The sequence below is a fragment of the Siniperca chuatsi genome, linkage group LG6 (genome assembly GCF_020085105.1).
Source record: "Siniperca chuatsi isolate FFG_IHB_CAS linkage group LG6, ASM2008510v1, whole genome shotgun sequence".
NCBI lineage: Eukaryota > Metazoa > Chordata > Actinopteri > Centrarchiformes > Sinipercidae > Siniperca > Siniperca chuatsi.
The window spans coordinates 9866064-10009601 of NC_058047.1; the positions used below are offsets into that span (position 1 = coordinate 9866064).

The 143538-nt window shown below is 39.1% G+C and overlaps 8 protein-coding genes across 24 annotated transcripts in view; 5 read left to right on the plus strand and 3 right to left on the minus strand.

The window, feature by feature from the left end:
* Positions 1-476: 476 nt before the first annotated feature.
* csnk1g2b (casein kinase 1, gamma 2b) lies at positions 477-37745 on the plus strand. Of its 7 annotated transcripts, none has more exons than XM_044199174.1 (12): positions 477-632; positions 3589-4399; positions 20050-20119; positions 28734-28882; positions 29297-29531; positions 30225-30310; positions 32227-32311; positions 32408-32556; positions 32840-32923; positions 34270-34371; positions 35525-35631; positions 36583-37745. In XM_044199174.1, exons 2-12 carry the CDS (start codon positions 4172-4174, stop codon positions 36635-36637), a joined length of 1350 nt encoding a protein of 449 aa, XP_044055109.1. In that variant the 5' UTR covers positions 477-632; positions 3589-4171; the 3' UTR covers positions 36638-37745. The 7 variants fall into 7 exon arrangements, with proteins under 7 accessions (XP_044055109.1, XP_044055112.1, XP_044055113.1 ...); XM_044199177.1 differs by having other exon boundaries at positions 32411-32556; XM_044199175.1 differs by lacking the exon at positions 477-632 and adding an exon at positions 729-882.
* Positions 37746-38050: 305 nt separating this feature from the next.
* Positions 38051-47608, plus strand: mfsd12b (major facilitator superfamily domain containing 12b). Of its 2 annotated transcripts, XM_044199172.1 has the most exons (9): positions 38051-40333; positions 41077-41287; positions 42098-42230; positions 42329-42514; positions 43308-43400; positions 43514-43606; positions 43769-43942; positions 45054-45148; positions 46467-47608. In XM_044199172.1, exons 1-9 carry the CDS (start codon positions 40063-40065, stop codon positions 46600-46602), a joined length of 1392 nt encoding a protein of 463 aa, XP_044055107.1. In that variant the 5' UTR covers positions 38051-40062; the 3' UTR covers positions 46603-47608. The 2 variants fall into 2 exon arrangements, with proteins under 2 accessions (XP_044055107.1, XP_044055108.1); XM_044199173.1 differs by lacking the exon at positions 45054-45148.
* A 1722-nt stretch (positions 47609-49330) lies between these two features.
* On the plus strand, positions 49331-68125 carry si:ch73-61d6.3 (occludin). Of its 5 annotated transcripts, none has more exons than XM_044199086.1 (9): positions 49331-49615; positions 53820-54424; positions 55921-56112; positions 57056-57223; positions 61628-61791; positions 63997-64215; positions 65044-65215; positions 66315-66356; positions 66646-68125. In XM_044199086.1, the coding sequence occupies exons 2-9, from the start codon at positions 53840-53842 to the stop codon at positions 66745-66747; spliced, it is 1644 nt and encodes a 547-aa protein (XP_044055021.1). In that variant the 5' UTR covers positions 49331-49615; positions 53820-53839; the 3' UTR covers positions 66748-68125. The 5 variants fall into 5 exon arrangements, with proteins under 5 accessions (XP_044055021.1, XP_044055020.1, XP_044055024.1 ...); XM_044199085.1 differs by having other exon boundaries at positions 49331-49589; XM_044199089.1 differs by lacking the exon at positions 49331-49615 and adding an exon at positions 52369-52486.
* A 1246-nt stretch (positions 68126-69371) lies between these two features.
* Positions 69372-80979, minus strand: LOC122877485 (nuclear receptor subfamily 2 group F member 6-like). 2 transcript variants are annotated; one of them, XM_044199091.1, is made up of 5 exons: positions 79044-80979; positions 77781-77875; positions 73949-74280; positions 72627-72873; positions 69372-71795 (listed from the first exon to the last, which is right to left on the minus strand). In XM_044199091.1, the coding sequence occupies exons 1-5, from the start codon at positions 79310-79312 to the stop codon at positions 71521-71523; spliced, it is 1218 nt and encodes a 405-aa protein (XP_044055026.1). In that variant the 5' UTR covers positions 79313-80979; the 3' UTR covers positions 69372-71520. The 2 variants fall into 2 exon arrangements, with proteins under 2 accessions (XP_044055026.1, XP_044055025.1); XM_044199090.1 differs by having other exon boundaries at positions 73949-74283; positions 79044-80977.
* Positions 80980-89128: 8149 nt separating this feature from the next.
* ushbp1 (Usher syndrome 1C binding protein 1) lies at positions 89129-104727 on the minus strand. Its single transcript, XM_044200166.1, has 14 exons — positions 104515-104727; positions 103379-103602; positions 102990-103126; positions 102490-102653; positions 102025-102213; positions 101478-101725; positions 100681-100821; positions 100400-100488; positions 100134-100269; positions 99652-99886; positions 98104-98262; positions 96826-96923; positions 96093-96215; positions 89129-95930 (listed from the first exon to the last, which is right to left on the minus strand). Exons 1-14 carry the CDS (start codon positions 104518-104520, stop codon positions 95765-95767), a joined length of 2115 nt encoding a protein of 704 aa, XP_044056101.1. The 5' UTR covers positions 104521-104727; the 3' UTR covers positions 89129-95764.
* A 1586-nt stretch (positions 104728-106313) lies between these two features.
* babam1 (BRISC and BRCA1 A complex member 1) lies at positions 106314-111519 on the plus strand. Of its 3 annotated transcripts, none has more exons than XM_044198510.1 (9): positions 106314-106376; positions 107128-107573; positions 107662-107720; positions 107807-107927; positions 108065-108143; positions 108264-108288; positions 108381-108510; positions 108676-108762; positions 110019-111519. In XM_044198510.1, the coding sequence occupies exons 2-9, from the start codon at positions 107142-107144 to the stop codon at positions 110217-110219; spliced, it is 1134 nt and encodes a 377-aa protein (XP_044054445.1). In that variant the 5' UTR covers positions 106314-106376; positions 107128-107141; the 3' UTR covers positions 110220-111519. The 3 variants fall into 3 exon arrangements, with proteins under 3 accessions (XP_044054445.1, XP_044054444.1, XP_044054442.1); XM_044198509.1 differs by having other exon boundaries at positions 106339-106477; XM_044198507.1 differs by lacking the exon at positions 106314-106376 and adding an exon at positions 106893-107047.
* Positions 111520-114079: 2560 nt separating this feature from the next.
* Positions 114080-121301, plus strand: plvapb (plasmalemma vesicle associated protein b). Its single transcript, XM_044198506.1, has 8 exons — positions 114080-114542; positions 114955-115131; positions 115907-116000; positions 116628-116829; positions 116930-117149; positions 119324-119473; positions 119726-119854; positions 120881-121301. Exons 1-8 carry the CDS (start codon positions 114339-114341, stop codon positions 120887-120889), a joined length of 1185 nt encoding a protein of 394 aa, XP_044054441.1. The 5' UTR covers positions 114080-114338; the 3' UTR covers positions 120890-121301.
* Positions 121302-125264: 3963 nt separating this feature from the next.
* The window catches only part of gtpbp3 (GTP binding protein 3, mitochondrial), a 20813-nt gene continuing 2539 nt past the window's right edge, over positions 125265-143538 (minus strand). For all 3 annotated transcript variants that reach the window (XM_044198511.1, XM_044198512.1, XM_044198513.1), the window contains exons 3-11: positions 142485-142571; positions 141614-141696; positions 140712-140831; positions 136788-136860; positions 135684-135827; positions 132471-132636; positions 130244-130374; positions 129615-129801; positions 125265-127937 (exon numbers count right to left, since the gene is read on the minus strand). In XM_044198511.1, the coding sequence (XP_044054446.1) occupies positions 127706-127937; positions 129615-129801; positions 130244-130374; positions 132471-132636; positions 135684-135827; positions 136788-136860; positions 140712-140831; positions 141614-141696; positions 142485-142571 (1223 nt within the window). In that variant the 3' untranslated portion in view covers positions 125265-127705. The remainder of the gene's footprint in view (positions 127938-129614; positions 129802-130243; positions 130375-132470; positions 132637-135683; positions 135828-136787; positions 136861-140711; positions 140832-141613; positions 141697-142484; positions 142572-143538) is intronic.

Consider the following 143538-nt stretch of genomic DNA (forward strand, 5'->3'; position numbering starts at 1 on the left):
AACAAACTTCAATATATCTGGTCCTCTGGTAACATACAGTATTTGCACCTGTACAAAACAATTAAATATATCAAAATATGACAAAGTGGGAACTGGCAGCTTTTGGTTTAAAATGAAAATATTAGTGCAGGTAACAGAAATTAAGTATTGCCTTAAAATATTGACTGTGGTCATACTTTGGACACACCTGTGGCATAAAAATTCATGTTTGAGGGGATCATATTTAGGACAATAATCCCCTAATTTGTGTTCAGTTAGCAAACTAAAGAATAGAATTGTGTTGCACAAGTTTACCAGGTTGTAGATGTTTGAATGTCATCACACCATCTTAGCTTCAGTTCTATCAGCAGCGTAAATTTGTCAATCAAATCGAGCAGTTTGGAGCAGCTACCCAGTGGGCTACGCACGCCTGATGTTTTGCCTTATTCCCCAAACCAGTTGCGTTAGTTTTTCAGCGTAGCACAGTGCTGTGAGCCAGCGTGACGCTGTGCCTGGGTATCTGCAGCTGAGGGAGGCTTAAAGAGACAACAGCAAAATCATAGCAACTTGAGGGCAAGAGAAACGAAGTGAGAAACATACCCACGAACGAAGAACCATGACTTCGACAACGTTTCGATAGCTACAATTTAAAGGTAACGTGCGCTCCTTTGGCGACAGAAATTTATCTGTAAATGTTGTTTTTTAAAGACACCGTCTCGCCGTACATTAACGCTCTTGCTAATGTTTCGTGTGCTAGCCTGCTAAATGGCTAGCTAGTGAGCTAAGCGGTAAGAGATCCCAGCTGCCGTTGGTGTGCAGTCGGTTGTTTAGGATTAAGGAGTTGCCCGGCAGTGGTCAGGGTAATGGCTATAGCTGGAATCTGAACTCAAAAACGATATTCAGGTGAAACAACGATTCCTTTTATCTTAACGTTACTCCTGTCGATGACATTAACTAGTTATAACGTCGCTTGGGACGTTGTTATTTATCAGTTATTAAGCATTTACTAACTAACCAGGTTAATGTAGCATAGGGAATGTCTATCAATGAATATTTTATGCTCTGTCCTGCTTTGACTTGTTAAATTTGCATTAGTTCGCTAACGGTTTGGCTAGCTTGTGTGTTGTTAACCGATTAGCTAACGTTACATCGTTAGCTGTTTTTTTATCAGGCGTTGGGCCAAGAGGAACGGTGTTTTTGGTAGGTGCTAGCTAGGTTAGCTTAAAACTGCTATAAAACATTTCGATTTAGCTGCAACGTGAAGATAAACGTCTACATTAATTTGCAGTTAATGTTGCATCAATGCAACACAAGAAAACGGTTTAACAGAAACAAATTGGCTACGATTGAACGATAACAAGCTACCTTGAGCTTGCTAACTATCTGGCCTTGTCCGTCGCCAGCTAGTCTAATGTTAACCCTAGGTTTTCTGAAGACACTTCAGAACGGGGTGTACTTGTAAGATTAGCTATATTTTCTTTTTCTCATCTCGCATCGGAAAACAAACTTAGCGCTATCTAAGAGAGAAGGAAGGTACTTTGAATCTACTACTACTACTTGAATCACCCGAAACTAACATTAAATGACAGCTGCCAAGCACTATTCGGTAACCAGTTAGCTGTTAGCTAGCATTAACACAAGCTCTAAAAAGCGGATGTTTTGCACCACGGCAAGGAAAACTTGTCCATCTGGTCCGGGTACTACTGTTTATTGTCAATTTGAGGCTTTCTGTTGGTAGTTGTATTCATATTTATAACGTTTGCGTCGTGTTATTACTAGCTAACTGTACTGACTACAACGTTGATAGTAACGTTAGCAAGCTGACGTTAGAGCCACAGTCTACCCCAAGATTTCGTTTTGGCTAGATATTATTCAAGTAATTTTTTTCCTCTGTATTTTTAAGTGCCACATCAAAACTTGGAATATATGACTACTCACTCACTATGTTTTAAACAACTTGGTAGCTATACCAAACAGCTGACACGAAAAACTACACAACTTCCTGACAGTCTAGACATATGGGCCAATAGAGTTATCAGAGGCAGTACGTTATTTATCTTTGTTGTTTTCCAGGAACATCTCTATCCTTTATCATATTCAAACATACTTTTGCTTTAAATATATGTTGTTTTTTTGGGTCACCTTGACAAATGAAGTGCTTGGCATAGTGCACTTTGCCATTTCAGTGGTTGTGATCATTTGACTATAGCTTTTACCCACCTCCTTTATTGTACGTCCAATCTTATGACCAGGTAGGCTAGTCTCATTTCCTACAGTAAGTATCGCCATGCGTCATGCTACAAGGAAGACATTGTGTGCACAGTGTAATGATTGACTGCATACTCGGCCCATAAATGTGTTCTTTTTCTCAGGCGTGCTGACTGCAGTAGTGAAAGAATAGACATACCCAAAATTTTCAGTGGATTTTTATGGGTTGTGTCATTGTATGTTTACTCATACATGCACCTCAAAACGTTTCAGGCTTCAGTAGCTAGTGTAGTTTTAATATAGCTTTACCTCCTCAAGAAAATGTCATCTCTCCAATTGTTTGTGGTATAAACTTTATGTAGAACAGATTAAAATCACAAAGGTATCATATGTGTGAATGATTTTAATAAATATTTTACACAAAACAATGCTCACTCATCATCAGCATACTTATTTCTGATAATACGGTATTTTAGTCCTGTGATGGCTATATTAGTTCTTAGTCTGTCAGATACAACTAAGCTAGCTTTAGACTAGTCTGTATCCAAATCCTAACAATAGTATGCTTCCCAATGATGCAAATGTTAAGATGAGATGAGGCATTACAGCAGTCATTGATCTGTGTAAGTGCCTTTCCAAAGGAAAGAGTAGCTGCCCATTGCTAGTGCCTGCATTACCTGCTCTCTTCAGCACCACCAACATCTTACGTCATGGACATAGGGGAGTAAGGAGAGCTGTACAGAGAGCTGGACAGAGACGTCTGCATGGGATTGTTAGCAAAAATCTGCACAGAGATGGTCAAGTTACACTGCCAATGAAAACTGAAATTATGGTTGTTGTGAATGATGTTGTGTGTGCCTGGCATTGCTTCAATAGGAGCATATGGCTTCGTCTGATATGTTGTCACTTTTTACTTCCACTTTTTTTTTTCTAATCCTGGCCTCTTGGATGTGTGTTTATACACATTAGCAGAAGTGTGCAGATCTATTTTAGCCTGAAACTTGTGTGTCAAGTGTTTCAGAACATTGGATACATTAGCCTTGTTTTTAAGAATACAACTTTGTGATCTACAAAATGTCTGTGATGCACTGTGTTTTGGGCTTTCAAAAAATAGGTTTAATTGTAAAATTTTCGCTCATATTGATTGCTTTATTAAATTTGCCTTGTGCCGGTCTGGAGCAAGATCTCATTTCAGCTGTAGTAAGGAACAGTGACAGTAGACATAATTTGATCTTAAAATAATTTATTAATGTATGTATTGTGATTTACTATTATGTGTTTTAACCAACCTATGAAGCCGAAAGCAAAGTTTATTTGACTGAGTTTATTTGTGACAGATGATCTGTGTTGTTGTTACAGGCTATACAGAAAATAAACTGATTTCTGTGTTTGCTTTTGCAGATCTCCAGCTGACATCAAACTCTTCCGTTGCCTGTCTTTCTCGTCGCTGTTTTCTCTAAATCTGGGTTGCCTCGTCTGCTGTGGCCCTGCAACATGGAGAGTGTCCACTGTGTCACTGAAGGCTGACTAGAAGGAATGAGGCACTCCAGGAGATGTTCCCAAGTGGCCTTGTGGAGGCAGTAGCTGGGTTTCGGAGTGCTTTTTTATGACTAGTATTGTATGTGTGTCTGTGGGCACATCCTAGCACAACCTGCCTATTCCTCAGGCAGGGGCATGCTATTCTGAGACTGGAGCTGGAGAAACACACAAGGAAGGAGCCCCTCTGTTAAACAAGGAACACGAAGAAAAAAGGGAAGCACTCAGCAAAAGAGCTGTCTGATAGACACACGGGGCACTTCAGCTGTATTTTCAGCTCATAGAAGTGTCTTTTGAACCATTGCACATTTTAACAGCGACACCTTTCCTCTGTCCTGTGAGATTTATCCCACCCCCTCCCTAAAGCCTTCTCTGTCGTTGTTATTGGAGTTTCTATGGTTTGCATGGCTGGAGAATAACCGTGGAGAGGCCAGGGTATCACAAGCTTATGGATTTTGACAAGAGAGGGGGCAAGGGAGAGACAGAGGAAGGGAAAAAGATGTCTAAGACAGCAGGCAGCAGGACTGGACATGGGGGCCGGAGTTCAGGGACCAATTCTGGAGTTCTTATGGTTGGCCCAAACTTCCGTGTGGGTAAAAAAATCGGGTGCGGGAACTTTGGAGAGCTGCGGTTGGGAAAAAATCTCTATACTAACGAATATGTGGCCATCAAATTGGTAAGTGCATCATCAGGGTTGGTGGAGTAACATAGCAATATGAACTCACAATTACACTTAAGCACCACACCACTATTCTGCTACATCTCCAATATCAATCTGCATCCTATATGAAGAATCCTGCTTACCTGATGTTTATTATGCTTTTTTTTTTTTTTTTTTAGCAGTTAAAATTATGTTAAGCAGACTCACCTTGCGCAGTTCTCTCTTTGACCTAAGAGAGACAGACACAGGAAGTAAATTGGAACTGTCCCCCACCCCTCCCCCCACAGCTTGGCCCCATGTACTGTTAATGAGTCAACCATGCACTGCTTGTGTTTATCAAAAGAGGTGAAGAAGAGTAAGCTGAGACTAGACTGGATAATGTCTTATTATCCTATCTGTCTTTTTTTCATAGAAGGACTTCCTTCCCTTTAACAGCATTTCAAAGAGGGGGCAAACTGAAAGTAAACTTTGTATTTTTCAGCAATGCATTTTTTTTGTTTTAGTTCACAAAGTGGTTCTAAAGATGTGTGGTAAGGCTTATTTGCTGTCCTTCTGGAGTGAAATTCATGCCTTGAAGGTTTAATGAAATTAGCCACTCGATCTAAAGCAATATTCTCTGTAAAAGCTACATTTTCAAACTCCTACCTACCTATCCCACATTTTCCTCAGTCGATTTTATGTCAGTTCTTGTGGGAGCTCTCCCTTTAATAAGCTCACACCAGGCCTTATGAGCAATCAATAATTTACTGTGTCTTTTTGTTTTGTGTCAGCATTAGCACTTTTTTCCACAGACACTGGTTTAGTAGCATTTAAACAGGCTGTGAAAAACCACATGAAATGTCAAGGCGTCTTTGTTTTCTTAGATTCTAGGCCAGCCAGTGGCTGCTCAACCATTTCCTCTGCACATCATTTCTTTGCTATAAATGTGTTGCCACTTGTAGTGCTTTGATCACTAGCAGATATTTTTTCCTCTGACAATGCCTTAATGTAAGCAAGGCCTTACTAGAACTCTAGTTAAGTTCATGCTGAAGCTGATGGGGGCTTGGCTGCATCTCCACCACATCTACACTGGTCTGTGTATGATTATCTTTACATTTGTATCTCCCAGCGAGGTCATTATCTCTGGGCATCCACTGAAAGCTTTGCTAACCACATAGAAGGCAGAGGTTTGCAAACAGCTGTAATTGCAGTTCTCCTCTCCTCTGAAATCTTTAGTTGTGCTTGCTGCCTCTCCCCCCTTGCCTGTGAACACTCCCATCTGTTTGGTTATTTTTATCACCATGGTCTCCAGCTATATCTGGATCTGGCATTAGGGCCATGACACTGCTCCATGAATATTGTGGCCCACTGGACCCAGCGTTTATCTGAATGTATAGTAGTGAGAGGAGGAAGTGTCCTAATGGTGTCAACAAAGCTCGACAAGGCCCGGGTAATAGTGGGGCCTGATTGTGAGGACCCAGGTTTATTTAGGATTTCATTTTGAAGACTAATTTCAGATGGTGATTCATGTTTTCTTGTTGTTAATTGTATTTTCGGATCCACAATGATGACTGCAATTGCTTCCTTTGATGTATGTACAAGGCTTATATTTTCAACATGAACTTGACAAATTAGACTGGTAGTTTTCGGCCTGTACACTGGGGTTGTTACGCCTGACACGGAGAGGGCTTCTCCCTTGTTGATTCTCGGCCTAACCCAGTCTCTGGCACAGTTGTCTGTCCACATGTTTCTGTCTGTCCCTGATCTCACAGCTCCCTGGGGTAACTCGGTGAATGTCACTGCCTGTCATTCCAGTTAGGCTTCTGTTTTGTCAGTGGCTGTCATTGAGCTCTTCCTTATGGACTAACACAAGTAACAGCCCTGTTATCTATGACCACCTGCTAACACATGCTTGACATGAGTAGGGTCTCCTCCGTTGTCATTCACTTCAGTGGTAACTGCTCACTTGTAGATAGAATTTAAAACAATTGTTGGCAAAGTATGGGAGTAGGAAAATGTTATTTGTTGATGTTTATTAAGTATGTTGTACAGTTTGATCGAATCAAATTGGATAAGAAGGAAGAAAATATTAAATATATATTAAACTGAACAGATTTTATTTTCTGTGAAAGGAAATAGTATATTAGGGCTACAGCTAATCATTATTTTGATAATTGATTAATCTGTCTATAATTTTTTTTCGACTCAGCGTTTATTCTGTCAGAAATTTTTCAGAATCCAAGATGATGTTTTCATATGTTTATTTAACCTGACCGATCAGTCCAAAACCCAAAGATATTAAACTTCTAAAATATAAAAAAGAGAGATGGGAGAAAAGCAGCAAATGCTTACATTTGAGAACTGGGAACCAAAGAAAGTTTGGCTTTTTTTCTTGCCACATGACTTAAATGATTATCATTATAATAATCAATTTACAGTTGACCGACTAATCGACAACTAATCATTTTAGCTCTAATACAGACTTTGATATAGACTACAATCCTTCCAATGTTCCCCTTGCCATTAAAATAAAGTAGGACCAATATGACTTTTTTTTTTTGTTTGTTTTTAATTTTTAATTTTTTTTTTGTTTTTTAGATTATTTTTTCGACATTTCTGCTTTATTAGATACTCACAGTAGAGAGAGACAGGAAAAGCAGGGGGGAGAGAGAGGGGATGACATGCAGCAAAGGGCCCAGGCCGCTGCGGTAAGGACTCGGCTTTGTTACATGGTACGTGCTCTACCAGGTGAGCTACCTGGCCGCCCAGAACCAATATGAGTTCTTAAGTGATCAACCCTTTGTCTCAGTGAAACTCTAAGGAAGTACGTCAATTATTATTTTGTTACTGGTAGGATGAAATGTTGCTGATTTAACAGGAAACCAATAAGGCAGATTTGTAAAGATAGCTGGTTAAAACTAGTTTAATCTATCTCCTTTTTGTTGCAACATAATGAATTGTAGATGCCAGCCTCTGAAGGACAGCATGTTGTGATTACACAGTGTTGAGCTGGTGCATTTATGTGCTGAGTGTCTTGTGTACCAACTTGCAGAGTTGGGCATGTGGGTGGTGCCTGCCTGCACCTGGGACAAAGGTGAATGCCAGTGTCACCCTGCTCCACCACGTGATAGCAGAGATAGAGATGTATGGCAGGCCAGTCCAAGAGATCCTCTGTCAGTGGATCTGGAACTGCTGTGAATGTTGCTGCAAAAAGCAAGCAAGAGAGAAGGGGGAAACTGCTGAGTGCTGAAAGGTCGTCTTTGTTAGCAGGCCATGTCGACACACAGTGGTTCAGTCTTTGGTTCAGCTGGATGCTTTCTCACACTGACAAACGCCTGTGTGATGGAGGCAGGACCATATAGCCACTGCTGTAAGTACACAGCAGGCTTTACTCCCAAGGGGAGATCCCAATGTCTTAAAGAAACAGCAGCATTTAATGTCTGCTTTTTGTCGAGGCTTACTGTAGAAACTAGCACCCATCAGGCTCATTTAAAGGGTAAAGGGACATCGTCTCCATCAATACACTCCCCTGACATGGTGACATAACTGTCCAACCCCCCCCCCCCGAACATCATGTGTTATAGTATTTCTATTTGAACACACTTGCTATCTTGGTGTAGTGCTTTCTCTGTCTCTCTTACTTTCTACCACTATTTTTTCATTGTACTGTCTTATCAAGGTCATCAGCCCCCCTCTTAACCCCATCATTGTGTTAGCCTTGGGTGCAGCACACACCCATCTAATCCCTTCTTTGGGCTAAGAAATCCAATTGAATTGGTTTTCGCTGACATTTCCATCTAGTCTGCTCTGCAAACAGTTGGAATTACAAACTTTACCACTTGTATTTCATTGTAGCCCCTTTTCATTTAGATTGCCATTCATTGACTGATAGGAGGTGCCTGTAAGACATGTAACGTTGGTATTATCAGTAATAAGTAAAAACCATTTGGAGGCCTCTTTCAACACTTTTGACAATGACAAGTGGTTGTAATATCTACCCAACATGGGTGGAGAGTAATAGCTAAGTGTATGTCATAGTGTTGGGACTTATTGTACAGCACAGTGTCTCCCATAGATCACGGAGAGGGGGCTGACATTGGAGTGATCATCTAGGGAGACACATACAGTAAACACAGAGACCTACTGTGTGCCTGCCATGTACATACAGAGCAGTGTTTTACCCTATGTATGTTGGCAGGGCTTGTTCAAGACATGGATGGATTTCAGATTTGGAAATGAAATTGCCCTTTGTCACCAAAAAATACAATGGTAATCCAGGCTTCTTATTTTTAGCCTGTGACCTCCATTGCTTTGGCTGAAATGATAAGTGTCGGTGGTGGACTTTAACAGCTGAAGCTAATTAAGGTTAATTCCATGACTTGGCCAAACCATGAAATTAAGCACTTGGCTTTTATTTGACTGGTAAATGTGCTCTGTTGGTGTCTATACTATTTACACAAAAAGCAAAGATGTTTACCTAAATGAAGAAACACCACTCTGTCATTTTGGTATTCAAAAGAATACGACACAAAAGACAGAGTAGGGTGTTGTTATCAAGGTAAATTATATGGCTGAGTGCATCATGTAAGTTTGAGACAACCGAATTAGATAGCTATGTTTGTATGTCAAGTGTGAATGATAACTGGTGTATAATAAAAGATAACTGGAATCTCAGTTAAGTTTTTGAAGTTCAGAATCAGCTTTATTGGCCAAGTATGTGTACACATACAAGGAAATGACTCCAGTTTGCTCTCAATGTACTTACGCACAGAACAATTAACAGGAAGACAGAATGCAAGTGCAGAGGAATAAATATTGAATGGGTGCTGCACTAATTAATATTCTTTTATGAGAATTAGGTCAAATGACAATGTGTAATATGAGTGGTGTCCCACCTATTGATGAACCTAGACAATTATCAACCGACTCTGCAGTTCCCCTCAGCTCTATGGAGCATTTTAGCCTCTTTCAGCTCATTGTTTTGGTTTTCCAAACTGCAAACGTACTGTTTGGTTCAGTCTCACCGCTTTCATCAGTGTAGTTTCCAGCTGCAGCAGGCAACTCTTTTCAAAGAAAAAGCCACGATAAACCCACTGTATGCTACCTGCTCAGCACCTAAAAGCACACAGATAAAGTTAGCACAAATGCATTTCTCAGGAGTTGGTGAAGACCAAATCAGAGCTAATATTGGGCTTACAGTATGTTCGCCAGGTTGCCAGGTACCAGACTTCAAATTGATGCTTAGATTGCTCCATGTCTGCTGTATGTGTAGATTGGCAAATAACCAGTTTGTCAAAATGTTAGCCATAACTTTTTTGAGGCAATGATAGGCCAAATATGTTTGTGTTTTGCTCCCAAGTGGCCAGAGAAGATTAATGATGCTTTAAGTATTTCATAAAATGTTGTATATTATTTCCAAAGAGTACATATGTACTGCATGGTATGGTATTGTGCTGTATGTATGGATAAAGGATGTAATGTATCTGACAGACCTTTTTGTTTTCTCTAACTGAGTCACTGATGCAGAGGCATAAGAGTAAGGTGGTTTATATGAGTGAAGCAACTCACGGTGCTGGTCAGTCGTGATACTCTGAAGTGAATCTGAGTTGTTGTACTGAACTCTCCTGTCTGCCTCCCACTGAAGCATGATAAGCAGCTCTTTTTGCAGTCTAGCTCAGCAACTTACACCAGCTCTTCATGATGCAGTTGTCGAAGAACTGTGAAGGCACAAAAGCTCTATCAGCATGTTTGGCTGGAATTAAAGTGACATTTTGACGATTTAAGTTCTTCCCTACCCTGCTCGGGCTCTCCAAAGAGCATGCTGGGCAGACTAAATGAATAAATCCTTGGATGTCGACAGCATGTAAAAGCCTACCTTCAGTCAACTAGCTAATCCTCTAATGAATCACTAGCCAGCAGCAACACAGTATGCTCACACAGACACACATTGTTGCTTTGAGGATGATTTAGCAGTAACAGTCATTAAATCTGCACAGGAGAGTCTAAATGTTGGTGACTTCAGAATAATAAAAAGAACAGTGTCAGTGTTTTTGTGTAGAAATACATAAGTCCAAAATGTAACTACACAAAAAATAGGTTTGAATATGGTGTAGGGTGTGCGCCTGTAGAGCAGCGAGTGCTGTGTAATTGTACCTTGTAAGTTTACATCCTGGTTCATGGGAAAGCACAATCATATTTTCCATTTAAGAGTTTTTAAGGAGTTACACTGACATTGTATTCTTGTATTTTCTAAATGATATGTAATGTTCAAGGCTATAGCAATAGTTAAGCAGTTTCTCACATTTTCTTGATTGTGATTATGGTGACTGCCATGAATTTACTGCTTCACTGCACTGTTCTGTCTTAACTTTCTTTATAGCATCATAATTGAAGTGGTAAACTTGAGCCAAAATAACCAAACCAGAATCAGATTATTGTAATTTAAAAAGAGATGAAGCCTAAATGACCTCAGGTCTATTTTTGAGAGTTTGCTTAGCAAGACAAAATGGCAGTGTTCATTTGAGGCTGTCCCATCCACATCAGATGAACAGAAGAACTGTAGCCCTTATTATACGCGGTACCCTGATTTTAGGGGAGCAACATGTTTTGAATTAATTAAAATTTGGTTGAAAATGCAGTTAATGATTCTCTGGAGTCTGTGATCAGGAGATATCAGCAGGCACTCTGTGTTTTCTCTGATGATTATCTCTCAGGCCTGTACTCAAGCTATCTTTAATTCTTACTTGTTTCAGGGGCTTTTGCCTTCAGTCTGGTCTTCATCAAGTGAGACTGATACTCGGTTGGTCTGGTAACCAACTTAACCAGTCAGGATCATTCCACTTTTCGGCCTAAAACTTTAGCTGTTTGTTTGGGATCATCATCCTGCTGCATTGTTTGAGAACTTAGGCAACTACATTTATTAATAAGGCCTACAAGTCATATATTGCTCTGTAAATTTGAATGGAAAGACCCTTAATGCTGAAAATTAGCACTCTAACCTCAGTCATTGTTCAATTTCAAACCCAATAGATATTGTTGCGGTACACATTGTACATTAGAGTAGAGATCCAGACCTCTCTGTCCTACTATTTAGTGACTGTGCTGTGTTATTATATCAAATTATCCTAGCTATGTCAGGACCCAATAGAGAAAGTTCGAGTACAGGCTCAAAGTTAAACAAATGAAGGACTGCACAATACAATACTTTGTGCTTATGCCACGCCTTGCTCCTCTATTAAATGACAAAGGAGACTTGCCTCTTGGGTTCATGTGAGCGGAACTTCCCATGACTGTAGATCACTGGCAACACTGTGCTTGCCTTCCTCTGACTGTAGCAGCTGAGTTCAACAAGTTTTAAAGAGCCAGGACAATTTTAACTGAATTTTTGAAACTTACTAATTTCACTGGTGCATTTAAGTTGGCTGCTATAGATTTTTTTTTTTTTTTTTTTTTTTGGTAATATTGTCATGGAAACAAATGGGGTGGGTGGGAGTTTTTAAAACTGATATGTTGCAGAGGCTTTTCCAACTCCCCCAGTCAATAGCTAATTCCATTCTAAAAGTCAATTAACATCAAAATACAATCAAAAATACAATAATATAAAAAAATCTAAATACAATCTGAAGTAATGCAGTTTTTATTTACAATATATGACAAAATATGGCAACTCTCAGGTGCACCTTAGGCCTGATAATGATACCAGACATTGTATTCGAACTGCAATGGCTATTGTTAGTGTTGACAATGAGGTAACGTGATTTGTCCCAATGCTATCTCTCCATTAATTTAGCTGTACCACACCAGTCCCACAGCCCCTCTGAAGTAGAAATTTTTAAACATCTGGTCTAAATCATGGCGATAATTCTGAATCGAAACCTAGGTCAAAGGCATAGACTGTATAAAAGAAGTGGATGTATAAAAGAAGTGGATGTAGCCACCGTTACGAAGCCTCATGTCTGGTGTTTTGGCCGTTTTTTTGGAGTCAGAAGTGACTAATTTATTAACAGGTCATCGTGGTAGGGACTTGTTAGTCACAAGGTAGCCACGCCCTTAAGCATCCCCTCTTTTATCGTCTGTGTCACTGTCATCATGCTGTATTGAAGAAGACTTGAAACTAGTGAATGAGACCATAAACTCATTAGGAAAATGTTTACTGAGGTAATAAATCAAGTGTGAAGTAGGTTCATTTTCTCATAGACTTCTGTACAATCAGTCTTCCTTTTGCAACCAGTAGAGTCGTGCCCTGCTGGCCATTAGAGAGAATGCAGATTTGAGGCATTTCTGCACCCGGAGGCTATGTCCACTTCTTTTATACAGTCTATGGTCAAAGACGACAGTTAACCCACTCCAGTTATCTACAAAAATTATTGATTTGATGTCTAAATCTGGCTGATTTCAAGCAGTGCCAGACTATCACACTGGGTTTTGGGAGGCAGCTGATGGCTCCATCTGGGTGTGTTAAATATGAGCTGAAACAGGAGAAGTGCTGGAAACCCGGCCAGCTGTTGCTCTCCGACACCACTCACTCCTTAACACCACCTCCCAACCATAGACACCTCTGATCATAAAGACTGCCTGAAAAGGGAAACACACACACTTCCATCTTCTGCATTTGTTTTAGCCTTGCAGTTAGCATCATTAATACCCCTATGAAGGCTGCTGAGTAGAGATGCACTATGTTGACATTTGAGTTGCTCTGTCTAAGATGAGATGAGTCACATTGCCAGTTGCATATTGTGAAATGGTTTACTGGGTGCCAGGCTAAGGTCAGGGTCTATTCTGGGCCTTATGCATAATGCTGGGTCTGTTGCCCTGGACATGCATACATATGCACTCGTTGAATGCAGGGCTGGGCGATATATCGAATATATTCGTGTATCAATTAATGTGCGATATGGCAGACGACCATATCGTCATATTCAAGTTATTTTTTTTCTGCATTAAAAGCAGGTGGCGTTCACATGCAGGAGACTCGCTCTCCCACACAGTCACAGACTCCCCAAACTAATTAACCATTGTTGTCCTGACTGAGTTAACTTTAGTTCCAGATAACAGTGGGACAGTGATATGGAGGTGGTTTGGTTTCTGGAGGGCAGATGTGAAACAAACTACTATCCTCTGCAAAATATACCACAAAACAATTGCTACTGAAGCCAGCAGTACCACAGATCTATCCCTTCACCTAAGACAGCCCCCAGTGCAGAATGAAGAAGGCATAAAACTTTAGACAAATTAATAATGTCCAAGTGCCACAAGATGACAGCAGCTATATTTGAAGTTTATGGGATTAACGTTCTCCATTGCTACGACAACTTTCCATCTATCAGATTCCAGAGAGGCCATGTATGTACGCAGAACCGAAGGGAAAAAACTTATGGGACTTAGGAATCGACAGGTGACAGGTAGCTGATTTGTATAGACATACAATCTACTGTGATGTAGGCTACCACGCAATCAAATAAAGTGCGTCATTATTAATGATCTTACCACGTTGGTTTTGCACTTGCTGCGGATTTATCGCCTTTTTCAGCCACTCGTGTTGAAAGCAGCTGCGAGTGAAGTCGTCTCTGTTGCCTCAGAACTGAAGCGTGTGTGTGTGTGTGTGTGTGTGTGTGTGTGTGTGTGTGTGTGTGTGTGTGCGTGTGCGTGCACGTGTGAGTGCGTGAGTGTGTGTGAGACAGAGATAATGGGTGTGCCTCTGGCAGTAGTAAACTCATGATGTCCTGGACACTAATATTTTAATGCGTCAGAAAAGATGAATTACTGTCATGTCAACAAAGATTTGTGTATGTATGTAAAACTTAGTATTGTATCTTTTATTATTTATTATTTTATTCCTACAAAAGTGTTTTTGGAGTGGCCTCATCAAAGTCCTAGTTGAAATGATGAAGTGCTTCATGCTCAAAAACCTTCTTCTCTCTCTGAATAAATGTCAGACACCAAATAATAGGCGCTATGTTTTCAGTTATCACCTCTAAAGCCAATGCAACAAGCTATTAAATCAATATAAGGGTGCAATTACTTATTTACATAGATGTATATTTTTGATCACTTTTTCTGGAGATTACTAACATAATATATTTAAAATAACTGCATTGTTGGTATTAACAGCATAATGCAGTAACTTTAACACAACTAAACGGGAGCAGAGCAGTAAACAAGGAGGCTTCATACTAAAACATAATCAAATATACTATTAAACAGAGGGAATTAGAAATGAAGACCTGTCTCTATACCTGCCTGGTATCCTCTGGCCTCTGCAGGTGAGAGAAATAAAGGCCTCAGCCACTATTTGAGAATTTACAGTATGTTATTTTGGGAAAATATTGAGATATGTATCGTATATTGCGGCATAGCCTAAAAATATCACAATATTATTTATATGCCATATATCGCCCAGCCCTAGTTGAATGTCACACTGGCTTTCCAGATGATAAACAACAGAGATGTTTGTTTATATATATTACATTACATGATGCCAGCTGTCTGTTTTACTGTACCATGCTGCTTTAAAACGCATGATATTGTTTGCAGGGTCAAAGGGTAGTCTCTTTTTCTCTTCTTTGAGTCACAAGATGCATAATTATGGTCACAGCGATCAACAGAATTTGTGTATTTATTCATGTGAACATTTTCTAGACATGAAATTGTAGGTGGTGTGTTTGCATAGACAAAAGGGGGTGAGAAGTCTTTTTTGTGACTTTTGTGTTTAGGCTGATACTGTGGTTTACTGTTGTTGCATGTCTGTTATTTGCTACCCTTTTTAATTTTATTCTGATTGCATCTATCATTAATAGTTTTCTTTTTTCCTCTGCATTTGGTGGTCATTACTCCATTCAGTCACTGAGGTCAATTTTGATCTTTCTCAACTGTGTCAGAGCAAAGATCAGATTTAGTAGAGTTGGTTAATCCCAGGAAGAGGACTTTGTGTGGCGCTGATGGCTTGCTCCATCCACACAAGTGTACGGAGGCTACCACAGGTTAAAATACAGAAACCACCACCTAATCCATGATGACATAATCATATATTTGTACAAGCTTGAAGTATTTTACTCTAAGAGGGATCCTTGAAATGGCATGTAACATTTCATCTCACACCCACCCCCAGGCTGTTGTAACTACAGGATTTGATCCTGCTAGGGCAGTATTTGCTGGTCGTGCTAATATTGTCAGATCTGTAAGCTTTTTAGCTGTGAGCAGCAGCTAGTATATAAGTCAGTTACCACTATTTATATGCCTGTCTCGTCCATCGTCCATGCAATCGTCGTCGTAATTTGACAGAGAAGCCAGCCAATGGTGGTGGCTGTAGAGATGGTGGTACTTGATTGGCAGTTGTGGTTTTGGGAAAGCTAGTCTTACGTTGTTGCAAATGAGGTCGTCGGTTTACAGGCACAAATGTGAGTATGTAATAGAAATGCCAGAAACTACAGTTTTGGTAGCATGTAGGTTAAGTTTTCTAAACTTATTGCTGATTTGAGTAGTGATTTTAAAATGGTAACTGGCAAAGTTCTGTACAAAGTGTATAGACTTCATGGCAAACAAAAATATGATGGACAAACACATATCACCAATGCATCCAAAACTATTAATATGCAAGCCAGACAGGCAAGATAGGATAACAGGTATTCAACTCTCAGAAAAGCAGTCGGCAATAAAATCGATTAATAGTTTAAATCATTAATCAAGACTTCACCTTGAGCTCTGGGAACTTGTGATGGGGATTTGGCACTATTTCCCGACAGTTTATTAGCTAAACAATTAATGGAAAAAATACTCAATAAAGAAAACAATCATTAGTTGCACTGAAAATGTTGTCTCAGTTTAACATAATTTTATCAACAACTGAGATGCAATGGCATGGAACAGAGAGTCTGAGCCTTTTTAACACACAAATAGTAAAATGTATAACATTAGGTATTTATAGGTTTTGTCATTCAAATGTCACACAGACATAAACTGGCAAAAGCCTGAATGGCCTCAATCAGAGCAATTCCAGCGTTCAAAGTAAGGATACGCCTAGGCTGCATAATTGTAACAGAATATTTCACAATGTTGGTGGCAGTCATAGCGTGGTGGCAGGATATATTACTGTATTAATTGTATTGTACCAGCTCTAGGCAGCTAGTGTCATGGCACTATCTCTTCCTAAACCGAATAAGCAAGAGAAATTGTTTCACTCTACCAGAAAACATCAGCTGTGATTTTTGTTGGAGTGCATTATTGTGGTTTAGAAAACAGGTTCTCATGAAGCTGGAATCCAAATTTTCTGTCTTGTTGCTGGTCTCATGCAGAGACCCACTATATGAGAACAATTTGGTTTCAGATACATTGAACCCAGATAGAGAGAAACACACGCAGCTGCAGTGTGGAACAGCTGAGGTGGAGAGGTTACAGTAGCAGCAGGTCAGACAGGGAAGGGCCCTTCTGGCCTGTGGGTCAGCTGCCCTGGACACAGGCCAGCACACTTGGCAAAAAGCTGCTCTCTGCATGACACCACACAGGGTAACCAAAACGTCCACTCCACTTAAGTATTGCAAACAAAATGAGAAGTTAAAGATGAATTGTTAAATCATCAGAAAACTATTTATGCTTTTATTTTTACCTGCAAATGTTGCATCACTAACTTTATGTAGAATGCAACAGAGGTTTATATGATACAAAAGGGGATGAGGTGAAGGGTGTAGCTGACTTCAGTTTTTCAATATATGCTTAGGAGTCAGCGCAGAGAGCAGATCAAAAATTATTTTATATGGGCAGGAGCTGTTAACAATCCTGGTCATATGCAAAGATGTTACATCAGACATTTGCAGCTTGGCCCTGGTCATTTACACAGCCATTGCTTATCCCATCTGCTGGGAATAGAAATGACTCTTAAGTACATAAAGCTGCCATAAGCCTCTGTTTCCTATTGTAAGCTGTTTTAAAGGGTCCTGTGGTTTGGTGCCATCTGTTTTGACTCTTTATTTATATATTTAATATTTTCTTTCCCTCTCCTCCCTGGCATGGCCTGACTTGTGTGAGACGTGCTTGTTGTCCGTGTTCATGTGGGAGGTGGATGACGCTGCATCAGTTCCCCGCTCCGCCTCCCAGACTAGTCACGTGTCTTCCTCCTACAGGCTTCCACTCCTCTGTATTGCCTATGTCTTCCACTCACAATTTCTAGCCCCTGGCATGCACAGTGGCTTCTTACTTCTGGCACTTAATACTGGCACTCTTCCTTGTTGGCATCATGTTGGAGCAGGATGGTGAAATCATTTTTTCCATAGATAATAGAAAGCCATGTATCTAGTGTCTTTGAGATCCCCCATAGGTTTTTGTATGGATATTATGATTCATATTTTCCATGTTGGCATCATATGAGAACAGGAGAATCTGTTGTCCCTTCGACTGTAGAAAAACATGTATGTAGTCACATCAATCATCTTTTTGCTCAAATTATTATAAGCTTATGCACTGCAAACCAAAGCCAAACCTTTAAACTACATAGTTCCTGCAGTGTTTGCCAGAAGTTTGTTGTTGTTCTTAAGATCTAACCTTATACTCCATTGTTTTATGATCTTCTCTCTCATCATTTATTGTTTCTTTTATGAAAAGAAGAATGTGTAAACTTAATTGAATCAACTTTTGGTTATGTACAGTAACTGAACCTCGCTGATACTGTTAATACTTCCCCAAGTGGCCTCTCAGTAAAGGCCTACCGCTGCAGTCACATTAAAACGTATTGATTGTGAAGTGTTGAGATAGTAAATGAACACATTACAGCTAATAAACTGAGAATAACAGATAATAAGTGTGGTGGGACAACCACAGAGACACTCAAGATGCAAGTCTGGGTCTGCTTTACTGTTGGCCACAAGGATACATTTTGGATGAGGTATGACTGTAAAGGCTCCCTGCAGTGAAAAGCTTTGTTTTAGATGTTTATTTGTTTTCAGAAGGTTTAAGTTTTGGAAGAATTTAACAAACATGATAAATAAAAACAAACAAAACTCTCTTGCAAGCCTGCTAGCATGTTCCCTACCTGCAAATGCAAAGATAGCCAAAACTGGTCATTATCATTAGCCAGCCATGTGTTTGATTAAATTGACACAGACCCACCTACTTAAAACAACAAAGAGAGGAACACTGGACTCTAGTTCTGTCTCTCTACTTTCCCCTCAAAACATCTCTGGACAGAATCCAGACCAGATCATGCTGTCAGAATGTATACGTAGCTACTGGCGATACAAACTGAACACGGCAAGTTGAAAAACAACTGATTTAGAGACTTTTTGAGTGTGTTCTATCTTTTATTCAGCAATTGTAATTAATCAATCAGACACTGTTTTGTAGAAGGCAGGTAGAGACAAAAGTGAGGAATATCTTAAGAGCCCTTCTATTTCTTTTCACAATTAGGACGATTAATAAGCAATCTATGTGTGGGATATTTTGGCACACTGTAAAGCAGGGTTGGTCATTTCTTCTCTTTTTTTAATTTTTATTTTTTTTACCACCGCTGTTAAACCATTTCATCCCATAGGACTGAGAACGGTCATCATAAAAGGATGGAAAGTCCCTTATTGTGTTGAACACGGCTCATACTTTGTGTGCGCACTCCTACGTGCTAGCAAGGCACCAGAAGAGAAATTGCTCCTGATTTAATAAAGGCCTAATGGAGTGAATGTGGGAGCTTAACAGCTTTCAGTTTATATAATTTAAAATAGAAGTGCTTTGGAATTAGATGCACATGAAGAGCAACTTTTAAGATTAAATTTCACTTCAAGCACCTCTTGAGAAGTTGTTAGGCTAAATACATCTTTAGGCAAGCTTCACTCTGTGTATCATTCATAACTAATTGTCAACAACATTTACATTCTGACTTATGATGGAGGTAAATCTTATGTTTGGCTGTTTCTTAATGTCAGAGCTTATTTTATCAATTCGAAACCAAACAAAACAAGATAATGTACATCTGTGGACCCTTGTGAAGCCAGTATTGGTTGGCAGTGTGTAAAAAGGGGACTGCTTACTGCTATTGTGGTCAAGGGCTTTAACAGCTATTGAAGATTAAGGAAAGGCATTAAGTTGGGTGTGTGTTTGTTCTATCCTCCTCACGTTTGTCTATAATGCCCTTGTCATCATGAGAGTGGGGTTAATCAGATTACATTTTAGGTTGTAAAGCTTGAGCTAGCGATATAATGAACAGTATGTCCTAGTGGGTTGATTATCAGCCTTGTCATCACAAAAGCCTGCTGTTCACCAGCTGGAACTGCTCTTTATCCTCTCACATCCCACAAGTCCGACCTAAGACTTAATTTAAGTTCTTTTAGACATAAAATAAGGACAGCATTATACTATAGGTATTTAAGTTAATTGCAGGCCAAGTTAATCATGTTGATGTGAATGCAAGGTTGTCACTCAGAAACTACTTTCTTTCCTTGGGGTAAAGCTCTTAACACATTTGTGGTGTTGTAGTGAGTCTATAATTTCCCTTCATTGTGTGAAAGCCGTGCAGGTATTGATGTTTCAAAATTACTTCAGTTTCAAATGAGCTTTTTTGTTGTAGTTGTTGTTATTATTATTATTTTTTACAAATACACAATATTCCTCGTAGGGTCATTGTTAATAAAGAATATTGCCATTCTGTTTTAACTGATTTGTGAGCTATGTAATATTTTACACTTTCTTTTTTTGCTCTTCTCTTTCAGGAGCCTATAAAGTCCAGGGCACCACAGCTCCATTTGGAATATAGATTTTACAAACAGTTGGGAAATTCAGGTAAGAGAGATGCAGTCTGTAGATTATTAGTCTCTGATAGACAGCGCCATAATGAGTTAAATGTAAATGGGCCTTTTCACACTAGATTGAGCTGCACATGAAGTGAAAACTCATACTTTATATTCAGAAGACACACACAATCATGTGCACGCTAAGGTGGATAAATGTGATAACACTGTTTACATTTGAAAATGACCTCCACTCACATGTTTTCAGGTCGCTTTTGTGTTTGAGATATTAAAGAAGGCAATATAATTATTATCACAATGTGGTTTTTATGTAGTTAAATTGGCTGGTGTTAAATCTAATACAGAGTTTACAGAAGACAGGGCAGGTTGCAGTAGTCTTGTCTGGTCTCATGAGTGACAGGTCGGATGCCTTTTCAGAGAACAAGCTAACAAATGGGTGAGAGACAGAGGAGATGTTGACTAAAAATGTTGACACTGATATGGAGTTGGCTAAATATGTTGAATTTACTGGGCTGAGTGGATTTTTTTTGTAAACCTTTTTTTTTTCATGCCATGCCACTGGTATTAAGCTTGTGTGAGACAGTTTGTTTACATCGAGGGTTATATACTGTATTCCAACAAATGTGATCGTACTCTTCTGTCTCTTATTTTAGAAAAATGGACTTGAATGAATACTTAATTTAACCTATATATGCCAGGTCTGAAATTTTGTTGTTGTGTAACTATTATTCAATCAGGTTTCCATGATGTATTAGTACAAATATGGTTTACCTTCCTCTGTAGTCATCCAATTAGCACAGATTGTGTTCATTATGGAAAAGCTTAGTTTTCCTCTCTGCATTGCAGTGTGAGACCTCTGTTTTCAGATTTATAGTATCTATTCAGGAAAATAACAGTTTTTGGATGTGAAAATGACCAGGGTAGTGTGAATGGATGGCAAAAATGGAGAGTAAAGGATGTATTTTCAAAGGTATCTACATTAGTGTGAACATAGATGGGATTTGTATGAGTCTCTGTAAATAATATTGTAAAGAGTACGGTCTAGATCTAGATCTTGAATTGAATAGAGCATCAGGGAAAAAGACATGAACACAACTTCAACAACTTCCATTCTACTTGAGGCAGAATTTCCCAGTGTGTGTTTGTTCATCTTTCCACATCTGTGGGAGCCAATGGATGCTATGAAAGCCTTTTCTAATCCCACCTCTACTGTACCCAGAGTCTTTCCTCTCCTACAGCACAGCCCAGAACATGTTAATGTGCTATGCTGCATAGCTGTGGCTCCGGGGCAGCAGCTCTTTGATCTCGTCTGGCTGGTCAGCTGGTTACAGAGGGTGAGAGCGAAGGCAGAGTCAGATGGTCGGGAGGTATTTGATTTGTTTCACAGCACTGCCTGGCTGGCTGGCTGTTTTTTGAAAAGGTGCACCTGTCATGTTTGTGTAAGTTTATGTAGATGCATGTGTTGATTTGGCTGGCTCACAACACTCATACTCAGTCTTTAATTCAGAAACCATATGCAAGCATGCCACCACTACTTAGTCAAACTGACAAGAGCAAAGGGTATAGACAAGATGTCTCTGCAGTCTCTCACTCCTGGCATTTTTTGCGCTGCAACTACCCACACCTGCATGTCCCATCTGTTCTCTTTTTGTCTCTTCTCCCTGACCAAGTCCTTTCATAATTGCGTAAATGTAGGTACCAAGTCCCAATTGACATTTGATTACATACTTATAGTCTATTAAAGGGTAACTACACCCTTAAACTACACTACACCCTCTCTCCCAGCATATAAAAAAATACAACCGGGAAGTGAAGGGAGGAGGAGGAGGAGGAGGAGACTGACTGACCCACCTTTCAGTGTAGCATGGACAACGACATAGAACTGATAGTCGGAGCTAACCAGCCACGAGAAGCTGCTGTCAGACTCTTCCCACTGGAAAGACAGGGAGTCTAGTGGAGCCCTGACAGTCACTAGAAGCATGTTTACAGCTCTTTGGGAGAGTTTCTGTGTGGGTACCTGTGTTGTAGCTGGGCTAGCAGCTCTACTACGTGAGGCCCTCTGGTGTGTTTGTGTGTGTGTGTCTGTGGGGGTCGTGTCCGTACATAGCTATGCTGTTTATCGTGGTTAACATTACTGTTAGTAGGCCCTAAATATCTTTTTAAGCTCTGATGTGTTGTGGGCCGATGCGTTGTTTGCTGCCACTGCAGAGGAATAAATCTTGCTCATGTAAAACGTTGCCCAGCGCTTATCAGGTTTGCTAATGCTAGCGCAACCAGCAGTTATGTGTGAGAGGCACAAACTCAGCCAATGTTCTGCTTTTTAGACTTGGCACGGCAACTGCTAACCCAGTCGGAGGGAGGGGCACGTGGTTAGGAAGGGCCAGAGAATTCAGCTGAACCAAACTTTCAAATACAAGCAGACACGTACAAGCTAATTTTGAGTAGAAAAAGCAGTTTTTTTTTTTTTTTTTTACACACAGAAATATAAACATAAATTTTGTTGGAAATATCACCTGTATTAACATCATGTGTTGTATGTATATGTGTGTTTGTCATCCTTCGTCATGCAAGTGGCCCGGTCTTCTTATTGCAGCGGTCCTCCCCCTTCTGACAAGTGTGTATGTCGTGGTCTAATTTAGTGACACGTGCCAGCTTCCTGGCTCCTTGTGCCAGAGCAACAGCCCTCCACTGTTGATAAGGAGGTGGGGCATTAGGGCAGTCCTTGACTATTTATAGATGGCCCTCTACAAGTAGTTGGAACTTTATGGTGTGTCTACTTGGATAGTTTCCCTAGCCACAGGATCCTCTGCCTCCCTGATTAACTGTGTGCTGCCTGCAGATTTCAGGGAAACTCTCTAACATGCTTTGCTAACAGGGTGTGGCCTATTTGGCTTCATGGCTGTTCTCGTTTTAATTTGTCATTCTGATCTGTGGCAGACTAATCTTATACATTGCGTGTCCACACATACATAAACCATACACTAACTGTAATTGTCATCTCCTGTGCCATTTCCCCTGATTATAGCAGAGGATTCCTCTAGTCCAGGCTTGTCTCTCTCTGCCTTTGGTTGTTTCCTCTGGTGCATTAAACACACCATGACCATTCCTCCTTCCACTGACTGGCACACAATAAGTGTGTGGAAGTCAAGGACACAATTAATGATGAATGTTAAATTCCCTCTCACAATGTTTCAGCCTTTCACTACTCACATGATAGTTTGAAATGGAGTCAGAATATTAGGTCCCAAGATAAAGCACTTTAAATGGTCAAACAACAAAAATCAATTGACAATGCATTCAGTTAAATGCTGATTCATAATATATTTATCCTGTGTTAGACATTGTCCATCGGCTGAGCCAGTGACAGAGATACTTTCAGTAGTTTAAGTATCATCTAAAAATGGAGCTGCAATATCACCACACAACTGAGCAAAGAGGTCCTGTCTCCAGCTGATGACTGGCTACTCCCTGATGATATGACAGGAAGGCTCACTTGACTGTCTAACATGGGAGGAGTCAAGGCGATAGATTAAATCTACTTATGTTGTCAATTTGGCTAAATGGGCACATGTGACCCTGTTAGTCCTGCACAACCCAGGAGCCTCAAATATGTCACAGTGTGGACTTCTCAGCGCTTAAAGCCCAGGAGGAGCTTATCTGCACACTGTTAATTCTCTCCTGTCCTGAACAGGACAGCAATTGACAGTACAACAAGTACAACTTTGCAGTTGTTCTTGGTAGTAATTGCAGTACTACTTATTGTCATAGTTATTAAAATGTGCTGGTCCTAGTGAAGCAAGTATTGTACTAGTTAACCTGAGAGTTTGAGGCTTCTTCAGGTTTCCTCTTAAATATTTTTCAGAGTTGTTTATCAGCATTCCTGTGAATATTCATGAGCCCCATCAAGGCTTTTGATGGCATGATATCATGAAAATATATTATTACGACATTTATTAGTTTAGTTAAAGGTGGGGTATGCGGTTCTGGAGAAATTCAATACCATGACAAATACCATGACATAGAGCAAACAACGACACAGCAAGTAATATAACTAATGTTAGCTAGGTTGTGGGTTAGCAAACTGTCCCTACAGTCGCTGCTGCAAAGCTAACAGCCAGAGAGGACGAGACGTTTTCCCAGCCAGCAAACCAGCTCCAGACAGCGACACTCACAACTCTTCTTCAGCATATCTTGGCATACTAGAAAGCAAGTTGACAAGTGGGCAAGTCATTTAGCGTTACCTAACACACAAATCATGGCTGGAATAGTGTTGTGTGGCCCGGTCTGAGCCACTTTGTTTGTTTCCCATTTAGAGAGCCAGGGCTGTGTGCAAACACCAGATTTGTTTTCAGCACACACACAGAACGGACATCTAGCAGACCGTGAGGAGATATTTGCTGAATTTGACAAAAAGACGTGTACTGGATAAGAATCACATACCCCACCTTTTTAATTAAATATTTTTGCCAAGATTTATAAAAGTAGCACGCTGTAAATCGTCACATTTCGCAATGGCAAGGCAATAAATTTTTTTAAATTGATTAATTTTACTGTGACATATTATTGTTTCATAGTAATGCTTTTTTTAAATGATGGCTTGACAAAATTTTAAGTCTGTTAGTAGGGCTGAATGATGAATCATTTCAGCATCTCAATGTATGTATGTCCAGTAGTCATAATTCAAAAGGATCCATTGTAAGAAAGCAAATTAGGCCAACTGTGGGACATTATATAAACCATCACACTGATAAAGAATGACAACTACTTTCTCATGACTAATCTTAAAGATAAACAGTCTAGTCGGTCTGATAAATAACTTAATTTAGCCTTGTTACTGGTACTGGTTTTGCATGCAGTGAATGAATGAATGCTGTGTTGAGTCAGAGAAAATGGAACAACTGCCCTAGTTTTCTAAAATCAGCCAAATCATTGCATGACTTGTGGAACTGCAGAGGTTAAAAGCTGCAAACATCTGGTAGAATTAATTATTAACTTAATAAAAGCAAGTATTGCTGTTTTATTTTCCCCCCACTAGTGTTCAGCCATATGGCGTCTTGTGGCATTGTTGTGTTTCTACTCTCTCAGTGCACTACACTCCATAATCTCAATCTTAGAAACGCATTCCCCTATCTGGCCGTCTCCTCTCTTCTCCAGCCCTCTCCTCTTTGGCCCTTAACTCTGACATTTCGTTCTAGGGCAACATTGTCTTCAGCTGCCATGATGCAGCCTTCCCTCTTACTGTGTCGCCTAAGAAGGCCTGCCTGCAGATACAATAGGTTGGATTGTCTCAAATTGTCAAGACAGCGGGGGTCAGAGCGGGTCAGAGCACCACTGACATTGGCTTGCAGTGAAAGCCGGAGCATATCCCATAATGCTGAATACAGTCAAATGTATTTTTTTTTTAAATGACATTATATCATAGTTAGAATTACAGACGTTTATCATCACAGAAGTGATTCAGTTTGCTTATTGTGTCATTGAAGTGCTGAAATGGTTTGTTTGGGTTTTAGCTTTTGAAAAGAACAAAATAGTTGTCAGATCAGGGTGATGATTGGCAGTCATGTTCACTGTTTCCTGTTACAGAGAAAATGTGTTGTATTGGAGAGTAATTCTGCTGTTTGTTTTGTTGTTATGGTTTAGTTAGTGTCAACCATAACAATGCACATTTTCCATAGTCTCACTCCCAAAAAGTGCTCTGGGATTTTTCCACCAGCCATTTCTAGAGTGGTGCTTACAGCTGCTGTAAGCATCAATCTTTGCTCACATCCACCAACACAAGATTATAATACACTGTGTGCACTTCTCTTGTGATGACTGTGCTTTGAATGCCCTCTAGATTTGGGCCAAGATTTGGCGAGTCAGCCTCCCAGTGATCTCTTGTCACTGCCTCATCTGTCATGGGCATCATTACCTGGAAAATCCTAGAGACTAAAGGGCAGACAGGTGTGTGTGTGTGTGTGTGTGTGTGTGTGTGTGTTTGTCTGTGCGTACGTGCATGCATGCATGAGACTACATGTGTCAGTTTGCATCCGTGCATGCGCAGTGTTTCTTGTTGCCCTGTTGGACTGATTTTGAGGGCTGATCAGTTAAATCCGACAGTAAACTCTCCGCCCTAAGGCTAGCAGCCGACATACACACAAAATCCAAACTGAATACTTGTGCACACAGTGCTGTGCCCATTCTCAACTCTCATTTGTCTTTATGACACATTTATTTTTTATGATAAGCACAGTACAAATATGCTTGCCCATTCTCTCCATCTCTGTCCCGTTTTTAATCTGTATCTTAATCTCATAGACTCTCTTTATCTGTCTGTGTCACTGTCTTTTTCTCTCAGTGCTGCTACAACAGCTGTGGTATCTCATGGTTAGTGAGCTTTCAGGGAGATGTAGAGTATGTAGATACTACTGTAGGCCTGTGGCACCACAGAATGGTTCAGAGGTCCCGGGATGGCTGCCTGGTGATAGAACCAACTCGACAAGGACTAACCTGGTAGTAGGGCTGGGCGATATATCGAATATATATTCGAATTTTAATTAATGTGCGAGATGACCATATCGTCATTGAGTTTTCAGTGTATCCGCTGGTCGCCGCTGAGGGTAGTTATGTTACTTTAGTCATAAAGTGTGTAGATAATATTAGGTTGCAGTATAATAGTTAGTGAAAGGCTGTGTGTTGTGTTTGCTAGCACAGAAAATAAAACAAAAGTCCCCATTTATGTAACATTACTCTCCTTATTTAGGTTAATTCCTCATTTAAATTTTATGAATCAACCATTCCTGGTCAGTGTTGCAGCGCTTTCAACGTAAGCGACAGAAAGAAATAAAGAAATACTTTATTGATCCCTGAGGAGTAACAAAAGAGTTTCCCCTCGGGGATCAATAAAGTGATTCTGACAGGAATAAATAGAAACAGGGCATCCAACAAAAGTTCAGCTCAAAACGGCGTGCTGCGCAGTGCTGTGTCGCTTGTGGCCAGTTAGGACATTCCAACAGAAAACAATGCAATTTAACTGATGTTGTTGCTCACGCTCGTTTGTGTCGCATTCAGTTAGGAAACTGTGTCACCTATCTTTTTTCCTATTAGCTGTTGTTGCATGTCATTCAAGAGTGTTTGTGAAATATGATGCTGGTTCCTCACAGGCATCAGCAGTTCAATTTGTGGTGTGACAAAGCTGTGAAGTCTGCAGCCAGCAGACATTAGGAAACAGCAGCTTTAGATCACAGTGAAACTGCTTGTTTTTTGTGTTTTTTAGTACCAAATGTGGTACCAGATTAATAAGAAATTGGAAATTGCTCTGATGATTTTCAGATATAAGTATGATTTTTTTTTTTGTGTGTGTGTGTGTGCAAAATTAGAAATTCTTTACCGTTACACTTAGTATGTGCCTTATGCTGCATTCATATGGATTCAGGCAGACGGACAACACCTTCTGGAGGGCATGGGCAAAACGAAACACACATGACTATATGTTGCTATTGTGATGTTGTATTGTTTACAAAGAATGGATTAATTATTTCGTGTCTATTTTATGTAATTATTCTAGTTATGCATGTAGCTATAAAATGCAGCTTTCTCTTAATATTCTGTTGCAAACTTAGCGTCTCGTTCTCTGTCCAGTTCGCCCATGTTTTCTCCTTGTGTGAGGGAGCTACGTAATATCGGGTTGTAAATTCCGTCGCAGAGAGAAGCAAAAAGTTAAAATATTTTAACTTTGGACGGCAATGCCGTTTACCATTACCGTTGTCGGTATTCACTGCCGGCCTCACCTAATTTTACCATCCTGCTCTTGTCCACTAAAATGAAATCTGGTTTGGTGTCTACTGTCTGCCTGTATCCACATGAATGCAGCATTATTTTTCCATCAGAATGACATACTGTTGTGTTTTGCCACTCCCCAGTTTCGCCACTGATATACATAAAGGTAGCACATGCTGCCTAGCTAATCCATCCACATTCTTCAGAAGTCATACACATTACCACAAAATGGGTGTGGTGGTTTCTAGTAGCAATGGCTATTTATAGTTGTCGACTGTGTTTTGCTCACCGTGACTGGTGTTTCTTTTAGACCTTTCCCTTAAATCCTCCTTCAGAGGGAAAGAAGCTGTAAGCCACACCTGTTTCTGACAGACCTGTTGAGAGAAGCAAACTGAAGTGTAGTCAGGGAAGAGTCTCCTCCCACACTTTATCAACAAACCAGGGTGATGATTCAGTTCAATTCAGTTATTATTTAATACCAGTAAAATAATGTTTTGTGTCAGTTTTGGTTTATATGACCCAAAGATGACACAGAATAAAAGGGAGATTGAGTACACAGACCACGTTTTTATGTAACAAAGTATTAATGACCTCAACAGCTTATTCATGTTTCCATGTCAAGATTATTATAAAACACTGCAGTTTTTTAAATATAGGATGTATCACAAATTTTCAATTATCAATTTTTCAGTTTTATAAACCTCTGCACCCTTGTCTGCATATCAGGTAGCCCCAGCTCATTGTAAGGCAAGTAGAATAAAAGTACCCATTGAAGAGAAATGTTGTTCTATAAAGGCATAACAACAATTGTACTGTGATCATTTAATTGATAGGGCAGTATTTTACAAATGTCCACTAACTTTATTTGTGTGTTTGTCTGTTCACAGAGGGAATCCCTCAGGTGTACTACTTTGGTCCTTGCGGGAAATACAACGCCATGGTGCTGGAGCTGCTCGGGCCCAGTCTAGAGGACCTGTTTGACCTCTGTGACCGCACCTTCTCCCTCAAGACCGTCCTCATGATAGCCATACAGCTGGTAAGACCTGGAAGAGGACAGCAGCAGGAATATGTTTAGATAAGCTTGCTTTTGTGATTTCAAGCTTTACAGAAAATATAATGCAGCTTTGAATAATTGTTTTATAGTGGAGGGAATTCTAAGGTGTTGTATGCAAAGTAAGATGAAAATGTCAGGTCTGTCTAGGTTCGGGTGAAGGGGGTTAACACAGAAAAAGACCTATCTTGGTTTTCAATGAACACTTGAACTTGGAAGTCATCAAAACATTTTGAATTCTAGCTAAAAGTAGTAATGTAGTCAACATTTTATAAACTGTGTAGTTTAAGTTTTCATTCTTGTCATCAGAATACTTGGTGTCTTGATGTCTTGACTGCCTGGATGGTTGAGTGATTAAAGTTTCAAATACTAATCTAGATCAATTTACTGCGCTTCTAGATAACACGGATGGAGTATGTCCACACCAAGAGTCTGATATACAGAGATGTGAAGCCAGAAAACTTCCTGGTTGGGCGGCCAGGAAGCAAGAGGCAGCACACCATCCACATCATTGACTTTGGTCTGGCCAAAGAGTACATAGACCCCGAGACCAAAAAACACATCCCCTACCGGGAGCACAAGAGTCTGACTGGGACAGCACGCTACATGAGCATTAACACACACTTGGGAAAGGGTAAGAAAGTCTGAGGAACAGGGCGGTGGTTTGATTAGCCTTTTAAATTTGCATAGGCAAGCTTTGCTCGCATTTACATTCAGTTAAACATCACCAGTATGTACAACGCATTGTAAACATACCCTTTTGATTGATTAGTTGATTTTACACAGTTTTTGTTCAACCGCTGGAAGTTATCAGCAGAGAAAGTAGCAGTGTCAGTTTAGGCTTGTTGTTAATTTTCATTTTCATCTTTCATGAATTATTAAGATTTCTCTGATATATAGCTTAATTTCTTGTATTTAGAAGCATCTCTTTATGCATTCTGCTGTTTTTCCTCTGGCAGGGGTGGCCAACCGTGTGCCATGGAGAGTCAACAGTGTGCACTTTTTAAGTCCAAGCAATCACCTCAGGAGGTGATTTCACTGATTAGTTCTTTCCCTCTACTTGTCAGAGTGCTAATCGCTGGGTGTAGTGTTTGGTTGGAATGAAAACCTGCAGACTGTTGGCTCTCCATGGCACAGGATTGCCCCCCTGCTCCATTGCTTAATAATGGCAATTTATACTGTACATGGGTAATTAAAACGCCCGGATGATTGTGCAGTCGTGCTGTATTTCCTGCCACCCAGTTGCCTGTTAACCTTGCCAGCTGGTTATAAAATTAACTTGTTTCTCACAGGTAACCTAATTTTTGTCTTGTTCTGTCTATTCCAGAGCAAAGCAGAAGGGATGATTTGGAGGCGCTGGGTCACATGTTCATGTACTTCCTCCGAGGTAGCCTCCCCTGGCAGGGCCTAAAGGTACAGTAGCTTATTGTTTGACATCATCCAAATGTTGGCACATACTGATTTATTTCAGACTTCTGCAATCGTCTTAATGCTCAGCATAGAGATGTACATTTTCCTGATGCACTCCTCAGTACAGTATTGCTTTCATATCTATCATCCACATGACCTTAGGGACAGAGAGCCTGGTGTGTACAACACCATCCTCTTAGACTGGTGACATTTCAAGGTCTCCCCACTGATGTATCTATATTGTTTGTTGAAGCTGAAAGACTAAGAAGCACCCTCTGTGTCACTAAGACACAGAAACTATTGAAACGTCCATGATTGTTTAATTTGCTGTTCCTTAATACATAGTGGTGATAATGCACAATGATGAGGAGAAATATAGTTCCTACCTTCAGAGTTCCTGCTGCTTATTTTAGAACAGCTGATGGCAGCAAAGGGTACAGCTGCGCACCCCCACCCCAAACAAAACAAAACATAGACCTGACTTTTAAACTCCTTTTAAACTATTTAAAACTGTTTCACTACAAATCTACAGTAAAGACAAATTTAACTTTTTATTATTATTATTTAAGATTATCTGCTCTGACATCGTAAACACACTCAGAATACAAGAATAGAGAATATATGTTAATATTATTATTCCAGCAGAGTTATGCCTCAGCTAACTCTGTCACCTGTCAGCCAATCAGAATCAAGAATTCTCAGTGGCCAAAGTATAATGATAGGTAATATTGTCTTCCTTTTTTATAAAGTAATTTGTCATCGATTTCTGTGTGCACTGCGACCGCAATCCCTTGTGTTTATGTTTGTAGGCGCTCACAAACAAATCTATACAACCAGTGACTAGAAAAATAAAGAATCTGTCCTTGTAGATGTGGACCTTGTATTTACATATGTGATGCTACGTAAACAGTCGCATGCAACAACACACTTGCATTGCATTTGAACAATTAACTGAGAAAGAGCTTAAAGAAACAGGAATGACGACAGGTGCCTGGAGGGCAGGTTATAGCTGCACAGAGCTCCTGGGCTTTTTAAAGGCATCAATATCAAAAGTGTACATAGAATAGACTAGAAAACAAGTCACCTCATCTGAACATTTGCTATGTGGGAGGAAGCTCGTGGTAGATGAATGTGAGGGATGCATGAATGTGGGCGATGTTGGGTGGATCAGGCCAAAACAAGTTCTCACGAACACACAACATGACAGTTAGCATCAAATTTGCAATGAGAGACTATAATGATCAGATATGGAACTCACAAGGAGTTGTACTCAAACCTGTATGGACTATAACAGTATACAAACCTGCAGGGTTATTTAATTATCATCACTAGACTGCTGATGAGTGGAAGAAGTTTTTCTGGTCTGATGAATCCCATTTGGTAGCCGAAAATGGTAGGTTGAGTGTGTTGCCTGAACAGCACTAGAACATATGAGAACCTATACTGCAATGTACAGGCCAGTGGGTGAAGTGCTCCCTGTCAAATACAAGAATTGTCCTGGGATTGTTGGAGAAACTTTCAGGTGACATGATGGACATGAACTGACCACACAATCCCCTGACATGAACACCATTGTGATTGTTGTGACAAGTACCGTTCTTTACATAGTTGGCTTTAAACATCGTAATGCTACAAGTCATTTGAGTCTTGTGGCAAAAGTGGTCTAGAATTGTACTGAACACGGTCTTCATGTCTAAAGTGCCATCGCAGACAAAGCCAATTTTCACCAACACAAGCCCTCAATGCTGTACATATCTGTGTAATGATTCAAGACTTCAGAATGACTAACCAGAGGTCTGCAACTCAAGTGTCCAATATATAACACATATAAACATTACATCTATTCATTTACAAAGCCTGCAGTTGTGTATTTGCTCAAATTTTGATTGTAATATGTTTTTTTCCTTTCTCCCTCCTAGGCGGACACTTTGAAGGAGAGGTATCAGAAAATTGGGGACACCAAACGGGCGACACCCATTGAAGTGCTTTGTGAAAGCTTCCCTGGTCAGTAGAAACAACCAGTTTCTTTTGTTTTGTTTTGTTTCAAGTTCTTTCTCATTCAACCAGATTTCTAATTTAATATGTTCTCTTTTGCTACAGAAGAGATGGCCACCTACCTACGCTATGTGAGGAGGCTGGACTTCTTTGAGAAGCCTGATTATGACTACTTGAGGAAGCTCTTCACTGATCTGTTCGACAGGAATGGTTATGTCTTTGACTATGAATATGACTGGGTCGGCAAATCACTTGTGAGTGTGTCTTACTGAATCCACTCATCCTCCCCCTCCTTTCTTTCCCTCTGAAATCCTTTGATTGGATCGAATCTCACAGCCGCAGTTGCTTTTTTGCTCTCACTGTAATCATTTGTCACTAGATCATAACCAAATCTTTTTGCAAACCCTGTTATGTAAAATTGCTTACATTGTGGGTGTTGAATAATTTAACCTTTCGCTAAATGCAACAATGTAGTTTTTCTCATTTCATTTCCTTTAAATTGTCTTCATTTTGACACTGTCCTTGTGATTTCCGCAGCCCACACCGATAGGCCCTATCCCCAGTGACACGCCCCTGCAGCCCAGCAGCAGAGACAAAGCACAACAGCAGACCAAAAACCAGGTGAGGTCATCAGCATTAAAACACAACAAACAACACACCCACCCAGCCACCAATCTACCAACCAACTGACCGACCAGCCAGCCAGCCAACCAACCCTGTCATTAAAGTTCCTCTGCCAGGCTACTCTTGTTGTGTCCAACTGTAATCAGCTTCCTGGTGAAAATGGCTGTCGTTAAGTTCCACTTCTCCATCATTGCTGTTCCCGTCTACCGTCTACATCATCTTTCCTCAAAGTCGTTGTCCGACCTGCACAATCGTGAGAAGAAGAAGAATTACTTTATCAGTGAGGCAGGATCTCCTGCTCCAGCTGTGAAACAAAGCAGTTTTGTGGCTTCAATTTGTTCTTCACACCTTGCCACTCTAAGCTCCAGTCATTGCATGCATGAGTTGAAAATGCAGATTGCATTGTTCATACCAGTAATGACAAGCTATATGCTTAGTGTGTGACAAAGTGTGGACTTGATTTTTATTTTTTTATTCCTTTTGTTGGCATGCTATCCGAGCCTTGTTGTGTTTGTTTGATTTAGTAGAGGGGTAATAATTCAAGAGGTTAAGTAGAGGTTAAATAGACAGAAATCATGGTTATTGTATTTGATGAATCTGACTTGTTGTCTCCCGTAAAGCCATACAGGGAGGGCATTAGATTTTATGATAGACTTATTACAGTGGACTCTAGCCCTTTTTTACTGATTTAACATGATTGGCTTGATAACAACTTGCCATCCTTTGAGGCTCGCAAAGCACCACCTCTAGTACCAATGCAGAGTGCCCATGACTGTAAAAACCTGTAACATCCTGGTTAAAAGTACAGACAGCTGTATCTGTCTTTGTAGTTACAGGTTATATGTATTTGTTGGTGGGAAGATAAAAAGTACATTTTAGGTCCACAAATGAAAGCACAATGTTAAAAAATAAATAAATAAAAGAGTTCAAACAATGCTGTTACCTAAATGCCCAATAACATAGATAATAGTCTGTGTTGTATTGAATATGCAGTCCTAGCTGAGGTGATCAAGGCTGTTTTCTTTTACTCCTGCATGACTTTATTAGTGTGTTGATCTGTGCTTCGCATAAATTTTTGCTTCCCTCTACTCCTCTATTAACATAGTTTGTCTTAACAAGCCTGCTTCTGCTTGGAAGATGTCTTCTGTAATTTTTTTGTTTTTGTTTCTCCCCCCATTCACTCCCCCTCCTCCTTGTCCCTCCACACCTCTGCCCTCACCGTCCCCCACCACATTGCCTCACCCTCAACCCCGACCCCTCACCCCACAACCTTCTTTTCCGCCCTCCTCCTTCTCACCACTTCTCGACCACCTGCCTCAACCCTTTTTGCTCTTTGCGTCAAGTCGCCTGAGCCCAAAGGAAGTGAGTCTCAGCCCACTCCAGTGACCAATAAGGAGACTCTGGGGTCACACCTCACAGCTGAGCGGCTGGGGGGCTCTGTTCAGGTACTGCTGCTGCTGCTACTGCTGCTGCTCTGACGGCTAATGCATGAAGCCACATAGTTTTGTATGTTTGACCCCACACTGCCTGCCTGTCAAGTGCTCTGTTTTGACTCTCTCTGTGTGTCTGCATCAGACTTTTTGAATCCTTGTGTGTCAGTGCTTTGCCTGTTCTGTTGGCTCTCACTGCTTCATTCGCATCATATGCTGAAGGCTGCCCACAGGAAGGGCCATGCAAAGATGATGTCCAACAGCAACTGTCATGCAAACCTCATGAAATAAAGATACTTAAATCATTAGAAAAACACAAACTAATAGGCCAAAAGCATTGAAGTAGATTTTTGTTTTTCAGTTTCCTCATTAGTAAAAATACGGTAGAGCAATGGAAACTATAAATAAAAAATGTTTTTGCTTTCCCCCCCATATATTCATTATGTCAAAAGGCTAGTTCTTTATCATTAGAAATCATAGGCCTCCATAGTAAATGTAGCGCAAATATGCCACCTAGTGTTGGCTGATAGAATTGCAGTCTTTAAAGGATAGATTCACATTTTTCATGTCTGTCTTAAAACAGTATTCACATTCCTGTATGCACATGTTCTAATGCGCTTCTAAAGGAAGGGGGACAGAATTTACAGTCTGCGGTCTGCGAAAAAATGTTTTCTAAAGTTTATCTGAAGCTAATGTGAAGCTTCAGCAGTAGGAATTAGTTCAATCAAATCTTTTTTAGTATAAGATTCCCTCTTTATGTTTCCACAGACACTTTCTGCTGAGCTGCAGTGGAGGGATAATAACACAAAGAGGAAATTTCGTACTAAAAATACTGCAACTTTGAAAGAGATTCACTTGATGTGTCTAACTCAAACTGCTGATACCTCATTTTAGCTTTAGTTGAACTTTGGAACGTGTATTTGCACAGATCAAGGACTCCGGATTTCATCTCTAACATTGGAAGCGCATTAGAAAAGCGCCTCTTAATGGGCTGCAAGCAAAACAAGACATGAAAAAATGCCGAACTGCTCTCCTTATCTGAGAGGGCAGATAAATAGAGATAATCAGGGTTACATATTTTTATATGAATGTTCATCTCCACCCTGCAATCAGTGGCTCAAAGTGTATGTGTGTGTGAGCAGTCTGGTGTCCTTTTGTACTTGTGCAGGTGATGAGCTCAACGAATGGCGAGCTGAACACTGATGATCCCACAGCTGGACACTCCAACGCTCCCATCACTGCTCCCACCGAGGTTGAAGTGGCTGACGAAACAAAGTACGAAACAACTATCCAGATGGATAGAAGACAGTGATACTAGCAGTAGGATTGGGGTTTAATAGCATTTCGGAAGTTGATCTGAATCCTTTTGCATTCTTTACTGAATCTCTTTAGGTAAAGCTTTTTGTTATTTGCAAGTATAACTCGGATTTTAACCAGTCAAAATGACATTCAAGAAACCATGTTACTCAGAGAAACCAGGTTACGCAGGTAATCGGAGAACACCTTTCACTGTAGTAACTGGTTACTGTAAATATGCGTATACATTCAGATGAGTAAGGAGATTTCTCCCCTACTTATGTTGAAAGCATTACTTACTTATTTTAACTGTAGTAGTGATAGAAGACGTTGCTTCCTGCCCTAAATTTTACAAACAGTGGTTCAGCGTTGGAACCAGACCTATTTAGACTGCGAGAGACCACTTTGTGTTAGTTTCCGTTTTAGTCTGACTTTGGACAGAATTCATTTAAATACGAGAACGCATCTCTATGATCTCTCCTTTGGAGTCTTTGTCATGCACATAGGTACTTAAAGCCGATTAGAAACCTGGTTACCCGTATACATGGCAAAGAAATGCACTTTCTCCAGGAGAAATCTCACTGCGGAAATCAGGTTTCTCTAATCTCTAACCTCAATTATGGAAACCAGATTTCTTGTTTACATGACGTTTAAGTAATCAGCTTACTAGAGAAAGTCGACTGTGTGTGTGTTACTGCACTGAATGTTTTATACATCGATTTTTGCTAATAAAGAAGCAAAGTTTGAGTTTAGCAAATCTGCATCATACCAACTGGAAACCAGATCCAAAATTGAACCGGCTATTGACACCTAATCCTAACAAGCAGTGTTTTAAGTGCTGTATTGATATTCATGTATCTCATTTGAATAGATGTGTCTCACAAAATGACTTTTTTCCTAAATGTTAAGTGTTTCTTTGTTTTCCGGCAGGTGCTGTTGTTTCTTCAAAAGGAGAAAGAGGAAAGCCCTCCAGAGGCACAAGTGAAAGAAGAGAACGGAGAGAACTTGAAACCTTGAAACATTGTGGTCACTGTCAAGTTTTAAATGGAAGCAACTACACAGACCCCCTGTCCCTTATCTCTTTCCAGCTTCCCCCTCACCTCTTTATCCCTCTCACCTTATTTCCCCTGTCACTCTGTACCTCCCCCCTTCGCGCTCTCTCTTTCTCATTCTCAGTGCTCCCTGGCTACTGGCGAGTAAAAGGAATGTTGCAGTCCTACTGACTCCACAACAGACTCTTGATTCCTTTACCGACGAAAAATAAACGTACCTGCATTACAACGGGGGCTTGAGAAAAAGTAAAAAAGCTGTAACAATGAAACTCGAATACCGTGGCGTGAATATGAAAAAAGATACTGTTTGAAACAGTTGTTGTATTCTAGATTCCATAAAGAACGCTTATTGTCAGCTGTTGATCAGGGGGAACCATTCGAGTGGTTCGAGTGAAAAGAAATCTGCTCATTAGGAAATTGTTTTTTTTTTTCTTTTCTTTCTTTTCTTTCTTTGGTGTGTGTTTTGGGATCAAGGTAAAGTGGAAAAGGTGAACTAAGCTGATGTTAAATCTGAAAGACACAGGAAGCATTTCATCTATAAAACAGAATTTGGAGGATTTTTATGTTGGTTTTTTTTTCCCTTCTTTTTTTGTAATTGAATCCTCTTTCGAAGTCGAATCCCTGCATTGAAAACTTATTTTTATGTTGTAGTGTTCTGGAGTTCAATTCTTTTCCTCACTCTGGCTTTCTTTTTGTCTGTCAACGTGGACTTTGTAGCACAGTCACTGGCATCAGGTACTGTGGAAGATTGAGAGAAACAGATATTAAGCTCTCTTATTATTATTATTGCACTTTTGGAAAAAAGAAAACAATTACAGTGGAAAACTTTAGGTTTGAAATTAACAATTAAGAAAACAACTTAATAAAGACTGTTCTAGGAAGAGTCCTTCACAACGCTTATATCTGAGTTATGGCTGAAAAATGTTGTCGATTTACATGGGGGGGGGAAAGAAATGTCTTTGGATTTTTATTTCTTACATCAAAATAATTTACCAGGAAATCATAGTTTGTGCCTTTCTAAGTAAAATGTTTAAAGCTCAAGTGAGTGTCCCGCAATGACATTTTATCTAATCTGTCCCAAATGCTCACTGGATTACTGTCTGTCTGTCTGTCTGTCTGTCTGTGTTATGTGTGTGTGTGTGTGTGTGTGTGTGCACTCGCAAATTTGGAGTTTTTTGTAAGTGAATGTGTTTAATGACTGTGCACATCCCTTGCTCTCACTTATAAGCAGTACATGTCCCCTCCTTTCATCCTCTGCTGTGACAATCACCACATCTGAACAGTGGTGTTGTTTGGCTTGGAGAGAGATCAGGACTGTGCGTGCGTGCGTGCGTGCGTGCGTGCGTGCGTGCGCGTCAGAGATCTAACAAACAACCCAAATCTGTTTGAACCACGGTTTCATTTTGTCAGGAGGTCACAGACAGACATGCTGTACCTCAGTGAGCTGCATCTCTCTGAAATTATGGGCTGCTGTTTCTGAGCCTGAAAAGAAAGGAACCTTCCCAAATTCAAGGTGTACTGAATTGGGGAAAAAAACAATTTTTGAGTTCCTTGCTGCTGCAAACAATACTTTAATGTCAGGCTGCAACTAGTGATTATTTTTATTATCAATTAATCTGCTGACTATTTTCTCGATTAAGCATTTGGACAATAAAACATCAGGAAACAGTGAAAAATGCCTAGGCCACACAGTGATGCCATCAAATCAAGTCTTGTTTTGTCCGACTAAAAGTTCAAAATAAGAAAAGTAGTCAATTCTCACATTTGAAAACCTGGAATCATCAAATGTTTGCCATTTTTGTTTTAAAATTGACTTTGAATGATTAATCGATTATCAGAATATTTGCAGATTAATTTTCTTTAGATCGATTAAGCGACTAATCGTTGCAGCTCTACTTTCATGTATCTCTTCGATCATTTATTTTATCTGTGTTCTTTTTGTTTCCTGGCCAAAATAAGGTGCTCTGTCTGTGTTCAGGATTGTTTTAATTCTCCCCCAACGTCTCTAGGTCATTAAGACCGTAAAGTTGGGGGATTCACAAGAGACAGATTAAAACAAAAATGGTCAAAATCGAAGCAGCGGGAGCCAAGATATCCTGACTAGTATGGGTCAAATTCCAAAAACACTGGATCCTACATTTCCCATAGTGCAATTGGATGTCTTTCATTAGACCTTTCCTGCCACTAAATGCCCCCTCCTTTAAACCTCATATACCCAGTTTGTAACGCAGGCTTTCTGTTAAAAAATCTAAGTCTCGAGCCCAGGTGGAGAGAGAACCCTGATGACATCATCTGGGTTATTTTATTCAAACTGGAAAGCACTACTAAAGTACTCCTGATCATGGGTGAACTGAACTTCATGTGTCAAATCAGTGGAGTGTCCCCTTTTAAAGACCCACTTGAGCCTCGTTATTATGATTCATTAAAGTTTAAGTTTAGATTTTATGTTACACAAGACTGACTGACGGCATGCCACCACTGTGTGATATGAATGATGACCATGACAACACAACATACAGTATGCGTCATGAAATGGTAAAGGGAAGTTTAGGTTGTTTTCCACTTGAGTTTACAAAAGGCAATGTTGTATAAATCCATACTAATGGATTGAAAACACATACTTGACAACAGAGACCAGTTGAGGTGCTAAATTTCAGAATTAAAGTCAGTTCAGAACCCAAACACAACTGTAGAAGGAAAAACACAAGAAATCTTAACACATCTGACATCTTGCTTTCATATAATCTGGTCATCTTTTTACAAAACTGATATTTTAGCTTATCTGTGTCTGCAAACCTAATTGATTTCAAGTTATGAAGGAGAGATTAATATTTGTTCGACTGATTTAGAGGACTAAAGTGGGTTCCGTGCTTGAATCACTCGCTGTGTGAAGAACAAAAAGAGGAACTAACTGTATTTGGTAACAGTAATGTAACTCACGGGGTTTACATGCTTGGCTATTAATCTAATTTAGACTACACCGGAGGCGTGTAAATTGCAGAGCTGTAGTATAATTTTAAAGACAAAACAAATCTGCAGCTGCTCAAAGGATGACACACGGTGCACCAGCGCGCTTTTAGGCGTGAAGTCTTCGGTGGATCTCGTGCCGCTGACAGCTCAAAAAAGCTCTTTGTTCGCGCATTAGCTGAAAACTAAACCGGTTCAGCTGACCAGCTGGAGACCCGGCTTGGAATAAAATCGGGTAGATTTTTGGGGAGAGATGCTCAGACCAAGGTTGAACTGTGTTTTTGCTCAACGTCTGTTAGTGTAACTATTTGCATTATGTATTTGTAAATATGACAACGACAGATCTCTAATTGTGAATAAAGGAAGTTTTATCACAGGAGTCAAATCAATCATGGAGCAGTCTGTGCCTGCTCAGAGGTCTCTATCAGTCTGCAGGCGGGTATGTTTCGCAGCGGGACATTTTCTAAATGACCTGTGCGCCTCTATGTGGTTCACCTATCTGCTGGTCTACCTGCACTCCGTGCTCGGCTTCCAGAGCACCTATGCAGGTGTGATGCTGCTGATTGGTCAAATAGCGGATGGCGTCTGTACGCCTCTGGTTGGATATGAATCCGACAGAACACCGGGCATTTACGGCAAGAGAAAAACCTGGCATCTGCTGGGTAAGTACCTGACTGCATCTGCTCCTCACAAGCAAAGATAGAACTTGTTTTAAATTATTAAAAATATCTTAAGTCCGTGCTTGTCTGTATCAGAGTTCTGGATATAACAATGGTGGAAGAAGTATTCAGATTCGTTACTATATTTTATTACATTACAAGTAAAAGTCCTGCATTTAACATGTGACCAAAGTAAAAGTACAGAAGTGTTTCCAGCAAAATAAACTGAAAGTATCCTAAGTAGAAGTACTTATAATGCAGAATGGTCCCTTTCAGAGTGAAATAGGCTATGTATTATTGGATTATTTGATTACTTTTTACTACTTTATATACTGTTTAATCTAGAACAATGAATCATATTGTATTTATTGGTGATATAGCCTAAGTGGCTAATAAATGTAGTGGAGTTAAAAGTAATTTTCCTTCCTCGGAGCTGGAGTATAAAGTTGCATAAAATTCAAGTGAAGCATACCACAAAATTGTACTTAAGTACAGTACTTGAGTAAAAGTGGTTTGTTACTTTTTTTTAAAATATTAAATAGATATAGAAATATGACCTACAGGAATGTTTTAGTGACTTTAAAGACCACCATAAATTGTAGTGACTGGGAATATTACAACAATACTTACTGTGTTTATATAGTGACTTTCTAAACCGAGTACAAAATGCTCAAAACACTATACATGGTGTCACGTTTAATACTATTCTAGAGGTGATTAAAATAACTCTTTCTCTACTTTTCCAGGAACTGTTTGTGTTCTTGTATCTTTCCCCTTCATTTTCAACCCCTGCCTGGCCTGTAACGACAACACTACTCAGTGGGCTCAGATTGTTTACTTTTCCCCCTTCATCATCATCTTCCAGTTCGGCTGGGCAGCCACTCAGATCTCGCACCTCTCCCTCATCCCGGAGCTGGTGTCCAGTGAGAGCGACAAGGTGGAGCTGACCGCATACAGGTGAGGTGACGTCATCACGGACGTCCCGGACGGGGAGCGTCGCCTCGTCTTACTCACGTTTTTAAAATGAACAAAACCGTTGACTCAGTTTTATTTTAAAGGAATGATAAACTCATACTGACATTGAGTCTTTGAGGGGGGAAAAAACAACGTCATTGTTTTAATTTAAATAAAATACAATTACACTAAAGCTAGTTTCTCCAGCGTTGCCTACCCTAGCTTTAATAGGTGAGAATCAGGCTTGGAGGATTAAATAGTCAGTAATAAACTGGTATTGTTAATTGTCAGCAAAATTAGCCTTCAAAGTCATCACAACTGATTCTAGTTTTCAGACTGGAATATTTTACTGTCTGAATCTAAAAACATGAATGATGGGCTCAGTTCTTCCATTGTTTATCTTCTCTCCGTTCTCCCAGTCTCTCCTTTTTTCCTCTACTCAACCCTAGCCTGATTCCCATCTTTAAAAAGTTGTCATGACTTCCTCTAATTCCTTCTTCCTCTTCCATTGTCCGAACTATGAGAGCAGAACGGGCAAAACTATGTGTGCTCATCTACTTGCAACCTCAGATTCAGGCGATTATTATGCCAGTGGAAGTAAAACAATAAGGCAGAAATAGCAGCCAAATTTCCAGTTAAAAGAAAAGAGAAGTAACTCTTTCCTCATGTTATGCAGAGCAGCTCAAATCTGGAGCCATACATCTTTGAATGTTGAAGCAAGAACAAGATACCTCTGTGTCTTCTGTTATCGTTCCTTTAAAGCTGTAACAAAGTTACTGTTTGATTGTTTCAATTATATTCCTCCTTGTGTAGGTATGCCTTCACTGTGGTGGCAAATATCACAGTGTACACTGTGGCCTGGCTGCTCTTTCACTTCCAGGCTCAGCACAATGTGGACCCCTCCATCACAGACGACCTGGGCCAGGTGGACATCCCTCTGTTCAGGGTAAGAAGAGAGATGCCAGAGAGATTTATACACTCCTGAATCCCTATTTTCACCTGAGCGCTCTCTCTCTCTCTCTCTCTCTCTCTCTCTCTCTCTCTACGCTGGCCCTCATTATGCTGGGCACTGGAGCTTTATTCTCTCTGTTATTCCACGTCGGCACAAAAGAGAATGCGTCATCCTCGGGGACAGAGAATCAGCTGATCACACCTTCCCCCTCACAGGAAGCTTTGCCTCTTCCTGTATTTCAGTGGAAGCACTGGCTGAAGGAGCCCTCCTTCTACCAGGTGACTCCTAAATCTGTGCTGGGTAACTTGCTGCTGATTCAGAAGGTTTCTCCTCCTTTTTCTCACAGGGAACGGCATTGTAACTCTGGATATAGTTTGTTGTCGAAGTTAAATCACATGTACTCTACATAGTAGCTTACCTTACAAACCAACCTGTTGTGTTTTATAAAATTTAATATATTTTTTCTGTCGTAACCGGCAACCGTTTGCTTCCAGTCATTTCCGTATGGTGTGAAAATCCATTAGTGCAGGGTAGAAACCTGTTTAGTACAAAAAGCTGTAATATTTGGTCATATTCTTAGTCTTAACTGATTTTTGATCAAATATTTCATCATTTAAATCATGAATTTTTCGACAGCTTTGTTATAAGAAAAAACGGATGCAGATGAGAAGTCTGGCTTATTTATTAGTACAAGTTTATATTCCTTAATATCAGACAACAACAAAAAAGTGTCATTTTGGTATTTAGTACTGAAACTCTGGTTTTGGCACTGGCATCAAAAAATTTGAAACGATACCCAACCCCAACTGTGACGCTTTACGCAACTCAAGCAAGTTTCAAGAGTAAACTAATAGATTTTCATATTGCATAAAAATAAGTGAAAACCAATGGCTGCCTGGAGCGCTAGGAAATAAATACATTCAAAAATCTAAAACTGCTTAACAAACATTCAAAATGGTCAACAAAAATGTCAAGTACACACTGTATTATTTGTAGATTTATTTGCTCAAACCAGCAAAAACACTGAATTGGTCCTTTAAATCTTGTTTCCTTTGTTTGATTTTGTACCAGATGGCTTTCCTGTACATGTGCACGAGACTAATAGTCAACTTATCTCAGACCTACATCTCAGTTTACCTCACCAACTCACTGATGTTACCAAAGGTAAGGCCAACACAGTGTGTATTCATTCAGTAACTTCTGTAACTCATTATGTGGCCTCTGTTTGTGAATCGTCTGTTGCAGTTTAAACACATATTTCCCTTCTCTCACCTCAGAACTTCATTGCCATCATACCTCTTGTGATGTATATCAGTGGCTTTGTTTGCTCTCTGGTCATGAAACCAGTCAGCAAGCTCATAGGAATCAGTGTGAGTCTCTACCTAATAAGATACATACATTTCTATCCACTTTGTTACCATATTGGCAACAACACTTCCTTGTGTTATGAATTCACGTCTGTTGCATGATTCATAAATTAGTGATTTGAAGGAAAAGTTGAATTAAACTGAAATGTATGTGTCCGCTGTCAGATTACCTATTTGATCGGCCTGTTGTTGGTGCTTGGCTTCGCAACCTGGGTGTTTGTGGACAAGAACATGGGAGCTGAGAGCATCTATGGAGCAGCCGTGCTGCTGGGAGCTGGTTCTGCTACAATCCTGGTCATGTCTTTGTCCATGACAGCCACACTCATCGGGGAGCAGACGGTGGGTGGAGGGGAACTAACCTACAACATTTCACAGCTTTGTAGGAGAGTTGTTACATGGAGGAATTAAAAGGACGAGGCTGGCTATTAACAACAAATCCCATGAACAAACCAATACCAACAATTAACTGACACGTATAAATGTGTATTAATCCACGGCTGAAAACAGTCCCCAACAAATGCACAATTTACGCCAGTTTGAGTAACGTTTGGTAAAGACTACAGTGCCCAGCTGTTTTAGGAAATTACTGGGCCTTTTTAAAAAGTGAAACCATATGTTTATGACCTGTTTTTAAAGATTTACACCTTCAGTAGGAATGAACGGGCTTGTGACTGAGAGCCACAAACTTGAAAAGTACTGAGAGAGAGAGACTAAGCTTTATGTTGTATATGTTAATTTTGGTCTTTTCATGGGATTTGGTGACAAGAAAAATATAGAATACTGCAAACCTTATCCTTTAATAAATTGTGGGAATTGATAATCAGCTTACTCAACAGTGCCATGGCTGGTTTGACAGTTACAACAAAGTGGTTTCCTAGTCTGCCAAAAATCCTTAAGCCTATCAAGGAACAAATACCAAAAATCACATGCCACTTCAAAATCACATTTGCAAGTGCAGGAGAATATGCAGATGCTGATTTTATCCTTATTTTCTAAATGTCACCTCATCACAAGGCAGAAGCAAACAGCGACCTTTTTGTTTTAAATGTCACATCAGAATCAGCCGTCCAGTCACAGGAGAGTTAACTGAAGATCTACAGAATGATAAAGTGTATTATTTATTTGTTGTAATAATAAGATTATCAAACCAGTCAGTTTGTCCTCGTACTGCTGGATCACAGTCATGTTAGAAGATTCTTTGGGAAATTAAAGGGGTAGGGTTTGTAGTGGTTTGTATCACAGCACATTTTACTGCTGTCACATCTCCTCTCATGTCTGTCTTTCTTCACTCACACTGTCTGGATAAGTGCTCACAGAGAGTCTATTGTGTGTCTTATTCACAGAAAAAAAATGCTGTGAAGAATTGTGTAGGCGTTTCAGATAGATTTCATGCCTCTGTGCTTTACCGCAGTGACCGTAATAATCTTTGATCGCTGTCTTATTTTGGCAGCAAAGCGGGGCCTTTGTTTATGGATCGATGAGCTTCACAGACAAGGTAGCAAATGGCATGGGGGTCATCCTCATCCAGAGCTCGCGACCATGCAGGTGAGTCTCTCTGTGACTGACACTCCGCTGCCTTTAGCAGGCCTTTTCACCGACACGCAGTTAAAATAAAAGTTTGGAGGAAGCTGTCAGAAAAGATGTAGGCATTTCCCACAGACAGATGAACCACAAAACACTGCCTGTTTTCACTTCTTTTTTCTGCATGGCCAGAATACCAGGAAATCCTCAACAACTTAAATGGTGACAGCTTTTTTTTAAATATGTATAAGCAGTAGTACCCAAACTTTTTTGCTTGTGAAACCTTAATATGAAGCAATATCTCTTTGAGACCCCTTGTCACAAGTTGCATGTCTATAAGTTGTGAGCAGTTCAGTCAAAGAGCAATTTTCTCTTGTCAGACTGTTTCATTTGAATCATTTTTAGAGACCTGAAGAGGTAAAACTGTGCAGTAATACACAAAAAAAAGGAAAAAATGGAGAAAAGTCTGAAAAATAAACGTGTTTTGTGTAGCCGAATTTAGTTTTTTTTCTTGTTTCCTACCTGGATGATCAGCTCGTGACAACTTGTGGGGGTCGGGACCCCCCAGGTTGGGAGCCACTGCTTTGAAGGAAAAAGATGCAGATCATATCTATATATTTGTTATTGTCATCAAATCCCATGAAAAGACTGAAAACCAACAATGAATTGATCCTAAAAAGTATTGCCTGTGTTGCCAAAGCCTGATAAAGCTCATTCCTCTCCACCATAGACCGCCACTGTTGTCCAAAAACTATTAAAAACACATAAATGAGCCATGTTGTTGTACTGGGTGACATGTTCCTTCATTACAATCAACATGGGCACTGTAGTTTATTTTCAGTTCCACATGCCTGAAACACTCACTAGGGCACCAAATTTGTATTAATCCACAGCTGAAAATAGTCCCCAACAAATGCACTATTTATTCCTGCTTGAGTAATGTTTGCAAAAAACTACAGTGCCCTGCTGTTTCAAGAGATTACTTAGACTTTTAAAAAAATGAAACAATATATATATGGGTCTTGTTTTAAAAGATTCAGTAGGAACCAATGGATTTGGGGCTGAGTGCCACAGACAGGATAGGGAAGTCAGAAAGTACTGACAGATATGATGGTTTTGGCCTTACATGCATAAAGAATAGCACCAGCCTTATCCTTTAACTTGTGGCTGCGCGTATGTTTTTCCTCCACAAAATTAATTCACCAAATAGAGGATTTTTCTTTGAAGATGTGAAAAGATTAATTTGGCTTTATTGCCACAGTTGACCTTTCACTTCTCAAAGACAACACCTTTTTTTGTCACAGTTTAACAAAAGCCTTTGTCTCTCTTTCCTCTTCAACAGCACAGACGCCTGCTGCCAGGACTGTGTTTGGTTTTATCGTGACGTCATGGCGACAGTAACCGGGGGCGTGGCCGTTCCTGCAGCACTTTGCCTATTCACAATTCTAATCTGGCCAATCAGGATACGGAAAAGTTAGGGTTCAAAATCTACACCACACTCATTGGTGGTCATTGTCTCATACCTGTGCACACACACACACACACACACACACACACACAGAGAAAACATGTCATGTCAGAGATTTAATAACCTACAGTTTTAGGTTAGAGGCAGTTGTGTTTTGGATTTCTCTTTAGATTTTGCTTTTTTCTGTTTAAACCAACTGTTAGTATCTCAGCTGGATACAGAGCATACCTGTATATAAGCTCCTCAAGGATCATGCCATGCTCATTAATCTTTAAAAAATATTTGGACATAATTTACTTTTGTTTTTTTTCTAAATATTTTGTAATTTTTAATTTCGGAAAGCAAAGCCTTGCTTGTTGGACATGGTGCAGAGGACAAAGCCATGCTACCACCTAGTGTGTGAATTTGTAACTACACTGCTTTCCTGGAATTATATGAAAGCATTTGCTCCACATCACAGGTGAAGTTTGTGACCAGAAAAAGATCTTTAAATGGATTCAGATGTCTAGAAGAAATGTAGGAATTGAAATCACAATATCACAGACTCATAAATACAAAATATAATATTTCATATAGATATCTAAAAGTTCTAAGTCAAGGGCAACTGGACTGGCTTTAGAAGTTGCCCTTCTAGATATGACCTGGATAACTCAGAATCTCTCTAATATAATGTGATCCGACCTCTGCCTTGACTTTCTACTGTGAATGAAGCCAAATGTCTTCGCTGACCTGGCAGCGATTGTGGTGCTGTTGCCAAGGAACTGAACTGGGTGAACTTGACTCCTCGTTTGTGTGTGTGTGTGTGTGTGTGTGTGTGTGTGTGTGTGTGTGTGAGTGAGTGTAAGCATTAGAGGTAATACCTTCCTGACCATTATTATTTGTACCACTTGCTTTGATCATATGTAGGAGAAAAAATAACCAAACACTGTTTTTTTGGGAAAGTAAATCTGAAAATGAAAATAGACGCTTGCTGTATCTTCTGACTGAATCATTATTAAATGATTTTATACACTGCACATTTTTGTTTTTCTTCTTTATTTAGTCTATTCCTGTGGTATGTTTGTAGTCTTTGTTCAGCTCATGAAAGCTGCATGTTTAAGTTTGTAAATGTTATAGTAGCTCAGTAAATATACTGTGTATCAAAATTTAAGAGCAAACTGATCATGTGTGTTCCTCAGAGAAAAGCTTTCAAGGACCTCAAAACCCATGAATCAGTAGACTGTGATTTATATTCTTCCTGTAATGGAAATTGCTTTAAAAATCTATTTTTAAAAATAAATTCAAGCAGGTTCAACCATCATGTGTTAGTCCTGTTTTCTCTTTAAGGGGCTTTGGTTCGCTGCAGTTAAGGCGAGAGTTTATATTTCACTTTTAAGCTTTGATTTGTTAAGAACCTCAGGTAATATGATCTTGGTTTTATCAATTTCAGGGTCTCATTTTGTGTTTATGGGTCACTCTTTTCTGTGCAGTCTATTTTTTTAATTTTAAATTTAGACTGAGAAACATGTTTATTTTTACAAAATTCCTCACCTAGTACACATAGTGAGGAAATCAGCCCAGTTACTCTGTCTCATAAAGAAGGGCCTTATGGAGGAATGCAACTGAATTTATACACTGAAACAAACAAACAAACAGAAAACATTGCAAGTTCGTTGTGAAACAGAGATAAAATAAATACAAATTAACAGAGGAGTGTGAGAAACAGTAACAAGTAGGACAAAAGAAAACCCCAGGGATTTATGGTAAATGAGAGATCAGCACTGAAACGCAAACATATTAAAACATTTTGGTCACCTTTTATGTAACACGAAGGCAAAACATTTTTTGAAATAATAATATCTGCACCAGTGTGATTGATTATGTGGGTACTGAAGGATTGGCAGTGGTGGAAGAAGTACTCAAATAAAAGTAGCAATACCACATTTAGAAATACTCTGTTACAAGTAAAACTACAAAAGTATCAGCATCAAAATATACTTAAAGTACCAAAAGTAAAAGTACTCATTGTGCAGAATAGCCCATATCAGAATAATGTACATTATAATATTGAATTATAATTATTGATGCATTAATGTGTTCATCACTTTTATGTTGCAGCTGGTAAAGGTGGGGCTTATTTTTTATTTATTTTTTACTATAGGCTACTGTACTGTCAGGTAGCTTGTGAATTTCACTAATAAAGTCTTATCTTTATCCATAATAATACATCATAATGTATTTGTTGATTTTATACTTTGTATTATCAGATCAGAATCAGAATCAGAAATACTTATTGATCCCCGCGGGGAAACTCTTTTGTTACAGCAGCTCGCTGTCACATCAGTGCACACAGGAATAGAAGTACTAAGCAAAAAATATAATACACTATAATACAGGTCAGATTAATTAAGTACCAAGTGGGTATAAGTATAAAATTAAAATAAGGGTAAAGTACAATTAATATGAATCTGCAAAAGTAACAGTAACTAAAGGTATCAAATAAATGTAGTCGAGTAAAAAATACAAAATTTTTCTCTGAATTGTAGTGGAGTAGAAATATGAAGTAGCAGAAAATGGAAATACTCAAGTAAAGTACAAGTAGCTCAAAACTGTACTTAAGCACAGCACTTGAGTGAATGTACTGGAGCCTGGTTGTAGTCTGTCGTGTGGCTGCTGTAAACCGCAGGAAGCCCGACCTCTGGCGGTTGAAGCCGGCGGTGCAGCGGTGCGGTGCGGGGGGCCTCCTCACCGCGGACAGGCGGGACAAAGCACTTGTTCAGAGGCTGCAGTCTGCGAAGGAGCCGTGGTCTCTGTCTCCGCCTGGGACAGCAGTTTTGAAGTGAGCCTCGAACAAAAAGAGGTCCACTTTAACATTAACTCTCAGAAACAGGTTCATCTGTCGGACACATTATTATTATTATTATTTTTTTTTTGCTCCAAACTTTCAGAAGAAGAGTTTTGACAGGAAACAGGGACTGGAAGTGTGTTAAGTTTTTATTCCCCTTAAGCGATCCTCAGGTAAGACAACATGACGGCGGTTAAAGGTGATTTTAATAACTCTATGTAAAGCTATTCTGTCAGATTAAAGTAAATTAAGTTGTGAGTGAGCAGCATTAGTAACGGTAGATTTGTAACTAACGACAGGTGGGATTCAAGTCACTTAACGTTTGTTAGCTAACAACAATATTGAGTTAAGCTACGTTTTGTTATCGATCATAAAGGAATCCGTTTAAAACGATTTAATCTACCGGGACAAAACAGAAAGAAAATCGCACTATATTTATCTCCATAACGGTAACGTTAGCCGGTGTTAGCTAGTATAAAATCTGTCGATAATGGCCGTTTGATTTAAGATAACTGTGGCTTGAATTATACACGTTATCCAAACCGTGATCAATAACAAACAGCAAAGTAACATCACCACCAAAAACCACAGCAGTTTCACAACCTGCTGTCTGTTCAGTTTGATGTTTTTATTTTTCTGATGATAATGATGTTAAATGTGTGTTTACATGTTAACTGATGGCACAGTAAGCTCAGGAGCAGAGACACGTGAATCATCCAGGTATAACTCAAAGATTTACTTTAATATAACTGTAATTTATATGGTTAGAAAAATCACTAATTAGGAGGGATTTATTTAGCTTTGTGTTGTGGAGTACTAGCTAATGACTTATTAATTATAGACAGGGGTCAGTTTATTAGGTACACCCAGTTAAAACAGCAGCCCTGCAGAAAACCCTACCTTCATGAAGGTTATAGAATAGAAAACTACTTTATTGGCTCCCAGAGTGGAAACTTGTCTTTAGCTTACCACAACATAAAACATAGAGCCCTATAACAAACATGTAAACTGAACACCACTGAAGTAAAAAGAATATGCATAAAATAAAATAATAAAACATATAATAAAACACAGTGGAGCATGTTTTTGTTCAGGTTTTGTGTGGATTGAACAGCATTTAGTCTACCCTCATTGATATAACTGGGGTGGACAAAATATTAGAAACCCCCCTCAGTATAATGTAGTACACTGCAACCACACCGCAGTCTCCAGAATGACAATTCAAGTTGAATCAACATCTCTCTCAAACGGTTTTTGTATTAGTGTGCATTCGTTTTAGATAGGTGGACCTAAAACATTTGCAACTGAATGCATATCCACAGGTTTTACTGAGTTTTTTTTTTTATGGCCCATTTTTCAGTGGGGTGCTTTTGGTCAGGAAGTCTTAGCAGACTCCTGTGTGTGTGCCAGTGGGTCCCAGCCTACATTGGGCAGGGGCCTAATCGTTTCTGACAGATGTGAAACATGTGACTGTATGACTGGAATTCCATTATCAGCAGCAGATGATAGAGTCTCTGTGTTGTAGTGGAGCTCATGCTGCGGCTGGTGGGTGTCTGACCTGACCTGTGACTGCGGCACAAATGCTGTGTTTTCTGTCCAGCTTGAAAATGAGATTTGTGAGCCAGTTTTGGACAAACACCATTGTACAACTACTACTACGACTGATGCTACTGTGCAGCTGCCATGCCGCTGTTGCTACAGCACATTCTTTGAGTGAAAGTCACTACGCTGTATTCAGGGAATTTGCTTTTAAATAAAGTACAGTAACTTTGTCCGGCTGTTTCCCCCTTAATGAGCAAATGTCCCAGATAAGTCATTGTGATTTTGTGGGCCTCACAATCACATCTTTCTTGTACAGGTGCCGAGTCTACAGCAAACAACTAAAAAGACAATAAAATGTCAAAGAATAGTGGAAAATGCCCATCGTAATTTTCCAATAGCCCAAGTTAATGTCACCAAATGAATTGTTTTGTCTGACTAACCAAAAATATTCTGTTTACTATAATGTTAAGAAGAACAAGCAGCAAATTCTTACATTTGAGAAGCTGGAACCATCAAATGTTCAGCATTTTGCTTGTCAAATGATTTAACCATTAATCACTGCAGCTCCAGCTGCCTCCCAAAGATTTGCACTACTGTTATACACTCCCTTTAGAAAATCCCTACTTTATTACTTTAGGAAAACTACCATGTTTTGAGCCCAAATTGGCTCTTTGGCAGGTTTAGAGAAGTTTAAGATTTAGATTTTGACGATTTTAAAGCCTTTGCACCTGACAAAGAGCTAGTTTGGGCTCAAAATGTTGTACTTTTCCTAAAGTAATAAAGTAGAAAATTGACTTTATAACAGTGTTGTGAGGCCTTTGGTAGGTAGAACTCACAGTTGTTTGGTTCTTCTCAGTGTAATTTCATTGCACGGAAAAAGGGCTTGAGCCTCAGATTATTTCCTGCCAGTTATCAATATAATCAGACACTGCAGTAGAGAATAAACTAAGACCCACTGGTTTACGAGACAGCCTGTTGATCAACAATAAAGGACACCTGACACCGCTGCGCAAATCATACCCATCCACCTGTACTCCCCTCCTTTCTCCTGCCTCACTCCACTCAGCAGCAGCACAGAGGAGCCCTTGTTTGATCCTCCTTTGACAGTGCCCCAATTTTCTTGTTCTTTTATTTTTTTACCCCGACTCCATGGCAACACTGTTCCTGTGACGAGCAGCCTTGACTTTTGCCCCTCCTGCTCCCAAAACAAAGGCAAGAAGTTATGGAGGGAGGGAGAGAGAGAAGGGGGGAGGAGAGTTGGGGGACAGGCGAATTGTGAGGGGGATGAAGGATATGGAGGAATGAGGGAGGGAATAATGGGAAGGTGTCTGGGATGGAGGCTCTGAGGCGAGACCTCTTCTGCCGTGTGTGCCAGAGTCCCATAAAGAGAGGAGAGTTATTACTGAGGACTGTAGACTTTGGGCAGTGCCAGGGACTGTGTCTCTGTCCGTCTCTGTGTGTGTCTAATTTTCTGAATGGCCGTTGCCTCCCTCACAATCCCACCAAGATGCCTGAACAGGAGAAAAGTGTACGTGAAAGAGATTTTCTTGTTGTTTTTGCAAATATCCCTTGATAATGACTTCATCAAGGGCTGATTATTTTCATTATCAGTGAAGTTGTTGATTATTTTCTCAATAAATTGATTTATTTTGCATATAAAATGTAAGTAAATAGTAAACAAATGCCCATCACAATTTCCCAGAGCTATTCAAATTACGTGATTTGTTCAACTAACAGTCCAAAACTAAAAGATATTCAGTTTACTATCACACACGACAAAAGAAAGCATTCAATCTCCACATTTGTCCCAAAATATTCTCCAGCTTGAAGCTTCTCTAAAGTGAGAATTTGCTGCTTTTCTGTTTTATATCTTGAAAAACTTCACATCTTTGCATTTTGGACTGTTGATCTGACAAAGCATGTAATTATAAGACTTGTCTTGGGCTCTGGGAACATGTGCTGGGCATTTTTCACTATTTTATGACATTTTATAGACTAAACAATCAGTTCATCAAAAAAAGAATAGATGAATCGATAACAAAAGGAACCCATGGCTTGCACTCAGCATTGAGTTCATATCAGGCTGAGATTAGAGTTGGCAAATAAGAAAAAAGTAAAAGAGGCATTAATGTTCTCATTTTCTGTCCTCTACAGTAGCTTTGTCCGGCTGTTTACATGCCTTTTCACTCAAACATGTAGGCAGCCCACTCCCTGTAGGGCTCTGTGTAGAAGAATAGGTATTGTTATACACTGTGGCCTTGGATGTTTCTCTCTAAGATTTGTAGCAGAAAGAAAACAAAAAATTTTAGCTGGAGGGTGGGATGTGAAATGTTCAAAGTCTGGTTGGACATTGTGGGAGCTGGAGAGAGACTCCCACAGCCTGTGAAGACGCAAAAAGGGAAGTATTGTTGTTTGGCTGCGCTCCCCGTCCTGGTACCGACATCTCCACACGGATTCTGACTTTGCTGGTTCGTAAGACCTCAAAGCTAAGGTCATTCCACTAATACTTTTTATTTCTGTCAATGTGGGAAAGCAGGTCCGATCTAGTTTATGATAAGTGATAAACTTTCTGCTCTCTGTAAAACCTAATTTACTCAACCTGACAGAAAGAGAAAATTGCACAAACAAGGCTAACCTCATAAATCACAACCCCTTGGAAATGGTAAAACATTTACACTGTTCAGTTACTAAGCCTCATTACCAAAGACAGTCACGCCTAACTTTCCCATATCTCCACGTAGCATTACTCATATCAGTGCTGCTGAAAAACAGAGCCGGACAACTCTTCCTAGCTTTGTGCGGTGCACTTTGCTCTCTCGACTATCCACAAACTCTTTTTGTTTTGTTGTTTTTCTTTACAGTTCGGAGACATCTTTGAGCAATGTTTGACAAGCAGCGCTACGAGAGCCCACCTGTCTACAGTCCTCCTTTCACCTCGCCATCCAACAACGGCTTTGGCTCCCCAGGCAGCTTCCATGCCCCTCAGAGCGATTACAACGCATACCCACCTCCACCGGGATCTTACTACATCGAGGAGAAACCACAGCACTTCTACAAATGGCTGTCGCCTCCGGGGATCATCAAGGCCATGATGGCTACGGTGATCCTGTTGTGTGTGGCGATATTTGCCTGCGTGGCCTCCACTCTCATGTGGGACATGCAGTATGGAATGGGAATGGGAATGGGACTGGGCTACGGCAGCGGATATGGCGGCGGCAGCTACGGTTCAGGATACGGTGGTTATGGAGGCTATGGAGGTTACGGAGGCTATGGAGGCTACGGCAACAGCTACGGCTCCTACATCTCACCTTACTCAGCCAAAACCGCCATGATCGCCATGGCAGCCATTAACTTCATAGGGGCGTTGGCCTTCTTCATCACCAGCTTCTCTAAATCCAACACTGTCCGCAGTAGGAAGTTCTTTCTGGCCCTCCTGATAGCCAGCATCATCATGGCTGTCCTGCAGGTAAGACTCATTCACGTTTTGTGGTTTCCTTTTGTTTATGCTGTTCCACTTCTCTGTCTCCAGTCACCCTGTGTGGAGGAAACTATAAAATATGACACTGGTGATGGGTGATTGATTCATTAGAAGCACAAGATTTCTCTGTAGAGCAACAAGAGAGCAAAGTATTGTAGAAATCACAATGGTCTATAAAGTAGAAGACAGATAAACTATCTTTAAAGCGAAACTATACTACACAAACTATACTACACAAACGTCACGTTCTGGACAAAATATTCTCCTCTAATGGCTCTAAGCCCCCCCCCCAGCTAAAACAGGTCAAGTCTTTTATCATCATCCAGCTAAAAGAAACTAAGATGGAGGACAATATACTAAAATCAGTCTTAATCAAACACAAATAGATTGTTGACCTCTGTTTAGTTCTGCTGCCTTATATATGGTTAACATTGTAGGTGTAAAAACATGAAATGTGAATGACATATCTGGAATATTTGGAGGTTCCCATCCCACATCCCAACTAACAGTGGAAACTTGGACATGTTTTGTAAACACTGTTATGTGCGGTATTTAAATGTTGGGTTTTCGAAAACCCTAAATACCAGAAGTATAATCTGGAACAGGACTGTGTGTACACAGTTGAGCTCTTTTCACATCCCACTGTTCTACATGCTGAGTCGTTTAAAAAACATGTTCATACAGATGTTCATCCAAGATCACACCAAGATGTTTACGCTGCTCTGTATACAGTGTAATAATACTGTAGATCCAAAAATGAAGAGACACTAGTCTCTCTGGGATCCAATCTGTTAATTTTACTCCATCCTGCTGGAGCTGTAATAAAGTGTCTAGATGTTCAATATGGAAAGAGCGCCTTCAGTTAAAGTAAGTGTATATAAGTTGGCTAGACTTTCTCTTTAAATTAAATCCTAAACTCTCTGGTTATTGTTTTTACATCTGAGGGCTTTCTTTTCTGCTGCTCTTAAATAATTCCAGATAATGGGCAAGTTCTGATTCAAGCAGAGTTTATATGATTTTCTTACATCTGTAGGGGTGTTAAAGTTCATTTGTGCTCAGCACATTATCGAATTCAGTGTAGAAACAGGCAGAAAATGTATCATACCAAGCATCCATAAAAATTTCAAATAAAAATGTGGATGTTTCCAGCTGATTAAGCTCCAACAAAGTATTGTTACAGACAAACCAGAGAACACAAGAGAATCATCAAAGGTTTTTTTTAGCCCAACATAAAAGTTGTCCCCTTCTTGTAATGTACTCTTTGTACTTACAGGATGTTCAGCAAATTACTGGGATGATATGATTGGTGCTGAATGTGGGTCTTGATGATGTGACATGATCTGACACTGTTGTCTTAGTCATATTTGAATTGAGTAGTGAGGAGTGCTACTAGAAGTCTTTTTCAATGAGAGACTAACGGATGTTATAATTGTAAATATCAAGGCGACTGTCAGTGTACTAACTTCAGGTTGTTTTTTTTTCAGGGCATCATAAACATTGTCTACATTGTTGGCGTGAACCCCATGGCCCAGGGCTCCTCCAGTATGATGTATAATCCAATGCTTATGATGTGCCAGAACCTCTACCAGACCAGCTACTCACAGATGGGAGGAGTGGGAGGCTTCCCCATGTACAACCAGTATCTTTACCATTACTGCTATGTGGACCCACAGGAGGTTTGTAGCTTTTCTTGTAGATATTTTGTAGATATTTCAAGGGTTAAGTCAGTGTTTGATGTGACACTGCAGGTTTTGCCCCTTCAGGATAATTTCAAGTAGATGCAGTAGTCTAATTTAAATATTTATAACATGCTTTTAAATTGATTGGGCTACAGTTGTAACTATAATAGTTTCTGTGGAAGTTATTTTGAGTTGGATGAGCAGTGAAGGCCCTAAAATATATTTTCATTTCAGACTGCAACATGTAAAATGTGACTACAAATAAATACATTAGGGCTGCAAGTAACAATCTCATCAACATATCTGCTTTTTAAAAATAAGTCCATGAACTGTTTAGTCTATAAATTGGCAGAAAATAACTAAGTGATGTCTTTACATTGCCTTTGTTTATTTTGTCTGAACAGAATCCCAAAACTCAAAATATATTCACTCTACAATATTATAAAACAAAGAAAATCAGCAAATCCTCACATTTTAGAAGCTGGGACCAGTAAATGTTTGGCACATTTTGTCATTAAATGACCTATTAATTCATTGTCAGACTTGTTTATGATTAGTTTTGTGTTTAAAGACTAATCAGTTAATTTACAAATTGTATCAGCACTAGAATTAATATAATTGAAATGCTTTGGGTTTACTTGTGTATCATACACCATCTGTTTTTGTGAAACAGTTGTGTATAAAGATGTAAGAAATGTGTTAAAAGTGAGATAAATCTGGACTGAATCAGCCCTGTACTGTTTTGTAATGATATCTGTTATCATGAAGCATTGTTGCACTTTTTGGGTACATGGAACCACAAACTGTGAAATGTATTTCTCCTATTGACATCACACATGTGTATTTATGTTCTTCATGTAGCAGCATAGACCAGCTTTATCTTACAGCTTATCTCCTTGACAACCTTCCAGATTTTATTCTCCTGTTCTTGCTTTTCTAGGGAGTTGCCATGGTGTGTGGATTCCTGGTTGTCATCGCCTTGGGTGTTGCAGCTTTCTTTGCACACAAAACAAGAGGGAAGATCTGGCGCTACGGGAAACCAAACATCTACTGGGATGAGCCTCTTGTTGGCGGGAAGGCCTCAGAGGGCAGAGATGTAGAGGACTGGGTGAGAGACAACAGGATGGTAGTCACAGTTTAATAAGAACAGGTTTACAAGGGATTTACAAAGAAAAATCATATTTCGACCTGAACTGACCCTGAGTTTGTGCATGCACAGCTTGCAGTCAAATGAACAGGGTCACAGAGAGTTTAAATCCGGCCTAAGGAAAGTTGATAGAACACAATGTTCACCGACGGATTTGATTCGATGATGAAATGATCAACTACGGTGTTTTTTCGGCATAGTAGGTTCAGCCACCAAAACTGATGTGTGGCAAATAAGTTTCCATCCGTTTCTACAATGTAAAGTAGGTAAGCAGGTAGGTCACCAGTGAGGTAGTCATCCTGCTAAGGTAGTCATCTGCTATAAAGACAGGTTAGGTGATTGTGGTGATTGTGGCAGTAAATAGCCAAGCTGAGACTTGTATATTCCCAAGGTTTTTAACATAGTTGCACAATATGACACTTTGCAATGTTGCTCACCATTTTAAATCTCATGTGTTTTCATCGATTGTCTTTTATGAGTCGAAAGTCCAAAAGGAGCTTCATATATAGGTCTTTATCAGTATATAGGATTCTACAGGGAAACGGTCACACTACCGTAACAGTGCGTCCTGACTGAGTCACTTTGTTCAGGGACAGGGCTGATAGCAGTTAGCGATTGTTTGCTCATGGTCTACTACCTGGTTTCACTCTGAGTAATCATTAACCACCTGAGAAGATAGTAAGCAGGCAGGTGGTTTCTATAGAGCCTGCCTTTTTAAACGTCAACATTACGCTAGTCATATGGGACTGTTACCTGAGATGTGGGTTGATTATTGACTTGACCTGCCACTTTTCAAATGAAGCTTGTTTTGTACAGCGAATGACAATGAGTTTACATCAAAGGCTCAGGTTTGAACATTGAATAGATGGTCATAAATGGCACTAATAGGTTAACTTGACATTTGGTAAGCTAGGTTTGAAACACCAGGGTATTTGTACACTTTTTTAAAGCAATTTTCTATGTTTTGTGTCTTAAAACTAAATGAAATGTGGGTCTGAAGAACATTTCCTTTCTGTCTGCTACAGTACATACTGTAGTCAGCACTCTTCTCCATACATAATGTCCACATCCAGTGTTTGTTCAAACATCGTGCAGGTGAATTTCAAGTTACCCTGCTAACTGCCAGTGATAAGTTTTGCAACCATAACTTATTTAAAGGGAGTGCTAATTGTTTTATTTCAGTATGGGGTTGAAAGGCCAAGATACCTCCTCTGGCCATGCATAAGCACATACTGCAGTGTGTAATGCATATCTGTACACTTAGAGGACTAAAAAAAAGTACTAGCTTAGCTCTATCATTTGATCAGATGTGTCAATGAAGGATGCAGAAAGTGCTGTGAGTCATTCTTTATGTGTTATATTGGATTATATAGAGCTGTTTGTTTTTGAGAGTGGTTGTCATTGCCTGGAACATGCCATCATGTACACAGAGGTGTACAGGCAGAGCAGAGCAGACAAGACAAGCCCAGAGTGAATCCTATGACTAGTGCTAGTGTCTGATAATGGAGCCATGCTCCCTTGTGTCATCGGGCTTCGGTACAGTAACGAAGTGTACACTGCTACTGCACTTAGAAATTTCACAATTCTGGAGATTTTTGAGGTAAATATTGCTGTTAGAAAAAGTAGAAGATTTGATGACTGTCATTGCAGTCAGATCATTATTTATTCAAGCTAGTCACTCTCAAAGATTAAAACATGTATGCAGGTTGGGAAACATATACTTTGCTCCCTGAAGACTTTATTCTCTACAAAAGCAGGTAAGCCAAAGTGTGCTGTTATTGTATATTTACATATGTCCAATGTTCCACACTGCAGCTATTTATTTCCATTGTTGCTGTGCTACCTGCATACTACGTATCTGTGTCACAAAATGAGTCATCAGGCTTGTTTGGCTCCTTTAAACACAAGGCCAGTGACAGTCTAAGGCTGTGGTTGGTTTGCAATTGGACCCATCTCTGTTGCTGAGTGCGGGGAGGCCTGGCATACTCTGATGACCTCACACACTGACCTCATTCAGCTCGCCCGGGGGGGGGGGTGTATGCATTGTGTCTGCTGCATGAGGTCATCAGAGTTAGTTTCTGCAGGGCTGTCTGTGTGCTGAAGTGCTGCACAGATGTAGAGAGAAAGCATCCTGTGCAGGTTTCGTAGACGTGGACATAACATTATACTGTATAGCATAATATGGTCTAGACATTAAGAAACAACATGTTGCTGAACCCTGGATGACAAAGATTTTGTAATTATTTCTTCCAAAGTGGTATCCCTTGTCTGACATCTCTTCAAGGAGTGTAGAGTGAGACTGAACGATTTGGGGAAAATATCTAATTGCAATAATGACCAATAGTACAATAGATATAAATTGTGTGAAATTGTGTTCAAAATAAACTCAGGCATGTATTGGTTAGCTACATATATTTAAACTAAAATAATTTCTAAAAAACAAACAAAAATAGGGTTCTATTTTTTTTTTCAAACCCCGTCTTTTAGTGAAAAGACAGCTTAGGTAAACTGAACTAGTTAACCTGCTAAGCTGCAGCTGACTTCATTTGATGGCTACAGTTGTCTTCAGATGGTGGCTTAAAATGACAGAATTCACTGTATTTTATCTTTTAAATATGTCAGTCACTGCTGCTCAATAAAACTTGCTGTAAAAGCGTTCTCACTAGTTTTGCAAAGCACAAGTGTCATCATCTTTGGTGAAGCACATGCCTGAAATTAGGATTCAAGTAGTAATTTTACAACTTACATAAATCTCTCCCTTTTCCATCATGACTGCCACTGCTCTGCTTCTCCTTCATCTTTTATCGCACATGCACTTCTCCCGCTCTTTACCTTTTCTACTCTTCCCTTTGCTCTTTCTTCCCTCATCAACACCCACCGCTTTGCCTGTCTGCCTCTCTCTGTCCCTCTCCATCTTTGCCTTCATGCTTTTCTTCACTGTGCTTACATACTCTGCTCGCAGCCCAGTAGCACACTGCGAGGGCATTGTTGTTGGGATTCTTACATGAAATGCAGTCTTCAAATAGGATTCTCCTGCAGCTGCAAGAATGGCAACTCTCCCCCCGCCCAGGCACTCCACCCACCTTGATTATTGTTTTTTGGGGGCTTGGCTGATGTTAGGCTCTGTGAGGAATTTGCTCAGTAGTGAACCACCCAAGAAAGCAGGAGGGTGGATGTTTTATAAGGGTTTTATATAGTTGGGAAATAGTAAATTCTCACCTGTAAGCCGTTCCCCAGGGACTGGTGCTGAAATACATTATAGACAAATACAGCAAATATTTATGCCTACTTGTGCAGGTGCAGTAGTTGTCAGATGTCTTACTCCAGGGGAACATGATCTCCTACTCCTACATACTCCTGCTCCTCACAGAAATCTGCATTTTTAAAAGTAACATCACTACAACCATTTTCAGTGCTATTTCATGTACAAAGGCATTTGTGCGGCTATATTTTAAGCTTAATTCAAAACCTGCTTACTTACTTATACAGTGAATTATTGTAGTTTTAGTCTCCTTTTTGTTGTGCTTTTATTGGCCTCACATCCTCTTTGTGTTGCTACATTTGAAAAATAACCAAAGGGTTTCTGCTAACATTAAGCCAGTTAGCCTTCCAGGTATCAGAGAAACAGTAAGACCCGTTTAAAGTTTAGACTCAACTGCTTTGTGTAGAGGTTGTGTAAAAGGCATCTAATGATTGATACAATTATTGGACCCAGTGGAAGTGGAAGAAGCAGTGCCTGACCACCCCTGAGGGCTTCATTGTGAGGAATGCCCTCATGCAGGCTGTCTGACCTCACAGGAAGGACTTGGAAAAACAGATTAAGGCAAACTTATTTACATGAGAGACACTGTTTCCTTTTGTTTGAAGAAAGAAAGGAGGAGCACTTCTGTTCCAAGTGTTTATAAAGACATACAGTAAGACAGTAGAAAGAAGTGAAAGCAAAGCTGGAATTATTGTCAGATGGTTTCTGTGTATATACCATCAGTGGTATTACATTACAATCTCAAAGGTTTTGGTTTATTTATTTATTAGTGTTTGATTTATTTAACAATTAGCCTTTAGGTTCCCCGTGCTTGAAAAGCAGATAACTCTCATTTCACTGAGCAGTTGGATTGTGCTGTCCAATTACATGCCTGACTGCTCTTTCAAACTTTAAGCAGTAATTACCATACTTTTGTCTCTGGAGTAGAGTTACCTTTTCTTCTCAAGTTAAGACCTAAGGAAAAGAGGAGAAAAATAATGGTTTCTTTTACAGGATGTCAGTCAGAAAATGAGCCTGTAGCGTGGCCTGGTCTTTGTGAGTGCTTTAGTTGTTTGTTTGTGTTTGCTGAGTCTGTTCCTTCTGTTTTTTCCTGCCTGCTGTAGGTGAACAATGTGGAGGAAAGCCGCAGTGTTCAAGACGCCCCTACTCTGCTGGTGTCAGAGAAGGGAGCTGGTCTGCTCAACGCCTCAGCGAACAGTGTCATCTCCTACCCCCCAGCCAAGGTGGACAGCAGCTCCTATAATGGGGACGAATACGACAACAAAGAGTGGGTGACCCTGTTTACTCAGCCCCCTTTTAGCTCAGAGTCTACAATTCTACATACAAATCAGATGAAGCATATTTTGGCTGATTTCTTGAAGTCACAGTGAAACGGAAGTTAGAGTGTCTTTATCTTCTGTAATGTGACTGTTGGCCTCCACCCAAAACTCCCTCATACATGTTGTTAGATCAGGAGGACGAGGGAAGAAATTAGACCTCAACGACGCTCTTTTGAGAATGTAAACAAACCAACTGATATCTCTGACCCATGGTATCACTTTGTTAGCTACTAGGACCAACAAGCTATATAAAAATACGATTTGTTGATATATATGTGGCTTATAACAAGAGACAACTGACCAAGTGACGTAAGGATGCAGAATTAGAACTGAAATGTGTTTTTTAAGAAATACTTCAGCTGTCAATGTCTTTTCAGTCACACAGATGTGTGGAAATGTCCAGTAGCAGTATTTTCTAAATAATACATTTCTATTGAGATAGTAGCTGCAACATTTGAGTCTGTGTACACTGTAAAGATTCCACACAAACAATGAACCTTCAAACATGTGACTCACGCAAGCAATATCTAATCACTGCTCTGTTTTAAAGCCCATGAAAACATATTGCCCTACCCACAAAAAGAGCTCTGTGTGTAACCTTTGAGCCCTAGTTGGATTAACTTTCCCTTGTTTGTGAACAAATGTATTTGCTTTTTTTCAAATCTAGAAATGATTTCTCAAGCACCTTGTTTTTGTCTTAATATGCTCAAAAATATACTCTGAATGACCTGCTTAGTGTGGACTTAACAGACGTTAGGACAAAATAAGGATCAAAGGATTTTGATTTGGTTCAAAGCACCGAATATTATTATTTTGATGATTTCTTCTCTCACAAAGTAAACATAGCTGGCATTCTCATAAGCAGAAGAATGTTAGCCTGAAGACCTGCGGTGTGCTCTGTTGTTGACATAACGCAGCCTTATTTGTAAGAACTTGTAATATCTGCATTCCTCTACAAATCCCTACAAACCTACAAAATTTAGCATGTTTCCTCTTTCCCGTTATTAAAGAGCTGTACCTGCTTCCTGGTCACTGAGGGCCCTCCGCATGGCACAGAGTCAAATTGTAGGGTGTGAGCAACAATAATCATTAGTGGTTCAAGGTGCTTACCTTCCTACATACTGTATCTGTCTGGGCCATATCAGTAAATATGTGTTTTCTTTAGACACAGTGTCACATTAGACCACTCCTTAAGTTCCTGGTGTTATTTGGGTCATGATTTTCTTTGTGTAATTTTCCATTTTGCTTAATTTGTTTTATATAGTCAAGGGCATAATTTCCACTGGGGATGGGCACCTTGAGAGTTTCAGTTTGATTTACAGTGCCCTCACAGCAATACGTTTTATGAGTAGAAGAGATTGAGAGAGAGTTGGACCTGGGTTTTGCCTCTCAGGCTGCATACAGGCTACTTGTATATTGTTGGGTCTGTAGGCAGTCTGAGAGGATGACTGAAGGCAAGAATCGAGGTTGAAAATAGATAGTGAAGCTTTGTAGTAAAGATGCAAATACAGCATTATTTATCAGAAAGCATCAGGTCTCTATCAAGAAACCTAGATGTGATTTTTATCGGGGTTAGTGTATTATTAATATAGCAATTTGGAATACATATCATTTTTATTTTTTGTTATACTACCATTAATATGAAAAGTACAATAACCAGTTTTTGTCATAATATTATTTGCTGGACTGATATAAATATAACAAAATATAAATGTGTATAGATGCAGAAAAGTTCACTTTTTGGGCAAGTTGAAGTACCTCTGACTTAACTGTATCACTTCTACTTCTGAAACCAAACTTACGCGCTTGCAAATTAAGTCTAGGTAATTAATTATTATCTAGTCTGTTAGAACTGTACTTTTAATTTGACTGTACTTGACAATACTGTGAGAATCACTGTATTCTGTATAGAAGCGCACTGCTAGTAGACAGCGAAGGAACAGTGGACGACACAAAACACAAATACACATTCTGCTTTCAGTCATGTCTTTAACTTCTTTAAGGTCTTATTTTCAATAATATTTCTCTAACAAAACCGTGGTCCAAATGCTATTCCTGTGAACAAGACTTTCTGATTATTATCAACTTTTCTAGTGGTTCCAGCAGAAGCCAGTTATTACAAATGTTTTCATGTTTTTGTTGCTGTCCTGCAGGTACTCAGAGAGGACCACCAGCCGACCGTCAGAAGCCTTCTCCCACGGTGGACGAACCAGCTCCAGCCCTTCAGAGGAGACCAGCGGGGGCCGCAAACCCTCTGCCAACAGGGGCAAGAGACGCAGACGTAACCCCGAGCTGGATGAGTCTCAGTATGAGACAGAGTACACCACAGGAGGAGAAACTGGCAATGAACTCGACGGAGAAGAGTGGGAGAGGTGAGAATTTAGCTTCTACGACTGTTGTATCTGCGCGCAGCTCACACTGTCTGGATTAAAGATGGAAATGTCATTATCTAAAAACACAGAATGTAGATTGCAGTTAAATACCGTCGATCCCTCAGGACCAGACCTAAATTCTTTGATTTCAATGAATAACTGTAAGCTCATAAAATCAAGCTCATGGGAGAGTGACATGATTTACAGGAAAATGCAGTTAGAATATCTTTTGTATAGAAACTGCAAGTATAGAATAGTAAATAAAGAGTTGCTTAAACAGCAAAGCATAGAAAAGGCTCTACATTCAGTATATGCTTCACTCTGTCCAGGAGAGGAGTTAATCCTCTGAGGCATGCCACTTCACATGGGTTGTACTCAGGCATAATGAGAGAATTGGGCCAAAGGTACAACACATGGGAGTCAATGTAGTTTATGAGAAAGTAGTTATATTTGGCTGTGGTTCGATCCGCCCAGACTTCAAGGAATATCCCTGAGAGACATTTAAAGCCTAACACACCATTATTGAAACCAGCACTTACTGACTTAGCATACAGCACCAGCCCACCCTATACGCTGAATACGCAATTGCTTTGGGCCCTGCGAATCCTTTTATTTCTTTTTCTTTATAAAGAAAGTTGCTGGTAGACATAAAGCCAACCAATGGCTCTGACCCAGAAAGGGTGCCCCCTGTTAGTAGTAAGCCTCGTCGAAGGTTGTACGGTGTGATGTTCTTGTGCAGGAACGTTGAAAGTGTTTGGAAGTCTTTCTAGTGACTGATGCAGGTTTATCTCTGATGCTGATCTTTCGCCCCTCCTTCTCCTCCTCCAGTACGTACCCAGAGATAACATCTGATGCTGAGCGTCATGACTATAAGAGAGAGTTTGATGCCGACCTTAGGGAATACAAGCGCCTGTGTGCTGAGATGGACGACATTAACGATCAGTTGAACAAACTCAGCCGGCAGCTGGACACACTGGATGAAACCTCTGCCAAATACCAGGTCATACACAGTACTCACCTCCTAAACTCATGAGAAAGACATATCTGAACAAACATACTGGTAATGGATGAAAGATGAGGCTAAATTACAAATTGCAATAGGAAAGATCATCCCCTTCCACTGTAACTCAAACAGTGAAAAATAAGACACATGAATAAAGAAAATTAAATACTTGTGTAGGGTATGAACACAAGAAAGTGACAAATCCAAATTATATACTGACGATTTTATTCTAAACAGCAGAGATTTCCCAACAAACGATGATCTTGCTGCAAAAAGATTCTGCCAAAACGCTGATCTTCTCTCTTACAATTGCCAAAATTTAAATGAACATTTTATGGTTTACAACAGTATTGTGCTGAAGCTGTTACATTTGTGCCACGTGTGGGGGTATGCTGCCTCCTTCTTTTCCCACACACTTCATTTGTTGTTGTTGTTTTCTTGCGCACCAAACAGGGGCTTCCAAGCAAGAACTCTGCATTAATGATAAAGACAAAAAGGAGTTTAATTGTTGAGTAATAAAACACCTTGCAGTGCTGATCAGTCTGAAAGCAAATTTGCCACCTCCACAGTTCACATTTAGGCATAAGAAATCTTTTCATGTACTGAATTTCCTGAAGTTTTAAGAATCGATAAAGGAAATTGTGCTAATATGGTGCACAGAAGGAACAAAGGGAATCATTAAAATAAGAGTTTAACACCCATAACTTTGAGCATTTGCACAATTAGATTCTCAGTTGTTGAGTCACTGCATAGATTAGTTCAACCAGATCGCATATCCAACATATTTGACTTTGCTTCAAATAAAATGTTCCCTCTTTGACCACACAACTGAGTGCTTTAGGATATCGTTGGAATATCTCAGTCCTCAATCTCCTGCTACGTGCCACAATTCTTAATGCTGGCGAATAGATGCAAGTTTACATCGCAAAGACTCAGATAGACACACAAAGATTTGAAGATAATCTAAGAGAGACTCCATTGGTGATCATCAAGGTCCCATATGCACAAACAGGAAAAAACAACATTCCTTCAACCTTCAGTTTGTAAGTGACAGGCACGTGATCGTAACAAATGTTTTTTCCTCATGTTTCCACAGGCTGTAGCAGAGGAATATAATCAGTTGAAGGATCTGAAGCAGGTGAGGAGAAATCTCTGATGATACATTTTATAAACTAAACTCCATAACGACTTTATAAAAGATATATTGCAGTTATTTATGGAAGTATTACAGATGTAGTTTCTAACAACCAGCTAATTTATTTTTCGTAGTATTCTTTTGCACATAAAATTTCTGTAATTGCTTTCTGTTCTCTCTAACCTTTTTCCTAGTCTCTCATAGCTTTTATTACTTTTTTTTAAAAAGCAGAAGAACATTTTCACTGTTTTGTAGTATTAGATGACTCATCTGTGCTCTCTCTGCTCTGTAGACACCAGACTACCAGTCTAAGAAGAAACAGTGTCGCAGGCTGAGACACAAACTGTTCCACATCAAACGCATGGTGAAGAACTACGACAAGAACCACTCATGAATCCACTGAGTCCTGACACTCAGCTCTGTGGTCTACACAGCAAACACTCACAGACAGAGGCCAAGATACACTCCAAAATACTACAAAGACTCTGTGACGTGTGGACCAAAGTTACCTGTACAGAACCAACACACACTGGATACACACTCACACACACACATAGGGACCATACTGTATGTTAATAATAATGATCTTGTGTTTTCCTTCATTCACTCTGATCAGTTATGTATAAATAACTACTTTTTTTGTAAGAAAATGGAAGCAGGACCCTCAGCTGTAGCCACTTCCACACTGCCATTTTTTTCTGAAAGGTCCAGCTCATTGCTTGCAGTTGTCAGCCACTTGTGACGATCAGAGGGTGTGTTTGAAAGTCACCTCACCTTCAGTCACCTGTGGTAACACTGTGCTCAGTTTCTGTGGCTCTGTTTGCTCTCCAGATTGGCAACTTTTCTTTATTTATCTCCACAGATAAGAGGAGGAACAGTATTGTAGAGAATGTAGTAATGGGTGAGACGGGTTGCTGGGATTGTTTGCGAGCAAATACGCAGTTTCTTTTAACCCTTGGCATAGCGTTATCTTTGTCACAAATGAGCTTTAGTTTCTCATCTTCTGCATCAGTGTTTGTAACTAACTTCAACGTCAGTGCAGTTAACCGTTTTCTGCCGGGGGCCGTGTATGTTTTTCCTATGTGCTGGCTTTTTGTCAAAACTAAGATTTTGATACTGATTATCATAGATCCAGTGAGACCAAAAAGGGTAGATAAGTGTTGCATTGTTATACTGTATATACTTTTAATGAATCCTTATCATACTATGCACCAAGAACAAATTTACAGTTTGTATCTGTCTATTAGATTCACCAGATATCTTAGCATTTGTGATGATATTATCTGTTATTTGTACATACTAAAGACCCATAGTGGCTTGTTTTTTAATCTTTGGTCACTCAAAATGTGCTTAAGCTATGCCAGTTAGTAAAAACATCCAGACTATTTTTATATTTCTTATCATACACACTCCTCAACAAACTGGAAAACACTGTTTCTGTCATTGTCTATAAGCAAAAGTGAAAATGATCATCTGCTGATTCCATGTGTGTTAATATTTGTTGTATTAATCCACTTATTGTTCAAAGTGTTACGATCTAGTGTAAGTTATAAAATTGTTTAGACACACTTTTGATTTGTCATGCATTTTTATTTTTTATGAAGAACATGTTGTCGTTTTACAAACCATTTGCAAGCCATTTATTTTTATATGAATTTATTTTCGTTGATGCTATTATAAGACCATTTTTTGTAACTGTAAACTTCCATAAGGTATGATGTCTAAAAAGTATTGAATTCAGTAAGTAATAAACATTTCTAATTATCTAAAAATGTGTTAAGCCCATATCTTATATTTTTACTTCTTCCATGTTTTGCTGACCCTCCTGGTTTGGAGATATCTGCAGCCCTGTGCATCTGCAGCGAGCGTCCAGCAGGGAGAGCAGGAAGACTTTCTGTCAGGGAACACTGTTGATCCAATCACAGTTGGCTCAGCGTAAGCTGTTGCTGCCCTCTTTTGGTAAACTACTTTGAAAACCTTTTACTAGAGCTGTTTGCTGTGTCCCAATTCCATACCACACCCTCATTGTATACAGTATGTGCTTGTAATTCTCATTGTATACTCTATACTGCAGTTTACAAAAATAATAAACTTTTTTCATTTTATCCTTGCAGGAAATTATACAAAAATCAATCACAGTGTAATGTTGGATTAAATTAAACTTCACAAAGAGAAAGCAGAATAAAAGATGTAATATTTATATTTTGTTTCATATGTCCTAGATCTTTGTGTCACTGTTTCACCACCATCTGCTATTTGTTAAAAATGTTTTCAGCTGTGTGTAGTACCTCTGTTTGATTTGTGCATTGCATTGTGGGACAATAGTTTTTCTCCATTTGATGAGACCAGAAGAGATAATGCTAATCAACAGAGGTTTTTCTGCCAATCTGGGAAACAGGAATTTGATCAATAAGTAATAATAGCTGGCTCTGCTACTGTCAAGTTTAAATAAACAATAACAGCATGTTGCTATAGAGTCTGTAATTGAAGAACACACACAGTATAAGTATTTGATAGTAAATATGATGTTATAGATGTTTTTGGAAAGAAAATTTGAAAGAAATTAATTCAGAAGTAATGCAACTGCCTGTGAACTTTTATGTTTAATGCAAATATGCACGTCCAGTATCAGAAATAGAGCTGCAACTAATGACTACTTTCAATATCAGTTAATCTGTCTTTTGTTTCTGTGATTAATTAATTAATCATTCAGTCTATAAAATGTCACGAATAGTGAAAGAGGCAAGTTCAGAGAGGTGACGTATTCAAATGTCTTGTTTTGTCTGGCCAACAGACCAAAACTCAAACATATACAATTTAAAATTACATAAAACACAGAAAAGTAGAATTTTTTTTGTTTGATCAAGCAAATTAATTGTTTAATTGCAAGTTAATTGACTAAGTGATTAACTGATTGATTACTTCAGCTCCAATCAGGAACTTTGACATTCAAATTAGTGATTTTTACAGATGTGTGCAGTGTCTTAATGTCTCAGATACTCAAGTCAACCACAGAAGGAATGTGCATACTTTTATTTCTAGTAATGCAAAAATTACCAGTCAGCCATATGAACTTCTGCATTTTTAGGTTTGACATTATCATAGAAATATGCTTCTTTTGAAAGTAAAGCTACACAGTCAAATCACTATATTCCAACAAATAACACAAAGTGATTCACAGACAGCATGATGAGCTGTTGATGAAGTTGTTTGACAGCCTCAGGGATCATGACCATTGTTGCCTTTTTTTATATATAATAACAGGTAATACAAAAATACATTCCAAAAACACATGTTTATCCCTACATTGTCTTTTCTTTCAGTCACTTAATTTTGCAAGAAAAACATTTGTCACATTGAGCTGCAATGACAATAACATGCATGAATGTGACCACTTAGTACCCTTTATCTCAGTACCAACAAACACCATAACCTTTACAACACTTAGAGTACCTTGCATAAGCACAATAATTATCTGAAAGTGACCTCTGTCCATTGGGCTGTGCTTTAACAAACTGCTTTTAAAAGGGGACCACAAATATGAAAAAAAAAAGAACTACCAAAGGAAACGGTCTCTAGTTTGCAGAGATTAATCAGAAAAGCAAAGGTCACTCGACTCAGTGTAGCTTTCTGGATATGTCAAACTTGACACCCAAAGTTTACATCAAGCATAACATTTCAAAACATTCAAACAACATTCTCAAATATATTTTGGCCAGTCTGGTGGACAGGCAGGTCTGTAGGGGAATATTACTGTTCATAGTTTATGTGATAAAGATACCTTGATCCCTTTATATTTATCTTTAGCACACACATGAATAAACAATCTTTGTCTTTGATGTATAAAACACGAGGTAATAATGTTTGACAGGGATGTGACTGTCTGAGGAGCCAGGGTGTGTTTACATACATTCACCTCCACTTCCTGTCGATTACTATTACAAGAACATTAATGTACTATATACTATATTAAAGGAATAGGTCAACATTTTGGAAATACGCTTATTCACTTTCTTGCCGAGAGTCCAGTAAACATGAATCTGGAACCAGCAGCTGGTTAGCTTAGCTTAGCATAAAGACTCGGAACAGGGGTAACAGCTAGCCTGGCTTTGTCAAACGGTAACAAAATCTGCCTACCAGGGCCTCTAAAACTTACTAATTAACTAATTATATTTCATTTGTTGAATCCGTTGCAATCAGTGGAGACTCCAGGAAGTTACCGGTCCCGGGCAAGAAATATTCCATGTATATTCCAAAACATGTTGTTTTTACACTTTAGTTTTTGTATGGATTAAACAAAGGAGATACAACTTGTTAATAAGTGAGCTTTGGAGGTGTTGGCAGGTGGATTTTGTTACCTTTGGACAGACTAGATGTTTCCCCCTATCCTTATGCTAAGCTAAGCTAACCAGCTGCTGGCTGTAACTTCATATTTACCATACAGACGTGTACATGGAATCAATCCTCTCATCTAACTCTGCAAGAAAGCAAATAAGCATATTCCCCAAAATGTTGAACTATTCCTTATAACATACAAAATATGTCTTGTATATACAGTACTTTATGTAGTACAATATACACTACAATGCCCATGCCTCTTCTTTGTTTTAATGCTGTACAAGGTGATACTATGCAGTCATCCCACATATAAAACATGACACAACTTGGATATGATCTCCACAACATTTCCCAGCTGTGACGATATAAAGCTCTGAATCTGCCACTGTAGGCCAGCTCTGAACTATAAAAGTGGCACTGCTATGGCTTCATTTTGACTTAGAAAATGAAGAAGAGGGAAAACACACAGAGCCTGGGTTCAAACTGAGTCACATGAGGGGTGATATGGGAGGAGGTAGTACAGGCACATGGCCTCATGTTGAATGAGACAGAGAGAGATCAGACGGAGGTCAGAGCTAAACTGACAAGTGCTGCAAACACATATAAAGACAATTACACATTTTTTGCTTCCCTGAAAGCAGCTTTGGTGTGACTTCCACCAAACTTTACAGAGCTAATGTGGGAAAAGCTGACCTCTACACTCACAAACAGGGCCTTAAACTTCTGAGGTCCCAGTTTGCATTCATAACATTCAGTTTGAACTTGTATGTAATCTTTGTGAGCTCTGATTCCTCCCAATCTGATCTCAGTCCGTCTCACTCAGCTGGGTTCACTGTCCCGGTGCGTAGGGCCAGCTGATGGAGCTCCCTGATAGCTGCATGTCTCGGATCAGTGTCTCGATGGGTGTCTTGCCCACAAGGCGCATAAAGAAGAGCTGGGAGATGAGATTGGCTGGCACGGCACGGAGAGCAGGGAGGCGCAGCAGTAAACGGCCGAAGCGCTGAGGCTGGTTGGGGTACTGCAACCTCTCGTACTCTGTTAGGGCGACCTGGGCCTTCTCCTGCAGGGACTCCACATGGGCTGGGTCTGTCAGACCACATGCATCTGTAAGGCAAAGAAACATAGGTCACTATTTAATTTTTTATGTTCTGCTCCATTTTTGCATATTTTCTATTTGTGGCTTCTTTACTCCTATGTAAATGTATATTATGAATATATTTTTGGTCCCTTTAAGGAATAGTTTGAAATTTTTTGGAAAAATATACTTATTTGCTTACTTGCTGAGAATTAGATGAGAAGATCGATACCACTCATATCTGTATGATGAATATGAAGCTACAGTCACTAGCTAGTTAGCTTAGCACAAAAACTGGAAACGGGGGAAACAGCTAGCCTGGCTCTATCCAAAGGTAGCAAAAATCTGCCTACCAGCACCTCTAAAAAATTCACTATGCCCGGCCAAGAAATAGTCACATAGCCCCCCCGTAAAACAACAATTTGTCTATCTTAGACTCTGGTTTTTATACAGATTAAACAAACAAGATATAACCTGTTAGTTAGTGATCTTTAGAGGTGCTGGTAGGTGGATGTTGTTATCTTTGTACAGAGCCAGGCTAGCTTTTTTTCCCCTGTTTCCAGTTTTTATGCTAAGCTAAGCTTAGCATCTCCTGGCTGTAGCGTCATATTTAATGGACATGGAAGTGGCATCAATCGATTGTCCCCCTTCAGTGAGGTCAGAGGTCACATTCCGTCAAATCAAAGGATCCCTTGAGCTGTTAGGGATTTAATGTCTTACTGGCTCAGAAACCTGAACCCTACCTAAAACTTCATACAGACAGTTTTGTTTTGTTTTTCTATAAAAACACGTTGGGATCAGTTTACAGTAAAGACATACGGTTACATACGGATAACTTTGTAAAAATCTACCAAACTTACCAGGTGAAAAGAGTGCAATGGCTTTGAGGCAGCTGTACTCAGCTGTATCCACCTGCAACCTGTTCAGCTTGTCCACCTGGTCCTGGAAAACTCTGACCTGGTCCATGAAGGACACAACACGCTCAGCAGACATGGGCGACGAGTGAAACCCGGCAGCTGCCAGCAGAGGAGCCATATGTATAGGCAAAGCAGACTGAGCTGCGTTCAGGATAAACAGCTCGCTCCAGCTCAGCCTCAGCAACGCCACCTGTAGGGTCGATTGGAATTTTAGAATGAGTCACTTGTAGTATTGGGTCCCAATCAAACTTTTTCACAGAATAAATTTTGACTTGTCATAGTAGGAAAAGCTCAGGTTTTACTTATAACAAGTTATAAGTATAAGTCATGATAAGTACAATATAAGGACCCTGAAACTGAAGCTGAATGGAATTCAGCCATCATTCATTTTATTATTTACACCTGTGTTTTTCCTACTGTGACATGTCAAAATGTCGTCTGTGAAAAAAACCTCGATCTCCACCATCTCGAGGTCAGGACCGCCAAAGTAAATCTGGGGGGTCACGAGATGATTAAAGAAATAAGGAAGAATAAGAAAAATTCTTTTACACAAAATTGTGTTTTTCGAGCTTTGATTTTTTTCTTGGAAACAATGGTAGAACTGCTCACAACTCAAGTCCACATAACCTGTGTAGTTATCGATTCATTTTAAGGGGTCACAAGTGAAAATTATTGGGAACCACTGACTTTAGAGTAAATGAGCATTTCTTTATATCCTTTAAAACAATGACTATTTGAAGCTGCTATACTGCAGGCAACTTTGAATTTTAGAGTGTTTAGTGCGTTCATCAACTTGAATTGTCTGTGTTTACATAAACTCAAGGGTATTTTTCTGGATTTTGTTGACATCTCCCACTTGAATTTAATTTGGGCATATGGATAAATCTATGGGTTCTCAGTTATATGAGATAAGATTAAGTTTTATGGTTTTATGCCTCGCTTTTACTCCTCTGTGTTTTAAAATTCTCCTATACCTATTTATTTGTGTATGGTATAGTATTTTTATGGCTGGCTACCATGTTATGTGATTTTATTTTGTCTATGTTAAGTTATTGTACAGCACTTTGATCAACTTTGCTTGTTTTAAAATGTGCTTTATAAATAAACTTGATTTGATTTGAAGATTATAAGTCTATAGTGGTTTAGGCTGAAAATACCGGTTTAATTTTACATTAAAATGTTGCATGGTGTTGCTTCAGCAATAGTAAGAGGTAACACCTGACTTTTAAAATCTACTCTGGCTCACCAGGCATGTCTTGACTGACCTGCTCTGAGACTGGTAGATCTGGGAAGTATGGGATGTTTCTGGCCCACTCAATGGTGCTGAAAAGCAGCCTGGCGGCCAGCTCACAGATGCTGTCGATGCCCATGACAGAGGCTCCGCTCGCAGATGCCTGCATCTGTGCCTGACTATACGGGGCCCCGTAGCGGCTATTGGGGTACGGCTCGGCCCGAAGGAGCTGGGAGATGAGCTCTGACACCGGCTGCCCGTTGAAGTAGTCCGCCCCAATGTGACCTGGAATTGCACCTCCAATCCCACCTGCCAGGGAGTTTGGACTGATACCTGGGTGAGATGGAGGGATTCGACCCCTCTGGACTGCTGCAGAAAGAGAGTGAAGAGAGACAGCAAGAAAACAGAATGAGAATCAGATACAGTGACTAAAAAATGTTTCTTGATGTTTCTTGATGTATGGAAGGTGTTGAACAACTTTCTCTGCTGCAAAAGGTTTTGAGATAGACAGGAAATATGGAGAGAGAGAGGAGAATGTCTTCCAGCAAAGGTCCTGAGGGATTGTACGAAAATTACTGGGGTGAGGAGGGGGGCTGAATCTTGTATTTTATTTTTTTTAAAAAGGAAGACCCTCCCCAGCATTATTAATATTTTCTTTGGACCTTCCACTTGGTTCCCTTAATGGCAAATACTGTCAATTTTTTAATACAAACCTGCTGAATATACAATTATTACTGCCGCTGAATAAATGAACATGGGGTGAGAAAAAATTCCCCTCGAAAAACTTTCATATAGGCCCTAAGCAGGAATCGAACGGGGAACGTTGCAAGTACTGGATACATATCCTCGACCATTGGTCCCACAAATAATTTTTAAAGGATTTGTTATCTTTCCACGCATTTTTTCTACACATTTTCACTATTATTTCCTGAACTACTGCACCAACCTGAATGACACATGGCACGTGTATCCCAAGATTGTCTTCCACTAATTGGATTTTGATGAAGATCCAGGTGTCTAAATGTCTAAACATCCTTCATTATTAAAAGAAATATTACATTTTGTGGATTGTGCAGCTTTGGTAGACATATGTACTCTCTGAGCAACAAGTCCTCATCTCCTCTGAGTGTTTTGTGGTTTTCTACTCTTTTTATTTAAGCACTCAGTAAATTACAGCTTTTAGTTTGAATAGTGATTTGAAGGTTATGGAAAATGAAATTACATTTCAAGTAACACAACTGAAAGATTTTTTTCTCATCATCATTCAAACTCTTAAAGGACATGTCTACACTGTTCTGTGAAAGCCATGTGTCAAGTCAAAATGTATGCTGGATTTTAAATGATTTATTTAGCTTAAGAAGTAGGAACATTTTCTCAACCCTTAAAGGAACATACTAAAATTAAAAATCATCAAATTTGAGATACATGGTTGTCTTTAGACTGCAATGATATGAACGTAAGTTCAGTATTCACTCTTTTTTAGCTCTGTTTTGGTCTTCACCTGAGGCAAATATCTGGCTTTTTAACTGCTAAGTGCTCCACTACAACCAAAACAGTAAAGTTGTAAAACCAAAACATAGAGCTGAAAGATGCTAAAATGGTCCACATCACGATATGTGCTATACTATAACCAAAAATGAGATGTTTAAATAGATTCCTGAGTGAACTTTTAACAGCATCAAGCTTAGTAATACCTAGTAATAGTATGAAATACTGTTGCTTTCATCACCAACCTTTTAATATTATAATCATGAGGTACTGATAGCAGTCTAATACTGAGAAGTCCTTAGTGATTATAATCTAATGCCAATCCTACTGTAACTACTTCGTCTGAGGTTAATGCACAACTGCCCTCCCTGCACCAAACTTCAATGAACACTACTGGCTGTTTTAAATTGTAGTGAATATACAGTAGTTACAATTGTAATGCCAAAATCTCAGCAGTGAGTGTGTGCTTCCCTGACTGGGTTAAAAGTGAAACAGACATTTCCAGGTAATGTGGAAACACTGCAACCTGCGTCACAGCCACGGTCAGCATGGGTCATTAATAACCAGACCCAATATATCCTCTGGCACACTGTCACCTCAGAACACATTATGTATGGGACAGCTTGCGGTATCCACTGACACTGAGACTGAAATACACGTACGGTTAGGTTATAGGCAACTAGAATACAATTACAAATGGGTTTGAAATAGTTTGTGATGTGATAATGAGGGTAGGATCGGTGAAATGAAAATAATTACACCAGGGGAAATGGGAATCATCTCTTCTTACTACAACTTGACCTTGCAGAAATTAAGCAAATCATAACTAATGAAATAGATACATATATAGGTATAATTTTCAATAGAGACACAGACATCTCAGTGAGTTTTAACAGAGAAGAAGATGAAGCAGAGTGAACTTGTCAATTTCCTGTCGTTTTTTTATGTTATGCAAATCAAACGTTGTTGCCTCCAGTTGCAACCTCGTCCCTGAAGCTAAACAGCTGCAGGGAGTAGAGCACTGGGGTGAAAACATGCTTTGGTTGACAGTATAAATATTGTGTTTGGATCACTGGCAAATGTCAGTGGCTGTTTCTGTCGAAGTAGGCGCTTTCTCTGCGAATGACCCAATTCTGATATTCATGAATTTGCATGTGTGTTTCTGGGTATTTGTGCTTGTGTGGGTTTGCTTTGCTTAAGGGTGTTTGTACATGAATCAGGGTGTTTGTTGGTATGTAAAGGAGAGGATATAACTGGTTTAAACCTCAGTGCTGGAAGGTGACCATGTACATTTACTCAAGTAGTGTACTTTTGAGGTAATTGTACTTTACTTGACTTCCATTTTATGCTACTTTATACTTCTACTTCACTACATTTCAGGGGGAAATGTGACTTTTCTGTTTCACTTTTTGTACTCTGCTACATTTGTTTGACAGCTGCACTTACTTTAAAGATCAAGATATTATATAAAACATATATATGATTATGCTATAATATATATAAATATATAATATATAAATATGATAAATGATTAAATATTAAACTATCCAACAGTATTTAAAATAGATTGGGTCCACCTCGACCAACTACAACATTAAAAGGCTGCTTACACATTACAGTAATAATAATAACTATGAAAGGGTTCATTCTACAAAGCAAGTACTTTTACTTTTAATACTTTTAATGGAGTTTGTTTACACTGTTTCTACTTTTACTTAAACATGCATTCATTGATTTCTTTGGCCACTTGGGGGCAGCGCAATAAGCTGTAAACTTAACACTGACATGCATCATTATCACCTTTTAAGTTGATATGGCAAATGTGTTAGCAAGGAGTTGCTTATTTAAACATCCAGTAGTTACAGAGCAACATCACTATTCATTTGCATTTGAATTTCTGTCCACCTGATGAATGTAAGTCCAATTTTCACACTTTTTTTAGCTCAGTTTTGGTCTCCACCAACCCTTGAGGGAAATATCTGCCGTTTTAGCTGCTAAATGCTCCACTATGTTCACCAGCTAGTCGCTAACTGTGTCTGTCTGCTGTTTGGTGTTTGCCAGGCAGTTTACAGTGAGTTTATCAGAGCTGAAAACAGCTGCCTGTTGCTTCTGGAAACATGGCTAATGAGAGCGAACCAAAACAGTAAAGTTGTGGGCTGTAAAACCAAAACATTGAACTGAAAGATGCTAAAATGGTCCACAGAGCTGAGGGGAACTACAGAGTCCACCACTGTAAAACTGAAAGTACAACAATAATCTCAGAAATTAAGATATGGTTCAGTCTTATATTTTTCACCTCTATCTGTTAAAAAAGTGTCTACTAATCCTAAAAAAAACCCTTTAACCTGCTGTGCACATTGATGACAGAGCTTTGATACCTTCTTTGCGCATTCCAACACGGAAACATTTCTTCAGACGACAGTATTGGCACTGGTTGCGGTGATGCTGGTCGATTTGGCATTCTCGATTTGATCTGCACAAAGGAAACAAACAATAAAACACTTGTGTGATGTGAAGAGCAAAAAATATTGGCTATTCACAGATGTTCCCTGATAGCAAACAAGAAATACTTCAAAAAGCTTTAAACATTAAGTGAGTTTCCAATAAGGAAAAGAAATTTGCATTTACATCCTTGTCTCCCCCCTTTCTCTCTCTCTCTCTCTTGCTGACCCCTGTGATGAGTGAACTGTGTGAGCTGGCGTGGCTGAAAAGCTATCAAGGCTGTGACCTTTGTAAATCATCGGCCCTACACGCCCTTGTGTTGCCTTTAGCAGCAGGACGAGGTCTGCCAACATTTCACAGAGAGCCCTTTTCATCTCTGGACAAGACAAACTAACTGAGTAAAAAAACACCTTCCATTCAGAGTTGCAGAATGCATTATTATGTGGAAGAAATAACTATATTCAGAGGCATAGAGTAGTCTTAGTAAGAGCAGAGAATTGAGTTGCAACATTGTGTTCCTGTGGTGAAGAATAATGGGAATGTTGACCTTCTGAGGCAATCCATCCTCACATGACTGACCTTCAGGGCTTTCATTTCTTTCTTTTTTTTTTTTACTAGGGCTGTTTGTGAGACGTATCCAAGGTTGGAACATATCATTCTGGAGTGAGAAATGGACTAATCTGCTCTCTCCTTCAAGAATGTGAAGGACTATAAAATGACTAATAAAAAAAGACAGTAACACTTTACTTAACCCCCCCCCCCCACACACACACACACATTTTGCATTTATACGCAGTAAATATTTAATAAATGGTTTATAACACACTCTAGCTGTAAGCAGATATAAGGACATTTTTAAGCATTTATTAATGTACAGTATTTGTCAACAATTAGGACTTCTCCTATAAAGACATATTTTCTATTATTACAACTGTGTTTTACTATATTGTCATCCATTATCTGTTTAAACACCAGCCTGCACTTACGGGTGCCCACAGCAGGAGTTAAGGTTGTTGACAAATACATTCATAAACACTGATATCTGCTATCTGCTTATAACTACATTATAGTGTTGTGTGTAAATGTAGTAACAAGAAGAGTGAGCAAAATAAATGAAATGTGTTTTTTTTAACTCTACATTTACTGTTCAAACTTGAAGCAAAATAAGACATCAATCTGAATCTCCCAGCAGCCCTTACCTGCAGGAGTAGTTGAGGTTTCGTCTGATGCTCCTCTTAAAGAAGCTCTTGCACCCCTCGCAGGTGAACACGCCGTAGTGCTTCCCACTGGACTTGTCCCCGCACACCACACAGTCCACCACGCAGGCCTTGTCCTCGTCCCCGACGTCCACATCGCTGCTCCCGGCCTGAGGCGAGCTCTCCTCTTCTTCCCTTCTCAGGTAAGCCTTCTCCCCCAGTCCATTAGTGTCCCCGTTGGGGTTGCCCCATCCCCCGCTCACCATGGCCATATTCTCTGAGACACGCTGCCCTGTGAGTGGATCATACACAGACCCGCCCTGTCCCGCAGCTTCCAACTACCCTCAAAGTCTAAAAACTGATTCCAGACAAGAAAACAGTGACTCCAGGCTTGTATTAAAGGCAGGTTTTGTTCAAGAAGATCTAAAAGTGGGATAAAAAGTTGTCCCGGACTGTGTTGACCTTTCTCCCCTTTGCCGTCTGGTTGTAATGACCTGGAGGTCCTTCCCAGTGCTGTTTTCTTTCTCTCTACTTTAATCCCTCTGCTCTCTCTGTTCTTGTCTTTCACCCCTGTGTTCTCTGCCCTGACCTCCGATCAATGGCTCCCAAGGTCTGAGAAAACTTCAGAGTGGAGTGGTTCAGAGTTCAGGCAGAAGAAAAGGGTGCAGCCTTGCTCTTTTCACAGGAAACAATAAATTACACTTAGACTGTTTCTCACTCCCTGTCACTTTCTCTCTCCGTTTGCCTCCTGGAAGAAATAATAAAAAAAAAAACACCTCACCTATCCCTAAGCATAGTGACGAGGGACAAAACAGAGTCGCTTTCAAATGAACAAGAAGCTCTGCCCCTCTCTCAGTGCACGACTTTCTCCCAGAAGGACAAGCAAGTGGGAGGAAAATAAAACACAGCTCTCCTTCAGGCAGGGTTAAACTGCCCTGCCCTCTCCTCCAACTTATAAACTAGTCCAACCAGTTCCTGCCATGCAGAAGAGTTATCTGGTGATCTGAGACAGTTCTAGTCCAGACTCACTCTTGACTTGTCGAGGCTGTTACAGAAGCAGAGGTGATAGTGATGAAGAGGAAAAATAGGATAAGATTTTGGTCTGGAAATGCTCATTTATGTCCCAAAAGAAAAACAAGACTTATGGGGAGTTTTGGAAATTGGATTTTCTTTCTTTGGTATTCTGAGAGGAGATGGCCACAGTGCCCCTTCAGCTTTTATATACAATAAGTATTTTAGATCAGGAACACCTTTGTGCCTTATAAATAACCAAACAGTTCCAGCTGAAACTGATTCCACACTTGATATTAAAATAAGAAGTGGTGAGAAAGACAATACACTTCTTTCACTCCTAGAACAATGTCTCTGTGGTCTCTGCAGCAACAAAGTTAATCAAATAAATCCTCCTCTTTTGTGTCAGTGGTGAAATTATGTTTTCTTGTGGGTCCTCCAACTCTTCAGAGTCTGTGGTGTCAGAGGCTCAAATGTCACAGAAAAAACAAGCCAAAAGCAGAGTTGAGAAATCTCCTTAGTCGCAGTTGCGCCTCCACTCTCAGCTCCACAAAGTGTTGTCTCGCTCTTCCTTCTCTTGTTTTGTCAGTGCTTGTCCATCCAGCAGTAACAACCAGAGGCCAGAACCTCTCTGCATTCCCTGTCAGCAAGTCAGGGTGTACTGTTGCACTCTTTACTATACTGCCCGTCCTTTTTTTTTTTTCTTCCTTTTCCGCCTTTCTTTCTGCTGGCCCCGGCAGGAATAAATTAGGCAAACAAGCACAGGAAAAACACAGTCATAGACCTTTAAGTGAAAGCCAGACGCTGCAGACGAGAGCAGCCCAGAGATAGCCTCCTCTCCTGTTCCTCTCAATCCCCTCTCTGTGTCTCTGCCTCACTCCCTCCTTTAGGGAGAGTGAGCTTGTGTCTGTGTGCTGAGGGATTTGACACTGCTATTCAAGCCCTGCCGTTGCCATGGCACTGAATGCCTTATAAGGCCAGCGGAGTCAAAGAGCACAGAGTGGGCTGCAGCCACACACACACACAGAAAGAATGCCTGGCTGCCTGACTGGCTGCCTGTTTCCCCCCTGACCCCGGGCCAGCCTGGGAGCAAAGGGGAGTTAACCCCAACACTGCCGTAACACAAAGAGGGGGACATTGGGTCAACACACAGCGAGCGCATGGCACTCACACTCATGTTCTCCACTCCACTCTAATCCTAAAGAATTCCTCCAACTTTGTTGACCCAACAATAACAGGGAGGGCCTGTTGTTGTTGAGCAACTTGTCAAAAGGTTATATGATACACCACCAGCTCCTTTTAACACCTGCTTGGACTGCTCACACTCACAGGTCTGTGAACTGCTGTGTCCTGGATAATACTGGTTATGTTTTTGTGTGCAAAGACAGGTTAAAAAAAGAAATGTCAAAATTGATGAAGAAAAGTTGAGATATTCTGACTTACACGGTGTCCCTAGGAATTATGTCCATACTAGACGATTCTGCATTTACGTCCAATGCCCACTCAGGAAGTATACTGTAGTAGTGTGCTCTATATGCAGTGCGGTAGAAAATATGGTTGTGAAGGTCAGGGTGCATAGGTGGGTGGGTGCATATAGCACACCCAACTTTCATGCAGGAGAACAGAGTTCACCTCCCACTACAGATTGGTAATCAACAGTTTTGTTTTTATTTACTGTAACCACTGTTTCCCCAACCTTTACCAAATGTTAATGCCTAGTCATAGAAAAAACATATTTTATTTTCCATAAACATGGGCTGTATCCGGAACCGCCTACTATATACTGCAGACAAATGCAGTAAGCAGTATGTACCACATACTGCTTACTGCTTTTCATAGTAGTAAACTGTTCAATTGATTTATTTTGCAGTATGCTAGGCCAGGCTTAGCCGGTTTCCGGTTTTGGAAAGTAGAAGTAAACAATAGGAGGAATATACATGTAAATACCACTTATACAAATTTTTTTTCAAATTTAATATTGTGCAAGAAAAATTCACAATTGTAACTAGGCTACAGCCTGTCTGTAACAAACGCATTGCTACATTTCCTCAGTCCTTCTAATGTTACCCATGACCAAGCATAACATTTAAGTTAAGCCTGCTAAGCTAATGTTTGATATCACGAAGACAGCAACGTTAGCAAGTTGTCAGTATTTTTGGCATACTGTAGGTTTGCTTTTATTTGCATACTGCATACTACATGCTACATTCTGGCCAAATCAGTTGTTGCTAGTATAGTAAGCGGTTTCGAAAACAGTCATGATCTTTCCTTAACCATGTTCCTTGGCAACTTTTTTCCTGTGAAGGAGGTGCTACATTTTTGAAGCACATGCAAGTCATCGGGAGGCGTTCGGGGTGGATGATGGCCGTACAAAGCGCAGGTCTTTGATCGGGGTTCACATGCTTCTGTTTTACAAAGAGAAAGTATAACTTGCATCCATCGTCTTGGCAGTTGACAGTGCTCCTGTGGAATTTTTGGCCTGCTTTGTCTGTCATACAAACAGCATTGTCATGTGAAGGTCTCCACGAAAAAGGGAGGACAAAATAAACAATCAGAGCCTGCAACCAAGGTTTCCAATAACAGCCTCCAAACCCAGGAGAAAAAAACCCACAGAGGAGGTATTCACCGCTGCATGCCTGCTTAAAAGAACCTCTATGTGCTAAAAGTATTTGCTTATCACATGGTTTTACAGAAATTCCCCCAGAATGACAAAACATTTTGTCCCTGTGATCTTTAAAAGAGCATTTTGTCTCTTAGGAGCAAAGAAGTTAAAGTTGATCGAAAGGCTGGCAGGAAGGGGAAGAATTTCTCGTACGCCATTTTTGTCAGCGAGGTTAATTCAGCCTTTTTAAATGTGAGCATAAGGAAAAGTGCTTCTGAAGCTTTGAGACATGTGGAACAAATTAATATATACTGGATTTGGTCATAGAAAAGTACAATAAAATAATTCAAAAAGCAAGACAAATGATTGCAAATAATAATTGTGGCGAAGTCTATTATCAGTTTGTCACAATAAAATGCAGAACACATGTGGGAGGTTGAACCACTGACCTTTCTGACTTCACATGTTTCACCGGTTTGAGGTTAAAACCGGAGTGTCATGTTTGCAACTAGTGTGTTTGTGTGTGAGGAAATAGACACAGTGCATTTACTGTATGTATGTTTGAGTGTGCATATGTGTTGTAGCAGTTATGCACAAGGGCACATGCATTTCAACGCACAGTGACACTTCTATAAGTACATATACCTTGCATATCTGGAGTTAGTGTGTGTGTGTGTGTGTATGTGTGTGTGTTCTTTGCTCTTTGAACTGCAGGTCAGGAATGCAGCTGCTCTCAGCGTGAAGTTGACTGTGGGGGGAGTCTGCGCATTCTTAACACAGTCAGCAGTCCAGAGTCATCAGAGCGAAGCAGACAAACCTTCAGTACACTCACCTGAACACTGCACACACTGACATGCACTGGGACATGAATAGACACCCCCAATGTAATCCAAATGCTCTCCTTAAGTCTCTCTGTCATTTTTTTTATTTGAAAAGTGCTCCATTGAAGCCAGAGTACATGATGCTTACACTAAATATTCAAACATGGCTGCACATTTACAATGTGCAGTCATTTTTAAAATGAAAATAATCCATATTTGCCATCAACTGTTGTTGGTCCATCAGTGTTTTGGCATTGGTGGTATCACACACACACACACACACACACACACACACACACACACACACACACACACACACACACACACACACACACACACACACACAGATTTAACCAGTTGAAACCCTGTAGTCTGTATGAGCTGCTGAGCTGTGATCCCCTGCTTAGCAAATATTCACATTTCTGCTTCTATAATCTCCTCACCTGATCATAGGAGGCTTGTGTCAGTGTATCAGAAGATCGTATTTAAACTACATAGTTTATAAAATGATAATTCATGCTAAAATGTAACTGTTGCAATAGCTCACTACTTGTTGTTTTTTAGAGAATGTGTTTGATAAATGACAGAAAAATACAACCAATACAACAGTAGTAGTATTCCACAGCCATTTTGTGTGTTTTTGTTTGTTTGTACATTTACTAAGTGTGACCCTAGTTTGACACAATTAAGGCAATTCTCTGCAATTGGTGGCCTGAATATTAGTCTGGAAGTGTGTTATCTGCATTAGTTAAAGTGCAGAGGAATTTGAGAACTGGGGTTAAACTTTAACTCTGGAGTAACTCTGGGTAAACAAGCAAGCGCACATGACTCCCTGCTCCTTCCTCATTAGCCCCACTGCCCTTTGGCCCAGAGGCCAGAGGAGCAAATCATCTTCTCCTCTCTCCCCCTCTCTCTCTCCCTTCTCACAACACTCTCTCCATCCTTGGGCCTTTGACCTCGAGCAAATGACGGAGCGGTTTAAAATACACAGGGCAGTGGAACCTGCCAAGGAAAAACATCTGCTGGGTTGACTCTGGAGCAACACACGGTGTCCAATCAATATTTGCCCTCCTCCCTGACCAGAACCTGCTGGAGATGGTGGGAAACTTCCCATTCGGTGTTGCTTTGTTGTCATTTAAATCAGCTATCTTGTGTTTACTGTGAACAAGGTATCAACCTGTTGTTTGTAGAGGAGTCAATAGAATTGTTTACTGTAACGTGCCCGCTGTAAAGATAAGATTGAATGTAGCTGATGTTAAACTGAGTTTAAACTGAAAATAAGCCTTCGCTTTACTCTGGCTCAACCACTTGAAGTCTGATGTTAACGATATTCCTGTTTTATTTTTCAACAGCTTCAAAGTTACATAAAGCATCTTTCCACACTTTCTGGAAATGTCACTTAAGTGCTGTAGATTTTTTTTCCATAAGAAAATATATCTCACTTTAGGAACATTTACATTTAGGTGAATAATGGCCGATGGTTAGATGAGAAGATTAAAACCACTCTCATGTTTGTGTGCTGAGTATGGAGCTAGAGCCAGGAAGAAATTTGCTTAGCAAAGCATTAAGACTGGAAGCAGGGGGAAACAGCTAGCCTGGCTACATCCAAAGTTAAAAAAAAACATGACCACCAGCACCTCTAAAGCTCACTTATTAACATTGTATCTTGTTTGTTTAATCTGTACTAAAACTCCAACACTTCTGGTGTTCACCAAGAAATAGTTTCAGCACATGTCCATGTAAAACAATTTATAGTAATTTTCGTCATTCCGTGTCTTTTTTCCATGGTTGTGTGTAGACTAAAGAGATACAACATGTTAATTAGTAAGCTTTAGTGGTGCTGGTAGTCCTATTTTTGAACTTTGGCAACGCCAAGCTTGCTATTTCCCCCATGCTCTTGTCTGTATGCTAAGCTAAGCTTTACATGCAACAAAGGTTCCCAGCCAAAATCAAACCAGAGACATGGCGGTTACATGGTACACTTCTTAGACCACTTAGCCATGAGGAAGTCCCGAGATGACTTTAAAAATAGTAAAAATAACTTTTACTTTTAAAGCAGCAGAACAACATTGACGACATATTATCATATTATGAAGTTGTTACTTTGAATGTGTTAGCAAACAGTTGCACATTCACATAGACACGGACTAACATAGGCACTCATTTGGAGTTGTGTATGTGACCTATTTACACAACTGTTATTAATAAAAACACGGGAGAATGGAACTTTACTGGTTGAATCCAAATGTAACACAACACATACAGATCAATACTTGCCTAATAGCATATGAAACGTTGTGTTACTAAAACATAAAGTAGTCCCTTATTATATATACGGTACAACTCTCCTATTAGCTTTGGTTTGGCCTTCACAATCTCGTTTCTTGTGCGAAATATCTGGCTCTTTAGCTGCTAAATGCTCAACTATGTTCACTAGTTATTCTCTAACTGTATCTGTCTGCTGTTTGGTGCTGAGCAGGTAGCGTACAGTGAGTTTATCAGAGACTTTTTTGAGGAAAACAGCTGTCTGCTGCAGCTGGAAACAAGGCTGACGAGCGATGACAGTGAACTTAAATAGTGTAGTTGTGGGCTGTAAAACCAAAACAATGAGCTGAAAGATGCTGAAACACTCAGTAGAGCTGAGGGGAACTGCAGGTTTGTCACTACAAGCAACACCTTTCACATTACCCATTTGACCCATTGTTAATATAAAAATAGTGCAGCTTTAAATTTTACCAGTATTGTAGTTGACTTGTACAGCAGAATGAATCATCACCAGGGCACACATCCTTGCTGTCTATAACATCACTGATAGTTCAACAGGCTCCTGTTGCAAATACTGACCTTCTGTGATGCTATTGTTCCAACTTATCACATAAAGTTTTGAATATTAAAATGCAGATTTCTTTATGGCTTTATGAGTACATGCAAAACATTTGGGTCACTTGTGTATAATTTATACACATTTTCCTTGATTTATATGGAACACCACAATGGTTATGATTTCTTTTATGCTTTGTTTTCTTGTTATCATGAAGAAAGCATAAAAATAACTACACCCATGACCTTCATATCTTTCAGCACATTCAACGCGACATGTGGTATCTCTGGAAATCTTGGATCTCGACTTGATTTTAAAATAAAACTCTTATGATTTGAGCTGTGATTGTGCAGACAATATAAGTTTGTAATGATGGGCCCATTGAAAGATCTGTGGTGTTGAAGAGGCTGTCAAACTAACATTACTTAAAAAATGATTTAGCTAAATGTTTTACTTTAGATGTAAAGTTATTACCATTGACAGGTTGTCAATATGTTGCCAGCGGCTAGCCCATTTGAAAGATGAACTTTCAGCATTAACCTAACGCTCTCCATAGCCACAACAATTTGATTATGTTTCCAATCCCCAACGTCAGTCTTTTGTAAGTCCAATCTGTTGCTCCCTGATTGTGCTCTCTGCTACGGAAGCAAATTAGGGTCATAAATATTTTGAGCTTGTGAAATGAGGTTCACAAATAATTTCATAGCCTGCAGTTGTATATCACCTTTTGTGTGCATGTGAAAAAAAATTGCATGCACGTATCTGAATGTGTGACTTTGTAAAAAAAGTTTTGCAGCTGTTGTAGTATTTTGTACATGTGTAAAAACGTATATGTGTATGTTAAATGAAAAATTTTGTGTATGTGTAATTAAGAAATGTGCAGGAATAACAGTGAGGTTTCACACAGTCTGAGAGACAGACACACAAATGTCCTATCTTTGTATGCGACACTGAAGTTACAAGCTACAAGCTGTGAGTTGCAAGCATGAATCATGAACTCACGCTCTGATCAGCATGATGACTTTGAATGAGAGCGTGAGTGTGCGACCTCCAGTCATTTGTTTGTACACGATCCTCTGGAGTCGGTACCTCACTAATCTTGGTGTGTGTTCCTGCCTTGTGCGTGTTCAAAGTTACATTGAGTGACAATAATGAGCAATAAATACATTATTATATTATAATAATAATACTTATGCCTGTCATATCATACCTTTGCATGTCTCCTCAGGTTGCTGTTATGGCTACTTGAAACTTGAATTTTTGGCTTTGCATTTGACAAGATGTCCACAAAGCTGCGAACAGCTCTCTCTATTAAGGAGTTCTGCTCCTGTGTGTTTGATTACTACTGTTACTTTTCTGTTCACTTGGTTTATTTTCCAGCTGACGTGAACATGTATGTACAAGTTGGATTGCAAACTGAACCTTCTCGACCTTTAGCTACCTACCTTCCTTTTCACATTAAATGCCTGCAGCATTATGTCTTGAAGCACCTGTTAAACAATAGCATTACTTTCCTTAATATTAACCTTACTTGTTCAGACGGCACAACAACAAATGTTAGCCAACACGCTGTAGCTAGCTAAGACATTAGCTAATATGCAAATTAAGTAACTCTGGGATGCATGCACAGCTGTCTTGACAGATGGACAAAGTAACCAGAACATGCTAGAACCTTTTGCCCCCTGATTGGACAGTTTGACTTCTTCTGATTGGATGGTCAATGGGAAACATGCTGATTGGCTAGTCAGCACAGGTGTTAAAATAGGGCCAAAATTCGTGCTTGCAATTAACAGCTTGTAGCTTGTAACTTCAGTGTTGCATACAAAGATAGGACATTTGTGTATCCGTCTCTCAGACTGTGTGAAACCTCACTGTTGAAAATATTCCTGCACATATTTTAATTACACATACACAAAATATTTCTACAGCTGCAAAACTTTTTTACAAAGTCACACATTCAGGTATGTGCATGCAATTTTTTTTACATGCACACAAAAGGTGATAGAACTGCAGGCTGTGAAATTATTTGTGAACATCATTTCGCAAGCTCATAATATTAAGGACCCTAATTTGCTTCCATATGCTACCGGCAAGACTTTGCCTATAGGTCAACTAAGGTGCTTAGGATTACAGAAAATTAACCTAATTGGTTCAGTGAAGGCGACTCAAATGCTTTAACAGGATTAGGACGAGGCCACTCCCCCTGCCATCTTTCCCCTCTAAACACTTTATTGCTGTAATCTACCGCTGACAAACTGACGAGCTAACTGACCTCTTTAGCTCATCTGCTCTGTTGTTGGTCTGGACACTGATCTGAGGTGTGTTCAGCTCAGACTAAAAAACATCACAATAGTGTTAAGCTTCATTCAGGTGAGAAATCAGGCCACCAAGTTCAGTACAGCAAACCAATGTTTTTTATGTTTTAGTTTATTTAGAACAACTCACATTAACTTTACAGTAAGGCATTAATGTGAGACTTTTCCAATGCTTACCATACTGTCCACCACATTTATATCAACAAGTGTAGACTAAATAATAGAAAGACCTGTTAGCACCATAAACAACATCCCCCAAAATGATCATACAGTTGAATCAACACCTTTCTAAACAACAAAAACTGAACATTATAACCTTCATGAAAGAAGGATGTATTGCTGGAGTGTTGTATTAGACTGCATTAGTTTTAGCTTGGTGTACCTGATGAACTGATAACTGAGTGTATTTGATATAGTTAATCCATCACAAAACAAAACAATCTGCACCTTGTAACTGCATAACCATATGATAAGAACACAACTTTGGCAATTGTAAAAAATCTCTTGCCTCTCTCAAGTAAGCGCCAAGTCTCTGCAAATTTATTTTCATACTGCAATCAATGGAAAGGAAAAAGGAAACCAGTGGCTGCATTTAAGATGGAAAAACATAAATTCCTCCGAAAAAGTTAGGGGTGCCCTGGTGGCCTTTATGGTGTTGAAAATGAACTGCAACAACCCCAGTTCAAGTCCGGCCTGGGACCTTTGTTGCATGTCATTCCCCATCTCTCTGTCTACCCTTCTTTCCTGTCATCTCTCTACTGTCAGACTCTATGACAAAGGTGTAAAATGTCAGCAGAAAGCTAAAAAGTACCCTTTACTTGAAAACCTTCAAAGAGTGGCATGGTCCTTTGAAGAAAACTACCTTTATTTTTATGTCACTGTACAGATGGGTGACAGTTTGATTCTAAAAAGTCCAAAAAGCGTTCACACATCCAGGGGCAGTGAGGGAAGTGGTGACACTCATTATTAGTGAAAGGTTAAAAGGACTCAGCCATGAAACTGAAGGACTACCGCACACTGAAGAAGGCTTTCTTTGTCCTACTTCGCAGTCTGATGCTACGAGCCTCTGGAACTCCACTGGAGGGATGAAACCATTCCTTCAAAAGATATTCTCTCATTTGGCTTTTGTTGATGGTGGTGGAGAGCACACATGTCAGTCAGAAATCTCCTGCAGGTGTTCAGTTGGGTTGAGATCTGGTGACTGTGAAGGCCATAGCATATTATTCACATCCAAATGCTTTCTTATATCTCCATGTGTTACCTTTCTCCATTGATTTATTCTGATTTTTCTTTAATTTGTTGCTAATTTGTATGGATTAATGAATTTGTTTTGTGTTATACCATTATTTAAAATGATCCATACCCACATGGGATAACATGACATATAATAATACCACATATACTTGATTCATACTCCAAAGAAAAACAAATCATTGCTGCAAACCACATGGTTCCTGAACCAAGGAACAGAAAGTAAAACATATTTTACACAGAAATACCACTGACTAGAAACACAATAACAAAACAATGGATCACAAACATATTTTTCTTAATAACTATCCAGTCTACAAATACAATATAAAATAATACACTTTCCCACTACATTCTTGTCAAAAACTATATAAGCCCTGTTTTCTTTAGAGTATTCATTCTGGCTTGTGGAGGGGCTACCTCATCCATTGTCACTTAGTTTTGTAATAGTGCTTGCTTATTCCAAATGAAAAATGTCTTTTCTTTATTTTAGTGTCTTCCAACAAAAATCATGATATAAAGAACAAAATAAAACAAAACCTTTCCATGTCATCTAGCCACATAGTTTACAGTCAGTGTAAACCTTTAAAATGTCGAGGTCTCAGGAACTACAAACAATTAGTTTATAGCTTGACACTCATTAATTGATCCAAGGATCCAGAATGAATTTCAGGCATCAAACAACTTCCTCAACCTGTAGACAAAGCAGGCATGCAATCCTTTAATAGGAGCTTTAGCATGAGAATCCCCATAACTGAACTCAGTTTCACCAGCAACAAGATTTCACCCTTTATCTGGTGGTTGTGGTGGTGAGGCGGCCTGTTGGTCTGAGCTGTTTGCTGTCATTATCTGAGGGGGGGAGGACAAAGCGGATGTGATTGGCCGTTTGATTGAGGTCAAAACTCTTTTGCACTTCTCTGTGCCAATAGCACCCCATCCTCCTGATCTCTCCATGAGCTGGTTGGTGTCCCAAAGCCAGGGACAGAGGTGTCAGGTCAGCATGGCAAAGTCCCCAGAGCACCGAACAGAGAATAGAGAGATATAGCGAGGAGGAGGAGATGAGTGGGGATATGTAGTGGTTGTGACAGGTGAGCTAATGGCTTTGAGAAAGAAAGGGCAGTGGGGATGAGGGTGCAGGCTGTGATCTCTTTATACAGCTTATAGAGGGACATCTTATTAAAATGAGGAACGGATGCAGAGAGTAAATGAGTTGACCTAAAACCCCTAGGTCACTGCCCCCTTCTTGTGGATGTATGTGTGTGATTGCATCCATCCCCCACACTGACTGACAGCCTCTGTTGTTGTTTAATAATGGTTTGAGTATTTTTCTCAGGCACTGAAAAACTCCCCTATCCACAGGCTCGAATGCTGGCTGTTACATGTGGGGGTAGAAATGTGCCTAGAAATGTGGATCTTAAATGTTACCAGATGAGTGTTACAACCTCTACACTGTCCAGACAATGACTGTGTAAATACAAAAATCTATCTGTTCTCATGTGCTTTGTTTGACTTTCTTATCTCACTTGTTCATTAGTGACCTTTTACAAAATGGTATTTCGAGGCATATTTCATCACACACCTATACCTACAATAATTTTATCATGAGCAAGATTAGATTAGACCTTTCACACTTTCATGTTGGATCAAGGTTAAAACAAGGCTTTATTAATTCAACAGAGAAATTTTGAAATATGTTTGAATAACATTTATTTAAAAGCTGTTAAAAACCTCCAGCAGTTCAATGAGTTCCAGTGGGGGCATGATACCAAGTGCACATACTCAATACTGTATTGTACAATTTCTAAGTGATAGTTTTTATTTGATAGTTTATACTTATACTCCACTACATTTCAGAAGGGAAATATTGTTCTTTTACACCAGTTCTCCACTGACATACTCCATACAAAATAGTTACTTTACAAATTTACATTTTACATACAAAACATACAAGGATCTTATTAAACATGATACATAGAGTAGTATATAGATTTTAGATTAAACTACCTAACAGTATATAAATTAGAATTTTAATGTAGTTCAATAATAGTGAGGATGAAAATGATAATATTATTGTCTGTTGTGCTGTTATATATATATATATATATATGTATATTATAGTTATTGGATTGACTGTAAAAATTATTCTGCCTGAATTTGTCAACCCCTGATGGTAATTTTATAACTTTATATCAACTCTATGTATTTGCTCTTTTATTGTGATTTTATTAGGAGTGCATTTGTTTGTTTGTTTGTTCTGTTTTTGTGGATACAATAAAAAATTATATAGCAAAAAAAAAACCCATATACAATAAATCTTATATCTTTAAACAAAAAACTAAATAAAAATTAGTTCAGCCTCAACCAGCTACAATAGCAAAATGCAACGTACACATTAATGGATCAATAATAATAATCCAATAAAATAAGATATAATAATACATCACTCACAGGGTTAATTTTTCTGCCCTGTGTATGTTTAGATTTGGTACTTTAAGTACATTTTGCTAATAATACTTATGTACTTTTCCCACAGTGTGGTGAGAGAATGAGAAGTAATAATATATACAAGTCCTGAGGCTGTAATACTGAGAGAGATGCAGAAGTGGAAAGTACGATTGCTCAAGTAATGTACTAAAGTACAATTTTGAGGTACTTGCATTTACTTGACTATTTCCATGCTATGCTACTTTATACTACTCTGTTACATTTCAGAGGCAAATATTATACTTTTCACTACATGTATAGTAATTAGTTACTTAGCATATTAGGATTTTACATAAAAAAATCATATGATGAGCTTATAAAATACAATTCACTGGTATAAATTAAACTACTTGACGATATATGAATTGGTCAAAATTAGCTCCATCTCAACCAACTACAACAGTAAAATGCAACATATGTATTGATGCATCAGTATTAATTAACAAAATTATATTGTAGTATATAATAAATCACTAACCAGATCCATTTTTGTAGAAAGACTACTTTTACTTTGATAATTTAAATACATTTTGCTGGTAATACTTCTGTACTTTTACGTAAGTAAGATTTTGAATGCAGGAGCATTTTTACATTGTTGTATTGTTACTTTTACTTAAGTAAAGGGTCTGAATACTTCTTCCACTTCTGTATATATGTACATATATTGAGCCATGCATGATAAAAATACCTTTTTCTTTCCATTGGACATTTTGGTGTAATGTGGCCTCTTCGATACAAGAGTCACCCAGAGGTTACAACAATCATGTCGTCTAAAAAACCTTTGATGAACTCAGAAGCTTAACATAGATCTTAGAGAGAGCGAACACAAAATAGAAGGATAATTGTATCATCTGCTCTAAAGGCAGCTATTACAACAACGGCGATGGTGACCTGGAGGTTTGGGGGGAGTGGCAAGGACAGGCCCTCTGCGGTGACCTCTGCTCGGGAAAGGGCAAGCTCAGGCAAGAGTCAGGGCGTCAGGGGCTCGCCACCTCGTCTGGCACGCTGAACCCTCCATTCACAAGCTAACACAACAGCCAGGCATCACTGTGACCCTGTGGGTGTGACACTCAACCTTTGCCTTAACCTCCTGACCGCCGGTCACAGCTGCAGCTGACTGGCTTGGGTAGGTCAGGGCTCAGGGTCGGCTGGAAGGGGGAGAGGGCGTAGAGATGATTGAGAGATGAGTGAGGAGAGAATATGGAGGGAGAGGAAATGAAGGTTAAAGGTAGGAAAATTTAGGTATGAGTGAGAGGTAAAGAGCAAAGGATGAAGAGAAGGTAAGAGTAAGCTGGGTTTTTAAAGGGTCGGTTCACCCAAATTATAATGAAAATATATTTTCTCAATACCTACAGTTGTATCTGTCTGTACAGATAGTTTTTATTTGTACAGGTTTTGAAATATCCGTCTTTGGGACTTCTACCTCCATATACTGAATAATACAATCAAGTTGAAAGGAATTTTTATATTTGTTGTGCTCACAGCATATAAAGGATAAGGCTGGCATTATTTAATATTCTTCCCACTGGCAACAAATCCAATGAAATGACCAAAACCAAAATGTGTTAATGTCTCAATATTAATAATCAATTAAAATACTGTATTATCAATTAACTGTTTAAATATGTAATAACTGGAAATAAGAAAGTATATGTATATATGAGTTCTCCTTGACAATGTTTTGTTCTATATCATGTTTTATTTGTACTACTGTCACATTTTGTTGTTTCCAGATTTGAGAAAAATAATTATTTTAAAAGTGTGTTTTATGCAAATGACCCACTTTCCCCCAATTTCTGTCCAAAATATTTCCTTTAAAGGGGAACTGCACATATTTTGCACTCAAATAAAAACACCTTTTGAGTTCTAGATAATACTTACAGCAGTAGAATGGTGTATGTGGGATTGACTCAAAATAAGTGCCCATGTTCATCGTGATGAAAGAAGATGTCACCTAGTATCTGAGAAATCTTAAACTATTTGCATGGCTACTAGAAATAAGTATGAAAATGTTTTCAGTGTAATTAGGGTAAACTGACAGTTTAAGAGAAGTGGACATAGTGAAAGGCAGAGAGAGAGAGAGAGAGAGAGAGAGAGAGAGAACCATGAAAGTGCTAGAAGACAAATGGGCTGGCCGTACATTTTGTGTGCACATCATGTGTGCCATTGTCCTGGCCCCCCTCCCCCTTCTCGGAGCTTTGTCGGGACAGCACGGTCGGCCGGGAGTGGCTTTATAGAGTTAAATTGTACGAGAAAAAGGACATGTGCGCTCTCGGGTTCAGTTCTTGAGTCAGCCTAACACATTCATGACTACATGACAGCTGTTTCTCTGGCATGTGTCTTGTGATGCGTGAGTCCTGTTAGACCTGTAATGCTTTGGAATCCTGTTCAGTTTATTGGTAACTCTCACAAGGTTTGAAAAGGCAGAGCAGGCTGTGCTTTCCATGCTCTACGGCCCTAAATACTTATTTACTTCTCAAGAGCTAATGACAGACTGCTGTAGTTGTCATTGATGGGTTGAAAGATAAATAGATAGATAAATATCTCTTTACAAGGATAGAAAGTAAATAAAGTAAGTACAACTATATTTTCTTAACATATCTTATTAACAAGACTAACAGTCAGCCATGCTAGTAGCTCTGCGTAGGCTAGTAGACTGTACTTTGGCAGAGCGGTGCTTTGAGATAAATGCTAATGTCGGCATGCTAACATGCTCACAATGACAATGCTAACATGTTGATATTAAGCAGGTATAATGTTTACCATGTTCACCATTTTAGTTTAGCATTTTGGCATACTAACATTTGCTAATTAGCACTAAACACTAAATGTTATTAGTTTAGCAGGAAATTGGTAAAATAAATAATAATAATAAGTAATAATCAACCAAAGAACTGGACAAACTGAGTTTGACCTGATGATGACACCAGATGAAAAGTCAGGGGATCTACAAAGTTATTACAGTTCATCCTGAGTAGGACATGAGTGTATGTACCAAATTTCATGGCAATCCATCTAATATTTGTTGGGACATTTCACTCAAAGCCACAAATGTCAACCTCATGGTGGCGCTAGAGGAAAAATCAGGGGATCACCAAAGTCATTAGGATCTATCCTCTGGGCGCAATGTATATCTGTACTAAATTTCACAACAATCCAGACAACAGTTGTTGAGGTATTTCAGTCTCGACCGAAGTGGTGGCCTGACCAGCCAACCGACCGACATTACCATCCATATAGTTAAGCTCCGAGCATGGCTTTAAAATGTAATTCTGCAGTGATGAAACTTTAATCTGTGTGGTGCAATAACTTCACAAATAAAAAAAAACACATGAGTGACTTGAATTCAGCAGGGCTGTACATTGTAGTTGATGTGGCAAAATTAAGAAGACTGATTATCTGATTGAAGGATCACAGGATCACAGAACAGTCTCTTCCCTCCTCCACTCCAAGGCCTCCCCTGCAGCTTTCGGTGCTCCACTCTGGTGGTGGTGACTCTCCGTCATGGCTGCCACTTTCTGCTCCAGCCTCCACACCTGCTCCCGGTACTTCCTGCGAATCTGCCGGTACGAACTCAAGGCTTTACTGGAATGGAAGAAACCCACCAAGATACGATTTACTACACTCACATTAACACTGACACTACAAAACTACTACTTTTTTAGCTTTGATTGTAGATGTAGAAAGATGATGATGAACAAAGACAAAAACACGCAGTCTATTAAATACCTTTGTTGTGATGCTTACCTGTGAGCTTGTGTGAGCCGAGCAATCTGCTCTCCGTTGTCCCTTCTGTGGGAGGTGCTATCTGACAGAGCTGTGTTTAGGGAGTCATGGACTAAAGCCAGTCTCTTCTTTAGGGCTTGTTCCCTGAAAACAAAAGTAAGATCAGAAGAAACAGAAGGGAGAGCATCATCTTAGTCTGTTCATTATGCTTTACAAAAACCATATAAAATCTATGTAAAGAATCATAAATGTCTGTGTGATATGTCCTTCACTTGAATGTGATGTGAAGTCTGAATGGCGGAGGTTTATTTAGAAGTATTCAAAAGGATGCTCTCTAAAGCACCTGATGGAAAGACCTAGAAGCCCTTTATGTCCAAAGCCTGCATTTCTGCTGATAGTGTTCCTAAGCAACAGATAAAACCAGGCAACAGATGTCTGAATGATTCATCTTCTGCACTGACTACATTCATCAGGTACATTTTTTTTAAAAATCTGTGAATACCGAGATTTCTCCAAGTGACATTAGATTAATTGATTTGCCAGGTTTTACTTGTTAAGACACTTTAAAAAGTGTCACAGGCTAATATAGAAATGTATTACAGGTAAGCCTTGTAATAGGTGCTTACTGATACTATTTTATAGTAAGGGGGTATGCTTTTTGTCATGCATGGGCCAGACAAAATCTGCCCCTAATTTTTGCAGTGTTAGTGCCATGCTTTAAACATTGGACTAGAGAGAAATGACATTGTCTCACCTTTGCAGAACGGCCTGCAGCTCTTTCAGAATGGGTCTGGTTCGAGACCTAGCGATGTCCCCATCACTACCCAGTTGAGCTGCATTTTCACAGCGCCTCTGAAACATGACGTTCAATTAAGATTATCTTTAAAGCTCAGAAATCCCTTCCCATTCGATTTTGTGTTACATGGTATACACAGTTATCTAAAGCAGTGGTTAAGACGGTGTAGTCCCTTATTCGTCCAGGAGTGTTCTATTGTAGAAAAGGTTTCAGTCATAGTCATCTGGACACTGTTTTCAGAATCAAGACGTTTCGGCTCCCATCCGGAAGTCATTCTGGAATGACGAGAATGACTACGACTGAAACCTTTTCTACGATAAAGCAGTGGTTCCCAACCTTTTTAGCTTGTGACCACCTGAAGCAAAGCGATGTTGCTCACGACCCTTTGTCACAGTGTTGTGAGCAGGTCAACTTGATATTTCCCCACACAGATTGTTTCATTTGAATTACTTTTAAAGGCCTGAAGGAGTAAAAGTATCCAATACGTTACAATAAAAAAGCAGAAGATTAAAGAAAAGTTAGAAAAAATCTACTGTTGTGGATCAGAAATGTGTTTTTTTTTTCTAATTTCACATTTTGTTAAACACCTTGCAACCCCTCAGATTTATATATCTTTGTGGGGACCCGGCCCCTAGGTTGGGAACCACTGATCTAAAGGTGTAAACAGTGCAGGACAGAATAACATTTATTGTGCTGCTAGAAGACATTGCGATTTTGGTTGAAATAGTTAACAGGATAAAGTTTGTAAGGTCCAAGGGATGCTTGGTCTGACCATGTGCATCTAGATAAATCTATATTTCTTTTAAACCATTAAAAAGAAATATTGAAAAAGAAAAGAAGCCAATGTTAGAGGACAGTTTTAGCCTTTAAGGCGCAACAGTCTGTGCTGCCATTGTTTCTGAAGCCTTTTGTCTAAAGTAATAGACAGAAAGCTGTGTTAAGCTAAAGTAGCTGTTCAGTTCTTTCTCATTTGACAATGACAGAGGTGTGTGGCATGAATCTGCTTCAGCGACAGGACAGCCCAGCAGAAGACCTTGTAGAACCAAAATATCCCTCTTGGCCTGGAGGGATTCTGCTTTGGTAGATGTGTGATTTCCCATGTGGGACACCCAGATTTGAATCGGGTCTGCCACAATAGACCAACGTCCTGCTCCCTCTTGCTCATTTCACCTTGACTTTTTATTATTTGAAAATTTAAAAAAAAGTCTCTGTTGCTGCTGTAGGAGTCTGTCCTACCTGTTGTTCGGTCTTACGATCCTCCAGCTCCTCTCTGAGGCTTTCTGGAACAAAAGCTCCAACTGCTTCCTGGGCCTTCTGGGCCATTAAACTCCACTCCAGACACCTCAGCTCTTTCTCCTTGAGGCGGATTAGAGAGCGCAGATCTGACATCTCCTCCTGAACATAAACAGTTAAATCATTTATCACAGTATATAAAGAGCTGAACGCAGATACGGCATAGTAAAGTATAGCTGTGGTGGAAGACTTTCCACATCATTGCCATAAGCACAAGATGTAGACATTTTATCACAACTAGCAGGTTTTTACCTCCATTGTTGATACTGTTGTGGGATAAAGCATCTATGTGTGTGTAGAATTTTTGTATGATTGTCAGAAATGTTTTAAGTCTTGTATTGGTCTCCCCAAGTTTTTAATAATATATGTAAATTCATGGATTTCTGTCTTGTGTTGTTGGTGTTGTTTGTTCGTAGTGCTGTATGATTTTAGTCACTCCCTGGTTCACTCATTCACTTCTCCCTAATAGAATGAGTAGTTCAATCAATAGTGAGCCCAGTCGTAACAAGTCAGGTGTTGAAGGAGTAGTTTGATATTTTGAGAAATATGCTTATTCGCTTTCTTGCCGAGAGTTAGATGAGAAGATTAATGCCACTCTCATATCTGTCTGTTAAATGTGAAGATTCAGCCAGACGCTGGTTATCTTAGCTTAGCATAAAGACTGGAAACAGGAGGAAACAGCGAGCCTGGCTCTGTCCAAAGGTAAAAAATTCCACTTACCAGCACCTTTAAAGCTCTCTAATTAACACGTTATATCTCGTTTGTTTGAGCAATACAGGTGTGAAACCAAAAACAGCAAGTTGTGGTTTTGTGGGGTGTTATATGTGAGACTATTTCTGGGCCAGAAGAAGCAATTCCTGGAGTCTTGCTGGTTGACTGGCAATCTCATGATGACAACAAGGACTCCAGGAAAGTTTTTAAGATTTCTTCTTTTGGCATTTTCACTTTTACTGGACGGGACAGTATAGAGTCAGACAGGAAACAAAGGGAGAGAGAGAGGGTTATGACGTGCGATTAAGAGTCCCTCAGCTGGAATCAAACTGTGGATAATGGGTTTATGTTGTATGCGCCTTAACAATTCGACTATCAGGATACCCACACTTCGGTTTTTAAACAATTTAAACTAACCAGTTATAACATGTTAATTAGTGAGCTTTAGAGGTGCTGATAGGTGGATTTTGTTACCTTTAGACAGAGCCAGGCTTGCTGTTTCCCTGTTTCTGGTCTTCATATTTAAAATGTTGTAAAGTATTCCTTTAATTAATGCTTTACCAGTTTACCAGCAATGTCCTGTACACATACTGTATGTACACTCCAAACACTGTGTTTTGGCATTGTGAGCTGTTATGTATTACAATAGAGATATAAATATATAGAGAACTATGACATTAGGACAAAAGCATCATCTCTTTGCATGGAAGGTTTATGCTACTTTTTTCTGTTGTCTTTATTATCTGGACGTTATCATAAATTAAGGCCCACAGCTCCTACCCTGACAGAGATGAGTTCATAGAAGAGGGAAGCCTTCTCTTTCTTGGTATCAGGAGGTTTTGCATAATCTTTAGTCACATGTCCCCCTCTTGATCCAGCCAGGTGACCAGTTTCGGCATTAATTTTGCCCTCAACTCCTGAGCTCGGCTTAGGTAGACAAATGGCTGCCCGGTCCCTCTTCAGGCGCTCAATTTGCTGACGGAGAACAGCCTCTCGCTCCACTAGCTCATATCTCCTGTGGGGTTACAGGTAGTGAATTATTTTCACGCTTCATTGAGTGACAGCTTTTGAAATATTTAGTCAATAGCATGTAGATATTTGGTGGTGAGACAGAATGATATATGCAATATTTGAACTTTTATCCTTTCTATTTGCAATTTCAGTCTGTCAATCTGATCTACAGTCATCACTGACACATATTTCGCTGTCCACCCACTCCTATTACTGTGCTTGAATGTACAAAGAGTACTTTAAAACGTCACCTCTGCCCTGCATGACTCTGTGTTTCCGTCTCCTCTGTGACCCCTGCTGTTGAGAAGGAGGTGGATAGCTCTTCAGTTCCCATTTTCCTGAGCTGAGCTGATGGACTGTCAGGCTGCTGCCTGTCACTGACTGCCTCTGATGGGAGGAAAAACTGTGAGCCTGACTGTGTATTTGTGTGTGTGTGAATGCCATGCATAGCTACTGTATATGTAAGTGAATGCATGCAGTGAGTTGTAAGCAGTATTAAAACATGGTATTCAAACACCTGCTGAGTCTGTCTGCAGAGGAATGCTTTGCTGCTTCTTGGCGTCATAAAGTGACAGCAGCTCGCTGTAGGCCTCTTCACACTCCTCACTGTCAATCACAACCACAAAGACAAAATACGACCCCACTAGATGAGAAGAACCTACATTAATACTGTTAGATTGCTGACTTGTGCACATTCATTATTTTGACACACATCAAAGAACGTTACTGACAAAGATTATGCATATGTGTGCAGACAGGACTTTGTACTTGTGTGTCAGGTGTGATTTATGTGTGTACCAGTATCTGAGAGCCATCTGCAGGGCAGAGCAGTCAGCCTCAAGTCTGTTGAGTGTAATGCTGATCTGTTCTGACTCTCCCTTCCTTCGCTCCAGAGCTGCAGTCAGCCGTTCATTTCTGGCCCTCAGCCTCTCAATGCACCTGGGATAATGAGGGAGAAGAGGAAGAGGGTTAACAGCAAAAACTGGAGGGAACACCTTTGTTTTATAAAGAGTTTTAATTATACAAATAGGAAAGCTTCTATGGATGAATAAACAGTTTTACTGTATTGGTTGAGTTAAGCCTCCACCAAATAATCTGCCAAATAATTACTGGTTTATAGCTATTCAGATAATCAATGTAACCATGCCAACTTACCTACATTAGTTATCTTGCCTACCTGCTCTTCAAAGGTCAAAGTAGCGATTAAATATACTCAGCCAGAGGACCTGTTGTATCTGCATAATTCACAATCCTGTTCATATGCTCTACACAGTGTGAGTGTCTTGTCTGCACCTTTGTCTTTGTCTTGGTATAAATGGAATAAAATAGGTCAATATACCAATATAGAGTCAATATGCCTGTTCAGTATCTCAGGTTAACTTTTCAGTTATAAAAATACAGTTTTTAAAAATCTCGAGCTAGTCATGCAAGAACACCTGTATACAGATGATGAGTCAGTAACAAAGAAACCGAAATCAGCTCCTATACACTGTCTTTATGGCTTATTTACAATCTGTAATGCCTAAAAAAGGTTACTTGACCAGAACATAGCTTTTTGTTACTTTGAAACATCCTGAGCTGCTCCTCAGACTTACCTGTTCAGTCGATCTGTCTCAGACTCCAGGCTGATGGGGCTAGGACAAGAACTGCAAGAGTTAACAGAGCCCAGTGGAGAACCATCCCCACCCACAGACAGAGGTGTTACAGCTCTGGCTGTTCTTCTGTGGAATAAAGGCGAACCAGGGAAGGGAGGAGAGGCCCAGTCTGGACTGAGAGCTCCAGAAGTGGGCCGGTAGGAAGGAGAGCGACTGTCTGACCTCCAGTCCTTATGGAGACAAACCAGCTGAAAGATAAGAGAAGGCGTGCTAGTTTATCTCCATGTTCTGATAACATGCAGAATCAACCACATTGGTATGTATTTCTAGCATCACTATGATCAGACCTCATAGCCACCAATAAACACAGGTCGTTCATACTGAATTATTATAAACTCTCGCCATTAGTTGTTGTCACCAAGACATCTCAGAAGGAGTTTTCTTCTTGAAATTTACTCACACTTCTTAAATTGATTCTTGTTTTTGTCATTTTTATATTTCACTTTACCCTTGTCATGAACAACACTGATAGCAGAGCATTTCCCACCTTGTTCTTCTCCTCGTCCAACTGGCTGATGGCGCTTTGTGCTCTTTCCAGCTCCTTCCGGTGACTCTGCAAGGTGCTTCTGAGAGCAGAGTCACACTTCTCCAGATCCAGGATGTCTTCCTGAGACTGGTCCTTTGGCAGGCCTGATGGGCATGAAATCCCAAACTCTCTTTCCATGTCCTCTAATATCTGCAACCAGTGAGCCAAAATCACTTAAGGGGCTGATGGGAGTCTAAAGATAGCCTGAGCAATGACATATTTTTCTCCTAAATTATAACTCAGACAGACACAGCAATGCTTGGTCTCTCTATGACATTTTTGGAATTTATAGTATTATCAAGTTAGTTTTGCGAAATTTGTCAGTAAATTTGACCTAACGTTACTTTTTGTTGGAATTGGAATTTGCAGCCTTAATGAGAAAAATTAACATCAAAGAATCATGAGAATTTGTTACCATTTTAATACCTGAGTGGCCTTAACACAGCTCTCCTGGGCTGCTCTCAGATGCTCTTTGTGCTTGTCCTGGTCAGAAGCTGTGATGGGGGCTGCCCAGGACCTTTTACAGCTGATGGAGTCCTCCACTGATGATAAAACCTCCTGGAGTTTAGTCCACACTACCCCACTGCCTCCTAGTGGAAGAAAAGTAGAGGTACAATTAATCATGTTAGATGAAGTTTTGTCTTCTACCAGACTAGAATAGCCCCTCTCTATGAATGAAAAAACATGGATATGGTAATAGATATAAAAGTTTCTTTTAACCTTTTTAGCTTACTGTGTTTGTATTGCTTGCTTCTCCTCTTTTGCAGAATAAATATTTTAAATAATACATCAGTTGTTCTTTTGGACACAACATTTCTTGTCCGGCCTAGTTGGAGTAAAGATCGCCTACATACAGTACAGGTGCACAGCATCTAAAAGATGCGTTCTACTAAATATAGGCAAAGTTATTCTGTGTCAGTGCCAACCTCGGCCAGTCATTGGAGGTTTAGATGTGGCAACAGAGGCAGTGTTCCTCTCTGGGCTGCTTCTTGCCAGCCTGTGGGACAGCAGGTCTGGAACCAGAGGCCTGGATGGTCGTGGTGGTCTCAGGTCCCCTTGTTCACTGCAGAATACCAGTAGCATTTTTGCTAGTAAGTTCCACTGTGTTTATTTTGAGACAAGCTATAAGCAGACCATCAAGCAATCATTTATTGTTGGGAAAATATGTAAGAACAAACACAAACATGGTTCCACCAAAATTTGGGATGAACCCAAATCCATTCATTCAGATCCATTTTATGGCTCATATCAGTGCCACAGTTTCAAAAATCACACAGGCAAATCCACATCTAATTGCTCTTTTCACTAACGTTACCTTGGTGCCTTTAATGACCCCATTTTCTTGTTCAGTTCAGCAATGATGCTGAGCAGCGTGCCCACTTCAGCCTCACACTGAGCCAGTTCTGCTGGTGAAGGCTCGAGATTTGCTGTGGGGTCAGAATCCTCAGGGTCAAGGGTCATATGGTCGATCAGGGTCATCACCTCCCCATCACACCCTGACCCAGTATCCAGGCTGTCACATCTGACCAGGCTGGAATCCTGCAGAAACAGGAAGTTGTATTTGGATTGTAAGAAAATAACTTGGTGGGCCTTATTTGAGTCATTATTTTAATTTTTTTTTACTGGATATTAAAGCAAATTTCTTCTTTTTTCCCTTCAGTTCTATTCATGTGTATAATTATAACACACATAACATGTATGTTCTTGCTGCCTGTGAATAATCATCCTCCAGTGAAGAGTGGCTCATAATTAACTTAGCAAAATAATCCCTCAGTATGCATCCACATTAAAAATCTGTTATGTTCTTGAACCAGACATTGTTGCCGCACTATTTAGCGGCTATTGTTTTAAGCAGCGGAAAAGGAGGAAACTCAAACATCCTGAGATCCAACTTCCTGCCTAGCAAATATTTGTGGACCAAACCATCTTTTGTTGTGCTCAAAGAATGTTGGCTAAAGGCCTAAAACATTAAATTAGAACAAAGTGTTTCTCTTTTCTTTACATATGATGCCTGCCAATATGTCAAAATGATACAATTTGCAATGCTTATCTTTGAATCACATGAATTTTAACATATATTGTGCAGGCAATAGTTGGTGACATACTTTAAATTCCTTATCCAGCCGGTAATACATCCACTTTACCCACCTATTACTATTCAGTCACAGAAAGGCTAGCAAGCATGCACTGGGCAATAAGGTCATAAGGTCACCAGACAAACACTCACATTTACAATTTCTGGCAATTTAGAGTCTCAAATTCACCTGAGTATTTGAATGTGGGAAGGACACCACTCATGTGATGCATATATATAATGCATTGATACCACTCAGTCAGCAATATTACTCATTAAACATTCTGCGCCGAATTCACAATAGTCAGATCAGGTTTCATGTCAATGCAAGATGCTGTAATTTTGTATAATCATTCAGTTTGTACCTCCATACTTACCTCCATACTTCTTGATCCTGATGTGTGCAGCAGTGATTTAGTTCCTGTTGTGGTCGTTCACTGCCTACAATTAAACATTTGACAAAATGAGACCATGTTTTCTTCAGTCCTGCTGTTTTGTGTCAGCATATTTTCCAATAGTTAGTCAGCCACTACTGCAGTCTGCTCTCTGCATGTCTGCCAAACAGTGTTTAGTGTGATGAATGAAGTAAGTGGAAAACACTCAGAAAGTCATCCCCACCCATTCCCCGTCACCTTGTGTCCTTTCCTGTTTTGTCCACAGTTAGTTTCCATGCCTAGTACAAGTACTAATGTACTAAAAATACTGAAATTACAAGTAAAAGTCCTGCATTGAACATTTTACTTAAGCAGAAGTATGTACGTATAATCAGGAAAATATACTTAAAGTATTAAAAGTAAAAGTACTCAATGCAGAAAAATGGCGACCAGATATCACCATATCACCAGATTATTATTACTCATGTTGTAGTTGGTTGAGTTGGAGTTATTTTTTAACTATTTTGTAAAGGCATGCAACTAATGATTATTTTCATTATGGATTAATCTGCTGATTATTTTCTCAATTAATCTATTGATTGATTGTTTGGTTTGTAAAAATTCAGAGTAGCAGTAAATCCTCACAATTAAGAAGCTGGAACCATGAAATGACGTAAACAATTATCAGTTGCTAATAAATTTTCTGATGAATTGACAAATTGATTAAGCAACTAATCGTTTCAGCTGTGCTTGTTAAACTGTTGGGTAGTTTAATTTATAACAAAACATCATATTTTTTTATTTTAAGCTCTTCAAATGTTTTTATACAAAAATCTTGATTTGTAAAGTAACTAGTAACTATAGTAACTATGTAAGTTCAGTACTTGTAAATGTTCTTAGTTACATTCTGTAGCTACTCAGCAAAACACTGATAGAAGTATTTACTATGATGTTAGAAAAATACATAAAGTTACAATGAATTTGGACCATGACACTGACTTAATAGATGTGTTAAAGTGTTATGGTTTTCTATGTCTCTGTTTACGGCAAAGAGTATTAGTATTAATTTACCTCAACTAAAAGTATTAAGCCATGGAGCTGGCTGCTCCAGACTAAATGCTAAACTAAGTGCTAAATTTCCTTTTAATGCAGGAATGTGTTTTTAATAACTACATTTATTTGATACCTTAAGTTACTATTTACTTTGCAGATTCAGATTAATAATACGAAATATAATCAACAAATAAATGATGATGCATTATTATGGATAAAGATAAGACTTTATTGATACTTTGGTGAAATTCACAAGCTACCTGGCAGTATATATAGTAAAACATTTGCCCCACCTTTACCAGCTGCAACATTAAAGTAATGAACACATTAATGCATCAATAATTATAATCCAATATATAACATGCATTATTCTTTAATGGGACATTCTGCATAATGAGTACTTTTACTTTTAGTACTTTAAGTATATTTTGATGCTGATACTTAAGTAAAATTTTGAATGCAGAACTTGGAACAGAGTATGTCTGCACTGTGGTATTGCTACTTTTACTTTGGTAAAAGATCTTGGTACTTCTTCCAGCACTGACAGAAAGCAATACATATTTACTGCCTGAAGATGTGTAAATGAATCACTTCTATAGGACTGATTCACAAAATGGCTTATCAGTCATGGGGTGCTTTAGTTTTTATATTTACTCATTTTGGTACTGCAACGACTGCTGCTTTTAAAACTATAATTACCATGACAATCTCCACAGGGAGAAGCGGAAGAGGCAGAAAAATGTAACCTTCTCATTAAACTCCACTACCCATAATGCTATGACACTTCGCAGTTCCGGATTTGATCATTTCCGGTAAGGAAGCTGTCCGACCAAAACAAATGTTAGCTCGTCGTTGCAGCTTTCAATGAGTTTCACTTTATTTGAATCCTAGAAGTTTCGCAATTACTTATCACGTAAGTCTATTTGCACATTTTAACATAAAACATTTCATACGTCTCTTGTCTTCTGCTTTGCTCTAATTTCTCTTGAAGCTAATGCTAACAGCTCACATTGCTACTGCGCTGTCATCCAACATCACCTTGCTCTACCTGCCTGTTAGCTACATGGACTCACTGTCTGGCTTTCTGGACGCATTGATTGATGCATTTCTAACTAGACCAGCCATTCTGTAAAGCTAAAACACCTCCGTTTTTGTTATTCCAGTTAGCTACACACTGCACTTGGCGTTCAAAAGGACACAATTGTAGCTTTATTGTGTAATGGCATGATTTTGAAAGTAGAAAAACGATTTTAAAGTTAGTATAGACAGTGGGGGTAAATGTCAGATTCATGCAGCTTTCTTTTGACTATTGTAGGATCTGTGTTGACTTTTTAAAGTAGCTCTTGTTTAGATTTTTTAGGATTTATAGACAGCTGTCTTGTACTTGCAATTGTTGCTGGTATTTTTTGAGAGGCAGGTAGAAAGACCACTTGGTGAATTTTAATTTTATGTACATTTTAATATCGGTTGACGCCAACCACAGGTAAAAAATGTGTTAATAGTTTCTCTTCATGGCTAAACTAACTTGCCACCCAGCCAAACTCATCATCTCCACTTCCTTAGCAACCTGTGTATCCATGGAGACGCCAGAGCCGGGCCCAGCAGATGGAGAGGAGCGTCTGGTGGAGCTGCGACCTCGGACGCGCTCCAACCCTGAAGGTGCTGAGGACCGTCGCAGCAGCACGGGTAGCCTTGGAGGAAGCAGTAACCCTAACATATCTCAGCCCGCTGTGGGAAGTCGTGTTGAGGGGGAGGGCGAGGCTTCAACCAGCGACAGTCCTCCGAGTTCCACTACCACAACCGTCTCAGCAGCTGCAGCTCAGACTGTACCCCCTGCAACAGCAGCAGCAGCAGCAGCAGCCAGCTCCACGGTGCCACTATCCACTGCTGCTGTTGCAGCAAAAGAGAGGCCAAAGCCCACACAGCAGCAGCCCACATTGACAACCTCCATCCCTCCACCAGCAGAATACCAGCTCAGAGTTCCCCGTGTCAACTGTCCAGAGAAAGTGGTAGGTCCACATTACAGTTCTGATTTATGTTTCACATGAAAATTAAGACTTGCTTTTATCATATCTGGTGTTGTCTTCCTCATGGCAGATCATCTGCTTAGACCTTTCCGAAGAGATGTCTTTGCCAAAGTTGGAGTCTTTTAATGGGTAAGCTACAGTAAAGTAAACCTTTATCTCCCAGTGCTAGTGTCTTATTTATCATCACTGCCTAAATTGACTGTCTTTCCATTTAGGACTAAAACGAATGCCCTGAACATATGCCAGAAGATGATTGAAATGTTTGTCAGAACTAAACACAAGATTGACAAACGCCATGAGTTTGCCCTGGTAGTAGTCAATGATGACGCTCTGTGGGTGAGCACAGGAATGTTTTAATCTGCTCCAAACGTTACATACAGTGCCTATGCAATTAATCTATGAAACATGTCTCCCATTTTCCTAGAACATTGTCTTCTTTTTCCTTTTCTTATGTATATGTTTATGTGCCTCAGTTGTCAGGCTTCACCTCTGACCCCAGGGAGCTGTGCAGCTGTCTGTATGACCTTGAGACCAATGTGTGCGAGTCCTTCAGTATCCTTTCATTCAAAACTAACCCTTGAACAATGAAAATAAATGTCCTACTATGAAGCGATACATAGGACATTAAATACATTCTAGTTGTTTAACTTTAGCCTTAACTGTCCTCTGTAGACCTGGAAGATCTTCTTAATGTAATGTAAGTACTGTTTGACTTTGGTTTCTTAAAATACGTGAAACTTAAATAGAAGTGTTTACTGAAAGTCGTCTCTTCTTCTGTTGTTCTTGTAGTCGTCAGAAGATCGAGCTCCCGTTGATGGAGAATGTTCAGACCATCCCTCCTCCATATGTGGTGCGGACTGTGCTCATTTACAGCCGTCATGCAGGACAGCTTCAGTTAAACCCCTCCGAGGCTGTTAGTGTAAGTATGAGAACTGCAGAGATATCCCTCTTCCAGTCTTTTTAATGTGAATTTGATTTCCCTCCTGATTTTTTTTTTCTCTTAGTATGTTGTTGGCTGCTTTGATCAGTGCACTAACTTTACACAGAAAGTGAAAGTCTTGCTTGTTCTTATGTCCTGCCACAGAAAATGCTGCAGTCTCCATATTTTTTCTTTGATGTGGTCTACCTACACAACGGAGTGGAGGAGCAGGGGGATGAGACCAGCTGGAGGGTGAGTGAATAAGCTGATAAAGGGACAATGATCAGTTTTGATGTGTACCAGGATGTATGCTGTAATGTGGCTCAAATTTGTTTTGTGTGGTATATTTCAGTTCTAACTTGTGTCTTGCCTGTTTGAGAGACCTTCCTATGAAGCCCCTGAAAGGTCACAGTGGGAATTTATTTTCTGAAATTCTTTTGCATTCCTTTGCAGTATTTTGCATTCCCTCCATAGAGAAATGCTGAGCTGTATTATGATATAATATTATGTATTATGTAGTAGACCTCCGCTGGTTGTGACCACAGCATGAGTGGGTGCTCCCTGAGTGGCTTAGACGCAAGTCTGTATCATTGCAGCTACATAGATAACTAGAGGAGCGACTGTGATTGTGGCTGTAGCCACGGCTGTGCTTTGGTTGTTATGATTATGGCTGTGACACATTAGTTTATAATGTGTGTAACACTAACTACATACGCTACTGCCACTCGCTCGCACTCGTCTTCCTGCATGTGCCATTCGACCTCTGCAGCTTATCCAGAATGCAACATCCCGACTGGTCTTCAACCTACCCAGTTCTCCCACACTACACCGCTCCTCCACACCCTGCACTGGCTACCGGTGTAGAGCAGAAACTCTACACATCTTCTGTTGCAGACTGAACTCTGTTCAGACTGCAGCTTGGCACATAAACACCCCCCCCCCAAAAAACAAAAACTCTCTCTTGCTCTTATTGTTTAAAAATGTACCACTTGAAGCAGTTCGGCATATTTACTGAAGTTAATGTACTTGCATGATTCTTGAAATTTTGCAAGCTGTATTCTGAGTAATAACCAGGTCCACAGCCAGGCAGAGCAGCTGCAGCGTTGCTCACAGTCAGTGGCTGTATACTGTTGGAGCCTCGCCTTTTGAAACGGAGTAATGAGCAATAAATGCATAATGTGAAGTGTCACATAATCTCTCCTTTCTGTAGTATCTGCAGAGCATTTCCCTGAACTTGCAGTATTTTATAACTGGACTGGATGAGCACACTAACTGTTCCTATGGATCTGGGGGAATTGCAAGGTATCACAAAAGTATTGCGAGGGAATGCGTAGTTCAGAAACAAAAATTCCCACGTGACCCCTCGGTGGCTCCGTACCTTCCTGTTTTTGCAGTGAATTCATTTAAGTACTTCTGTCCATCTTACTAAGCTTGAAGAGTGTGGAAGGATGTTGTGAAAACCTACTTAAATATAACATATAAATATGTGGTATGTTTTCTGTCTCCAGGACAACTACACCTCTTTCTGCAACCTGGACACAAAGGGCATGTGCTATCGTTTTGAGGTTGCCCTGAGTGGACCCGCCATCGAGCTGCACAACTGCATGGCCAAACTTCTGGCTCACCCTTTACAAAGACCTTTCCAGAGCCATGTGTCATACAGTCTGCTGGAGGGGGAAGACCCCCAGGACATTGAGGCAACGGTGTAAAACGGCACGCACTCCTAAAGCCCTGTTTCTCTGTGAAATTCACACACTGTAGTTTATCAGAAAAGAGCAGGGGTTTCCAAGTATACCTTTTTACTGAGGGGTTTTCCTTTAAAAGAAGTATGGCTGGAAAACAGGCATACTGCTAAAGAAAGAGTGAAAGGGTTTCAGCAGGTTACTATTAACTAATAATAATTGTGTTTCCATAAAATAATGAATGAGTCATCGATTGATCTAAGCTGGGGAAGTAATAAAATGATCTGGTTGTTAGCTCTAAAACTGCAGGAGGTCTCCTGAGGATGAGATGATGAAGCAGATGTCAGAGAGTCCAGGAACAGGACACAAGTAGAAGGAGAAGATAAAGAAAGAATAAAAAAAGGAAGACGTCATGGTTAAATCATCAGGCTTTATTAAATTAACTCCCTTACCATTTGTTTTTTCTTTTAAATATTAGACCACAATGATCTGTCTGTAAGTCTTAAAGGGTAAAATCAGTGCAAACCTGTGACAGTTTTCCATGGCTGGCCTTTTGAGACTTAGAAGTGATGAACTGAAATATGACTTCTGTATCATGGAGGTCACAACTTCTGTAACATTGCCTTTCCTTTTAGTTGGTCATTTCCACCTCTTGTTGCCTGTTTTAATGTATTTTCTACTTGCTCAATCATTTGTTCATTTGTCACCCTTGTATGTTACACAGACCAAGAAAGAATGTACAGTAATGTAGACGTGGCCCTTCTTTTGTTAATGATCTCTATGGCATTGATGGATCGATTGTAAAAAAAAAAAAAAAAAAAAAAAAAAAAAAAAAAAAAAGGCCCCTCGTACTGCCAGTCTAACTGCACTTGTACAGATGAGCTTTTTGAAGCTGTTTCTGGATATTAAAAAAGGCATGTTTAATCATGTTTTTCATGTTCATATTTGCTTTCCACGTTTTTGTCAGGAGATGGCAGCAAATTCTCTCTAGAGATAACTAAATTCAAAGGCCTTGACAAAAAGCTACTGTCGTCCATGAGAGTAGAGAATAGTCAAATCTTTTTTATAGGTACTTCAAACTATGTTCCATCAATTTCCGTCATTTTTTCTTGATTTGATCAGCTTTCTGTTTGGTTAAACTTTTCTGCTTAGATCTCCAGACATCTTCATTGTTAAGCTTCATAATCAGCGTCACTCTCATTTCTGAATCTGCAGGCCTATATGACAGCTTGATTAAGCAGTTACTGCAGCTTCTGTTGAAAACCTTATCTGTTATCCACTTTTGGCATGAATATTACTTCAATAGTAAAGATATATTTTCCTTTCACCCAAGGTGTCTGGTCAGTTATCTTAAGAGGTGTTTTTATCTCAGTCTTCAACCGTTTGTCTTCCTGTTTTTGTTCAGAAGTGGATCCAATGTATCTTGACTTCTGATTGTCACTCATTTTCTTCATTTATCTTCATAAATTACATTTTTTTCCGGTGAGGACAGGTTGTCAGGAAGACAATGGGGAGCAGGAAAACCCTGGGCTCAGAGGACCTTTCCCCTTTCACATACGCTTCCCAAGAAGAGCCGACTGTTCCTCACGTCATCTCCGCAGATAACAGCATGGGGGGTATCCAGTGTGCCTGTACTGCAGGGAGAGTTTGTTATTCCCTCATCCCTGAAGAATGACAGGTCCCTATTGTTTTCATTCTTTCACTCCTCCACTGCCATGACTCCTTTCCGTGCTTGCTTGGAACAGGATATGGTGGAATTATTTAGTTTTTTGTTTGGTATTTTCTGATTTTACTCCTTACATGGTTTACATTGTTCATCCACCACCAGGGGAATATGACCAATCTGTAGTAGCTATATTTAAATGTGGCACTGATAGGTGATCTTTCCTTGTTTATTTTATATCACGTGGTGGAAAAGTACATTTACTCAAACTATACTTAAGTACAGTTTTGAGATACTTGTACTTTACTTGAGTATTATATTTGGTGCTACTTTATACTTCTACTCTACTACATTTTATTACTTTAATTTCAGAGGGTAATATTGTACTTTTTACTCAACTACAATTATCTGATGGCTATAGTAACTAATTACTCTTCAGGTCAAGATTTTACATTTACAACATCATTATCTACAAAATATGATGCATTATTATAGGTTAAAATGCTACTATGAGGGGGCACAGGGGCAAACATTTGTTTCTGGGCCCCTATTGCCCCCGTCCTTCATTGTATGCCCAAGACCCAGAGACCAACCAGCACTCATACTTGAGTACTACCTGGCCCCATGTGAGCTAAGTATAAACTACAATTTAGTCTGAAAACTAGATTTTGACGCAGGACCCCGCCACAAAACCAGGGCCATAAAGATTAGGTAATTATGCAGGACTCACCTTAGTTGATGTTGTATGTTAGTGATGCAAATTGTTTTAAAAAAAAAAAGGTACAATTAATCAAATTACATATAACCAATTGACAAACAGTGAACTTGGGGCCACTGGGGTCTGGGTCCCCTGGGCAGTTGTCCTCTTTGCTGGTTGGTAATCCAGTCTTGCCCGAAAGTATATAAGTACAATTTAGTTAGAGTAAGCTCTATCTTGACCAACTTCAACATTGAAATTCTTCTATGTTAATGTATCAGTAATAATAATTATTCACTGTTTGTGTTACTATCTCTCCACAACAGCACAGCATGGAAACACAAAGAGGAAATTTCATGCTAAAAGGACTGTAACTTTGGAAGATAACCACTTGATTTGACTAAGTCAGACTGCTGAAGCCCCATATTAGCTCCTTTTCTTTTAAAAAATTGCCCTTTATCATAGCCAGAAGCTGTGCTCTTCAGCGCATCTGGGAAGCTTTGAATGACTCGTCTGAGATCAACAATCACAACAACAATTCAGCCAGTTAGACTGAAGTGCACGCTGTGTTTTCCGAGTATCTGCGGGTGCACAGTACTACAGGACACACCCACTACTTGATATGCCCTCAAAATGGTCGCAGTTTGATTAAGTTTACCTGCTGCTTGGGGTTCAGAGTTAGCTTCATATAAAGTTTTGAATACATTTTTGCACAGAACGAGGACTGTGGATTTTGTCCCCCATCACTTAAATTAGAAGTACATCAAGAAGGGATCTCTTAATAACCAGTATGAACAGGAGGAATGATTATAGCAAGCAAAACCTGTTTCAGTGTACACATATACAACGACTGATCTGACAAAATGTGAAGTGAACCTATCCTTTAATTACATGCATATTAAAACACAAGACCATTACATAATGATAAATAAATGTTTATTATGTGAATTCTGTGAAATAATAAGGTGATGCTGCTGCTCGAATGCACACACCAGAAGTAGAGAAGCAAATCCTGCAACAAGAATATTCATGAGCCAGGAATGTGATCTAAAGTAACATAAGACGGATCCATTTTTTTAATATATCCTATTATCGATACTCAAAACGAGACTAGTAGCCTACCAGTAATATTGGTACTTTGGGAAACTATCCACCCACCCTTAGTGCACATACACTGAGAAGTAGGAGACATTTTTTGTCCATTACTTAAACCTTTTAAAGAAAAAATATTTGCATAGTCAAAGAGTCTGGAGTGGATAGTAGTAGTAGTAGAAAAACCACAGCAGGCACAAATTATTATTCCAAGCAGAGTATTTTTTTTATATGTCTTAAAACGTGTCTGGAGGGGATCTTTAAACATTATTTAATCTTCCTGTCACAGCAATCTCCTTTTGTCTGAACTACTAGGAAAATGTGTGATCATTTGGGTGTAGCTAGTAGCTGTGACAGAGGTTGATAAGGGAAGAGAGGAGGTGGGAGGGAGGGGACAGGGAGGGCTTGGCCAGGATGGCCTGGAAGTGTGCCTTCAGCAGCATGTATAAACATGGCCCCTTTACACACCTAAGGGTTGTTGTTTACATGCATCCATACATGCCATTTCGGCACCCTGACTGCTGTAGAAGACAAGAGAAATAAACATTTCTGCTTGACAGTGTTCAGCTTGAAGCCTCAGCACCTGTTCTACAGAGGAAGATCACATCAGACGGGGAAACCTTGTGGATTTTAGCAAAATAATTCCTGTTTAGATCTTCCGAAACCTGCTGCCACCATTTCACCTCCAACAGCCATGTACAGCTCCAGCTACTCCCGGGCCAAGTTTGGCCTGGAGGCAAGGGAGCCCCTGCACAAACCCAAAGGGAAGAGCTGCGGCTACTACATGAGGATCGTCTTCTTCTTTTCCTCTCTGATCCAGTCTCTGATCATTGTCAGCCTGGTGCTCTTCCTCATCTATGGACAGCCAGAGAAGTCTGCAGAGGAGAAGAGGCTCAAGGTCAGTGATTTCTTCTAGTATAATAACCTTTAGTTTATTTTGTCAGACCCCCCTCCTGACATGTTTTAAGACATATAAAAATACTCGGCTTTGAATAATAAGTTGTGTCTGATATAGTTTCTCCGTTCTCCATTTCCAAGTGAAGTAACAATAAGCAAAACTCATTTTTTAGTGGAAGGGGACTTAAAAAATTAGATGGACTTATTTCTGCAGCAGCTTTTGATCAAACTCAGTGTTAGTGCAGACAGCATCAATCACCAGCCTGTAATGTTTCTGACACAACATGTTAAACCTAAGAATGTTTTATTGGCATATTACTATTATCTTTTCATTTCACAGCATTATATTAACTTGTTCAGAGCTGTAAAATACAGGGATGATGCTGCTGAGTGATCTGATTGTTATTCTGAAGGAGCTGGAGCTGAACTTCAACAGGCTGAGTGAAATCAACATCCAGCTGAGAAAGGAGAAAGGCGAGTTGGGAGCTCAGCTGGGAGTTCGCACTGCTGAGAAAGGTGCTCTGGAGAAAGAGTTGACAAAGCTGAAGACTGATGCCAACAACACAGAACATGTGCTAAAAGGCAAATTAGTAAGTCGATGTCTTGATTAATATTTTGCTAAGATGTACTAAGAAGCAGGTTATTTTGTGCAGCTGTTAAGTGGTTTTTGCCTCTTAATTTTCTTTGAAAAATTGTCTTTACATTAAGAAAACACACCAAGGTTAAAAGTAAGGTTTTTACAATGTGCAAATTATACAACTTGAATATTTCCTTCGGTATTGTTGTAGTTTTCCTATTGGTCACCAGTGGGGGAGGAAGTATTCAGATCCTTCTACTTAAGTAAAAGTAGCAACACCATTTCTCCAGTACAAGTAAAAGTCCTAAATAAGCAGCAAACAATGTCACATTGGAGAAACTGGAACCATGAAATGTTTAGCATTTTTACATGAAAAATTACTTAAATGATCATCAAAATAATTTCTCAATTGATTTATTTTGTCAATTGACTAATTGATTGATCAACTAATCGTTTAAGCTCTAATTGTCTATACTGTTGGATACGTAATCTATATCAGAGCATCGTATTTTATAAGCTCTGTATGTAAAATCTTAATTTATATAATAACTAGTAACTAAGGCTGTCAACTAAATGTAGAGTAAAAAGTTTATGAATGCCTTTTAAAATGTAGTGGAGTAGAAGTATAAAGTAGCAGAAAATGAAAAGTACCTTAAATTTGTACTTAAGTACAGTATTTGAATAAATATATTTAGTTACATTCCAACACTACTGGTCACCATGGTAAAAAAATAGAACCCACAAATTATTAATCATCCTGTAAATTGTTCTTTTTTTTCCATTTATAGGCTAACTGTGAGAAAGTGAGCGCAGCAACATTTAGCACAATGGCTCGACGTCCCACCCCTCCAATCCAGCCTCCTGCTGTGGTCACTACAAGCAGTATGTACTCCAATACTATACTTTTTGGGAGACTAAGACTGTTTAGACTTTGCAAGTAAAGCCATTAGTTTTCAGATACAGTTAAGTAAAAATAATATTGGTACCCCTTCCTAATCAGGCACCCTTTATACAGGGTTTTTTCAGTAATTACAGTTGTAATTAATGGCTTTATTAATGGTTAATAAATACTTTACTAATGCTGAATAGATTAGTAATAAGAACAAATTTTAGCTTGCAGGGTTATGAAAAATCTCTGGCTGGTATTTAATTGATGGTTTACTTGATAGTTTATTACTCTTTATTAATGACTTATTAACATTTATAACGGTAGATTTGGTAGAAAATATTAGACAGTGAGAAACTCATTAGCTCACTATTAGTGACTCACCAGCTAAACAGCTTTTTCACAACCCAGCAACCCAAATGTTCTGACTAATAAGTGATATACAAAGCACTACTAAATTATTTACAAAACATTAATAAGGCAAGGTCACACTTAGTAAAGGGTGACGTTTTAGAAAGTGGTACCAGAATGTTAATAAACACAGAAAATGGCAGTGTTAATAAAAGTATAACTGTTTGTTGAAGTTTTCCTGTGATAAAACTGTTTTTCACTGAACTCTCCAGGTGAAGTGAAAACTCTGCATAGCCTCAATGCCCAGCAGAAAGCTATGATAAAGCTCATTGAGGCAAACTTCACCCAGACGGTTCAGTACCTGAGCCAGGAGAGAGACACCGCTCTCAAAGACCGAGACACACACCACCAGGATGCCATCACCCTGCGCAGGGAGAACACCATGCTGAAGGAGCAGCTGACCACCTACACAAGGTTTGTATGTCTGCTCCATGTGTGTAACGGAAAATATTTATGATTAAACACATTAAAGTTTTTCTTTGATTTTTTTTTTTTCTTTATTTTTTTTATCCAGGAAGTGCAAAGAGGACTTTGCTCATTCTTTGGACGGGATCAAAACGGTGACCAGGGATTTCCTGAACAGGATCAACAACTTGTTTCCCCACCAGCTGACCTTTCACCTCACCTGTGACAGCCAGCAGGAGCAAATGGAGAAGATAAGAAACAGCTGCACGAACCTGTCCAGAGACGTGGAGAATAAGTTCCAGCTGTATTTAGACAAAGTGGGCAACAAGGTGTGTGCAACATATTTTGTGATTCTAGGAGGTGTGTGTGATTCTCTTCTCTGACTTGACGTTAGTATTTAAAATGACAGATGGATGGACTCGTAACTTGTCGAAAGGAACACACGATAAATCTATCAGATAGGAGAGAAGAAAAAAGTTCTGCTGCACAAATTTGTATTCAGTTTTCAGACTTCACTCTAATCTTTTTTGTTTTATGGAGCTTTTTTTGTTAAATGGATACTTTTAACTCTGTGGAAAAACTGGAAAAGTTATTTAAATGAAACCAGCTGACCAGTTTAGAGGGAAAATCTCTCTTTGGTGGAACTGCTAACAACTCATAGACACCTGAAATGTGACAAGGGGACCCAACTAGACAAGGCTTTTTTGTAAGGGGTCACAAGTCAAAACCACTGATTTAATCTTTATCAATACATTGTGTTTTATAAGCTTATCCTATGTTTTTTTTATGTAAAATCTTAATTTGAAAAGTAATTTGTAATTTAAGCTGTCAAATAAATGTAGTTGAGTAAAAAGTACAATATTTCCCCATCAAATGTAGTGGAGTGGAAGTATAAAGTAGCATTAAATGGAATTTCTAAAATAAAGTACCTCAGAATTGTACTTAAGTACAGTAATTAAGTAATGGTCTGCATTTGTAAAGCTGATGGAATATTCCAAAGAACAAACTGGATGGGAAACCAGTTTCTCAAGGGAGGAAGTCTATCCGCTGAATCATTCATGACAAATCTAGCTAAGGAGACAGACGTCCTCTGTGGCGAACTCAAGGTCAAAGCAGAGGTGAAGCATGTGGCTCTGCTGATACAGCAGCACTGTGCAGGACAACAAAAACATGCCCTCAGCAAATATCTGTCTTTACTCTTTAAAGCAATATTTCTTTCAGATACAACAATAATATAAATCAGAGAAAAACAGCAAATCCTCATATTGGAGAAGCTAGAACCAGAGAATATTGATTTTTTTTCTTAAAAAATGACTTAATCGATTAATCGACCAATTGTTGCAGCTCTAATTTTGATCCTTCAAATTGGAAAAGACGTCTGTCCAAATGAGATTTTATGAAAGGACACTTGACTGCCTTACAGTGCCCCATAGACATGTTACTGAGCCAGAAACCCTGAGAGATACCACCATGTCACTGAGCACCTTAGGAGTCTGGTTACATAGGCATTTATGGATGAGCTTAATATTAGAAACATTTGCTGAAATTTTTAAAACTTAACATATTTACTTTCTTAAGAATATAGCAATGGTGACATCTTATCGGCTTTGTGTCCAAAATTTTAATTGCACGATTACACACTCCCTGGACGCTTTTTTAGGTACACCTGTACAATCTAATGCAATACAGTACAACAGCACTGCCACATATTTAACCTTTACAAAGCTTATAATGGCCAGTTTATGTTAAAACATTCAGAGAAGCGTTTATTCAGCTATATGTTTATTATTAGTTTATGAGGTTGAAGTAGTGGTGTTGTACTGGGGCGGACAAAACATTAGAAACACCTCTCAATATAATGCAGTCCAGTACAACACCACTGCAAACTACCTCAATAATAAACATTTAGTTAGATGAATACCTCTCCGACATTGTGAACTTCTGACAGGGGTCGAGCTCTGGAAGAAAGGCAAATTGACACAGTTTTCTTTATGTTGAGTGCTAAACACTCGCAGTCAAATTAATCAAACTTACGAAACTTTACCTTTTTTCGTTATGTGGCTACATTCCACTGATTCAGCTCCATATTTGGTAAAACATAATTAGCATAAATTTGTGTGACAGACCCTCTTGGCCAACTGTTGATTCAGAGCAACATTAACCTATGCACTGTGTCCCTCAGGGAGACATCATTCAGTATAGATTGAAGTCCTACGTCAGCTGTGCAGCATGTACTCCATTGTGACGTTGAGGAAAATGTACATTAAAAAACACTCACATTGATAGAAATAGACAAAAACAGGATCTGGAAACACATTTGGTACAGTTGAGTATGACACATTCTTCAACCACAGCCCATTATCTCTGAGTGACTCTCTCTACCTTTGTCTGTCATCACGCACAAGTAAAAAAAAAAGCAGATATTATATTTAAAAGGAAAAACATTGCATCAAATGAGAATTATATCACATTTATTTAAAATACAATCATTTTCTTCTTCCAGGTGGCTGAGATCCAAGCCCTGTCTAGTCGTCTGGAGGTGCAAAACTCACGTTTGACCTCTGATCTGCAGCAGTGTGAACGCAATCACAGTGAGATGGTCACAGAGGCTGCCAAGCAGCTACAGCTCAAACAAAAGACTCATGATGACCAGGTAACTTATATTTGTCCATAGATGTATGTGTGTGGGTGAGAAATGGGAACCAAGGGAGAGATCCATGGAACAAGCTGATTTCCTCAGTATTTAGTTATAAAAATTGTAAAATGTACTGTTTGTGATAATATACTCCTGTTTTTATCTGTTTAAACAATAACCTATATCATACAGTAACATAAGAGAGATGAAGTTATAAAAGGAACAGTTTTTTGTTTTTCATTTAAAATAACACATGCATATTTTGTTCAGGTGGAGAAATTACTGATTGAGCAGAACCGGCTGAGAGAAGAGAAGAAGCTGCAGGAAGACAGTTTGGCCCTGAGAGAGAGAGAGCTACAGATCCTCCAGCAAAAGCTCTCTGCTCAGACCAATAGTAAGGTAAAATGAATAAAGAAGACCAGCCATTTGCTCTGTACAGACATATGAAAGGAAATTAGGAAAGTCAGTGCCCACAAATGGTTTCAAACCTTCATTCACTCGGGGCAGATATTCATTTTTGTGCACATGTAAAGCATTCATCTAGGCACCTCCAGATTATCCAAGTCAGTAAAGGGATTCAAGCTGGCAACCAACTAGTTAGAAATTCCTCTTGTTAAACCTTGAGGCCATTGCTGCTCTCAAAAGACCATCTGGCTAAATGTCTTGTATAATGTCTTGCATTTGGCTTTCTGAGTGTATGCACAAGAGTAGCATCCACCCCTGTACTTTTAAATTTACTCCCCTGATTATATGGACAGCACTGCAGTGGTGAGTGTGGATTCAGCAGAAAAGAGGAATCTGAGGGCAGCAGGAAGGATGGACAGGCAAAATAACAAAGGAAAACCATTTTATGGCGTCATAAGTTCACATAATGCCCCATTTCTAACTCTAGTTATTAGTTTATGGTGGGGTAGGTGTCCATGCACAGTCAGAAAAAGCTTTAAAAATGTGGTATCTGTGTGTAATGTTAAATAATCCTGAAATAAATAGCACAAAACACAAAGTGCAACTGAGGCTGATGGAAACGTCATCAGTTTTTCAGAGTTTTCAGTTTTTGACCTGTTGATAGCTCTACATGAAAAGTTAAAAGATCACTGGAGTAATTACAATTCATCCTGAGGGGGGCATGCATGTCTGTATCAAATTTCATGGCAATGCTTCCAATAGTTGTCGAGATATTTCACTCAAGACAACTATTGGAGATATTTCAGTCTGGACCAAAGTGGTGGAAAGACCGGCAGCCACTATGCCGCTAGCATGGCTGAAAATAGCACAAAACAGGCAAAATTTAGCTCACGTCTTCAATGCTTGATCTTCATATTATCCTCCTCTCTCTTTGTCTCTTCTTCAAAAATTGCATTGTAAACTGTATCAACATTAATTCCATTGATATTTAAATCTAATTATCAATGGTTTGTCTTCCAGGTGAGATGAAATGAACCGGCAGAGTAATAACTGAAGGAACCAGTGTTGCGCCACAGTCATCATCATTTTGCCTTTAAAGATTTTCTAAGGACATGTATATATGCCTGATACAACACACTTCAACATAACTTGTAAATACTCTCTGAGTCCATATTAATGACATATTTACTGTGGTTGGTCTGTGCATGCTTTGTTTAGCTCTACTTGGAATAGAAGAGTCATGTGTCTTACTTGTGTTTGAGTTTAAACATTTTCTGTGAAAAGCCTAGGTATCTACCCAGGTAAATGTAAAAATTTTCATGACACTGGTGTAAATATTTCTTATTGCGTGTCACTCACTGTGATTTGTGTAGTTAGGAAAACCAACACTTGGAAATCTTTTCTTTACCATGCAATTTAAATTAAATTAACCAAAAACTGACTCACTCCTCAGTCTCTTTTGTCTCTCTGGTAAAAATACAACAAAGACTCAGACAGGACTTCAGGCAGCAGCTTCTCACTTGTCTGCTATAAACAGAATACTCTTAAAATAGCTACATTTATGTTTCCTAGTGATTCACATGTTTGAAGTTCTACTCCAGCTCAGAACACATTAAACAACCACGTCATAAACACATCATCACATCTGCAGTCATTAGTAGTTCTAAACACTGTATGTCAAAAATAAGAAGGAAGAAGTTTGGCATAAATGTTACTGAAAGTAGTAGTTTTTATGGCTAACTCAACAAAGAAAAGTAAGTCTATCAATTGCCATTTTTATGGTGCATTTTACAAGTACAGTAAATGAGCTATTATATGAACTGTTCTCAAGCTTTACTACTTCCTTTTCCTTTCATAAGCAGAAGGCGATGAGCACATACAGTACTGTCGCTGGAAACAGCTGGCATTTTCTTTGAACTTATTTATGATTATTGTGGATTCAGTTTGGTACAGAAGAAGATACTGAAGTAAAATAAATTGAAGTAGAAGAGGGTGTATACACTTGTTCCAGATGTCAGTTCATATGGTCTGAAAAATGCTTTTAGCATCTGACTGGAAGACGGCCTCATTACCACTACTTAAAACTGTATACTTTATAAAGCAATAGATCATTTAAAAATACATTGTAAGCCCAGTTATAATATTACATTTAGCAACAGTGTCTGAGGATAAAGTATGCAGATATTAAGGTTTAGGAGACATATTAGAATATGAATATATCTGTCATCTGGACTTTTCCAACATTTAAATAATGGAATTAGTTTTTAAATTAAAATGTCATATTTTCTTTATAGAACATTTATATATACACATTTACTTACTACTCATGATTACTTTTTACCCAAAAGTCAAAATTTCAAACCAAATGCCTTTCTTATACTCATTTCTATTGTTTCTCTTTTTTTAGTTACTCTATGTCAATATGTAAGGGTGTTTTACATACATTGTCTTTGATTCATGTATTACTTTATTGTGACCCCAAATTTCACTATGTTGTAATTTGAATGTTTAATTTCTTACACTGTGACAAACATTTCATCACTCTGGATTTTGTGGATTCATCATAACAAAAAACAAAAGATAATTTCATAAATTTGCATCATTTGAAGAACAGAATTTAAGTTTCCATGAAGACTGCAGCAATTAATCTGCAACAGTTTTATTTCAACAACTTTTCTTTATTGAGATCAGAATGATGCTGTATTTTCCTTCTTATATTACATCTTATAATTGCTGAGAATTCCTGAGTTCAGTCTTTTGTCTTTTTGAAAAATCACACCGTCATTTAGACAGAACAAATATTTGTGATTCATTCCATGTTGCATAAGAAAACCCATGAAGATAAACTCCCAGGCTTACTGCACCGATGGATATGAGTGTTACAGGTGAGTGAGTCTGCTGCTGTCCTCAGGAAATCCTTTGTTTAACATGAAGTGTTTATGATCCCATGTATTGACCTGAATGCATTAACACACACCCTGACTTTAAGTCACATGGGTACAGGGTGGAACTGACTGTACTGGATCTGGCTACGTCAACCTCGCATCTCAGGACAGCCATTAATCAAAAGCACAGGAAACTGGCTGACTGAAAGCAAAAAGTACCGCTCATTAGTCAGCTGTGAACCAAATTATGACGCAAAAGGTAGATGAGTCGTGTTCCAAAAATTAAGAAGAGAATGGAATGAGTGATGAGCATTAATCTGCACCTCATCTTTAAAGTTTTGTCCATTTAATTTATTCAATTAAAAGGTACAAATTGAGGATTATTATGATCAAACCATTAATATTGTATTACTTTTGTTTGAATCTGAAAACATTTGTGTTTGCCACTGCTTGTTATTACAGTTTTTCCTCAATCACTCATTTCTTTAAAACAGTCTTAACATTCTCTAAACTGTAAGTGTAACTGTCACAACTGTTTCATGGGACATCACAACTCTATTGCATGTCTGCAAAAGGTAGTAACTCACCCAAAACATTTCATTCATGCTTCAAAACCTAAAAAATTGTGTCAGTAAATTGGCCACCAAAATGAAAAGTTGTTTTGTCATCGTGTGAGCCGTACTGGTCAAAATGTTTAGATGTTTTTTTTTGTTTTGTTTTTTACCATAGCAGACAACCCTGGAAATGTTTCTTATACACAAATCTCTCTTTTGTTCTACTTTTTTGTTGACACTGACTGCTTACCATACTATACATGAATATCAGTTTTGTCTATCTGAATGCTAATGTGTATCGCGCTGAGCTTTTCAGATTCAGATTTCAACAGTAAGTAAAAGTTTACTAGGAAAAGTCAGTACTGTACAATACTGTAGTACACAGAGCAATGTGTTACATGTACTGTAAACAGGCAATTCACTTTTGATCTTTCATGTAAAGTCTGTCACCTGGTAGGTAATTTGCCAATTTAGCCGACATCACAAACATCCCATGTCATAGATATTAATGGAATATACATGTATGTCTGACAGATTTTGATAATTGAATGGATCATTTTGCATGTGATGACTCAAACGATGAAAGAATGTTTAGAAGTTGTGAAGAGTATGACAATTTCACTGAGAATCAACTCATCAGTTTTGATCAGCAAGCCATGTGCAAGTGGTTATTGTGCAAATTGTAGACAATTGTACTTACTCTTTTGCACATGTGCCAAAGCACGTGCAATTTGCTTGAATGAATGAGAAATTGAAATCAAATTGTTCGCAAATTTGAACTTATTGTTTTGAAAAAAAATAATTCTCATTTAAGAATTGAGCCAAAGCAGGTTAATTTTGGTCCTATTCAGTCACATCTCTCACTGCGCTGTACTTTTTCCTCGTTTATTCAGTGTCATTCCATTGTAGCTTATTTTCACCACACTAGTGGCAAACTCGACCTGTCTGTTCCCCACTTTGGTGCAGACTGAAATATCTCAACAGCTATTAAATGGATTTCCATGAAATCTTGTGCAGATATTCATCTTCTCCGGAAGATGAAACCTGCTGAATTCGGTGATCGTCTGGCTAAATTCTGGGGTTTCTTAAATTTTTTCCTGTTAAAAGGGTTTGTTTTTGTTTGTTTTTCCTCATCCGAATCGAGTGTCTAAGGACAGAGGGTGTCGTATGCTGTACAGATTGTAAAGCTCCCTGAAGCAAATGTGTGATTTGTGATATTGGATTATATAAATAAAATTGAGTTGACTTATGTTCTATCTTATTTTATTCTTTTACTCTATATTTGTCTTTTTATATTGCTTTGTGTTTCTTTAGTTAAATTCTTCTTGTTAAATTAAAACAGGATTCTAGCGACTCTGTGAGGCTGAACTGGTGCGGTGCTTTGAGTTAAATGCTAATGTTTAGCAGGTTTAATGTTTATATTTATATGTTATCCATCTTAGTTTAGCGTGTTAGCATCTTAATGTTTGCTAATTAGCACAAAACACAAGGTACAGCTGAGACTGATGGGAATGTCATTAGATTTGTAGTATTGGACAGTTCAAAATGTCGACCTGACAATGGCGCTCAAATAAAAGTTAAGGGATTACCAGAGTTATTACAATTCCTTCTGCATGAACATCTGTAATAAAATTTTATTGGCAATCCATCCAATATTTGTTGAGATATTTCGTTCAAAATCACAAATGTGAACCTCATGGTCGCTCTAGAGCAAAAGTCAGGGGATCACATTAGAATACATCCTCTGGAAACCCTGAATGTCTGTACAAAATGTGGTGCTAATCCATCTAGTAGATGTAGATATTTCACTGGATAAGTGAAAGGTTTACCTGCTGGTGGCACTAGAGTAAATATCAGAGGATCACCAAAGTCATTAGGATACATCCTCTGGGGACCATCATTGTCTGTACAAAATTTAATGGCAGTCCTTATAATATTGTTGAGATATTTCAGTCTGGATCAAAGTGGTGCAGCGATCGTCAAAACATGTTTATTTTTCTCCAAGAAAGGTATTAAAGTATTGTTTTGGTATTGTTATACAAAAAACAAGTATTGTATTGGCAAATACTATCAGAATTAGAAATACCTTCTTGATCCCCGAGGGGAAACTCTTTCATTACAGCTGCTCACTATCACGTCAACGCACACTTGAGAATAGAAGGAATAGAGGTACTAAGCAAATCAAAATATAATACGCTATAATACAGGTAAGATAAGATAAATTAAGTACAAAGTGGATATAAGTATAAAAGCTAAAAATAAGTACCAAAGTGGTTTTAGTGGTTGATAAGTATGTACAGTATAATACAATATAATAATATAAGTAATAGTGCAATATCCAACACATTTTCACAGTTGTGGTAAACATTATGATTCAAAGGGTATCACACACAGGCACTACTTCAAAGACGAACCAGGCTGTTTACTGCCTCTAATTTGTATGACAGCAAGTCCCACTTTTAGCTTAAACACCCCTGTGTTGTAATTAATCAGGGACAACATGAAAGGGGACAAAAAGGCTGACAGAGCAGTGCGGAAAGAGGAAAGGTCAAGTAGCAGAATCGGAGTGGAGAGAGACAAAAAGGCAGAGAGACAGGCACTTATGCTGGTGTACAGCAGAGTAAATGTCGTCAGAGACTGGGAGAGATGAAACCAACTGGGGAAGAAGGGTGAGGAGTTCAACAAGGAAACATAAATATTTGATCGAGGCCAGATTGACAGGGAAACAAAGGGCACAGAGACCATCGCCTCGAAAAATATCCCTTTCCCACAGAGCAGTCGGGAGCTGGGTAACTCTGACTTTCTTTACATACTCTATGTCTATTATGTTGTGCTTTGTGATGGGAGCTGGACTAAAATGGAATTTACACTGGAATTAATCAGAACCCATAGAGTACAAACTTATACTCAATGTGACATCAGCTACAGTGCAGCAAGAAATTAGACCTCACCAATTCAATCTTTGTAAGAATGGGTAATATTGATTTCAGGGAAAAAACTTTCATGTGATGAGGGTATTATGAACATGTGAATGTGGTATGTGACACCATTAAACTGCATGCAATTATGTGCTTGATGTGCCTTTACTAAAGCCTTACACAATTTTGCTAAGACTAACAAGCTGATGTATCTTTACACGTGCAATAACGTAAAACTCTATTGTACTTTGTAATTTAAAGCTGCACTAATAAATATTTTCTATATTAGCAATGGATCAAATATGAGACGGGATGCTTGTAGTGAGAATTATCACCGACTCCGCAGCTCTACAGAGAATTTTATCGTCTTTCAGCTTGGTGGCTTTACTGCCCACAACTTTACTGTTTTGGTTTACTCTATGCTTTTTAAAATCTCTCTATGCAACACAGCATGTGTGTAGTAGACAACAGTAGACAGATAAAGTTAGCGGTGAACATTCAGTAGTGGTGCCTTTAGCAGCTAAATAATGGCAATGTGTCATAATGGCAATGCGCTGCCCCGTACTTGTAAAAAAAACAAACAAAAGAATATCTGCCCTTCTTTCTAAGATTTGTTCTGTCTGTCTGATACAGGAGATAAACCTGATTTGTTACAAAAACACCTTTTCCTATTTATTCCACATCAAAGATCCCATGTATTAAATGTGTATGAAATAACTGTCTAAATTTTAAAGTCATGTGGACAATGTCACAGGTACATTTTTTGCTATGGAAATAAATGTGACAGCCTGTATATATTGCATACAAGCATGCATAGAAGACCCATAATTGCATATACTGTATAATACAACAAATAATCCATTTAAAGTAATACGATTTCTCATCAAAATGTTACAAGGATTTGAGTTATCTCAAGTTTCAGGCATCACTGTGTGAATTTACTACATATGGATACACACACAAAGGGGTACAGCTGAAATGATACCAGCTCTCCCCGCCAAAAAAATCTTCATTGTCCTGCAGTACAAGTAAACATCCAAACTTGACCTTGTCCATGACCTTGCAGATGTCTGGGGCTGGCTTTATTTTAAATGATCTTGGCTGTTATGTTGCGACCCAAGAGCCCAATATTCACCTATCAAAGGCTTGCAAAAAATATTTTAAAATTATGACTCAAGACTTGCCAAATACTTGTCCAGCATATGGGGCCTCTGAGGCACCTGTCATCACGTTAAAACAACTTCAATCTGTTAAAAAAGCATTAACAGAAAACAAACATTTCTGTGTCTTGGGAGCAGAGTGATCCTGTAGCCAAGAACAAGAATTACATTTGTTTTAGTCTTGCTGTGCCTCGATGCCTGGCACAATGCCGAAGCTGTGCCCTTTTTGTCCCATTTTCTTTACAGACACTCCAAACAAGAATGCAGCCTTCCTCTCCTAACAGGCTAGTATTACGTGTATTTCATGTTTTCACTGCTACTCATGTGACTATTTTCCAATGCAGAAGTCTTTGAAGATGATATCCAGGATCTCCTCAGCCCCGACCCGGCCAGTGATCCGGCCTAGGCTGGTGAGAGCCAACCGGACACCCTCGGCTGCCAGAGCGAGGTCGATGTCACGGTACCGCTGGTACTGGACCAGGGCTGCAAAACACTGCTGCAGGTGGACCCTGTGGCGGGCCTGGGTCAGGGTGGGGGCACCAGACAGAGGATCGCCACACCTAAAGAGGAAGTCAGAGAACAAAACGAACCAGAGCAATCAAACACTCATTATTTTGTGCTTTATATTGTATTTTTGGTTTAGAAAGGGTGAAAACCAGACCCAAAAAAAGCGAACATAAGTGTGCAAATCAGATTTTTTTATTTTCTTTGCAGCACAACTATTCTAGATTTTTTGTTTCACTTTTTTATTTAAAGCCCCTCAGAGTAGGATTTGAAAATTTCTGACTTTGGTGACTCATTGTGATAATATAAAAAAAGACACTGCGGGAGACAGCAATACACGCTGCAACTGAATCTGTGTAACCTGATTTACTTCACAAAACTGGTTATTCTTTGGTATAAGGAGAGTAAATAGGCTTATACGCACATCACAGCGTCAATGAAAAAAGGTAACCCGGTGGCAGTGCATTTAAGAGAGGCAAATCACCCAGTCAGATCTCTGAAAAGAGGAGGCAATTTAAATACCCTCTTCCTCCAAAGAGAAAGTTTTTATATTTTCACTTTCCAGACTCACACCTAGAGGTCTGAATCAAGAGTATGAGATCAAACATTTTCTCTCAAATAAAAAATAAAAATGACATTAGTATGATGATGGCTCTCCCTATGTACAGTATATATGTATATATTTTTTAAACTCTGACACACATATTTGAAAAAATTAATTTTTATAAATACAACAGGTGTGTCTTTTTCTTTTTCCTCATTGTGATTTGATCTAGCTAAGTTTTTATGAATGGGGTTAAGACCCAATTTCTGTATGTGAATTTAAAATTTCTTCTCTTTTTCCTCTAACTTAATACAATATACTTTTGAACGTAGGCAATGTAGATTTTTATATATGTGATGATGAATCTGATATAATGTATGTATCTAAGATATACAGTATGCTTGATATTTTGAAGTATGGATTTTGTATTATTGTTTTTCTCCATGTACCTTTCTCCATGTACTATATTGAATTGTTAATTGTTTTTGGATGTTTTTCACCCCAGGTGGTTTGGATGGTTAACCACACCTGCCATCATAGAGTTTGTCAGCCTATTGGCGTGCATGATGTTTAAATATGGGTGTGGTTTCTATTTTTCAAACATTCTGACCTGATGAAGATCCAAGTAGGATTGAAACGTTGTAGTGCAATGAGATAACTTCTGTTATGAATTGGCGCTATATAAATAAAACTGAATTGAATTAATTATTAAACATTTGTGGCATGGAGTAAGTGTGCAGGGGTTACCTTTTTTCATATTCTTTGGTATAAATCAGTTAAAACTGAAAACAATGAGCCTTAAAAACATACAAACAGTCCAAAAACATATGTGAGGCAGATGCTGCATCCACATAAAATTATAATGATTTGGACATCAATTTTTATGTACTTTAAGTAATACATCATGTCACATTTTATAGTTTTAATGCTACAAATTTCATTGCAGTAATGGACTTACCAGGAGCACTTATTCACAATAGGTCAAAGGCAATTTTAGGTTTTATAGAGATCATTTTGGAAGCCTGCCATAATCAATATGTTAATATTTATCCCTGCTAAAGACGTAAGGTTTGGTTTGTATAAATGCACAGGTCTTGCAGAAAAAAATCAATGTTCTGATACAACATTTAAATGAGACTTGTAGTCTTAACTCTGGCACAACAAAACATCATAAATTGAAGCAACTCACAGAGTCTTGACACTACTGTGCAGCACTGTGAGGAAGTCCTGCAGTCCTTCATTAGTGTGGCAAGAGATCAGACAAACAGGAGGGAGTCCAGAGCACCGTCTCAGCTCCCCATCCAGCGCCTGCCTCTGCTCCTGAGGCAACAGGTCAGTTTTATTCAGCACCAGGAGAAACCTGTTGGCAGGAAATACTGTGGTACGAAAGGAAGAAAAAATTTTGATCAATACCAATGACTCAACTATTATCTACTATAGGCACTGAGATTTCTATTTGATTACTATTAATGACTTAAAACTCTCTTTCCAGCCTGTACTCTCTGGATTACTGCTTAATTTCGTCCTAGGGTAAGTAGTAATTGAATTACTTCCCAGACGTTTAATAATGCAGAATGGAGCTTTAAGTGAGCAACAATAAATTGCATTCTCAAGCTAAAAAGCGAACAACTTCAAGTCATATGTAATACCCCTTAAAAAAGCTGTTTGATGGAAGAATGGGACTCATATTTTTGCCACTTACACTAAGTTTACCATGCATATTTACTTTATTGTGCTTGAGGTGAATTCAAAATGCAGCTGCATGTGTCACTGACAGTCCAGATGAAGCAGACGCAGATGAGGCCATATATATCATACCTGTGTCAGGCTGCTCCTGGGTGGGCAGGACACTTCTGAGGTGTCCCTGAAGGAAGGCTGTCGCCTGCTGTGCACCAGATGGGAGATGAGCACAGTCCACAACCACCAGAGTCAGATCTGCCTGCTCCACTCTGGAAAAAAAGAGTTGCAGTTTGACCTGGAATTATTCACATGATCACAACAGCATTTTGTCAAGAATTTTTGCTTAAATTCACACAATATATGCAATATTCATGTTTTAGCCACACTAATGGTCTGTCTCTGAGAATAGCAATATCGGTGGGTTGGTTGGTCCACCACTTGGTCCAGACTGAATTATCTCAACAGCTATTGGATGGATTGCCATTGATTTTAGTCATCCCCTCAGGATGTATTGTCATAACTTTGGTGATCCCCTGACTTTTCATTTAATTTGTCCAATACTGTGGTTTACGACCAAATAACTGCACTACATTTCCATCAGCCTCAGCTGTACTTTGTGATAATTGCGACTTAGCAAATGTTAGCATGCTAACATGCTTAAATAAGATGATGAACAAGGCAAACATTATACCTGTTAAACATCACCATGTTAGCATGCTGACATTTGCATTTAGCTCAAAGCAAACTTCAGCCTAGCAGAACTGCTAGCACGGTTGTAGATATGGAAAAAATGTCAGTGGTGGCTGTTTAAGAACCCATTCAGATTTTTTGGTGAAGGGTAAATCTTCTACTTCATAACCTATTGCACTATTATAATACTCAGCTAATATGAAAGTCACGTCCTGAGAAATACTGTGTTGCTCTACAAAATAAGTTTTACAGCAAATGCAGCAGCTCCAGGTTGTACACATGTAAGACAAATCGGTGCAGAGGCTTGGCTCTCTGTTGTTTTGTTTCAGGAAACATTACAGTATGCCCCGCAAACACTGTGAATAATGTCAGTGATATTTTTAATTTATTTATCTTAATGGTATTCATTTTAAATACTTTGTGCACTCCTGCACCTTGGTCCCACAGTTAAGTAGCAGCAGCAGCAGCAGCGGATGCTTGTACTGACCACGTCCTTCCTGTAGTGACCCAGGTCACGGGGCTCTGACCTGCTCCCTGCACAGAAAGTTCCCTATTGAACACAAACTGCCCACCCTTCCTATAGAGCGACCAGGTCACCCAAATAACTTAAACAAACAGTAAAGAAATTATAGAATGTTTGCACTGAAAATGGTATTTTTGTAGTCACATCTTCATCTGGATTTTCAATGATGTTTTTCATCATATTTTCCTGCAGTTTGAGTGACCGAACAATCCTAAAATAGTCATGATTTTGATAATTAAATGTATTCAATGAAATATATGTTCAACAATATTGAAAAGGTGCAGTGAGTCAACTTAAATCAACACACTGTTTTGGTAAAACACTAAAATGTATAGAAAGCATTGCTTGACTTTTAAAGCTGCTGTATTTATTGTGTATCCTTTGCTACTATAATACAACAGACAAAGACTGGAAACTTTACTTTCACCTATAAATCAATTAATAATCAATGTAGGGATGTGTTGTTAGGCCCCTACACCAAAATCATGTGATAAAACACGTCACCGTACATTTGTGTATAAAAGCTGATTTAATATTATTTGTCTGTGCCAGTGTGTCCATTCTTCTGGTTGTCTGTTTGCCTGTTTGTAAATGATAAAGCAGTGCTAAAAGTACTGCTATTCTTCCCTGGTGTAAACAGTGGAAGCAGCTGTTATTGAATGGCCATATATGTCCATTCTCAACACCACACATGAAGAATGTCTTAATGGTAAATGTTCTACAATGAGGAAAGGAGGCTCTTCATTATGCAACCTCCTGAGAGTGTTTGTCCCATGTATTTATAACTATGGCTCAGCAATAATATAAACTCTGGAGGTTCTGTAGACATTGCAAAAATATAGCATGTTGTTCAGGGGAAAAGCAATGACTTATTTCTTCCCTTCTTTGTTTTCGAGGACATATTCCATTGGTCCCCTGGCTAATTTGTTCTGTGTTATATTATACACACGTGAACAGTCGCTGAAGCAAATTTCGTCATGTACTTCTACACGTGTACTCTACATGTACTACTATCCTGTAGCTGAAGCCAAATGCTAGCATTAATTTGTCAAGATTTTTAGTCTGGTCTCATCAAAATTTTAAAATCAGGAAAACTGAGCTAAATTACCTTTTTTTGGAACATTTAAAATAAAAAGGGCTTCCTCCCCCCACCTTTCCCGAGCTCGGCGGACCCCCTCTCTCTCCACCAGGTCCGGGCTGTCTCGGAGACCGGCTGTGTCACTCAAGAGGACAGGGAATCCGCCGATGTCCAGTGCCGTCTCTACTACGTCCCTGGTGGTGCCAGCAATGGGAGACACAATGGCTGCAGGTCGCTGGCCTGGATAGAAAAAGTTTAAAGGATGAGGTTGGCAGTATTCTATATTTTTCTTATTGTCAACAAATCCCATGAAAACACCAAAACCAACAATGTATTAGTCTGTCTCTGAAAACTTTCTGACTTCTCTCTCGTGTCAGTCTAATAATAATAATAAAACTTTATATATAGAGCACTTATCAAAACAAAGTACAAAGTGCTTCACAACAAGAGAAATAAAATACCACACTGAATGACAAAATATAAAGAAATAAAATATATAAAATACACAAAAGCAATAAAATAAACAGCCAGTTCAGGTAAAATCAGGATATGCTTTCAGATAAAAATGTGTTTTGAGAAGAGACTTAAACGAAGGCACTGACTCAGACAACCTAATTTTTTCAGGCAAGTTGTTCCAGAGCCTCGGGGCCCTGATAGCAAAAGCTCTGTCCCCCTTAGTTTTCAACCTGGACTCAGGAACAGACAGGAGACCCCTGCCCGAAGATTCCAAACTACGTGAAGGTTCATAAGGGATTACAAGGTCTGAAATATAGTCTGGAGCCAGGCCATGAAGAGCCTTATAAGTAATCAATAAGATCTTAAAATCAATCCTAAAACAAACAGGGAGCCAATGTAAAGAGGCTAAAACAGGTGTGATGTGGTCGTACTTCTTGGTCCTGGTTAACAGCCTAGCACCAATCATATACAGTATACTTTCATTTTTACAAAAGGATAAATGTTTTCCTTAAACAGCTGGGCACTGTAGCTTTTTGCAAACATTACTAAAACAGGAGTAAATCGTGTAATGGTTGGGGATTATTTTCAGCTGCAGATATATACACATTTAGTGCTCTAGTGAATATTTAGGACAGCAGGATGGTGTATGTGGGATCAACTCAAAATAAACTACAGTGGCTGTGTTTATCGTAATGAAGGATCATGGCTTAATGATGTGTTTTTAACAGTGTTTGAACAACAATGGAGGTCTATGGCACAGAGGAACAAACTATATCAGGCTCTGGCTATACAGACAATAGCCAGGTTTCCATTCAAGTGTAGCGTAAATTATACCGAATTTTCAGAGAATCTGCAAAAGACAATGCAAATTTAGTCAGCTTCCATTATACCACTGCAGTAGAAGATGATGAGATGACGTAGCTAAAAGAGCACCTGTCAAACCTCAAATGGTGGAAAAAAAAAAAGTTTAAAAAAAGATGATGGAATATGGCTTTTCTGTTTGTTTCATGTACTGTATTAAACTGATGAAGGTTATAGTCTCCTCATCGCTCCACACAGATCTGATGTATTCGGTTGCCATAATTTTTCATCTCTTCAGTTGAGTGGAAACTTCCGTGGACGTTTAAGTCACATGCTTCATGTACGCCGTGATTTAGTCGCCGAATCGGTTTCCATTAGACTTACACATTTTTTTATTGATACACCAACCTTTCCAACTCCCCAAGCATAAAAACCTTTTTGCAATATTTCAATTTTTTTTTTTCCACTCAGGTTGTTTCATGGGCGTTGCTGACAATAAGAAAAATATAGAATATCACTAGACTTATTCTTTAAGACCCAAACAAAATTACAAAATATTGGCCTATAAATATCAACCAGTTGCACTCTACTTATTGGTCTAGTTTAGAAAACTCTATACCTTAAAGTTTTGCAACAACAGAAGATATTTATAGTCATCCTTTTTTTATTCTTTATTCAGGAACTTCGTAGTCTGACCATCCCTGTGTATCCCACGTCAAATAACACTGCCAGCTCATTATTACTTGTCTGTGCTGATTGGGCGTGAGCCCAGGCAACAGGGAAGACTAATCAGAAGAGGAAACGATAACAAGATCTAATCCGAAGTTTGATCAATTGCCTATTATTCTGATAGGAAGTGGTGAGGACACCCTGCCAAGCCTCCTCTCTGGGAAGTTTATAGACAGTGATTCTAAATGGTGTAAGGATACAATATTGTAAACAAACATAACCATAAACAACAAAGGTTTCATTAGGTTGACACCAAATGTGGATACACAACTGAAGAACTGATTTAGTATGAGATAATTAAAATGCAACAATTTTGGTTGTGGAAAATATTGAGTGTTTATTTCTTTATTTTTATTTGAATCCATACCTTTATTAACTTTGCTACACAATCAGTTGCAATTTATTGCAGACTGTGACTCCAATTTCGAAGCAATCAAATCGGAAGCAATGAAGTCTGTATCAGGAAAAGTCAAAATATTGTACTTCATGTGTGCCAAGAGCAGGATCTACTATTCACAGATGGTGTGTTATTATTAGACTACATTCCTGCACTTGATTATTATAATATGTACCACAAATTGGATAGATTTCTTTGTCCTTCCTGTCTTTAACATGAAAAAGTTGGCTACTCTGAAAGTAACAGGCGCTGGATTATTTACACGCTATTATCATATGTTTATTATTGACATGATATCAATATTTTGTTTTTAAATATCACAGTTATCGTTAACATAAAAGTGTTAAGAAAAATGGAAATTTGATCATCTACAATTTCATGACAACTGGGCAAACTCCATCTGCTGAGGAAGATTGTGTGATTTGCTCGACAGCTACTAATGGACCATGAGAGATTGTTTTGGCAACAAATTTTGCTATGTTCTTCGTATCGTTTGCTAGATTCTCGAAAAAGAAGAATGATTGCTGATGAAATCATCATTTGAAGCTGAACCCTGAATGTTGGAGTTGAAGGACACTTTATATATGCCAACCCCAATATATCCTGTCAGACTGCCTTATTTCAAAGTCAGACTGCTGCTTGTTTCTATATTTGTCTCCCCCACAAAATCCTGTCTCGTCAAGGAATCATATTTCTCTCACTTTCTGTGCACGGAGCACAGTATTTGCATTTTAATGAATAATACACACTTCATGCTGCCTTCTTCCACTCCAAAACCACGGCTGACAGCGGTATGATTCAACAGTAAGGTATTTAGAAGATACTAAGTCATATTTTAATCTTAATCCCTTCATGATATATGTGTGTGTGTGTGTGCGTGTGCAGGTTTACTTGGTTCTCTTACAGAGTGTGTTAAGCAGGCTACTTTTCCCTGCATTGGTGGCTCCTGCGATGACCACCTGGACTCCACTGCGTAGCCGCTCGCCCCTCCTCTCATCTTTTAGATGTTGCTCCATCTCTGCTTGTAGATCACACACTGATCTGTCCACTAGAAAAAGACAGAGGAGGGAACAGGACGTGACGAAGGTTTCGTGTTCAACTTTACTTTCGTGGCCTTAAAAAAGGAATTTCTGTCCTTTGAAGGAAAAAGGCCTGTCCTCCGGTGTCTGACACCCTTCGTCTGGATGAAAAATGGGTCATGGACCTGTCGATTTACGCATGTGACTAAAGCGGAAAAATGCTTTTGACAATACAATGCACCAACAATACAGTGACAAATTTACACTTGAGAATCCTGACTCAACACATTAATTCATCCAACATGGGATCAATTAATAAGAAAACTTCAGAGACAACATAAAACATGTAATTTACTGTATGTTTGCAAGTGGCAATGGAAAGTATTTATTCCAGGTTTTCTATTTTTGGAAACAAGTCTATTATTATTTACCACTCTGAGGCGTGAGCCCACATTCCATGCCACCGAAACAAACAATAGTTCCCAGGCTTTATTGTGTCGAAACGTCACAACATCTGAGGCTTCTGAAGAGCTCTGCTAGTGCCAGACAGCAGGCGACAGACTCAGGGGGACATCCCTTGCAGACACACGTGCACGCACACACACACACACACACACACACACGCACGCACACACACACACACGGAAACCTGGGCACAGAGAGAACAGTTGGGACTGTATGGTGCTGCTGACAGCACTATTCCTGTGAGCGACATGGCAGGTTGGCTTTGAAGGCAAATCAAATGCCTCTACTGTCCCCCTGGCCTTCTCTCCACACTTCCTAAAGGAAATTGTCTTTAAAGCAGTTTGATGTCTATGGCTTCTCCCTACAGTGCAGCAAAAGCACACGATGGCCAGTTGAAGATCCAAACAGGAAAGCCAGCCGGACTCCTCTCTCCTCAGAGAGAAACAGAGCCCTCTCACCTCCCTCTGAATGCCCAAGAGATGACTGTTCTGTCCTCCAGCACAGAGGACAAAGTGTATACATACCTTGGTTTAAGACCCCATCCTCAATGAGCTCATCCTCACTGAAGTCTATGAAGGCCTCAACATGAGCCAGACACTGTGTGACACACAAAGCAGAGAGGAGAGAAGGGAAGAGGCTGAAATCAGGGTGTGACATACAGGCGGCTTTAGATCCCCTAAAAACATCAAAGTCAATGGTTGGGCGCATGTTGAAACATTGAAAGGTGAGCAGCCAGCTGTATATCTTGCTGGTGCCGTAGCTGCTGACGTGGATATATTACCTGTGATACCTGTGTACAGTCTACTATAATTATCCAAAGGAAAAAATAAAGTGTCTAAACAATTCTTACATCATTAAACAAAACAAGTAAAAGGTAAGGTAAATACTACTCACTACACACTCACTTTTAGTCAGAAGATAATAAAAAGGTCTTCACATTTTTAAACTTGTTTTAAAATGTTTTCAGCAACATTTCTTATTTTCCTTACGGCAAATAGGATATTACACTTGTGTGGTGTTGTTGTATAGCTACTTTGATTTAGGGCTACAACTAACGATGATTGATTGATCTGTTGATTTATTTTTTTAGATTAACAGCTTAATTATTTAGTCTTCAAAATGACAGAAAATAGTGAAAAATGCCAATCAAGGTGATTTTGTCAAGTTACAAATATTTACTATTTATCCTTAATGAATGGCTTAAATGATTTCTTCCTTATCAAAATTGTTGACTATTCATTTTCTGTCAATCAACTAATAGATTAATTGTTTCAGCACATTTTGATTAACTATCTGAAATAGGCCATCTCTGTTTCAGAGCTAGCACTGGAGATCCTGATAGTCATGGGGTATTTCACACAACAATAAAAGAAGCACAAGCTCATCTTTTCTGTTGTGATCTCCTCCACAGATAGGGCAACTAAGTTACATTTCATGCTTTAATTTTGTTTTTTAACAGTGTTCACCCACATTTATACAGTTTATGTATATAAACATTAGACACCAACATTTAAAATTCAGATGGCTTCCTCTAGTCTTTTACCAGGATGGATCTTAAATCAGGTGCAGTAAATTCACATGCTACTTTACATCACTGCCACAATACAGAGGGGAAAAGCTTCAGTATTTCCACTACAGCACCGATCAGTATCTTGAGTGACATTGCAGAACATGTCTACTACTACACAATAGTAGTATAGCTGCACAAAAACAGGAAGCGTCAAGATTCCCATACTTTAATCTATTTACAAAAGTGGGAAACCAACGGTTAAAAAAACAGCATTGTTTGGGTGTCAAATGAGGGTTTGACCCCTAGCACCATACAGATGGTATACATCTGATTAACTGGATTCCCAGAAATTAGAGTCCAAAATGAAGGCACGTTTGAATTGCTTCTAGGAACCGTCCTGCTGACAAGCAGCATAACAGGGTTTCTCAAGGGAGATCACCTGGACCAGTTGGTCAGATCTGGTGCCAAAGTATTGAAATCACTGGTCTATATTCTCCAAAACATTTCACAGTACAGGAGAGTTTGGCCTGCATCCATTAAGTTGAAGTGTTCATCTGCGGTCAGTGACCTGTTGCTCTGAACTGCCATTACATTACATGGCAGGATTAGATCAGGATTGGATGTAAAAAAAAAAAAAAAAAAAGACCACATATGCCACCATATCAGGGTAATAAGCATTAATAAGCTTATATGGAAGTCTTATTTATGAACGTAAAACTACAACAGTGTACTGCAAGTCAGGTGTCTTTCCCAAACAACTTATATGCAGAAAATACAGAAAAGGCTTTGGATGACTGCAAAGCAAAAAACTTTATTTTCTCCCCCAGAAAAGTTAAAGTTCAAATGCATGATTCAAATAATTTCGTTCTGTTCAGTTCAAATATTCATAGTCACTATGTACAGTAGTTTTTCTAAGCTACGTCCTGATTGCCAAATGGTTAAGGCGCATACCACATAATCACAACCTCTGTTGCCTCTCTCTCTTCCCTCGTTTCCTGTCTGCCTCTATGCTATCCGCTATCACATTTAGGCAAAAATGCCCCCCAAACAACACGTGTGTTCCATTCTTCCTCCGCTCTAATTTATTTCAACTTCAAGACTGACTGTATTTATACACTCAGTTTATAGTACAGGATACTGTATAGATAAGAAAAACAATACTGCTGCACAGAATATATCAGTGTCTTCATTGTGTGCCTGTCTTAAGTGACAGACATACAGCAGCTGCGCTTGGTATAATTTATCTTTAATCCATCCAAAACAATACAAAGCCAGATGTTCTGAGATGGAAAAAACATTAAATGGGTGTCACTTAAGTGAAGATGGAACAACAGCACATTACAGAACAGAAGGTGCTTTTTTAAAAACTTCTTGTTCTTAGAAAGTCAAAAATCAAAAACAGAGATGTGCCCTTGAATGCTCACTAGCAGCTTTCCTCAGGAAATTACAGTCCAAATTAACAGCTCAGCAGCTTTGACTCTGGTTGAGTTCTGGTGCCAAAACAGTGCAGGATTTCACATAACACTTTTTTGTTCTCATAAAGTTTTTCTCAACAGAGTCACAGTGTGGACCAGAGGAAATGTTATGGTCACCGACCTGATCCCTTCAGCCACTTCATTCATCACATAATAATAATAATAATAATAATAACAACAATAACAGCATATGAACTATCTTAACAAATTAGGAAACTTGATCCTTCAACAGATCAGTAGTTCTGTGAATCAGATATTATGGTATTATCTAAGGTTTACTGGAAGGGCTCTACAATTATATTATTAATTATAAGATCAATTACATTACAACCCCGTAATCTACTTTAAATAGTTAAGTTGGTTGAATAGAGCAATGTACTTCACACAAACTTTCAATTACATTTTTTTCAACTTATTTTTTTTTATGTTTATTATATTTCTACCAACAATTATAATCAATTGATTAACCAAAACCATTAATGGATATACCTGAAAAATTAAGTGTCAATAATTAAGCAATTAATTATTCCATTTAATTTGCATTATTCTCTGTTTTTTTCCAATCCTGGTTACAATGTAAGATAAATATCTAAATGTGTCATACAGATTAGTATTTTGATTCTCAGTATTGAATAGAAACACGTGTACTACATGAACTACAGCAACATGAAAACAGGAAGCCTCATATTCCCATAAGTTAATCCATCACCGGTGTGTTGGAAAAGCAGCTGTAGAGATACAAAAAAAAGAGAAAGAAAGCATTGTTTGGGTGTGAAACTACTGAGGTGTGACCTACAGCACAGCACAGACAGGTTCTTTCCAAAACACTGTTTTCAGAGAAATATCAGACATGAACATGGACAAAGTCTCTTCAAGGAGAATTTGGCTTGTTTCTGCTGTCAAGCTAACTCAGAATTAGATAGAACATTGTTTTTCACAAGGAATTTGGAGAAAGGCCCCCTGTTCACCTGTCACTTCAAAGACCAGGTCTGGCTGGGTCTGAGTCACTATGCGTCAGATTGAAGACCACAACAAATCAAGGCTGATTTCAAGTCAAGACGAAAAAGCAAGCAGTTGGAGTTGACTGATCAATGTGTAAAAACTGGAGGATCATAACACACACAGGTTTCTACAGCGCAGATTAATTCAATTAAATGTTTATAGTGCTGAGGAAAAAGTTCTCCAAACATCAATAAAATCTATATTTTTGCATTATATATGGTAGGCAAGAAAAAGTCAACCTCACACCTTGTAGAATCGGAGACCAAGATGAACCCAAAAAGTAAGAAAAGTTTTCAAGACTGATTTGAGCCCAGACTAAGTAATAACAGTAATTCCTGCCACATGTACCACACCAACACCTTCAAGCCCACAGCTCCAGTCCTGATGGAAACATCCGTTTGTACTATTATGGATGAAACCGCTGTCTACACCACCAGTATCTGTACTACCTGTCGACCTACCCGTTTCAGTTTGTGGCTCCAGTCCTGATAAAGGCGTCCCAGCTCTCCTGACATCTGCCTGAGAGCCTGTCTCCTCTGAGCCTCGGTCTCAGCATGGATCAGATCTCCGAGCCCCTCCACCTTCAAGGAGCATTACAACAGTTATGATTGCCATAATTTCATATTGATTCTTGCACTAATGTTTTCATTCTGACTAACTGTATGATTCAAACATTTTCCCCCCATTATGTGTGTGATGTGATATCTACAGAATGGATTATAAGGTTTAATAAGCATGTGATGCTGTGTATAAGATGTACCGTATCCTACCACCGTCCCCTGCTACTATTAAGACAGCGATTATGTTCTTGGTGCTGCAGCTATGAAGTCCAAGACAAATTATTTTCAGGAATGATAAAAGTACATCTTATCTCATTATCACATTACTAGGATAGGATATAAGCTTTTTTTACCAAAAGGAAGCATTTTTGCTCACTTGATGGATTTAGCATCCAGTAGAAATTTTATTGAATTATAAAAACACATTTGCATTGCCTATTGATAAATAAATACTACTAAATGTACTCTGAGTCATAATGTACTGCTATACACTGTAAACAGAATACCCAGAACAGCCCTTTATTAATGCTTAAGGCTGCATATCTTGCTGCTTAGTGAAAAACGCCACCATCTACAGAAGCCCAGCAGCTTCATTCATGCATAAATGTTTGACAACCAAATGAAAGAAGTGTTCAAAGGGCAAAATATGTAAAAGGAGAAATTTTCACTGTTGACATTACATGAACTTGAAATCCCTGTTCATTTCTGACCCTGTTTATTCCACATTTACTCTGAAATGCTATTGATATGCAAATCTGCACAGATCTGTCTCAGTGTGTTTTTTCATGCACTTCTTGACCTACCTCTGTTAAACCCAGTTTCCCTGCTTGAAAGGCTCTCCGTGTGAATTCTCCAGCTTCAGCAGGCCTCATGCCAGGCACACTTCCTGAGAAACAGACACAAACACACACACAGCATGCAAACATAAGGAAATGTATGAGGCATGAGGTGGGCATGCATCATGCACACAACACACACACACACACACACACACACACACACACACACACACAGAGGAGGATCAAGAGCAGGGTCAACGTGTCACTCAGGGTTCACTTGAAATGAAAATAGGCACCACTGTGCAGGTTAAAGAGGTGACGTTTTCATTGTTTTCACAACAATTTTTCAATCTCATCAGGAGGCGACAAAACCATTTGGAAAATGGAGGTCATGATCCGTTAACTGGGGCAAACTATTATGTTTTACATTCTACTAGCTGGTCATCATCTTACCAACACTGTCACTACCTTTCATTTATTTGAAAAAATAAAAAAGATTTATTCCGCAATGCCATGTACACCACTTCAATGTTTTCCAATCTAACAATTCTTTCATTAACTGCTTTCATTAACATTTCTGATTTATACAATACTGCCCTCTGGAGGGCCAATGGGAGAACTGCAGTACAATTTTACTTGTCAGTCACAGTAGGATTGCTACGCTTGCCAAGGTGCATATTATAAGTATCTTAGAAATAGGAATGCATGCGTCATTTTCCCCTTTTAAGTTACAGCGATGGACAGCCATGACTCGACCACTCGCTTTTCTTTTCTAATGCAGGCTTACAGCTTGGGAAGACTATGAAGACACACATACCATAAACATACCATATGTCACTTATTACATCAAGTTGAATGACACTGTATCATATTCATAATGACTTCTGTTTGTTACCTAGAGCCTGTAAGACAGCAGTAATGACAGCAGGGCCGCCGTGGATGTGGAACTCGACACTGTCCTCTCCTGTGAAACTGTGAGGAGCTGATGACATGAACACATGAGTGACAACAAGACAGTCTGAATATCCTTTAGTTATTTAAATATGCACAAGGAGCAAAATGTTTAGGAATACCTTAATTAATTATTAGATTTATTTTAAACATATTCAAAGATATCAGGTTACAAAATGAATTGGTACAGTTGACTTAATGACAGTATGGAGAACTTGTCATAGGGAAGTAATTAGTTCACAATCTCAATTTAGATGGACAGATACAGGAATGTTATATCTTGGGGTAAAACTTTGTGCAGATCTCACCTGCATAATGCAAATTAATGTTACCATTAATACAAAAGATTAACACAAATGTAGATAGATGGAAACTAATAAATTTGAGTTCATGGGGAAAGCATAAGCATTATTAAATTGGTAGTTGCACCTCAGTTTAATTTTATTTCAATGATGGTGTCAGTCAACATTCCTACCAGGATTTTTAAACAGTTTAATCAGTTGTGGCGCATACCAGAGACATGCGGTTACATGTCTCTCAATATAAGCAAGGATATTCTTCAATTTGGAACAAACAATCAATTCAATTCAAAAACTGGGAATCATGGTTGGATAAGAATATTAGGAAAGTTAGTGATTTGTGTAGGGCAGACATTTTACGATCCTTCCAAGAACATAAAGATGATTTTCGCTTAATTGACAAGAGGGAATTTTAGCAATATCTACAAATTAGGAGCTGCATAAAGAGTTTGGGGGTTATTTTAAGTGAAAAGGAGAACAAACTGTTATCATATTATTTTAATTTGCCAAGGAGTGCACAATCAGCCTCTGTTTTTTTATAAAATGATGGCAAACACTGTATGGTAACTGTGAAAATTTAAGAAAAATCATTAATTCAAACATAGAAGAGGATATGTGGAAAAACATAGTGGCTGATGCCGAGTGGTGAGTCAGAGATACAGAGGCCAAAATTATACACTACAAAGTTATACACAGGTA

Excerpts from the sequence above, each read along its gene's own strand:
- csnk1g2b (XM_044199174.1), top strand. The coding sequence starts at position 4,172 with ATGGATTTTGACAAGAGAGGGGGCAAGGGAGAGACAGAGGAAGGGAAA. Across the intron at positions 29,532-30,224 it reads TAACACACACTTGGGAAAGG|AGCAAAGCAGAAGGGATGAT; the intron begins GTAAGAAAGTCT and ends TGTCTATTCCAG. Across the intron at positions 32,924-34,269 it reads AACAGCAGACCAAAAACCAG|TCGCCTGAGCCCAAAGGAAG; the intron begins GTGAGGTCATCA and ends CTTTGCGTCAAG.
- mfsd12b (XM_044199172.1), top strand. The coding sequence starts at position 40,063 with ATGGAGCAGTCTGTGCCTGCTCAGAGGTCTCTATCAGTCTGCAGGCGG. Across the intron at positions 42,515-43,307 it reads AGGAGCCCTCCTTCTACCAG|ATGGCTTTCCTGTACATGTG; the intron begins GTGACTCCTAAA and ends ATTTTGTACCAG. Across the intron at positions 45,149-46,466 it reads CAGAGCTCGCGACCATGCAG|CACAGACGCCTGCTGCCAGG; the intron begins GTGAGTCTCTCT and ends CCTCTTCAACAG.
- si:ch73-61d6.3 (XM_044199086.1), top strand. The coding sequence starts at position 53,840 with ATGTTTGACAAGCAGCGCTACGAGAGCCCACCTGTCTACAGTCCTCCT. Across the intron at positions 54,425-55,920 it reads TCATCATGGCTGTCCTGCAG|GGCATCATAAACATTGTCTA; the intron begins GTAAGACTCATT and ends TTTTTTTTTCAG. Across the intron at positions 57,224-61,627 it reads GCAGAGATGTAGAGGACTGG|GTGAACAATGTGGAGGAAAG; the intron begins GTGAGAGACAAC and ends TGCCTGCTGTAG.
- LOC122877485 (XM_044199090.1), bottom strand. The coding sequence starts at position 79,312 with ATGGCCATGGTGAGCGGGGGATGGGGCAACCCCAACGGGGACACTAAT. Across the intron at positions 77,876-79,043 it reads AACCTCAACTACTCCTGCAG|ATCAAATCGAGAATGCCAAA; the intron begins GTAAGGGCTGCT and ends TCCTTTGTGCAG. Across the intron at positions 74,284-77,780 it reads TGTTGGAATGCGCAAAGAAG|CAGTCCAGAGGGGTCGAATC; the intron begins GTATCAAAGCTC and ends CTCTTTCTGCAG.
- ushbp1 (XM_044200166.1), bottom strand. Across the intron at positions 103,127-103,378 it reads GGGTCATTAAAGGCACCAAG|TGAACAAGGGGACCTGAGAC; the intron begins GTAACGTTAGTG and ends GGTATTCTGCAG. Across the intron at positions 100,489-100,680 it reads CAGATGGCTCTCAGATACTG|TGAGGAGTGTGAAGAGGCCT; the intron begins GTACACACATAA and ends TGTGATTGACAG.
- babam1 (XM_044198510.1), top strand. The coding sequence starts at position 107,142 with ATGGAGACGCCAGAGCCGGGCCCAGCAGATGGAGAGGAGCGTCTGGTG. Across the intron at positions 107,928-108,064 it reads TCAATGATGACGCTCTGTGG|TTGTCAGGCTTCACCTCTGA; the intron begins GTGAGCACAGGA and ends TATGTGCCTCAG. Across the intron at positions 108,511-108,675 it reads ACCCCTCCGAGGCTGTTAGT|AAAATGCTGCAGTCTCCATA; the intron begins GTAAGTATGAGA and ends GTCCTGCCACAG.
- plvapb (XM_044198506.1), top strand. The coding sequence starts at position 114,339 with ATGTACAGCTCCAGCTACTCCCGGGCCAAGTTTGGCCTGGAGGCAAGG. Across the intron at positions 116,001-116,627 it reads TGCTGTGGTCACTACAAGCA|GTGAAGTGAAAACTCTGCAT; the intron begins GTATGTACTCCA and ends TGAACTCTCCAG. Across the intron at positions 117,150-119,323 it reads TAGACAAAGTGGGCAACAAG|GTGGCTGAGATCCAAGCCCT; the intron begins GTGTGTGCAACA and ends TTCTTCTTCCAG.